Raw genomic sequence first — 134648 nt, 5'->3', positions numbered from 1 at the left:
TGAGGCTAAACAGATAAACAGGATGGGGTACCGTATAAAGGAACAGTCCAGCAGGCATCAACTGTGTAGCTGAGTGATCATAAGGTCCAGTGAACAGCAATAAGTAAGTCCGGGAGCAGTTCAGTGGCTGCTACGCTACAGGCGAGCTGGAGGCACGGCTGTTGATTGCGTGTGCTAGCGGGCCGGGGCTAGCAGATTGATCTTTGTGGTCGTTGCAACGGGAAGCCTGTTGAAACCACATCAGACGATTACGTCAGCATCAGACGATTACTATGACTTGCGTGGCTGTGGTCTTTGACCATTTTTAGGTCCTTCCTCTGACACCGCCTGGTATAGAGGTCCTGGTTTGCAGGGAGTTCGGCCCCAGTGATGTACTGGGCCGTACGCACTACCCTCTGTAGCGCCTGGCGGTCGGATGCCGAGCAGTTGCCATACCAAGCAGTGATGCAGCCAGTCAAGATGCTCTCAATGGTGCAGCTGAATAACTTTTTGAGGATCTAAGGGCCCGTGCCAAATATTTTCAGCCTCCTGAGTGGGAAGAGGCGTTGTCGTGCCCTCATTCTGGGATGATGGTGTTGATGTGAGCCATGACCAGCCTTTCAAAGCGTTTCATGGCTACAAATATGAGTGTTTCGGGGCGGTAGCCATTTTATAATCAGGTTCTCTCTCAGATTTTGCACACTTACTATCTGGGATCATAGCTGTGATGAAGCAGGATGCTCAACATGAGGTTTTTAGAAGCATGCAGTAAAGTAGTATGGCACAGGGAAGGCCATCTGTAGCCAGTGCCAGTCAGTGATGAGGTAGGCAATGAGGGTCAGGATGAGAAAGCCCACACTGAAGATCTGTAAAAGCACACCCACCATCCTCCTCTACTCAACTCCCACCAGCTCAGTGACTGAGGAGACAGGAAAGATACATACTGTATAATAAAGCAAGTAACTTTAATCAAGCAAGAGTTATTACTGAAACACTGTAATTTAACCATCCTCCTCAGTTGAATGTTGTATAGGAAATAAAATATAAGTTCATATTTGCTAAAACATATAGACTAATTTGCTGCTAATCCTTTATCAAAATCATATACTCCGTAGTTAATCTATTAACTTTTATAACATAAAAAAAGGTATGCCATTTAGCAGACACTTTTATCCAAAGTGGTCTAAGGCACTGCATCGCAGTGCTAGCTGTGCCACTAGAGATCCTGGTTCGAATCCAGGCTCTGTCGTAGCCGGCCGCGACCGGGAGACCCATGGGGCGGCGCACAATTGGCCCAGCGTCGTCCAGGGTAGGGGAGGGGAGGGGAGGGAATGGCCGGCAGGGATGTAGCTCAGTTGGTAGAGCATGGCGTTTGCAACGCCAGGGTTGTGGGTTCGATTCCCACGGGGGGCCAGTATGAAAAATAAAAAAAATAATGTATGCACTCACTAACTGTAAGTCGCTCTGGATAAGAGCGTCTGCTAAATGACGTAAATGTAAATGTAAATGTAATGTCATGCCTGCATACATTAACTTTTGTGGGACAAATTGGGTTTTTCATACTAAGTACATATCCAGACATCCAGCGTCTTTTGACAGCAACGCCAAATATTGTGCAAAATACTGTGGTGTCGAGACAACGATGCTGATATGCTGTGATGACAAGAAATCCGCTGACACTGTCCTTGATTATAATGGTTTATTACATCAAAGATTACAGTATCAATTTACAGATTCCTGCAGACATCTGGAGAACAACTGACCCAATCTCTAATATGTTATTCTCTCCGTCCTTTGTTCAAATACATGGTATTTATATCCTATGTAACATAATATGGGTGGTTTTAGATAGACCAATAGTTCAGATACTACATATTTCTCCCCTTCGAGACTAATTAAGTCTCGAAAACAAAAAGAATAGGATTATGACAAATCTTGTGTAACTTTAACAATAAAACAAAATTTATGTAGTGTGAACAAATTTTTATGAAGTGTAAACAAATCGTTATGGAGTGTAAGAGCGAAAAACCTGTCTGGCAGCTTTCTTTCCAAATATCCATCAATCAATCAAGACAGTAAAATTCTCTCACGGCCCCTCTGCCCCAGGCGACCACCTAAGTACTCCAGATCAATTTATAAATCTTTATCAATGCATTTTAAACTATGATGCAATTGAATACACATGAAAGCCTCAGAAAACAAAGTACAATCAAACTTGTCCACATTCAGGCTGGTCGACCCATCGGACCCTCCTGTGGATTCTCTCTGTCCCTGCCTAGACCCAATATCCTTAAGCATCCACGAAAAAAACAAAAACATCTGAGGTCCCCACATGTACCCAACAACAGAAAACATCATTCTTCAAAAATTAATACAGAAAGAATATGACACAAATTATTTATTACACATACAAATATGTCTATATATCATTGCAGACACTGGAATGTAGTCTACTACACTGCATCTCCTCAGCAGTGTCGACTTTTAATGCAACGTCGATGATGGAATCTGAACATTTCCACACCTTCCTTGTTCCACTTCCTCCAGTCCATTCATATTGTCCATGTTTGAGTATTTGAATCCCACTCTACACATTCCCCCATATGCTTCTGGAAGAAAAGAAAACACCAACCAGTATCTTTTGCAAAACAACACATGCTAATTAAAACATCAATATCAACAATAATATAAAAATGATATGTAAAATGAATCACATTCCATTTCCCCCCTTTGATTCATAAGAAAATACTAAATATCACAATAATATGTAAAGACGTGAAAAATGATTGGATATTCAAAATTTCCTAGAGTTATTTCAACCCTAGTTTTCCTAACATTTTTGGTCTGACTTTTTCCCCCAATTTTTTCAAAAACCATTTCCCTGATTTATCCACAAAACTCTCTCCCACTAATTTGAGGATATTTGATCGGGAAGTCCCCACCTGCTTATGACTTCTTTACACAAGAACTTTGCAACCGACTGAGCATCTTTTAGCTTAGTTGGACATCTTATGCACCTCTTGGTGTAGGAATGTAACCAAGAAAAACAGTCACACCCCTGCGAACATTATTTTTCAGACAGATTGTGCACCTGCCTATGACATAGTCAACCTGTTCAAGCAAATATGGTGCCCAAAAACCATACTCCTTTGTGATCTTTCTCCTAACCTCCCCCCTTGCAACATTAGCTAACCCATGTGCTTCCTAAATCATCAGACCTAATAGGTCTAGAGGCGCTACTATCAACCCCTCATGGTTTCTCCAAAGACAACAAAGGATTGTTACTCTGAAGATTTTTTGTTGTCCTTAAAACACCTGCTTTCGAAAGTCCTTCAATTTGTGGTTCAATCCCTTGGATTGCTTCATCTTTCAATGGATACTGATTCTTCCAAGGAGGTCTGGCTCCTGGTCGAAGTTCAACTTTCACCTCAATTGTTGGATCTTTTTCCGGTCCTGATGCTACCAACTGACACCCCCCTTTCCGATCTTCTGGGCACCTCTAGAATCCTTGCTCCGGGCCCCTATAAGGGTTCACCGGTCCTCCAGATGATCTTGACTGGCCCCTGTATCTTCCTCTGAAATTCCCTCTGGTGTTTCCTCCTGGCCCATTACACTCACGGGCAAAGTGACCAACCTGTCCACAATTATAACACACTTCTGAAGATTGCTGGAAGTATGGCTTAAATATTCCTCCTCTTCCTCTTCCTAAGCCTTCTCGTCCTCTTCCTCTCTAATTCTGTGTCTGTCCAGAAACTGGCTGTGGATATGAAACAACTGGTACCGCTATTGGTGGCTGGTACAATTGCGGTTGGAACTGGTTCGATTGAAGCTGTGGCAGTGATTGTTGATTTGGTGCACGCTGATTCTGCATGACCAAAGCTTGTTTCTTCTCCTTCTTATTCTCCACCAGTTGTATTTGATTGAGTTTTCTGAGAGTTTCTTGGTCCTGTTCTTTCTGGTTGTGTTCCTTTTTCCGGTACAGATCCACTTGATGGGCTATATGATCTGTATAGACACCTTTTGTCATGCTTCCAAGTCCAACCACCTCTGCCAGTTTGCTCCTTACTGGTGAGGGCAGTCCCATCTGCAGTTTAGCTCTCAAAATTGACTGCTCAATTTGACTCACATCTGGATCATTTCCGGTAATATTTCTCCACACTTGATGAACTCTTGACACATAGGCTCTCGGATTTTCTTGTTGTCCTAGTGGCTCAATCAGAATGTTGTCAGGATGCACATTTGTTGGAAACGTATCTTTCAGTGCTCTCCACAGCCGATTTCTACTTGCAGCCAACAATTCAGGATCATTCACCGCAGTCCCCACATATCGATGAAGTCCAGCTCTCTGAAAAATGTCTTCCATACCTGGAATCCCAAGGAGATTAGCCAAAAGTCTCTTAATGTCTCCCATGGCAGACTGTGTTCCCACCGTAATTTCTTCCAATTTTGAAATCCAAGGATATGCTCCATCTTGAAGAGTAGGCAGCTTCTCAAGTATATCTGACATATCGGTATTCTGCAAAGGCTTATACTCCAGGTTCTGTCCTCGAATTATCACTGGCATCATCTTCTTACTTGTGCTCCCTTGTCTTGGCCTCAATGTATACCTCTTCTCCAATTCTTGGGATCCTTTTTTCAGCAGTTTTTTCTTCTGTATCTTCAGCTTCTTGAGTTGTTCTTCCGGTTCTCTTACTTCTTCTAAATTATTGGCCTTATCCAGGCATGATATGCATCGGTCTATATCTCTTTCTATTTCTTCTGTGCTAGTCATTGTAGGATAAAATCCTCTTGAATATGAAGCACCTTTAATCTCCAAATCTTTATCGCTGTCTTCATCTTCACTTTCATCAGAACTCGAATCTCTTGTATTCTTCTCCTTCCAACTTCCATCACCCCTTCTTTCCGCTCTGGCCAACCTCCGTCTGATCACAGGGTCATATCTACCCATGATCTCTTCTGAATCACTCTGATCATCATCATCATCATCTTCAAGTTCCATTCTCCTGAACCTCACTCCACCCTTAGTATCCAGACATCTCGTTTTCTTCTTACTTTTGGAGTTTGGATTCATCTTTATGGTTGTTTCTGCTTGTCTTCTCTCTATTATTCGTTCATCTTCATCTCTGATGCAATAATCACCCTCCTGAATGATCACTGGAAGCTGAGGATAGACGTCCTTAAACTCTACTTCTTCCTCGTAAGGTGGGGGTCTTTTTGCTGAATCCGTATGTGAGAAAGGTGTATTGACTTCTGCCATTAGTTTTTCTGTCACCTTCACCTCTTTTGCCATTTTCTCTATACCTCTGTCTCTTTTATCTTTTGTATCTTTTATCAGTTTTTGTCCTTCATTTTCAAACAGCTTAAGAACACCCAGCTCTCTTTGTCTCTTTTCTGTATGTCGTTCCCCTTTTTTCCCCTTCTTTTGATCTGCCTTATATGTGGCCACAAGCACTTTCATTATCTTGATGACGTCTGGGTTAAGAGTCCCTTCCACTGGCCATGGTTGTTCAATGTCAGGCCAACGTTTATTCCATTTTCCAGATAACCTTGCAATACCATTAACTAGACGATTACTATTTTGTACTATACTACATCAACAGGAGTAATTACTTTCGTAGTTTTGATGTCCTTTTTCCCCATTGTAACAACTCTTTTATATTCCTTTATTGTGACTTATTTTTTTATTATTATTATTTTAAACCAATTAATTTGTAAACCAAAAATACTTTAGACTATGTAGCTTATGTTTCCCTCCTTTTATTTTTTTATTTTTTAAAAAGTAATTAATTAATTAATCAATTAATTAATTTATCAATATATCTATTTATTTTTATTATTTTATTTTATTTTACCAAATTATTGATTAGTGGCAATCTTACCACATCCGATCAGGAAAGTAAAGGAAAGTAGTCAACTTCAGAGCAATCCAAAAAAGAAAGACCTGTAATCCAGCAACACTACAGCACTCACAAACCAATTGCTTAATAAGCACCCAATTACCTTAATTTTACAGAATAATGTCAGTGCTGGATTTCCAACACAACTCTAATCAAACCAACCCATGCACAAAAAACTCCAATGTGCAATTCTTAATTACATCAATTGATCAGTCTGTTGCCAAGTCCCTGTTCAATTGTCACAACATGAAATATGCTAGGCACACACAATATCCTGTATGGGAAAGTAAGTTTGTGAACAGAACAGTACTGGCCTTGATTGGACTGGATCCGCGGCAGCACACACTGTTGCGTGACGCACTGGTCAGCACCTCCTCTCTCTCTCTGTCTCCTCCTTCTCGTCTCTCACATGACAGGAGAACAAAGGAAACAGACAACAATTTAGTATTTTATGCATACCTATGTTCACATTCGCGCTAAGAAATAAGCAAACAGCTTAACTCAGGAATATTATAAATAGCGCAATAACATTTTTTTTTTTTTTTTTTTTAAATCCGTCAACATATCTCTCATTTATAAATTCATTAGATCTCAATCAAATAGTTTCATAGTTAAGCAACAGCCACATCAAACAGAATACTTTATCCGTGTGTATTCAAAATCTCCCCCTTTCTTCTCTGTCTGTAGCACTAATTCTGCGTGTCACAGCAGCTCAGTGCAGGCAGGGGAGTGGCATATTTGCTCTACGTAACTCTAAACTCATAAAATCCCACGCATGCGTAGCTCATTCACCAGTGCGATTTCAATGCGAGAGGAGCTCTCCCAAGCAGCTCTCTCCAAGCTAAACAACAGAAAGCAGACAGACAGACCAGCTGTCCCTCCATTATTTCCAACACAGACAAACAGTAACACTTAACAAAACTCACAAACCAACACAGAACATAGAACACAAATCCTACTTCGAAGTTTCTTAACTTTACCACAATTTATTTTCTCTCTCCTCTATCTTCACATCTTTTACTCTAATCTGTAGACTTATTTTCTTATCCATTACATCTAACGTCCTCCCAGGGGCTCATAGTTTTTTAACAATTATTAAACATTCTCTTTTATAGAGACTCATACAAGGTTTTAACCTTAACTAACATATTTCCTTACAAAAAACTAAAACCCCTGTTGTCATAGCCTTAGTCGACACACAGCAGAGACCTCCCCTTTTATACACACGCATAGGCTCTCTCTCTCACACACACACAATTCAACAAGAATGCATCCGTTCATACAATACACTAAGCATGCTACCGTCGCTCCTTATTTCTCATTGTTCCTTCCTAAATTTCTGCTACCTCGAGTTGCAGATATTCAATGAGAGGTTACTTCGAACCCATACCTCGTCAACTATATGTCGAGAGGTAACTTACAATTAAATGTATCTTCCACAAACTCCAGTTCCCAGAACTGACCTTAAAAATCAACCTAGTGAGTTTTCAGGATTTTCGGCCCATCCTAATGATCGCCTCGTTTGAGGGCTTCCTTAAATCAGCGACGTCCTAAAAGTATACTTTTTCCTTATTTCCTGGCCTTATTCCTTCATGCTATCCCTGGACACTCCTTTTAATTTTATTCAAGCCAAATATCCGTGTGCCCAGTGTTAACAATTCCTATAGACACTCCCCCCTGTTTGCGTTGTTCCCAACGCAAACAAATTTAGAAATTTAGAATGGATCCTCATCCCACAGCAAATAACAGCAAAGCGCACACACAAGTTTTTAAACGGTACATCTCCTCAACGCACACACACAGCACACGAACTGACCAGCGCCCAAAATTGTGAGAAATCTCACCTTATCTGCCGGCGTCTTGAGCGGGAGTCACTTCGTAGCTCATGAGTGGAACGCTGAGAAAAGACGCAACACGTCCCAAATCCTCGTCGCCATTCTGTGGTGTCGAGACAACGTTGCTGATATGCTGTGATGACAAGAATACGCTGACACTGTCCTTGATTATAATGGTTTATTACATCAAAGATTACAGTCTCAATTTACAGATTCCTGCAGACATCTGGAGAACAACTGACCCAATCTCTAATATGTTATTCTCTCCGTCCTTTGTTCAAAAACATGGTATTTATATCCTATGTAACATAATATGGGTGGTTTTAAATAGACCAATCCCTAGCCTTTACACATCCGAATCTCCTCTGTCTTAGGGGGCCCCTATAGTAATACTTTCCAGATGTTTCCGCAAGCAGAGCCAAGTTCTGGAATGTTCAGATACTACAATACAAGCATGGATATATAGTTTGGAGCCACTGCTACAAGTATTCAAGCAACCCCATTCCAGAGGTTGGACATCAAGAAGCACATTTTTCTGCCGAACCTCCAAAGTAGAAGAAAGAAACAGGATATAAAAACAGAATCTAATATTGAAAACTGCCTTGCCTTGTAGTCATACTCCCATCCTTCCTTGCAGGAGGTCATGGGAGCTTTGCTGCGGTGGGTGTCAGTGAGGTCACAGGTCAGACCCGTAGCGTTCCAGTCCAGGTTGTACTGCTCACACTGGCTGTGGACCAGCACTCCTGAGGTGTTGACCAGCTGGAACGTGATCTTTCTAGTGTCCATCAGGTTCCAGCCACAGCTCTGCCGGATCTGATTCAACCCTGAGTCCCGGCACCAATACTCTGGGGTGAACCCCTAGAACACAATGCCCACAGAGACCCCAGAAAAAGGTAAAGACACAGTACATAGCAGAGCAAAGGTGTGCTTTTGGCAACGACCAGAATTCAGTGCCTCCTCCAGAATTTCATCGAAAGTGGTCAGGTTGCAGAGTTGGGTGTCAGAAGCAGAGATACTACAGTCGTGGTCAAAAGTTTTGAGAATGACACAAATATTAATTTTCACAAAGTCTGCTGCCTCAGTTTTTATGATGCCAATTTGCATATACTCCAGAATGTTATGAAGAGTGATCAGATGAATTGCAATTAATTGCAAAGTCCCTCTTTGCCATGAAAATGACCTTAATCCTAAAAAAAACATGTCCACTGCATTTCAGCCCTGCCACAAAAGGACCAGCTGACATCATGTCAGTGATTCTCTCGTTAACACAGGTGAGAGTGTTGACGAGGACAAGGCTGGAGATCACTCTGTCATGCTGATTGAGTTAGAATAACAGACTGGAAGCTTTAAAAGGAGGGTGGTGCTTGAAATCATTGTTCTTCCTCTGTTAACCATGGTTACCTGCAAGGAAACACGTGCCGTCATCATTGCTTTGCACAAAAAGGGCTTCACAGGCAAGGATATTGCTGCTAGTAAGATTGCACCTAAATCAACCATTTATCGGATCATCAAGAACTTCAAGGAGAGAGGTTCAATTGTTGTGAAGAAGGCTTCAGGGCGCCCAAGAAAGTCCAGCAAGCGCCAAGACCGTCTCCTAAAGTTGATTCAGCTGTGGGATCGGGGCACCATCAGTGCAGAGCTTGCTCAGGAATGGCAGCAGGCAGGTGTGAGTGCATCTGCACGCACAGTGAGGCGAAGACTTTTGGAGGATGGCCTGGTGTCAAGAAGGGCAGCGAGGAAGCCACTTCTCTCCAGGAAAAACATCAGGGACAGACTGATATTCTGCAAAAGGTACAGGGATTGGACTGCTGAGGACTGGGGTAGTCATTTTCTCTGATGAATCCCCTTTCCGATTGTTTGGGGCATCCGGAAAAAAGCTTGTCCGGAGAAGACAAGGTGAGAGCTACTATCAGTCCTGTGTCATGCCAACAGTAAAGCATCCTGAGACCATTCATGTGTGGGGTTGCTTCTCAGCCAAGGGAGTGGGCTCACTCACAATTTTGCCTAAGAACACAGCCATGAATAAAGAATGGTACCAACACATCCTCCGAGAGCAACTTCTCCCAACCATCCAAGAACAGTTTGGTGACGAACAATGCCTTTTCCAGCATGATGGAGCACCTTGCCATAAGGCAAAAGTGATAACTAAGTGGCTCGGGGAACAAAACATCGACATTTTGGGTCCATGGCCAGGAAACTCCCCAGACCTTAATCCCATTGAGAACTTGTGGTCAATCCTCAAGAGGTGGGTGGACAAACAAAAACCCACAAATTCTGACAAACTCCAAGTATTGATTATGCAAGAATGGCCTGCCATCAGTCAGGATGTGGCCCAGAAGTTAATTGACAGCATGCCAGGGCGGATTGCAGAGGTCTTGAAAAAGAAGGGTCAACACTGCAAATATTGACTCTTTACATAAACTTAATGTAATTGTCAATAAAAGCCTTTGACACTTATGGAATGCTTGTAATTATACTTCAGTATACCATAGTAACATCTGACAAAAATATCTAAAAACACTGAAGCAGCAAACTTTGTGAAGACCAATACTTGTGTCATTCTCAAAACGTTTGACCACGACTGTACATGTGAGACTGCAGTGGGATCTGTGCAGGGGTTTTAAAACACAGAGCAGATCAAAAGTCCAATAGAGAGGTTGTTGACCAACGATGGGCTGAATTGCCAACTGAGTCAGCGGGTTACCCTTAAAAGAGCTGGCTGCCATTGTCTGGCTGAAGAGCTAGAGATGGCTGAAGTTATGCAATTCTGTCACACCCTGATCTGTTTCACCTGTCTTGTGCTTGTCTCCACCCCCCAGCAGGTGTCTCCTATTTTCCCCCATTATCCCCTGTGTATTTATACCTGCGTTTTCTGTTGCCAGTTCGTCTTGTTTTGTTAGGTCTTACCAGCGTGTTTCCCATTTTCTCCAGTTCTTGTTTTCTAGTCTTACCGGTTCCAACCTTTCTGCCTGCCCTGACCCTGCCTGCCGTTCTGTCCCTTTTTGACTCTGCCTTGGACTACAAACCTCTGACTGCCCTCAACCTGCCCTTTTGCCTGCCCCTTGGTTATAATAAATATTCTGACAACCAAACCATCCTCCTCCTGTGTCTGCATCTGGGTCATATCCTGAGTCGTGATAGTACAAACTGGCCATGACTGACCCAGCAGACTCAGACCAGCTCCACAACGCTGTCTCCCTGCAAGAAGCCACCATTGGAAGACACGAGGAGCTACTTCAAAACCTTATGGAGGGACTCCATACCTTGGAGGAACGCTGTTACCATATGTTCAACTCATTACTGGAGCAAGCCACAACGGAAACCTCCCGGGCGCTCAGTAACCTCGCTACTAGCGATGCTTCTCCCCAGCCTACCCTGGCTTCCCGAGAACCCTGCTTACCTCCTCCGGAGCGCTATGCTGGAGATCCTGGAACATGCCGGGAGTTTCTCTCCCAGTGTTCACTCATCTTTGAGCTACAGCCCTCTTAGTTTCTTTTGGATTGATCAAAGATAGCGTATCTTATAACACTGATGTCTGGAAGGGCGCTCGCTTAGGCTACAGCGGTGTGGGATCAACAATCCGCCGTTTGCCTTAGTCTGGAGGATTTTGTGGCGGAGGTAAGGAAGGTGTTCAATTCCGCGGTGTCCGGGAGAGAGGCGGTTCGGAAGCTACTTCGTCTGCATCAAGACTCCCGCAGTGTGGCAGACTATGCGGTAGACTTTCGCATGCTGGCCGCCGAGAGTGCCTGGAACCCGGAGTCCCTGTTCGACACCTTCCTTCTTGGATAATCGGAGGAAATCAAAGACGAACTCGCAGCCTGGGAGTTACCCAGGGACCTCGACTCCCTCATAGCCTTGACTATAAGGATCGATGGGCGCCTGCGGGAACACAGGAGGGAGAGGAGTTCTGTTCTCAGCCACACTCGCTCATCCACGGTTTCTACCTCACCTCCGAAGAACCCGGAAGTTTCATTGCTCCAGAGGCACAACCCCCTGATCGACTGAGCTACTGGTTCTATCCTGGGTTGGAGACCGTTCTGCCACGCACATTGCCTTAAGACGGCGCAGCCTGCCTTAGGACGTCCTTCTGCGGGTTTGGGAAAAGCCTCTGATCTCTCTGCCATTCCCGCGGAGTACCAGGACATCCAGGAGGTTTTCAACAAGGCTCACGCCACATCCCTTCCTCCACATTGACCCTAAGATTGCGCTATTGACCTCCTCCCGGGCACCACACCACCTCGGGGGCGGCTTTATTCCCTGTGTGGCCCGGGGACCAAGACCATGGAAGTATACATTGAGGACTCTCTAGCTGCCGGGATCATGTGTCCATCTGCCTCCCCTGCCAATGCAGGGTTTTTCTTTTTGGAAAAGAAGGACAAAACCCCCGGCTCCCATGTATCGACTACCGGGGCCTCAATGACATCACTGTAAAGAATAGTTACCCGCAACCACTCCTCTCCTCGGCTTGCGAGCCTCTCCAGGGGACAACCATCTTTTCGAAGTTGGACCTTCAGAACGCCTACCACCTGGTCGGATACGGGAAGGAGATGAGTGGAAGACAGCCTTCAACATGGCTAGCGGACACTACGAGTACCTGGTTATGCCGTTTAGTCTGACCAACGCTCCCGCAGTGTTCCAGGCCCTGGTCAACAATGTGCTCCGTGACATGTTGAACCAGTTTGTGTTTGTCTATCTTGATGACATCCTTGTCTTTTCCCGGTCAGCTCAAGAGCATGTTCTTCAGCGCCTCCTGGAGAACCAGCTGTTTGGTAAAGCTGAGAAATGTGAGTTCCATCATTCCACTATCTCCTTTCTGGGATACGTCATCACTGCGGGGAACATTCAGATGGATCCTGACAAGGTGAGAGCGGTGGTGGATTGGCCCCAACCCACATCCAGAGTGCAGCTGCAGCGTTTCCTGGGATTTGCTCATTTCTACCATCGCTTTATTCTGGGCTACAGCACCCTGGCCTCCCCCCTCTCTGCACTCACCTCTTCCAAGGTTCCGTTCATGTGGTCCCCAGCTGCTTAACGGGCGTTTCTGGATCTGAAGCACCATTTCACCACAGCCCCCATCCTAATTCATCCGGACCCACCCCTTCAGTTCGTGGTGGAGGTTGACACCTCGGACATTGGAGTGGGGGCCGTTCTGTCCCAGCGTTCTGTCCAGGACCAAAAGCTGCATCCCTGTGCTTTCCTCTCCCATCATCTCAATTCCGCTGAGAGGAACTATGACGTGGGAAATCGGGAACTTCTGGCGGTCAAGATGGCACTGGAGGAGTGGAGACACTGGCTGGAAGGGGCGGAACATCCATTCTTAGTATGGACCGACCATAAGAATTTGGAATATCTCCGCACCGCCAAGCGCCTCAACTCAAGGCAGGCTCGTTGGGCTCTGTTATTCACTCGATTCAATTTTACCATCACCTACCGCCCTGGGTCCATGAATGTGAAGCCTGACGCCCTGTCCTGCCTGTATAGTTCCGCTGCTACACCATCTGACTCTGAGACCATCCTCCCTACCTCCTGTCTAGCAGCTACACTAGTCTGGGGTATTGAGAGCCGGGGGGCCCGGGTAACTGGATTTCATCCCAGATTCGGCCCGGTCCCGGAATGGGCCCATTCCTCTAAACTCACCTGTCATCCCGGCTCCCGTCGGACCCTGGTCTTCATCTGCCAACGTTTTTGGTGTCCCACCACGGTTCTGGACATCTCCGCATTCGTCGCCGCCTGCACTGTGTGCGCACAGAACAAGACTCCGCGGCAAACTCCGGCTGGCCTCCTTCAACCACTCTCTGCTCCTAATCGCCCCTGGTCCCATATATCCCTGGACTTTGTCACTGGTCTCCCTCAGTCAGATGGCAACACCACCATCCTTACTGTGGTGGTAGGTTTTCCAAAGCTGCACATTTCATTCCACTTCCCAAGTTACCCTCAGCCAAGGAGACGGCCCAGCTTATGGTGCAGCATGTCTTCCGGATCCATGGACTGCCCGTCGACATGGTCGCCGATCGGGGTCCTCAGTTCTTGTCCAGGTTCTGGAAGGCATTCTGTGCCCTCATTGGGTCATTGGCCAGCCTGTCCTCCAGGTTTCATCCCCAGTCCAGCGGCCAATCAGAGTGAGCCAATCAGGACCTGGAGACTAATCTTCGCTGCCTCGTCTCTGCCAACCCCACCCCCTGGAGCCAGCAACTTGTGTGGGTGGAGTATGCCCGCAACTCCCTTCCCTGCCCGGCCACTGGACTCTCGCCCTTCGAGTGTTCCTTGGGTTACCAGCCCCCGCTCTTCCCTGAGCAAGAGGTCAGCATACCCTCGGCCCTGATGTTCATCCGCCACTGTTGGCATAACTGGAAGAGAGCCCGGTCCGCTCTTCTGAAGACCACCTCCAGGTATCGCCGACAGGCGGATTCGCCACCGGACCCCGGCTCCCCGCTATTGGCCCGGGCAGAGGGTATGGCTGTCTACCCATGATCTGCCCCTCCGGGTGGGGTCTCGAAAACGTTCTCCCAATTTTATTGGTCCATTTCCCTTCTCTAAAGTCCTTAGCCCCTCTGCTGTTCGTCTTCTGTTGCCCCGTACCCTCCGTATACAGCCAACTTTCCATGTGTCTAGGATTAAACCTTTGTCTCACAGCCCTGTGTCTCCTATTTTTCCCCATTATCCCCTGTGTATTTATACCTGCGTTTGCTGTTTGTCTGTTGCCAGTTCGTCTTGTTCTGTCAGGGTTTACCAGCGTGTTTCTTGTTTTCTCCAGTTCTTGTTTTCTAGTCTTCCCGGTTCCGACCTTTCTGCCTGCCCCTGAGCCTGCCTGCTGTTCTGTCCCTTTTTGACTCTGCATTGGACTACGAACCTCTGCCTGCCCTCGACCTGCCCTTTTGCCTGCCCCTTGGTTATAATAAATATTCAGAGAACCGAACCATCCACCTCCTGTGTCTGCATCTGGGTCATATCCTGAGTCGTGATACAATTCCACTGCGTAGCATATCTGAATGGTAATCTACTGTAACATGTCACCTAGGCAAATCAAATAAGACACTTTCTTACTGTTTCACAAAGAAATAGAGCCATTGAGAACCCTTATAAAGTGTATATATTTTCGCTATAAAAAAAAAATTCTGACATTTATAGTATGCTCTGTCACAGACTGTACTTTTATTATGCTAATACTTTACTCTCAAACTTGTAAGTTGGGTGGTTATTGTGCAAATTGGACACTGTGGAATTCAGGGTATACTCCTGCAAGATAATCACACATTTAAAAAATTGTAATTGTCACTTACATTTGTTAAAAGTTGGTGTGTGTAACCATATAAATATTATTAGAGTTACCATCCGTAAAGATACAAATCTTTAATATTTCTGCTCACACAGAATAATGTCAATTCACAGAAACAACACAATCCATCTACTTCTCTAGAATGGCATGTAAGTAACTGTCAAAAATACACTTACTGTTAAGAAATATGACAATATTACCAACATTTATAATACAAATAAATCAGTAAATTACTTTAAACACATTATCTAAAAAAATACATGGTACAATGCACATGATCTGAGAGGGAAATCTTACTGTAGCTGATTGGCACATGGGATAAGTAAAACCAGGAAACATGGTAGAGGTGAAAGAAATCGAAATAAGTTCCAATATTTCGCCAACACAAACACAAACACTCCTTAATTCGTATTAGAAACAACAAATGAAACAAACAGGTAACTTAAACATAAAATAATAAATACTGCTCATCACTACCTTCTCATTCTTTCATCACACAAACTCTAATTTCCCAGGAGGGAATCAGACAGTCTCAGGTTCTTTGTTGGGCATCACGTCGGCGGCGGTGGGTAACAGGTTTATCATCTGTTTCCGCCTCAGCTCTATACTCCTCAGAGCTTTTTCTTTGCATCTGAGACGGCAAGAGGAACACATACATACACAATGAATAGATTGTTCACCTCTGACATATTATTTAAATAATAACCTTATTGTTTGAAGGCATGATGTTTCAGTACATTCACTTGTAGAAATAATAGAAACTGATGGGTAGAAATCTCACTTTTCTGGAAACTCAATGTCATCGATGGTGTCAGGAAGTGGCACACCTCTGGTCTCAGGCAACAGCAAGACCAAAGCTCCAGCCACAAACGCAAGGGCCCCTGTGTTGTAAAACACAAAGAAATCACCATCAGCATATTAGTCCCTGCTTGTATCTAGAAAACATTCACTAAACAGCTGTGCTTGAGGCTACATTAGCCAAAAGTATTAGTTTCAAGCTCAAGATATTGAGATACTGGTACAGTACATGATTCAACTTCTTACAGCGTTGCTGTGTTAAGATATTAATAACATGTGTATAATCATGTTATAACATTGTAATTAGGTACCGAAGATGATGAGTGGCATCTCCAACCAGATGGCAGCCAGTCTGTAGAGAAGGAACGGGGCCACGATGCCTCCGATGTCACACAGAGTGGAGCACACAGAAACACCCAGGTTCCTGAGGATGGAAACATTTGTCACTGTCTGGAATTTCAGCTTTAAACTAAACTTTCTGTTATATGTAATGTCAGTATTCAGGAAGTGATTTTAATAGAAACATTCTAAAATGGAAACATTTTTGAAATAAATAGCTTCTATTCCTCAGTTTACTGACAAGTCATTGAAAATAGATGGCGTTTTTTCAAATGAATTGTTATTTAAGTTTACTTCCTGAATCGACCACCTTCAATTTCAATTGACCCCAGCCCTGCTGGTTACCCTTACCTGACAAACGTAGGGTACAATTCAGTGTTCACAAACACCACCATCTCAAAAGCCATTGTGATGCCCAACCGGCCTATGCAGGCCACAGCTGTTTTGAACCAGAACATGCCTGTATGTGAGAGAAAGAAAAATGAGAGAAAAACTTAATACAAATTCAACCAGGCAGGTAATTGCCATTTAACATCAATGTTATCACAGACTCACTCTCAGGAATCATAGCAGTAATGAAGCAGGCTGCTCCAGCTACAATGTTGGCCGTGGCAAAGGGAAGACGCCGTCCGATACGATCGATGGTAAAGAGGATAAGGAAGGCAGCAGGGAATTCCACCAGACCAGAGATCAGGAAGTCAATGTAGACATTTCCTCCCAGGATTCCTAGACGCATGATAAGACCCTGGTAGACAATAGCACTAGTGAACCTGGAAGAAAGACAATTTATTTACTGAGGGGTCTACAGTGGCTGTAAAGGAAATAGTATAGTTGTGAGCTGTGACTAATAGGGCTATTATAGTTCCAGTAATGTTCTTGTTGTTTGTGGAATACATTTTACCAGTTGAAACTAAGGATGAAGGTGTGTTTTCTCATTTTTGGAGTTCTGATTAGGTCCATGAACGAGGCAGTTGAGGTTTCGGCATTGTCGTCTCTCATCATCTGTAAGTACAGTAGCATTATAAAAGTTATAATACAACCTACTTTACCATGCAATGCCATATTTGAGTGTCTGTAAGATACAAAATGTGAGTAATATTAAACTACATTTCAGTTACTCAATTTTTTTAGTTTCTTAAATTTGATCTACCCTTCAAAGTCCTAATTTCTCACCTCAATGTTCTTGGAGAGGGTTTTCTTGTTTTCTTTCGCTATTGCCTCAGTGATCTCCACAGCTTTCTTTGCATTGTGCTGAGAGAGAAGCCATCTTGGAGACTCCGGGATGAACCTGGAAGCCAGAATAGAAAACTCAATATAAAAAGCTTGAAAAACAAACTTAAATCTACCTGAATATCTACAGTATGAGGCAGTTCCAGGTCTTACCAGTAGTAGGACAGGAAGAGGATATAAGGTGCAGTGATGACCACTTGCAACCAGCGCCAGTCTGTGATGAAGTAGGAGATGAGGGGCAGGATGAGAATTCCAACACTGAAGAACATCTGGTAGACGACGCCGACAGTCCTCCTGTACTCTACTCCTACCAGCTCAGTGACTGAGGAGAGAGGCAGGACATGAGGACAGGACACCGAGAATACATAGCCTCTGACATGATGCTATAGTCAAAAGTGTTGTGACTGAGATATCTCCACAAGAGTAATATGCTGTAAATATTACAACCACAATTAGTAAAACTACAACTTGAAATGTAAAATTAAAATTTTAGACATTGTGTAAGTAATGTTGTCGTACTCAGAACATATCCAGCCACCCAGCCTCCCTTAACCCCAAAGCCATAGAATGCTCGGAAGACCAGCATGGATACCCAATTTGGAGACCATGCTACAAGAATTCCAAAAATCCCATTCAAGAGGTTGGACACCAAGAAGCTTGTCTTTCTGCCAAATCTAAAATGTAAGACAAAAAGGTACATTCGGGGGATGTAAATTCAAATGTCATGTTTCCGTCTCAGAACATACAGTATTTCAGAAGTTTATTTATTTCATTCAGGGTGCACTCACTTTTAGCAAGTCCATTTTCCTTAACTTTTCTGTTTTTAAGTATTTCTAAAAGTCAGCAAGTTATCTGCACTGGTGGGATCTTCTGTCTGACCACCGACACAGCCTTCCTTACCTGTCAGCCAGGTATCCAATGGCTATGCTGCCTATGAAGAAGCCCACGTTGAGTGTCGCCTGGAACATGTCCACCACCCAGGCATCAGCACACACCAGGTCAAACTGAAATCAACAAATACCTTATCATCTACTGCCATCTTAATCTGTTCTGACATTCAATTTAAATTCAATGTCTTGAACATATATTTCATAAAGTTCTCACCTCAGTTACAAAGGACTGCCTCCCCTTGTAGTCATACTCCCATCCTTCCTTGCAGGAGGTCATGGGAGCTTTGCTGCGGTGGGCGTCAGAGAGGTCAGACTCTGGGTTGTCACAGGTCAGACCTGTAGCGTTCCAGTCCAGGTTGTACTGCTCACACTGGCTGTGGACCAGCACTCCTGAGGTGTTGACCAGAGGGACCGTGATCTTTCTAGTGTCCATCAGGTTCCAGCCACAGCTCTGCCGGATCTGACTCACCCCTGAGTCCCGGCACCAATGCTCTGGGGTGAACCCTTGGAACACAATGCCTACGTAGACACCAGCCCATGGCATGGACACCATGCATAGCAGGGCAAAGATTCGCTTCTGCGATCGGCCAAACTTGCCCGCCTCCTCTAGGATGTCATCAAAAGTGTATGAGTACATGGTTGCAATTCTCTCGGTCTCTAAGACATTTGTGACTGCAGACGGACCTGTGCATGGTTTTTAACAGTGTGAAGACCTCAAAGGTCCAACAGAGACGTTGACCTTCGACCTACCAGTGACCAGCAATGCATTCAGACACGTTCGCTAGAGCAGGCTGCAGACATCATGGGGAACTTAAAACATAATTATTGAATGATTAATTTTTGGTTTGGTAAAGGTCCAAATCCAATTACACATTCACTGATGGTCCATCACAAACCACAAAATGAAGGGAAAAACAGCTAGAGGACAGCCATCAGTTCCACATTTGAGTTTTTCATTGTTACATTATACATTCATTTTTATACTTCTCTTCGTTTACTTGCTTGATTACCTGGTCTTCGGGAGTTTTAGAATGATTGGTCTTACAGCAATGTGGGCCTACCTCAAGTTTGCCATGCGAGGCCTCAGTGATTTATTACAATAGGGAAACATGTAGTCACTTAGAAACAAACAGTACTTGTGTACAGTAGAGACTTCTGAGGTTCTGTTTAATAAATGCATCAATGTGTTGAGGTCAACCTGTTGACCTTTCAGAAAATCTCCACAATCCTGGAAGTGATAAAATATGTTACTCTTTAAACTGTGTCGGACAGCTGATCAATTCTTTATTAAAATAATGCAATATGTTTTTTAACTAACATTTTAAATATTAAAACAGACAAAAAGCAATAAAACACGTTTGAAAACATAACATACAAGAACAAAATCACCTCCAAAAAGTACCACCTCATCAGAATGGAGCCCCTTATCCATGTTTTGTACCCAAATGAATGAACCAAGCAGACATGCTTTGTTGCTTACAGCAGAGCTAGACATTATGCAACGAGCAGAGTTTTCTTCACATTACTACCACACAGGATTCCTTTCTATCGCTCCAGAGAAGGTACAGTAGCAAGGGCTCTTTCCCCATATCAAAGTGCCTTTGTGTAGTTTTGTCACAATGTGACAAATTCAATTCATGATCTTGGAGGTGTGGAAACTTACGAAAAGAACTACAAAATTTTATGTTTTTATTTTATTTTGCAAAACATTGTGAAGCTTTTTCTTCAACTGCGGGGAGGACCACCTTGGCAAAACTTTTCTCCTATTAATAACATGTGTATAAACCTTAATAACTGAAAAGGTGAACCGTTATTTTTTGGATAGGTTTGCTATATGGCCGACCGCTTGCTACGGTGTGAACATTAGCTTCAACACCGGTGATAAAACACTGGCATAACAAAGAAAGTCTCCAACTTCAAGTCTGACTTGGAGTCCAGTCCAAGAGAGATAACTTTGTCAAAGAATCATATAGCTAGACTTGTTAGTGAGGTGAGTTCCACTTCAAAAGCATTTTCTCATTACTGTTCTGTACCACTGACATGTATGAGACAACTAGAGATAGATGAGTGGCATTAGTGACTGCCTGTGTACATGTGGTTTGTGTACTGGTGTTTTGTTTGTGTCCTGGTCTGTGTGTTTGTCAACTGATAAATGCTACATCTATTTCAAATAATCCACATACAGTGAGCTCCAAAAGTATTGGGCCAGTGTTACATTTTGTTGTTTTGGCTCTGTACTCCAGCACTTTGGATTTGAAATTATCCAATGACTATGAGGTTAAAGTGCAGACTGTCAGCTTTAATTTGAGAGTATTTTCACAAATACCATACCCCCAAGACATGCTAACCTCTCACCATTACAATAACAGGGAAGGTTAGCATTTTTGGGGAGGTATGATATTTGTCATTATTCACAATTCCTTCAAGACTTTCAGTAATCATGGTAGCATCCACATTAATGTAGAAGTGTTTAGAAACATTCTATTTACAATAAAAGTGACTCCAAAATACACAATACATTATTTACCATTAATTTCTATTGGGTACAAAATCTGAAACACATCCAAAACAAACAGCAAACGCATCCAACACAAGCTTGATGTAATCATTGTGTGCTAGGAATATGAGACCAAATACTAAACTTTTGACTACTTTAATACACAAGTGAATTTGTCCCAATATTTTGGTCCCCTAAAATGGGGGGACTATGTACAAAAAGTGCTGTAACTTCTAAACGTGCTGGAGTAGAGTGCTAAAACAACAATAAATGTGTCACTGTCCCAATACTTAGCAGCTCACTGTATTTTTCCAGATAAATAATACTCACACTGTGATTGCTGCTGTAGACCCAGTAAAGCATGTGTCAAACTCATTCCATGGAGGGCCAAGTGTCTGCAGGTTTTCACTCCTCCCTTGTACTTAATAATAAAAGGTCACTAATTAGTAAAGAACTCCCCTCACCTGGTTGTCTAGGTCTTAATTGAAAGGAAAAACCAAAAACCTGCAGACACTAGGCCCTCCATGGAATGAGTTTGACACCCCTGCAGTAAAGAGACTGCATGGGATAGATACTGCTGAGCAAGACTGAAAGAGGATCTCAAGCTCACAAATACATGTAATCTTTCATGGCACTACAACTTTCCTTACTTCCATTTATGAGGGATAGCACATGCAGTTTGACAAAAAGGGGAATTTTAGCTCTACAGAAAACGTCCCTTTTCAAATAAACAAGGCAACATCTAGAACCCTCAAACTCAACTCTGGAACGCGAAGCCAGTTCCACTGTGTTTTGTTATTGTTCCCCTCTAAACCAGGGACTAATTTAGACCTGGGACACCAGGTGGGTGCAATTAATTATCAGGCAGAAGAGAAAATACAGGCTCTGGACTTCATAGGGTAAGAGTTGAATACCCGTGATCTAGAAGCAGAAATAATTTTTAGCATTTAACAGATACAGCAACTAGCTGTGCCTGTGATGTATATATGGTGCACAAGTACAAAACCACATAATTATTTGATATACTGTTATCAAATAAATATGATTTGGGGAACTGGAAACAATACAACCTAAGAATCCCATTAACCAATGCTATGAGCCAGGAAATGAGCACCAGTTTCAAGTCCCTGTTTTCCCAATAACTTAAAAGGTATTTCATGTCCAATCCTTGCAAGGTTAGCAGTAGAGTTTCACTGAGAAAATCAGTCCACATAATTAAATACACGTGAATAAGCAATTCTCTGGAAGATGCAAGTGACAAAATTCAAATCCATCTATAATATAATATAATATGCCATTTAGCAGACGCTTTTATCCAAAGCGACTTAGTCATGTGTGCATACATTTTTACGTATGGGTGGTCCCGGGGATCAAACCCACTACCCTGGCGTTACAAGCGCCATGCTCTACCAATTGAGCTACAGAGGACCATACAGTGTCTTATGCATACAGTGTCTTCAGAAAGTATTCACACCCCTTGACTTTTTCAGCCTAAATTTAAAATGGATTAGATTGAGATTGTGTGTCACTGGCCTACACATAATACCCCATTATGTCAAAGAGGAATTATGTTTTTAGAAATGGTTACAAATTAATTAAAAATGAAAAGCTGAAATGTGTTCAGTCAATACGTTTTCAACTCCTTTGTTATGGCAAACCCAAATAAGTTCAGGAGTAAAAATGTGCTTAACATGTCACATAATACATTGCATGGACTCACTGTGTGCAATAAGAGTGTTTAACATGATTTTTGAATGACTGCCTCATTGCTTTACCCCACACATACAATTATCTGTAAGGTCCCTCAGTCCAGCAGTGAATTTCAAACACAGATTCAACCACAAAGACCAAGGATGTTTTCCAATGCCTCGCAAAGAAGGGCACCTGTTGGTAGATGGGTAAAAATAAAATGCAATATCCCTTTGAGCATGTGAAGTTAATTACACTTCGGAGGGTGTCAATACACCCAGTCACTACAAAGATAAAGGCGTCCTTCCCAACTCAGTTGATGGAGAGGAAGGAAACCGCTCAGGGATTTCACCATGGTGACTTTATAACCTTTACAGAGTTTAATGGTTGTGATAGGAGAAAACTGAAGATGGATTAACAACATTGTAAGTTACTCCACAATACTAACCTAAATGACAGAGGGAAAAGAAGGAAGCCTGTACAGAACAAAAATATTCCAAAACATGCATCCTGTTTGCAATAAGGCACTAAAGTAAAATGGCAAGAAATTAACTTTATGTCCTGAATACAAAGCGTAATGCTTGGGGCAAATCCACACATCACGGATTACCACTCTTCATATCTTCAAGCATGGTGGTGGCTGCATCATGTTATGGGTATACTTGTCATCGGCAAGGATTAGGGAGTTTTTTAGGATAAAAATAAATGGAATAGACCTAAGCACAGGCAAAATCCTAGAGGAAAACCTGGTTCAATCTGCTCTCCAACAGACACAGAGACAAATTCACCTTTCAGCAGGACAATAACCTAAAATAGTTTTGGGCCAAATTTACACTGGACTTGCTTACCAAGACGACATTGAATGTTCCTAAGTGGTCTAGTTACCGTTTTGACTTAAAACGGCTTGAAAATCTATGGCAAGACTTGAGAATGGCTGTCTATCAATGATCAACAACCAACTTGACAGTGCTTGCAGAATTTTTAAAAGAATAATGTGCAAATATTGTACAATCCAGGTGTGCAAAGCTCTTAGAGACTTACCTAGAAAGATTCACAGCTGTAATCGCTGCCAAAGGTGATTCTAACGTATTGACTCAGGGGTGTGAATACTTATGTAAATGGTTTTTTCATTTTCCATTTCCATTCCCTTTGTGATTATTCTGAAGAAGGCCACTGAGGGCCGCAACGTCAATTTTTTAAACTTTCCTGTCCAATGATGTATTTCATTATTTAACATTTCTATAAACATGTTTTCACTTTATCATTATGGGGTATTGTGTGTAGATGGGTGAGATTTTTTTTTTTTTTAATAAATGTTGAATTCAGGCTGTAACAACAAAATGTGTAATAAGTCAAGGCGCATGAATACTTTCTGAAGGCACTGTCTAACATTACCTATGTACATTAATTAAATCAAATAGTCCAAAAACAATTCATTGATGAAAACACCATTTGTCATCAGGAAGGCATCAACTTTCTTTCGAAGAGGGGACAAAAACATATCTGCTCTTTAATACTGTAAAACAGCCAACAGACATTCTGCATCGTTCCCTTTAGATAAAACAACAAAAAGCCTCTAAGGGGTTTCTGCTTTCTTGCGTTGTGTGGAGACATTCAGAGAGAGAGAGAGACATTCAGAGAGAGAGACATTCAGAGAGAGAGACATTCAGAGAGAGAGAGAGATGAGGAGTCCCTCACACTGTCAGCAGGTCCTCATCGCTGTCATCCTGGGGGTTTTGTTGTTTCCTGTGGGGGGGTCTGTTGTCACGGCGAGGCTTGGCCCTACCCCTCCTGTCCTCCAGGAGCCCTACCAGGTCCTCGTCACTCTCCTCCTCCAGCAGGGCGCTGCGGAGGGGCCCCGAGGAGCGGGTCCTGGATCCTGAAGGCCGCAGGGTGGTCCGGCCACCGAGGACGCGAACCCCGGGGACGGACAGGACCTCCTCCTCGCTGTCCTCCTGCTCTTCCAGGGAAAAGGAGCGTAGGGCGTCGGCGTTGACGGCCTTGGTGGTGATGTGGCCGTTCTCCTGGCGCACCTTCCCCAGGCGAGAGGACATGGCTGGGGCCTCAATCTCCTCCATCAGCCACTCCATCTCATCCTCCCCTCCCTCATCATCCATGTTCACCTGCAGGGACAGACAAGACAGAGGTGAGATTTAACACTGGGCACTTACCACAACAACACCTACATTGACATGGAATCAATGGCTGTGAAATAATAAACATCGAATTGAAAGAGAATCTATAGCATACTAGGATTTGATGTTGTCTTTAATATAGGAGCGTTACCGGATGTGTAACGTTTGCAGAGCATGCGCCGGCTTATCAAGAGGCTCGCACGGCTCTAACTTACATTTTGAAGATTTCGACGTGCAGCTCAGGCCTGCCTGAGAACAATAGGATAAAGTGGCTCATGCTCTGCTCACGCCGGCAAAAAGTTAGCTTCCTGTGCACCTAGTGCAGCTCCCATAGACCATACATCAGGTTTCTATATCTATGGTAGCATAGCTATGTTGGTTTGATCGGTGTACTATAGTATTTATTAACATGCATACCTTGGAGTATTTATAAGAGACAGGATTTCCTCTCCTACAACATCCAGTAACTTTCTGCATCACCAGCTCCCTGGAAATAGAAAAAGGAGACTTAGGAAAAGATTATAGGGGAGCTATTTCTATATAGATTATTTAATAACAGTACAAAGCTGTGGGGAGTAAAAGAATAGTAGGTATCTCTTACCTCCGCTCTTGTTTGTGCAGTAGCAGAACCAGCAAACAGATGGTCAGCACAAACAATAGCATGCTCAGGACCGCCCGTCTCCTCCCAGACAAGCCCATACTGTCCTCTCCTCCGTCATCATTAGTCTGCTTGGACTCTGAGGTTCTGTATGGCACACCAGACAAAATGTCACACCTCTTTACTTTACACCTCGTAGCATTTTTATAGGACAACTTCAGGTAGTACTTCCTCTGTTTCAAAGCACTTTCTCCTGTTTCGAGACTGAACACCACCCTGACGTCCGTGTGTAAAGAGTTGTTGACTCACACTAGGCCACAGACAGTGGCGGTGTGCCAGGTAAAGAGGTACTGGCATCCATCCGTCTCCAACAGGAACTCTGGGATGCCCTCCCCGGCTGAGGGGTTACATTGGAACAAGATGGTCGACGACACTGTCGTGGAGTTGTCCCGCCCACACACAGACTCAGATGGGACCAGCACATCCAGGTTACCATCTGAGTAGAGAGAGTCCATCCATCAATCACAAGCAGCTTAATGGAGTGAGCTCGTTGTCATTGATGTCAATGTAAGTATCATTACTTGATTGCCAAGTACTGTATCTTGTGTTGAAATCCATTTAAATCTTTAATAAGTGCAAGGTGAGACACTGAGGATGTTCAAAACTACTCCCCAAACCCACTCACACTTTATTACCCAAAGCCCCATACCACTTTGGAGTAAACCTGTGTCTGGCCCACGTGTCTTACCTTTGATGTAGTACTTGGCCTTGCTGGAGGATCCGATCTTCCTCCTGTAGTTGTCATTGATCTTCACCTGGCAAATGTTGGCCCCCAGACACTTGGAGAAGGAGCTGTTGGTGATGCCTGACAGCTGAATGTCATAGATGTACTTGTCCCCATTGGCGCGGATGTCCCCAGAGGCCTGGTGGAGCCTACAGAGGGGACAAAAACCCTGGTCTGAGTACATTCATAAAAGGCTTATTTTATCTTCCCTCTAGTACATTTATAAATGTTTGTTTTATGTTGCCTGCTGCAACTGTAGAGAGGTTAAAATGCGTCAGAGGCCCACTGTTGTTGTGATAGGCATTCATGCAGTTCGGAGCAATATTTGACTCTATCTGATATAAGAGGCTTTGACCTGTGATCTCGCTCTGTCTGGGTTTAGGAAATCCTGATGTGAATCCATGACCAGTCACAGGCACTCCCAACTTGAGTTTACAATTTATAACCTCAATGACCTGAAGATAACATGCTTTTGGCTCAGCAAATGAACTTGACTCATAACAGGTTTCAACAAGATGGTCAGAGTTAATGGTTTAACTCTGGGTGTTGTGGTCCTCTGTAGCTCAATTGGTAGAGCATGGCGCTTGTAACGCCAGGGTAGTGGGTTCGATCCCCGGGACCACCCATACGTAAAAATGTATGCACACATGACTGTAAGTTACTTTGGATAAAAGCGTCTGCTAAATTGCATATTATATTATGATGTTTACTGGTTACTGTATGTCAATATCCTCATTAGTGGATCTGTAGGGTGAAGATGATACATGGCCTGGGTTGTTGTGACAATAAAAGTTGGTTGATTGAACTGTGTTGGTGGTGAGAGGTGTCACCTGTGGTAGAGGGCCCCCAGGCTGAAGTTGGCCCCTGTATTGGGGACTTTGATGGTTCCATTGACCATCACCACCTCACGTTGTTGAACAGCGCATGCCGCACGCGTCTCCCAGCCCAGCACGAATTCACATGAGGCTTCATCCACGCTACGCAGAAAGAAACAGAGTCACTGAGTGTGTGTGTGTGTGTGTGTGCGTTTGTGTGTGTACAGTATGTGTGTGTGGTAGTGAGAGTTAACAAGCATCCTTCAAGGAATTACAAATTAAACCGTGAGCGATGAAAAAGTTTAACTAAAAAAATAAATGACGTTCAAGACTTGAAACTGACGTTTAAGTGGTCAATTTTCAACTATGAAGGAGGTTAGAAGTGCCTCTTCAACTTGAACATTCAGTAACTTTTCCTAGTGTTGCTGAGTTGGATACAGGTTTGTTTTGCCCACAAGGCCAAATATTTTTGCTGACTGAGGGCCAGTTGGCTTTTCCCTGTAGGAGAGGTAACCTGGTCCCAGATCTGTTTGTGCTGTATAGCCAACAACAACACAAGTTGGTTATATGTCACAAAGAGATCTGGGACCGGGCTACAGGAAAGGAAGCTCTCCCAGGCTAACTACTCACAGCCCACTCACCTCAGCAGCTTGGGATGGCCTATATTAGGACCACATGTCAGCTGGACAACTGTCTTGGCCTGGAGGCTGTTGCCACACACAGTGTCTCCCATAGCATAGCTCACTAGGATCTTCTTATCTGGGAAAAGGAGGGATGGTTAAAGGGGATACGTCTACCAGGACTAATATTACTGGGTTCCTTAAAGGGGATAAGTCTACCAGGACTAATATTACTGGGTTCCTTAAAGGGGATACATCTACCAGGACTAATATTACTGGGTTCCTTAAAGGGGATAAATCTACCAGGACTAATATTACTGGGTTCCTTAAAGGGGATAAGTCTACCAGGACTAATATTACTGGGTTCCTTAAAGGAGATAAGTCTACCAGGACTAATATTACTGGGTTCCTTAACAAACACACAAACCTAAGAAGAACGTAAGAAGTTTCAGTTCATTACACAAACATGACATCTTGAAATAAGTAAGTGTCAGTAAGTCAGTCTGTAAAACCCACCAGAGACGGCCATCTTCTGGGTGTAGATAAGACCCAGGGTCTGGGTCTTCCCCTCGCTGGTCCTCCGGCACACTGTGGCTCCCTCAGGGCAGTCTAGCAGGCCCCCATGGATCCCCTGGCACAGGTTGATGTAGTACCTGGAGACAGCAGAGACAACCTAGAGTTTAAATGTTTTCTAGCATCTAACCACTACTGTGCATGTTCAGTCTTCATCAAGTGGTACAGACAGAGAGATAGAGAGAGGAGGAGTAGGGAAAAGTTAAACATACGCTGTTTTGTTGTGGCTGAACTTCCAGGGCTCGGTGAGAGAGGAGAGGGTGCGCAGGTTGTAGGTCTGGTGCTGGTTCACCAGCTTACACTCCATCTTCTTAGGCGGGCACACAGCCTTGGTTTTCCATTGGAAGGTGGCAGCGCAGCCCCCTGTCTCACTCAGCAGCTGTGGGGTACCATGGCCGGCCGACTGGTCACAGGTGAACAGGATGGATGACTGCCTCTTCCCCGTCACTGAGAGACATGACACACACAGCAGAGCTAAGCCCAGAACCTCAAGGAAACACACACTCAAAATAAGACGGCCCCTTCATTGCTTTGACCAGTCATTACCGTGAGCGCAGAATCCCCATTTCTTGTCCTTGTCAAAGTCACTGGTGGTGGCACACCAGAGTCTCCCATCCATCCTGCCCTCGGTTGTACACAGTGTATACGACTTCTTCAGGAAGTTGAAGGGAAACACGCACACCTCCTCATTCTCAGTCACTGAAATGGAGAAATGGAAACCATAAGGCCCAAATGAGCTTCACTTTGGGATACAGCACCACAACAACTTCATCAAAGCATCATAGGCTGCCTCTTATGTGACACCCTATTCCCTATAACCTACTGCTACATTGGACACTGGCCAAACAATGTGTGGTATAGAGGTTGTCATTTGACTTGCCCATAGACACCAGGGTGTGGGACTGAGGATAGCCTGTCTAACCTGGAGGGCAGATGTCTCCTCCTCCATACTGCATGATGACAGCCTGCTCCTCGTGTTTGTAGTCCATAGTCATGGCCTGACTGATGCCATAGGAGAACACTGATCCGCCTGGCGACTGCAAACACACTGCACTGTTCTTACAGCTGGGGTCTGCCACCACCCCACACACATTGATCTTATAGGTCTCTGAGCCAACAGGCACCTGGCAGAGAAAGACAATGGGTCATGAAAAACAATAATGCCTACTTTTAGAAAGAAAGCCCTGTCCACTGAATAGATGTGTTAATGCATAGATAACACGTATAGCTAAGTATAACATAATATGTAGATATGTTGAGGGTAAAGAGGTCACATATAAAAGGTCAACCCACCTGAATCTCCCCAGAGAGGGGTGAGAGGTCAAAGGTGAACTGCAGCTGTGAGTCTGTCAGGTTGCAGCCTCTGGTCTGCGTGGCGTCAGGACAGACCACGGGAGTGGCCCACTCAAACACATACATACAGTTGTGCTTTCTGATCATCTGGGGCGAGCCCTGGGGGGACAGGAGAGAGGCTTTAATACCGCAAAGGCTAAACATGCACAAGCTTTCCAAGACACCAAACCTCATTTTCAAAGAAATTACTTCCATTTCTGAACTCTGCCATCTTTCAACACAAGAGACATCAGTGAGAAAACAAGCCAATAAGAGGTCTCTAATATACAGACACGTCATCTCTTCCACTGGTGTGGTACTGACCAGCTCCAGGCCCCTCTGGCAGGTGAACAGGATGGTGGAGGTGTAGTTCTGGGTGGGGTCAGAGGGGCAGGCGGTGGTGCTGTTGAAGGTGATTGACACCTCATTGGTCACGCTGTTAAACTCCGGACCGGAGGTGATTCGACCAATGTCCTGTTAGCAAGAGAGAGACACAGGGAGAGAAATCATTGAACATGTTGGTTTGTAAACACAGAGGGAATACTATTGAATAGTCTTCATTTCTGCTGTGTGTGTGTGTGTGTGTGTGTGTGTGTGTGTGTGTGTGTGTGTGTGTGTGTGTGTGTGTGTGTGTGTGTGGCGCGCATGCGTTTCTGTGTTTGTGACTCACTACGGGGGGCCCTTGTTCAGGGTCCATGCAGACAGCGGCCCCTGGGGGACATGTGACCCCAGGGATGGGGTTTAGGGGCTGGCAGATGTTGACATAGAAGTCAGGAGACTGGTCCTTGTCCACCAGGTCCTCGTTGATGGCTGTGTAGTAGCCCGTCACGTGGATCAGTGGGGTCAGGTCGATTAGGCTAGAGCCGTTCAGGACTGAACACTTCATCTACGGAACACATCATGAAAGTGAGACAGACGAGGGGGCTAGCAAAGACAAAAGGCATACATCAGGCAGCAAAGTGAATTTACATATTAAAGTCCCTATTGCAAAATGTACAAATATAATACACCTATTACAGCAAAACAATTCTAATACAAAATTGATAGCTGTTAAGATTTTTACACCTCTATATGTCAGTTGAGGTTAAACTGAACATACAGATAATCCATAAAGGTCTACCATTCAGCAGACGAAACATGATGTATTAATAAACCCTTTTTCCTTCCACCTCATAGTGGTAACTAACAGTACAGTCAATAGCACACAAACGACTTAGTTTAGCTAGTCAACACAGACAGTCAGTTAGCCTCAGTAATCAGTAGATGGGCCTCTGTTGACATCTGATCTCTACCACACTGCTACTTTATCAAGCAGCACACTGACTTGTTTGAAATGACTTTACATCAAGGGCTCATTGGTTGCCTGATCTGTATGGCATGACTGGTAAGCACTATTGAAGAAATTCCACCTATCAAAAGGCAAATTGCCATAATGCTTACATCTATCCAACCCTTCAGATCTACTAAGTCAAAGGGGTAGGAGGCTACGGGTTGTTTTGGAATTGGGAAACGCCACTGGTCATTACCTGGTGTTGGCACACCAAGGCTGTGTGCCAGGAGAAGAAGTGTGTGCAGGTGTTCTTGTCCGAGTCCACCAGTACCGGCCCCGTGCTGGCCTCACCATGGGCCTTGCACACAAAGCTGATGATGCTCTTGTGTGTGAGGGCGGGGTTGGCGGCACACACAGCCCCACCCTCATAGGTCAGTTCCACCACCTGGTCCAGGTATGACAGCTTCCTGCTGGCCCGCCCGCCACTCAGAGCACTCTTGGTCCCCTTGATACACACACCTGCACCTTCACACATCAAAACGACCATAAGTGACTGACTGGTGACAGTCTTCAAGACAATAAGGACTACATGTTACACAGAGCCAGAGACCATTACATAACCCAGCTGCATACAGTGATGGAAAAAAGTATTTGATCCCCTGCTGATTTTGTACCTTTGCCCACTGACAAAGACATGATCAGTCTATAATTTTAATGGCAGGTTTATTTGAACAGTGTCAGACAGAATAACAACAACAAAATCCAGAAAAATGCATGTCAAAAATGTAATAAATTGATTTGCATTTTATTGAGGGAAATAAGTATTTGACACCTCTGCAAAACATGACTTAGTACTTGGTGGCAGAACCCTTGTTGGCAATCACAGAGGTCAGACGTTTCTTGTAGTTGGCCACCAGGTTTGCACACATCTCAGGAGGGATTTTGTTCCACTCCTCTTTGCAGATTTTCTCCAAGTCATTAAGGTTTCGAGGCTGATGTTTGGCAACTTGAACCTTCAGCTCCCTCCACAGATTTTCTATGGGATTAAGGTCTGGAGACTGGCTAGGCCACTCCAGGACCTTAATGTGCTTCTTCTTGAGCCACTCCTTTGTTGCCTTGGCCGTATGTTTTGGGTCATTGTCATGCTGGAATACCCATCCACGACCCATTTTTCAATGCCCTGGCTGAGGGAAGGAGGTTCTCACCAAAGATTTGACGGTACATGGCCCCGCCCATCGTCCCTTTGATGCATTGAAGTTGTCCTGTCCCCTTAGCAGAAAAACACCCTCAAAGCATAATGTTTCCACCTCGGTGGGGATGGTGTTCTTGGGGTCATAGGCAGCATTCCTCCTCCTCCAAACACGGCGAGTTGAGTTGATGCCAAAGAGCTCGATTTTGGTCTCATCTGACCACAACACTTTCACCCAGTTCTCCTCTGAATCATTCAGATGTTCATTGGCAAACTTCAGACGGGCCTGTATATGTGCTTTCTTGAGCAAGGGGACCTTGCGGGAGCTGCAGGATTTCAGTCCTTCACGGCGTAGTGTGTTACAAATTGTTTTCTTGGTGACTATGGTCCCAGCTGCCTTGAGATCATTGACAAGATCCTCCCGTGTAGTTCTGGGCTGATTCCTCACCGTTTTCATGATCATTGCAACTCCACGAGGTGAGATCTTGCATGGAGCCCCAGGCCGAGGGAGATTGACAGTTATTTTGTGTTTCTTCCATTTGCAAATAATCGCACCAACTGTTGTCACCTTCTCACCAAGCTGCTTGGCGATGGTCTTGTAGCCCATTCCAGCCTTGTGTAGGTCTACAATCTTGTCCCTGACATCCTTGGAGAGCTCTTTGGTCTTGGCCATGGTGGAGAGTTTGGAATCTGATTAATTGATTGCTTCTGTGGACAGGTGTCTTTTATACAGGTAACAAACTGAGATTAGGAGCACTCCTTTAAGAGTGTGCTCCTAATCTCAGCTCGTTACCTGCATAAAAGACACCTGGGAGCCAGACATCTTTCTGATTGAGAGGGGGTCAAATACTTATTTCCCTCATTAAAATGCAAATCAATTTATAACATTTTTGGCATGCGTTTTTCTGGATTTTTTTGTTGTTATTCTGTCTCTCACTGTTCAAATAAACCTACCATTAAAATTATAGACTGATCATTTCTTTGTCAGTGGGCAAACGTACAAAATCAGCAGGGGATCAAATACTTGTTTCCCTCACTGTAAACCACCTTTGTGAATCCTATCTGATCCATGACTCAGTGAGCTGATCACTGCTGGCAGGACTGTTGACTGATTCCTGTTGGGATCTGGTTTTGACCAGTACCGGGCAGAGCTTTCCCAGCCAAACCAGAGCTTGTGAGATATAACATGGTTGTACCTGTGTCTGGTCCACAGCCTGCGTTGGCTACTTCCGTACACACATTGAGCCGGAACATCTTCCTAGGGTCCAGGTTGTCGTACACAGTGTATCCTCCCTCTTGGCTTAGTCCGTTCAGGTCAAAGAGGAGGCCTGGGTTCAGGAGGGCAGCATAGTGCAGACACGTGTCAAAACAAAACAATAGCACATGGAGGAGTTGCACTGAGATCCTATGAGAATGATGGTATTTTTCCATGTTAATCATACTCAATGCAAATACTTTCTCAGAATTGTAATATGGCCTAGTGCAGGCAAACTCCTTTCAGTTTTCAGTGTTGGAGTGGGACTCACCCGTGACTGGATTGGTGACTCTGCAGTCTCCGTGCTGACTGCTGTTGAGGGGGCAGGCAGCTGCAGTGAACCACACAAAGGTGTAGACACAGTCCTCTATGGCCGTTATCAGTGTAGGCCTTGAGTCCTGGAGCAGGGACAGGAGAAACATGTTCAGTCTACTCAGCCTGTGTTACGTGTGTATGTGTGATGTCTATGATCCCTTACCACTTTGTCCCGGTCACATTTGAAGCGTACGATGGTACTCTTCTTCCTCTGTCCACCGGGACAAATCTCTCCGTTGGTGTACTTGAGTACCAGGATGTTCTGGTCCCACCGTGGCGCCGACTCGGCCTCTCCTAGACTCACATACTGCTCCCCACTCTTCAGACAGGAAGCTGCGTTGGACGGACACTTCCAGGAGCCTACAACATGAGGAGAGGAAATAAATATGTATCCCATGGTTCAAGCGTGGATTATAATTGCACCACATTCAAACTGTGACTGAAGACTTTACGAGAATGTTGATGTTTGTTCACACAAATTGGGAAATTAAAACTACACAGGAACCACCAGTGTCCTTCATATAAAGGATGCTGGTGTTGGGGATAGGCACTTACCCCCCTGTTGCACCAGAGACTTGCAGACGTTGATGTAGTAACGCTCCTGCTTCCCAGTGGTGGGCTCCACCACCCAGTTTCTGGAGTCCAGGGCCAGAGAGGAGAGGTCGTACGAGTTGCCATTAGAATCTCTGTGGGGGGGAAAATACCGAACAGTCAGTCAGAAATAACTGACAAAGGGGAAACTTGTCATTGTCTGGGAGGAAGAGGAGGTTGTGTTGGGAAGACAGCTCCCAGAATAGAATAGAATAGAATAGATTAGGACTATCCGTACTGGTAGGAGCAGCTGGTAGTCTTGACTGGGATACAGGCGAGAGCAGTACGCCAAGTAAAAAGGTAGGTGCACTCTGCAGTCTCCTTGATGAACTCTGGCACCCCCTACAGGCAGAAACAACACAACAACCCAGTAACTTCCACATTCACAAACACTTTGTGACGAGCATAGATGTTATATTACACGTTTGCTCTTTAGCTTCACTCAGACTCACAGGGTTCATTTTAGGATGACAGGAGAAGTAAATCTCTGTGGATCTCTGGTAGATCTTGTGGCATGTCTCCCCACCAGTGTAGTTGAGGATGAACTGATCTCCAACATAGCTCAGCGTCTGTGAGGCCATCCCTTTGATGAATAATCAACAAGCTGTTTGTCTGAGGTTTCATCAAAGCTTTATAAAGAAGTTGAACCAACTCAAGTTATTTTTGGACAGATTTACATACCAGCGATTCTGTGGGTACTGCCTTTCACCTGACAGGCTGACACCTGGTCACTTCCTGGGTCTTTGTGTGTGCAGATCCCGCTCTGAAGCGCCCCGCAGACAGAGAAGTGGTACTGGTACTGGCCACTCTTCACCATGTAGTCCTTCCCTGACAGGGAGCTCATGTCAAACATGTAGCCACTTCTGGGATCCTTGACTTTACAGTTTTCACCTGCAGGAGTCAGGGAGAGGAGAGTTACCTTGAGCACGATGATGACACCGGTGGAGAGAAGTATCAGTCTTAGCCAGAGCCACGACACTAAACATGGCAGCCTCCTCCTCCCAAACCTACCCTGAGCACTGGTGAGAGGGCACGCCTCAGAGGTTCTCCAGACGAACACATATTCACAGCCGTCTTGACGGTCAAATACAGGAGATCCCTGTTAGTAAAGGAACCAAACAAGAAAAATATAGGTATTAGGAGGGAAAATATATGGTAAATGGGATCAGTAACATCAATAAGTAACATTTCATACAGATTCTTGCCACAACATAACATGGAAGAGCATTCCCATACAGAGCAAGCTGCAAGTGTATGTTACTCACAGGGTTGTCGTCACAATGGAAGATGATACGTGTGGAGTGGTGGCCTTTGTCACAGCGGTCCCCGTTGAGGTAGACAATGCTGATGGAGCCGTCAGAGGCCACCTGTGGGCTGGACTGGACGTAGCCCAGGTTTACACCTTTACCCTCCATGGTGCCACACGCACCCAGGAGACCAGCTGCAGATGGAGGTGGACAATTAGCAAAGAATGCCATTAACATTGACAGTACCTCACACAGAGAGAGAAACTAATCGACTCCTTTGTGGTACAAACGTATAAAAAGACAGACACTCATACTGTATAGTCTGACTGAAACACATGCATGTAGTCAAACGCAAAAGCTGAACATCGATTAATACTGATTGACTGACGGAACAGCACCCTTTTAAAAAATATTTTCTTTTACTTTCTACCTTTCCCCCCCCAATTTCATGATATCCAATTGGTAGTTAGTCTTGTCCCATCCTCGCAACTCCCGTACGGACTCGGGAGAGGTGAAGGTCGAAAGCCATGCGTCCTCCGAAACACGACCCTGCCAAGCCGCACTGCTTCTTGACACACTGCTCGCTTAACCCGGAAGCCAGCCACACCAATGTGTCGGAGGAAACACTGTATAACTGGCGACCATGTCAGCGTGCATGCGCCCGGCCCGCCACAGGAGTCGCTAGAGCGCGATGGGACAAGGACATCCCGGCCGGCCAAACCCTCCCCTAACCTGGACAACGCTGGGCCAATTGTGGTCCACCTCATGGGTCTCCCGGTCGCGGCCGGCTACGACACAGCCCGGGATCGAACCCGGGTCTGTAGTGACGCCTCAAGCACTGCGATGCAGCGCCTTAGACCGCTGCGCCACTCGGGAGGCCTGGAACAGCACCCTTTTAATCCTCATAAAGGCCAAGCAATGACTCATTGCCTGGCCTTCACATAGGCTAATTGCATGCGACTCACCGGGGCATCCCTGGACTGGAGGCAGAGGTTTACACACGTTGATGAAGAAACTGCGTTTCTTGGCCTGCTCAGAAGTGTCGATGGCCACCCAGGGACTGTCTTCACTGTCCCTGCTCAGGTGACTCAGGTCATACTCGTTACCATGGGAATCTGAAAGAGTAGGACAAACAATCACTCTGTGAATCCAGGATGAGAAGCTGAACAATATCTTTCAATTAATGAGAAGACCCATTTCTATGACCAGTTTGATAAAGTGATATACGCCACGTTAGAGCCATACTGAAGACATCTATATCGTGACCCCAATCATGTGAAAAAAGTATTTAATTAACAGCCAATGTTAACTTTTTTATTTGGGGCTATGGCAGTCAATAGCAAAACATTCTAACAGTAATTCTGATTGTGTTCTCAACTCGCATACAGTACATTTAATGTGGGGCTATGACAGTCTATTGCAAATTAGTCTGAAATGTCTAATGCCGTGTTCAAAACAACTGGGAACTCTGAAATCTCAGACTTTTGAGCGTTCAAGAGAACTCTGAAAAAACAAGCTCCGACTGGGAAATATCGTTTTGAACAGTCATCCAACTCGGAATTCCAAGTCGGGAACTCGGGCCTCTTTCTAAAGCTCCGACTTTCCGACCTGTAGATCAATGATGTCATGATTTGACCTAGTTTTTTTTCTAGAGTTCCCAGTTGTCTTGAAAGCACCATTATCTCACCACCACTAATGAGATGGGTGTGCTTGATGCATGTCGCGTCAGAGCTTCTCAAAGTCAGGAGCTATGGTCAACAGTGCGCACCTCATCTCTGCTGTCACATCCAACCTGGATTGATATTTGGTTTTAATGCAGACGAGAGAACAGCTGAATCCAGCTTCACACAGATATGCGCTGGCGAAGGGTACCATGAGTTGTAATGCTCTGTGGGAGACGGCAGGGTATTATTCCCTTTGAGTCAGGAACCAAAAGTCCTCCGTAGTGACCCGTGAAGCCGTCGTCTGCAGCATTCGGTCACATGACAGCTCGAGAGGACCCACTTGACTGTTGCACTTGAATAGTTCCGATTCAAGCGCAATGGTCAAGTGCGGCCTTTTCCCACAATCTAAGGGCACTCTCTGGTGGAATTGTGTATTTTAGATTTCAATCATTTTTTTTTTTTATTAAGGTTATCCACATTACAATGATTTTGAGATACAAAGACGATACTTTAAAAAACATATATGTTTTTCTTTTTTGGGGGATTTTGGAAATTCGCAACCTCTAGTTTGGGAACCGCTGCATTAACAGTTTTGTTCCTACCAGTGACCCGACAATCCACAGGGGCAGGGATGCATGCCAGAGCTGTGGAGAACTCAAAGAGGACATCATGGGTGACGAGTGTGGACGAGCTGAGCTCCTCTCGGACCAGTTTCAGAGTGCCGAGGTGGGCGTCCTGGTCACAAACAAAACTAACGGTGAAGGTGTCCCTGGTGCCTGGGGGGGAGAGGGAGGAAACAAGTTAGTGCTCAGACTAAAACATTCATAACCTGACTTTAGTACACTTTAGTGTCCAAAACATGCATTTAGTTCAGACTTCCATATTCCAGCAATGCTAATTTAGCCACAGTGTTAGCCCGTTGGTGAGTGATGATAGTTGGATCCATCGACTGTACCTGTAGTCCTCGTCATGTCTCCTTTGTATGTGAGTGTGAGCAGGCCGTCAGTAGAGTACTGTAGAGATCTCTCCACTCCCACAGGACTAACAACCTGGCCATTGTCCAGCTCACAGCCAGCTACAGGCTTCCCCTGGTCCTTCCCACACTCTGCCACCTCGCCACAGATATTCACCTGGGGGGAGGACAGTGTCATATAGTCAGGCACAGTGCCCAACAACTCTACTACACGAAAAATGTGCTTCTGTACATTTCACTCCAATAGCAGACAAGAAATTCACCCCAGGAAGGGCTAGCCTTGGGCTAGCCTTGGGAAATACACATTATTCACAATTTCTGCTATGAAGGCCTGAGGACACAAAACTAAGACAGCTTGACTGTGACTTACCACAAAGGTTTTCCCATTGCCTTCAGCCTTGTAGCCAGTCTTGGAGGCCAAAGGAAGCAGATTGAACTCAAAGCCAGTGTTGGGATCCCTCACAGAGCAGGTCTGCCATAGAATAGAAGACAGAACCATCAACAAAAATAATTGATGAGACCAATCTAACAGAAGGTCTTTACAGACATCATGCACCCATTTCAGGGGAAATGGAAAGAAAGCCTGTGATGTGACTTCCGCTTTTGGATGTTAACAAAGCGACATTGCATCTTAACTCCTCCTCCACATTTACTGGATTGGTTGAACAGTACAGAAGAGAACCTACCCCGACAGTACACATTTTTCTGTCAGGACTAGAAAGAAGCACCGCTCAGGCGTTTCTTTTACACCTGCTATGTTAGGTTAGACATCATGACAAACATTATAATGCTTCCAGTTGATGTGTAATGTAACAGCTCACCATGTTCTTGTCATCAGCCGTACTGATGGCACAAGCTGCCCCGGTCTCCCACATGAAGTTGGTAGTACAGTTCCCATAATTGAGGAAACGAGGGCCGGACGACTGCAGATACACAGACAAAGACAGGCACATCTCAGTGTTACAATCCTAAGCAGACATTATGACATAAAGATTAAACAAAACCAGATTTATTTTTGACACAGTGCCCTATAAATATGCCATTCCACTTACCACAGATCCTCTGGAGCAGACCAGGTGGATGCGTGTGGTGTGGGTGAGTTTCAGGCCGTCTGAGATGCACTCAGAGCCGTCTGTGTACTCCAGCAGCAGGCGGTCCTTCTCCTCGATCGCTGGACCTCTCTTAGCCAGGCCCATGTTAGTGACAGAAACTGTTTCAGACAGAATGCCCTGTTGACAACAACACAGAGAAAGTCCAGAGTCACGTCGAGCTACAGTACTAAGACAGACCCAGAGTGAATGGCTACCAGAACCAGAAGAGGGATACTATCAACCTTACCTTCAATTTATATCAACAACAAAAAATTTAATATTTTTTTTGGGAATAGTGTCAACTTTTTAATGCTGTTTATTAATGCGCTGTTTTCCAGATAACACCATTTGTCAGACACTAATCTGGTTATATGAGGAAACTGAAGTGCAAGTTCCATGACCCAAACAGTGTTTAACACACATCCTAGTGATTAAACTCATCCTACAGGACATCCTGTATTTCTGACACTAACCTGCTGAGGCTGGTATTTCATCTGGCAGACGGAGGCCTGGCGGTCACAGCCCTGCACGGCGTTCAGAGGACGACACACGTTGATGTAGTACTTCCTCAGGTTGATAGGGTCAGACAGGTCCATGGCCTGCCAGTTCCTCCCTCCACTAGACCGGGAGAGACTGGGAGAGAGGAGGGTTACACACATTATTCCTCAAATATTGTTTCATGTCTGCCTTCATTGGACATTACTAGGACTGGGAGATTTTCATGACCTGACCAGTATAAATTCTAAGCCGTAGTCATTGACCACGTTTACATGCCCACAGTATTCTGGATAGTAGCTCATATCCAGCTTAAGGTCTTATTCGAGATAAGCTATTTACATGCACCTTTGAATCCCGCTCACCGGTATCCCTGTATTCATGAATAAACATAATATTCCTAATTTAAGTTCATATGGGTTAAATGGAATATTAACTGAAATATGGACACTGACTGTAAGCCTATAACCTCTCACATGTAGCCTAATACAATATTAACTCTTGCAGAATTATGCATTTCTTGCAGTAAAATGATTCACCGAATGTTCATTTTGTCTCAGGGAACAGGAGTGGATAAATATGATTTCTTTCTTTCAGCATCTATTGAGAAAATGCGAATGCGTATGTAACGTGTTATCTTTGACACTGTTATGCAAGCAGACAGTATTTCAAACACATAAAATATGCACCCAAAACAAACTGAAGTCTTATCAGAAAAGTGCTTCATCGTTTTCTCAGCTTTTCATTTCCTTAAAACTGGTCAAACTGATGACATTTGGACATTTTGCACAGGAACAATCTTCCCACTGTTTTGGAATTATTGTGTTTTCTCCCCGGTCCCTAAACGAAACAGACAACTTATCCGGTGTTAACTAGATTACTGATGCATTCATTCTATCAATGTAAGACATTATTCTGGTGAGCACTACTTTATTTAGTCTTCTGGGGCAACAAGTTATGACAGAAGAGAAGCTGCATGTATCTAACTAACTATAGTTGACAAACAAATGGCCTACCAAATGTCGGAAATTATAATATGGCCTACCAAATGTCGGAAATTATAATATGGCCTACCAAATGTCGGAAATTATAATATGGCCTACCAAATGTCGGAAATTATAATATGGCCTACCAAATGTCGGAAATTATAATATGGCCTACCAAATGTCGGAAATTATAATATGGCCTACCAAATGTCGGAAATTATAATATGGCCTACCAAATGTCGGAAAGTATAAGCAGAAACATGTCTAAATTAGGGGTGAAAGTAGCCAGTAGGCTTCACAGTCCAGTACGGAGTATCAGCAAAATAAATGATTATGGTGGATATACAGTAACTGCGCAGGTAGCCTACTTTTTGAAGTGATTTGTTTGACAATCAGATGAAAATATCATCACACAACACCCATAATATGCGAAACTGAGCAAGCGCACTGTGAAAAACAACAGTAAACAGGATAAGGTGTTTACATGCCACAGTATCCCGTCTAAGATCAGCATATCCCAGGCATCTTATCCGGGTTTCTCATAACCAGGATACAAGCTTTTTCCGGTTATTGTAAACGGGATATGATGTTTATTTGCGTAAACTCAAAAACAGAATACTTGAGTATCCCAAATAATAATGGGATATTAGTGTGCATGTAAACGTGGTCACTGTCTACACCTGGAGTTTTTCCAGATCAAGCTTTGTGTTCTGGGAAAATCCCTGGCCCTAGTCATAACATATCCTTGTGCAGGGGTCTCACCTGGAGAGGTCATACTGGTCCAGTGTGTTGGGGTCTGTCACCACACACTCATGTGGCCTCTCTGGGCAGGCGTAGGATGTATACCACCTGAAGTTATAGGTGTACTTGTCTTCAACCTGTGAGGATCAATATGGTTATGAAAGTGGTATATTCATGGTCAATTATTATACAGGTGAATCACTGCATAGGTGAACCATATGAGGAACTACTTATTAGAGATTGGATGAGCTCTGTCAGCAGGACATGACATGACCCAGTCAGTACCTGAAACTCAGGCTTGCCGGCGCCGGCCTCTCGGTCACAGAGGAATGAGATCATAGTGGAGCGCAGAGTGTGCTGCATGTTGTTGTACTGAGAGCCGTTACCATAGGACAGCTTGATCATCCCATCATAGTAGGACAGCTGAGAGTTAAACTTCCCCAGGCTCCATGAGTTAGAGCCACTGTAGCAGACAGACGCACCAAACATAAGAACAGAAGCTGTAGTATTACTACATCCTAAAACAGACAGTACATTCAGACCTCCTCTAACATTAGCCTGAACTCTAAAGCACATTTACAAAGCCCAGATATACGTTTTTTCCTACTACTGTTAGTGGGCATGTCCACCTCCTCTATATTCATAAGGATTTAGTATGATAAAACATGCCTCTGGTCCACCTGACAGGCCCCTGCTTTCAGAGGGCATTTGGCTGCAGTGACAGAGCCACAGACGTTAATGAAGTAGTCATAATCTCCATTGGACATGTTGTAAAAGCCTCCTCCAGGTTTAGACAGGGGGGACAGGTCAAATGAGAACCCTGTAGAGTGAAGACAAAAGAGAAACAGTTATAGTAATGCATTAAAACAGCCATAGTGCATATCTCCATTGCTGGCAGGCATCTGGGTCCAGTGACCTACCAGCTTGGGGGTCTTCCACCTTGCAGTTGTCCCCCACTGTCCTGGACATGACGCAGGCTGCAGCCGTGTACCACTCAAACTCATACACACAGCCATCACTGGACACACTCCGCATGATGGGGGCGCTCTCTAGGTCACCTGGATAGGAGGACAGGGGGTTTTGGGGGGGGGGAAGAGGGGACACACAAAGAAAGTCAGGAGGAGTTGAACAGGTAGACTGAATGCTAGCTAGCTCCACTTTCAGACAATTCATTGTTCACCTTCAACTCTGCGACTAACTTACAAGTCTATCTCCCACTCACCTGGCTTGCACTTCAGAATCATGATAGTCTTCATTTTCATGTTCTTCCTGCATTCATCTCCTTCTGTGTATACCAGGCGTATGTCGTTGCTGTCATTTCTTTTTGTAGGAGAGGTGAGGAATTTGCCCAAGCTGATGACTTTGTCTTTTCCTAAAAGATAGGATTGGATAAATGTTTTAAGGACAACAAACATCTTTGTTTCTCAGATTTGATAGAATGCTGTGTATAGATTGGCATCAGGGGCTGTATTCATAAAGTGTCTGAGTAGGAGAACTGATCTAGGATCAGGTCCCCCTGTTCTTTCATAATCTAAAGAGGCAAAACTGATCCTAGAGCAGCCCTCCAACGCCGAGACGCTTTATGAATACAGACCCAGACCTTCTCCAGACTTACCCACGGCGCAGATGGCAGCGTCCTCAGGGCATGTGCTGGTGGCCCCCTGCTGGAGGACTTTGTGACACACGTTGACGTAGAAGCGCATCCTGTCTGACTTGGGTGCGTTGGCATCCACAGCCTCCCAGTTCTGGGCCGACTCAGACTCTGAAAGACACAGATAACACCACGAACAGAATGTTATGTGGTTTAACCTCCATATTTAAATATGTTAGAGCTCATACTCATCTTTCGGATCACTTTCACTTCAAGTGTAAAATTGGAAGTCAGGTCCTGGGCATTTACATTCATACATGCTGATCTTCAACTCAAGGTTTCAGTACTATGTCTGCTATAGCCCATATAACATCTCTCTATGAATCGAGATTATCCAGGACTCTTACCAGGGTAGCGTGTTAAGGGGGACAGATCATAGTGTTTATACTGGCTGACCCTGCAGAGTAGATCCTCCTCCACCTCCTTGACACAGGCGTAAGCCGACTGCCAGTCAAAGTAATAGGTGCAGTCTGTTTCACCAGCGAACACCGGCGAGCCTCTGCCATCGTTTCCTGGGAATCACACAAATGAGGAATGAGGAAATGAGGAATAATGAGAACGTGATGGATAAGACATGGATTTCTGTCTTAGGGGAGGGACCTCTACAGAATAAAGTATTGTTCATTTAAAAGGGCCTTGTTTTCTTCTTAGACATGCTATGGGTTATGCTCACCTGCTGTTTTGTTGCACTCAAAGTTGATGATGGTCATGCGCTGAAAGCCAGAGCTGCACCTGCTCCCATCTGGATAGATCAGAGTCAGATCTCCATCTGAGTACCTGGAATAGAGTGAAATAAAACATTTTGTAATGTTACAAATTACAAAGAGAAGGAGAGATAAGCTGAGATGGAGCGCGATGAAGAGAAATAGCAAGAAAATATGTATTTATATTAAACAACCTTAGTGTTTGATTGTGGTATCTCCCAGCTATCTTTTTGCTCTGATCTCCCGTTGCTTTGACTTGGCAGGCAGACACATACTGATGGTCGTCAACACACTCTCCTGCCTTGACCTCCCCACACACATTCAGGTAGTAGAAATAGTTGTCCTTCCCATCGCTGCTCTTGGCCTCAGCCATATAGGGGACGTCTGTAGCTACACAGACAGAACGTGACACATTGATATTAGTTATATATATTTCAACACGTATCATTCACTGTTAGAGGAACTAGATTCAACTGTGAATTGAATTAACCTGAGTCAGTGAGAATTATAAACGTCACATGATTACTCATAGTGTTACACAAAAAATGTGCATTGCCAAATGTTTCTCAAAGCCTGTGTGTGGGGCTGGCGGACTCACAGCCGAGGGTGAGGTGGGTGAGGTCTATGTTGATGTTGTGCTGCTTGCTGGTCAGGGTGCAGTTGTGGCTCTCCAGGTAGTCTCTGTGGCAGGCATACTCCGTCACCCACTCTACCTCAAACCTGCAGTTGGACTTGGCTGTCATCTTGGGGTCACTACCCTGTAATGGCAAGGTCAAAGGTCACACATGACAAAAATGACATCTTATAGCCATAACTGCCTCAAGGAAATGTTGTAGTTTAATCCAAAGTGTTAAAGTGTAGGTTGACATGGAGCATACTTCTATTTGATGAATTACCACTATTCTATATAAAAATACTTTCTGCAGTATGATGAATAGTATGGTTTGATCAATGGTGGAGCCATGGGACAGACACCCAGGTCTCTATTACCTCCTGCCTGCGTGAGGGGCAGATGAAGGTGATAGTGACAGCAGGGGTGTGGCCGCTGCAGAAGTCCGGCGGGCTGTCCGAGGCTCCCTCGTATCGCAGCCTCAATCTGGCACGGTGAGAAAGAGAGAGAAAAATCAGCCGTTCAGTAAGGCAATGCAGCTCTGGAGCTGGTCGATAGCCAAGAGGTCAGCATGAAGGTCGCACAGCAATTATCAAGCTTGAGGTAGACTAGAGACAGAGGATGCTAGCTAGCGATTAGCATGGCCTGTGTTTGTGTGTGGAGAGGTTAGCGTTAGCATGGCTATACCTGTCACTGAAGGCCAGCTCTAGCTGGGTAGTGGGTAGGCCCATGCTGAAGGAGCCCTTGCTGGTGGTCAGGCAGGCAGCAGAGCTCGCGGGGCAGGGGCTCTCTGGTCGGTCTGGGGAGGAAGCAGAGCCATTTTTGTCACAATACGAAGCAATAAGAAAAACCACTGGCACTAACATCTTCAATCAATCATAAGACAATTAATACTATTAAAGAAACTTACTTAGGCTTCTGCATATGTTAATATAAAAGTCAACTTCATCATCGGAGTCATCCACCAGGTAACCATCTGTGAGTTTGATGAGTGGGTTCAGATCATGCTTTTTCCCATCCGTGTCAAAGACATAGCATGGGACCTAAACAGAGTTAAAAAGGTAGAATTACAACATGACAGGATTGGTCTTCTACTTTCAGTGTGTTTCGGTACATACTGTAACTGAAGTCCAATATGAGTTGACATTTCAATGAAAACACATTTCCTTTATTCTATTTATTATTTTCTCTACACAAGAGACAGCGAGTGACTTTCTGAGAACTCATGGGACTATGTGACAGGCACATTCTCCAGTGTGGAAAATCTCAGACTCACCTCCCCCAACACAGGGGGACCACTGCGGCCTCACACACACACACACACACGCATGCCTGCATTCAAAGAGGTGAGACACACACACACATCCTGCTGTGTCAGCTGCACTTCACTATCCAGACATACCTCTTTATTGGGCTTGTATTTATCCTTTTTGCAGGCTGCATATGTTCTCCATTCAAAGTAATGAACACACTGGGCCACAGTTACAAACTCTGGTGTTCCCTGGGGGTAAGAGCAAAAACATTTTAGTTGACATATGACATGACAGTTTCATCTCCTCTCTGCTGCAATATGTGTGATGACATACAAGGAAGTCACTACTTGAGGAACTGGACTACCACCATTATTGTGTTTGTTCAGTTGCAAAGCTACCGTTCCAGCTATGATCACTGTCAATACACACAACTGCTTATCAACAGGCAGGCCTGGTATTCTTTTTTATAAAGATATTACATCACTATATGCTACTTAATATAAATGTTTAATTAATTGTTCTGTTCCTAGAGAGAACTTAAAATGTTCAATAAAGAGACCACCACAGTGGTTGCAGTTTCATTTCACCACCAGACAGACAAAGAACAGACATGCTTTGCGGTGAAATTCTTCTCAAACTAAACCCACAAGTGTAGTTTGACAGGAAATTCATAAGAAACCTTCAATACATATATTTTCCATGACTACTCTTCATTTGTAATGACAGGTGTCACTGGGTGACTTACCATAGTCTTCCCACACTGGAAACTGATGCTGCTCTGGACGTTAGTCCCACTACTGCCTGGGCACTTCTCAGTGCTGTTGAAATCTATCACGCTGCGCCCAGTCACCTTCTTCAAGGATAGATCACCTGAAAATAGAAGTGGATGAGTGAGAAACACATACCTCTTAAACATGCAAATGCTGAAAGAAGTAATATAATTGTTTAAGGATTTCAGTAGGCTATACTGAACATTGCACTACCTACAATACAAACTCAACAGTTCACCAAAACCCAGAACTTTCCCAGTGGTTTCTAGTGGATGATTAATATAGGTTTCAACTGAATCTGAAGCCTCTACCAACTCCCACTATCCCTACAGTGGTGGGGTCAAAGCATTACGGCACAGGGTCAGGAAGGGTTAGTAGTCGAGGACATTTTTCTGCCGAGCTGTCTGGCCGTGTACAGTCCAGAGAGATAAACAGCATGGGAATGTGACCCACTGGACAACACTGCCTGTCTCTGTCTGCTCTGCCAACAGCCTGGCCCCTGGGCAGGCTCCATACATACAGTTACAGCTAAACTTCAACCGGAGAGAGAACAGAGCAGAGAGAAACTTTATGACCAGATATAACCAGTTATTCCCCTCTAACCACATTGGCTGGAGTTTCTGTTTCCCAGGGGCAGAATCCAGCAAGGACTAACTGCTTTTCACAGCAGAAAACTTTTTCTTAGGGTTAGGTGATGAGGTTTAGGGGGCAGCACCAACTGCAAAGCTGTATGTACCCATCACTAGCCTATCTAAAATGTTCTACCGCTTTTCCCAGATAGCACTGCATAAACACACTGCTATTAGCTTTTATTGATTGTACTGTATTTTGATTGCAGTGACTGTATCCACTGCTGTGTTAGTGAACACTGTCACACTCACAAGTTCCATTGTAATCCCCTTCATGCTCACTGCACCATACTTTTTCGCTCATATATCTTCAGTGTCATAAATGAAATCTATTCAGCAGTGCCTAGAGCTGACAAATTGCTACTCAGCTGACCCAGTAACATAAATTACTAAACAATAGAGGTGACATGGAATAATCTTTTTTTGTACGATATTATTTATATATTTTTTCTCAAACAATAACAACCATACATAAACAAAAGACAAACAGACGCACACAAATTTCAACAAAGATATCACACCTGCTCAAACCCACGTTGCCACCGCAAGCATACACATCACGTATCTCACAACGACACTCCCCCTCATCCTTCCCCTAGAACTTTCCAGTATTTGTAGCACTCTGTCATATGCCCTCAAATTGCATTGTTCTATTTTTCTCCGAAGTCCACACCTTTAAATAATATTTAAATAATAATACTACATTTGATGAATCAAATCAAATCAAATTTTATTGGTCAAATGCGCCGAATACAACAGGTGCAGACATTACAGTGAAATGCTTACTTACAGCCCTTAACCAACAGTGCATTTATTTTTAACAAAAAAAGTAAAAATAAAACAACAACAAAAAGTGTTGAGAAAGAAAGAGCAGAAGTAAAATAAAATAACAGTAGGGAGGCTATATATACAGGGGGGTACCGGTGCAGAGTCAATGTGCGGGGGCACCGGCTAGTTGAGGTAGTTGAAGTAATATGTACATGTGGGTAGAGTTAAAGTGACTATGCATAAATAATTAACAGAGTAGCAGCAGCGTAAAAAGGATGGGGTGGGGGGGGGCAGTGCAAATAGTCAGGGTAGCCATGATTAGCTGTTCAGGAGTCTTATGGCTTGGGGGTAGAAGCTGTTGAGAAGTCTTTTGGACCTAGACTTGGCACTCCGGTACCGCTTGCCGTGCGGTAGCAGAGAGAACAGTCTATGACTAGGGTGGCTGGAGTCTTTGACAATTTTGAGGGCCTTCCTCTGACACCGCCTGGTATAGAGGTCCTGGATGGCAGGAAGCTTGGCCCCAGTGATGTACTGGGCCGTACGCACTACCCTCTGTAGTGCCTTGCGGTCGGAGGCCAAGCAGTTGCCATACCAGGCGGTGATGCAACCAGTCAGGATGCTCTCGATGGTGCAGCTGTAGAATTTTTTGAGGATCTGAGGACCCATGCCAAATCTTTTCAGTCTCCTGAGGGGGAATAGGCTTTGTCGTGCCCTCTTCACGACTGTCTTGGTGTGTTTGGACCATGATAGTACATTGGCGATGTGGACACAAAGGAACTTGAAGCTCTCAACCTGTTCCACTACAGCCCCGTAATGATGGAAGATCATTTGATTTCCAGTTTTTTAAGTAGAAGTTTTTTCAAAATCATTGACGAAAAAAGTATGGTCCACCCCATTGGGTTTCTCACTGCACCCTCATATGCCATGTCTTGAAATATGCAGCTAGGGGGATTAAAAGTAAACTTGCATTGTAAAACTTCTGACAGCCAACTTTCTAACTACGCCCATCATTTTTGGACTTTATTGCACTCCCAGAAGGCATTAATTATTGAGTCCTTGTTAGTTTTACACTTAAGACATGACTCTGCCGTTGTGCTGTAGAATTTGTATAATAAATTCTATACATTTGTTTATACTGGATTAAGCATACATTTTCGTTAACTGTCATTTCATTAGTTATGTTCCAACACTCCCTGCATCTTGCGCCTACATCAGTTCTTTTTAAGTCTTGATTTCAATAGTTTGTATTTTTTTTCTAAGAGATTGTCAGTTGGATAGGCTCTCTGCAAGGTTTTGTATGTCTTAGCTATCATATGAGTATCTTTATCTGAGTCCCTCAACATTGCTCTGATGTCCAAAAGCTTTCAGGTCAAAACCATGATATAAAACTTTTAAAAGGTGCACTATGCAGAAATCGCTCCACCATCTCCTGGTTGCTAAAATTCGAATAGGTCGCCTAATTTCAGTTTATGTGACAAAACAAGCAAGTATAGTGTAGAGAATCATTGTACCATCTAAACCGCTGTGAAATATAGCTGGTGTTCAAAACCGAACACAAACGACACAAAAACTAAACTTAAGAACGGGAACCATAGAAATAGTGCACATAGAACAGATATACCGCTATTTAGACTTGCTTTCAATTAGAATGACAGATCTATAACTCACATTTCTATGTGAATTTGGTGGAGTCGCCCGAAAAGCTGCATATTGCAGCTTTAAGTTACATATATCTGAAAAAGATTCTGGGGATGAGCATGCGCATCATCAATATGTACGCATCGTTAATCTTTAGTGCATTTAACAATATATCTCAAGTAAAAGTATTGGGTGGCGAATTGATACAATTCCAAATCTGGAAGGTTAAAACCACCCTCAGATTTAGGCACTTGCAAAACTTTACTATTTATTCTATGAGTTTTATTTGCCCATTTGATGTCTGTTATGGACGAGTATACTTTTTAAAAGAATGTCTTCATGGGGTAATAGATATAAAAACTTTGGGAGCCATGCCATTCTAAAAGAGATTTGTTCTACCTGTAAGATTTATCGTGAGGTTATTCAATTTAATTAGATTTGCTTTCATGTTGTTGAGTAATGGAATAAAGTTATCTTTATATATTTGTTGTCACTTATTAAGCATCCTATGTATTTAATATTTTTTGTGGTCCACTTAAAGTATTGCTGTAGATCATGAGTTATTATTTTTCTTATTGCCATTATTTAAACAAAAAAATCACGTACATTTTTTATCATGATATTTTAGACTATTACGAAAATACTTTTAACAAGGGGGGGCATTGAGTTTTCAATATTAGTCAGGTATATCAGGAGATCGTCGGCAAATAAGTTTAGTTTATATTCATGTTTACCAATACTGATACCTGTTATGCTTGGGTCCTGTCTAATTATTTCTCCAAGCAGTTCAATTGCCTCGTACCCCTTTCTAAAGCAACTTCATCAGATAATGCATTATTTGTATATATTTTTGCTTTAGGATATTTATATAATATTTTTATGACGGATTATTTCAGCTGGAAAGTTTAATGCTTCCAAAGTTTTGAATAGAAAAGTCCACTCAAGACGGGCGAAGCCTTTTCGGCATTAAGAGCCATTATTGATAAATGTACATCTTGTTTTTTAGCATATTGTATTATACTAAATCATGTATTTGTTTGTGTCTATTTTTAATAAACCCTGTTTGAGTAATATTTATAAAGTCTGGTAATACTTTTGCCATTCTGTTGCTAATGAGTTTTGTTATTGTCTCAATTTATTAAATGTATGGGTCTAATATGCAGGGGACTCTCCAGATTTTCCTGGTTTTAATACAACTGAAATAACTGTTTGATACATGGAACTCTGAAGCACTGAATTGAGTGGCATGTGTTGTCATTTGAGTAAGTAGGGGCACTACTTTGTCCCAGAATATCAAATAAAATTATATGTGAAAGCCGTCCATCCCTGGTGCTTTTCTGGAAGGTTTTAACGCATATTATGCAAGGTCAATTGCCTGCATGGAAGCAGCCTGGTGGAATTCAGAGCAAAGCTGTGTGAGAGGATTTCAAAGCATGCAAATTGTCTGTTCCATGCTTATCAGTGTTTCTATGTTCCATAGCATGAAGTCACAGTCATGTGAACAGGCAGCTGCTCTGGTTCACCTTTAACCTCTGATTATTCCTACACAAAAGACAGGTTAGTCGCTACAGTAGTTATCAGCATTAGATCCGTCAGAAGAGCCCCTTCCTGTCCTACTCTCACACTGAGAGATTGTCGAATTGAGACCATGGTGTCATACCAGCTGTAGGCATTTCTCTGATGTAGACTTTAATCATGCCTGTTTCTTCCTGAGAGTGACCTAACACTGACTTGTCACTGAGCGAAGGTCATGACCAAGTGCCCCGGGAATAGTCTAGCCCAGTAACCCTGTTCCCTGCAACGGTCTTCTTACAATGTATATTCATTCGTACAGATTCACTGGAGCTTAAAAAATTTATGAGTAAGTCCATGTAAACCACAAAAGATTTATAGCTGAAACAGCTAGCCTATATTTGACGAGCAAAACCACTTCTCTGAAATGCTTAGCTACATCAGGACCAAAGTGAAGCAAAACCAAGTATCAAGCTGTGTGATTCAATTAGTTTGATATCGTTGCTTCCTCTGTTTACAGCAACAGCTGAGGATAAGGCTCCTGTGTTTTCAGTTTGGGGATTTTATGACATTCCTTACAAATACTACAGGAAAAGCCTGTGTCATCATTGAGGATCAGTCTGATAAGATAAACTCCCAGTTAAAGGTAGCCTACCTTTTAAGTCTTGTTTTGACTGACCAGACCTTACTCTTGACATATAACCATTACCCAAACTTAGTCCTTTATCACAAATTGTGTCTTTACGCAACAGCATTAAACCGACACTTCAGTGAAACAAATAAACTGAATCAATGGGCATTGACTTGACTGACATCTGACTGGAAGCCTTTAAGGCCCCTCATTACAAGGTGTTCATGTTGCTACTGCTGACCCCCACTGTGTCCTGACAGCAGAATCCACAACAGTGATCTATTTTCCAGCAGCAAAACATTCTGCCTTATCAGCAGGGCAGCTCATCAGATGCCAACCTCACTTAATGAACCCTCAGCACATCCTCCTGACAGAGGCAGAGCCCTGTACTAGACTTTGGGCCAGGGCTTTAAAGTGCGACGAATTTTGGCGGTAGCAACATCACTATCAGGCAGCCGTATTTGACATGAAACTGGTGGCAGCCCAAACCGGTCAACAGGCAGAGCTCATTGAGATAGAGATTCAATTTAACACATCTTACTGCATTGCCAAAGAGGAGATGGCTTTTATGAAATTCATACCCATGTTACTCACCCAGAAAAATGATGGATTACAAATCAACCTGACATATGGAAAGTGTCCTGCGCAAACATTATTGGTACCATCGCGGACACTATCCGGGAAGTTGAATTATTAGCTAGATTCTAGATCAAATAAATGTATTAGTTATTCTGAGGAGAGACTAAACATTTATTTAATTATCCAAGTATCAGTTCTGTCAGCATGTTTCCTTGTTACAACATTAATATTATTACAGTTTTGTATTGTTATTTTTATTATTATTATTAAGATTATCTGAATGCAGTAATGGATAACAGTTTACAGTTGCACTTTTAATTAGGATAAAGGTTATGTTTTAATCACCTATATAAAAATGGTTGCTGTTGCACTTTTGAATACAATTATTAAAATGTGTTTTTATTCTAATGTCTTGCCCAATCTCTAGTGATGCGTTCTACATAATCAAGGTAACAACTGATGACAATTAAGAATGATAGGACAGTCATTTGCAGAAAAAAGTCGTATTTTTTTCTGGTGCTCCTAAATTTTGTCTGGTGCGCCTTACTTTTAAAGTTAGGAGCTCCAGTGCTACCAATGAAAAAATATAATTTAGAGCCTTGCTTAGGGCCAATAGTTTTCCCTCAGCATAAGTTACCAGACCAGGAAAAACTCTGGAGCCTTCTAAGGGGCTACAAGGGCCTGTGCCCAGTTGGTCCTGACCAGATCACACTATCAGGGAAAATTCCTGTCCCTAACTATACTCACCCACTGACTGATCATTTTGACTGGTGAGGTTGCGGGCACAGACAGCACTACCGGCCCCACATCCTGTGTTAGGTGAGGAGTCACAGAGCTTCAGTGTGTATTTCACTTTGCTGTCCTGGTCTATAGCCTCCCATTTGAAACTGGAGCAAAAGTGAAGAGAAGAAAAAAAAAAATCACATGTAGAAATGCATTTGTTAACATTCACACAATCTCAAAGTTTACATAAAGCATACACATTTTACTGTTTAGTTGTCTGTGTCCACAAACTAGGGGGAAAAACTATTCCTGGGGTCCAAACAGAAATCAAAACACAACAAATAAAACACATAATATACATAGTACTACATTTACATCACAATTTAGTCATTTACGCTCCCATCCAGAGGGACCCACAGCTACTGCATTAATCTGAAGATAGCCAGGCGAGACAACCACTTAACACTACATAATACAATGCAAAATACAATACAAAATACATAAAAAGTGTGTCTCATAATAACACCCTGATCAGCCAACTGACTAGAGACACCACCTTTCTATCCAAACTGCCTCGTCAAAACTGGACCAGGGGCTACGGTTCCGTAATAAAATCAGACTTTTAATACCAATTGGATCTTGGATACAGTCAAACAATGCACTGCAAAATCGTGGAAATCTGCCTTACAAGTCAGAATGTTGAATAAAATTACATTTGAACTTACTCTACCAGCTGTCCTTCAGCTGCTCGACATTTGAGACAGAAATGTCAACTTCAGTAGGCCTACTGGCGCTCTAAAAAGTTGGGTAAACAATACTTTCCTGTGGATATTTTATCACCTGGCACATGCGCAAAACATTTTACATTTTAGTCATTTAGCAGACGCTCTTATCCAGAGCGACTTACAGGAGCAATATTAGGGTTAAGTGCCTTGCTCAAGGGCACAACGACAGATTTTTCACCTAGTCGGCTCGGGGATTAGAAGCAGCGACCTTTCGGTTACTGGCACAACGCTCTTAACCACTAAGCTACCTGCCGCCCCAAAAACCATGTAAACACCTGTTTGTATGCATGCATGGCGTGCATGTACTTCCGTCTTGTGCACCTGCCTTCGGTCATGAACAAACATCTTGATTGCCACACAAATAGACCCGCGTTTTGAAGTTATTTTAATAATACTTTCCTGTGGATATTTTGTGTCTAATTTCGACCAGCTGAAGGACCAACACCACCGACAATCGTTCAACAAAATAAAATCTTATTCAACATTCGACACACACACACACACACAACAGTACCAGTCAAAAGTTTGGACACACCTACTCATTCAAGGGTTTTTCTTTATTTTTACTATTTTCTACATTGTAGAATAGTGAAGACATCAAAACTATGAAATAACACATATGGAATCATGTAGTAACCAAAGAAGTGTTAAACAAATCAAAATATATTTTAGATTTTAGATTCTTCAAAGTAGCCACCCTTTGCCTTGATGACAGCTTTGCACACTCTTGGCATTCTCTCAACCAGCTTCATGAGGTGGTCACCTGGAATGCATTTCAATTAACAGGTGTGCCTTGTTAAAAGTTAATTTGTGGAATTTCGTTCCTTCTTAATGCATTTGAGCCAATCAGTTGTGTTGTGTGTGTGTATACAGAAGATAGCCTTATTTGGTAAATGACCAAGTCCATATTATGGCAAGAACAGCTCAAATTAGCAAAGAGAAACAACAGTCCATTACCTTAAAACATGAAGGTCAGTCAATAAGGACAATTTCAAGAACTTTGAAAGTTTCTTCAAGATTTGATGTCTTCACTATTATTCTACAATGTAGAAAATAGTAAAAATAATAATATTACCTACACACATATATACATATTTTTGTTACATTTTTGTCATTTAGCAGACTTACAGTTAGTGAGTGCATACATTTTATTTTTTTCATACTGGCCCCCGTGGGAATCGAACCCACAACACTGGCGTTGCAAGCGCCAAGCTCTACCAACTGAACTACACGGGGCCCTATATATATATATATATATAAACTTTGTATCAGTGTACTGTATTTATCTAAATGCACTGTATAAGCTGCGTTTGTTGCTAAATACACTTTCCGTTTGCTAAGAAGCTTTATACGCTCTTGTTTACTGTCATGAGTGCGCGAGCGAGCGGTGCCTTACCTGCAGAGGTCTTGGTACCAGAGGCTGACATCAGAGCCTGCTGTAACGGAGGGAAATGTAACCAGGACCGTTGTGATCGACACAAGTAACGTTACAACGATTTTCCAAGGCACAGCCTTGTTACAATTGCACAGTGAGTCCATGCTTTCTATCCAGTATTATAAACTACAGCGCCATGTCCGACATCATAGAGCAGAAGTCCGTAGTGTTCCAGGAACTGGGTGAATCACATGATAAACTCAACACGCGACAGAAGACGTCACGTGGTATGACCTTCCATGAGTCATCGTGAACAACATATTTGAATTTAGAGCACAACAAATGTCTGGAGGAACAAAAGACAGCAATTTGAAATGGGGTTAAAATCACAAGTAATCTATGCTCTCTGTGTATTCTCAGAGCACAAAAAAACGAATACCAGACAGTCCATCATCAGCCTTTGATGTTGCGCCGTTACACTTTTTCCATTGTTTTATTTTTTCCTACCGTAGAACTAGCCCAACTGGCCACCAGACGGCGCTATTATTCCTTTTGGACTACCGAAGAACAAACATTTCTATATAGCGAGACGGCTGAACTGCAATGCAGCCACAGAGTTTCTAAACCTGTCTTTGATGTAGCTTTAAATTATACACTGTTTGTTGCGATGAATGATTTTGAGAAACGACTTCCTTTCCTAAAATGCACATAGGGCATTGTGTATTTCTGGCGCCAGATGGCGCTGCACATGCGTGAAATGATCATGTTTACATGCCTACGTCATCAATGACTGCTCCATTTCAACGCCCACGGAGAATGCTGTACAGCTGGTAGAAAAATGACTGCGGCGACGATGGAAGGGGCCGATGTCCATAGGATGGAGCAGAAAAAGTTGGAGTATTTCTCATCCATCAACTCCATGGCCAGGAAAATAATGCAAGAAAGGGAGAACATCAAGGAGAGACATGGATCCGATTGGGAGAAAATGACACCGAATGAACAAGACAGCGCCATCGACAATGGAATGATGGACCCCCATATTCGGGCTCGATATGCTATGCATAGGGTTGACCGAGAAGAAGTCATTTGTTATCCTAAATTACTCATTCAGACAGGACAGAAAATAGTCCATTTTGGTGACGAGGTATGGACTCTTACCCCATTTGCAATGGTAGCCACATATATTTATTTTAGAGAATTAGCTACGTTTTCTCGCATGATTCCAAATAGCTAAAATGGCTAACATGCTAGCCACGACGAATATTTGGGCTGGTGGTAAACGTCACACCAACAACACAATGCAAGAGCGCGAGCTGGATCATATGGCCATTTTCATAATGGTCTTCGCCTTCTCCATGACATATTCAAATGAGCATTTATATGATAACATGCTCTGTCTGATTTGGACAAATCTGGGGAAATAGCCATTTATGTTTCGCACTAAATTCGCTGGATTATCAAAACATTCAGACAGCCAGGTAGTACAGTACTATAATCCAGTAATCTGACTGGCAGACTGTTTCTGCATGTGAAGAGTAGTGGTTTATCACGAATCATCACACTTTGATGAAAACATCTGTTTTTGTGTTCAATTTCAGGACATAACTTGGCAAGATGAGCACTCTTCCCCATTCTCCTGGGAGACCAAGGTGTGTATGACGGTGTCCTTCATGTTTTCTTCTATCATTCACAAGATTACCTTAAATTGATGTAGCACTACACATTTTATTTTCTGTCAACACATCATCTCCCCTCTTTTTACAGAGCCAGTTAGACTTCAGCCTGACAACCGGTGAATCTGTGCAGGGCATCTCCTCTTCAACAGCTGATTACAAGCCAAGCAAAGTCACCCAGAGCAGCCAGCTGAGCAAGGTGACTCAGAGCAGCAAGGTGTCCAACAGCGAGAGCCTCGGCCTGGGCAGGAAAGAGGAGGAGTCCTCCTTCTGGAAGATCAGTGCTGAGAGATCCAGGCTGGAGGGTGAACAGGCAGACTTCCACTCCCTAACACCCAGCCAAATCAAGTCCCTGGAGAAGGGGGAGAAGCCACTGCCCTCCTATCTCCGTCAGGAGCCCACCCCCAAGGAGACAGAGGAGACCCCACCTCCGCCACGGGTGACCAAGCAGAGAGCCACCAGGCCGCCTGCGCCTCCTCCCCCTGTGCCCATCAGTGTCCCCCCCCCAGCAGCCATAAGTGTGACCCCTATGAGCGTGACCCCTACCCCTGCTCCTATCAGTGTGTCGTCCACTGTGGCTGGCTGGGAGCGTGCTCAGAGCACCCTCCCCTCAGTCAGCAACACAGTGGAGGACGTCTTCACTCCAGGGCTGGCCACCAAATCCCCAGGGCTGCCGACCAAGTCCCCTGCCCGCTCAGGCAACACTGCCAGAGACAGAGAGGAGAAGGCTGCTGCTCAGACTGAGTCTCAACTGGCCACCAGTCCAACCTTCGCTCAGGTGAGTTTCTGGAACAACCCATTGTGAGCGTCTGCTGAATGACTAAAATGTAAATGTTAAAACTGATCAAAGATATTTTGATCCAGAGAAATTGGCAACAGCATTTACCTGTGTATTAAGTCTAATTACTCTACTAACAAAATTGTAATAACATGTTGTTACATAGTACATTTACTTCATGTTGTGTGCACAGTTCTAATTGAGATTTCCTATTTTTCTCCTACCAGTTTAATACCAGCAGTAACCTCCTGAAGACCGGATTTGACTTTCTTGACAACTGGTAACAGCGGCTTCAAGCAACACAACTTGAGTGACTGGATCAACTCAACACTAGAAGGACCATTGTGATGACCATTTTAATACATGTATTAAGGAAAGCCAACTATTGAACTGACCATGTCTATTTATCTTAAATGGCTTGTTATGGCATATCTCACTACATGTGTGCTTCTGTCTCCCCACTGCCAGAACCCCCACCTTCCAGCTGTTACTCTACCTTTATTACTCTGACCTCGTACTAGTGCTAAGCATTACAGTAGTGTACACTAATGAGAAGCACTCAAATCGGTATGTTTAGGTAAGCCAGCATGTTAAGTGATTTATACCACTTGCAATGTAGATCTACAACCATTTTACAATACTAGAGAGTACTATTTTACAGAATTTTGTATGTGAACTATATTCATTGTATCATAATATGCTATATTGCACTCATGCATTTTGAAAACACAGATTCAAAGCAAATAAATGAAACGGAACCAGGTCATTGTTCAGGGATGAAGTTATTTTTAGACAGTGACAATATCAGCCCACCATGTGGCAGCAGAAAACTTGTGGGTTCAATTGAGAAAATCTCTAAATCCACAAATAGAGAATGAACTGTCTGAGCTGACAATTATTGCAAAGGGCAAACGTTTCAACAGACCTTCCCTTGCCCTAATAAAATTTGAGATGTAAAACCGTCAAAGCAGACCTATATGTACTGTATACAGTGGGGAAAAAAAGTATTTAGTCAGCCACCAATTGTGTAAGTTCTCCCACTTAAAAAGATGAGAGAGGCCTGTAATTTTCATCATAGGTACACGTCAACTATGACAGACAAATTGAGGAAAAAAAATCCAGAAAATCACATTGTAGGATTTTTAATGAATTTATTAGCAAATTATGGTGGAAAATAAGTATTTGGTCACCTACAAACAAGCAAGATTTCTGGCTCTCACAGACCTGTAACTTCTTCTTTAAGAGGCTCCTCTGTCCTCCACTCGTTACCTGTATTAATGGCACCTGTTTGAACTTGTTCTCAGTATAAAAGACACCTGTCCACAACCTCAAACAGTCACACTCCAAACTCCACTATGGCCAAGACCAAAAAGCTGTCAAAGGACACCAGAAACAAAATTGTAGACCTGCACCAGGCTGGGAAGACTGAATCTGCAATAGGTAAGCAGCTTGGTTTGAAGAAATCAACTGTGGGAGCAATTATTAGGAAATGGAAGACATACAAGACCACTGATAATCTCCCTCGATCTGGGGCTCCACGCAAGATCTCACCCTGTGGGGTCAAAATGATCACAAGAACGGTGAGCAAAAATCCCAGAACCACACAGGGGGACCTAGTGAATGACCTGCAGAGAGCTGGGACCAAAGTAACAAAGCCTACCATCAGTAACACACTACGCCGCCAGGGACCCAAATCCTGCAGTGCCAGACGTGTCCCCCTGCTTAAGCCAGTACATGTCCAGGCCCGTCTGAAGTTTGCAAGAGTGCATTTGGATGATCCAGAAGAGGATTGGGAGAATGTCATATGGTCAGATGAAACCAAAATAGAACTTCTTGGTAAAAACTCAACTCGTCGTGTTTGGAGGACAAAGAATGCTGAGTTGCATCCAAATAACACCATACCTACTGTGAAGCATGGGGGTGGAAACATCATGCTTTGGGGCTGTTTTTCTGCAACGGGACCAGGATGACTGATCCGTGTAAAGGATAGAATGAATGGGGCCATGTATAGTGAGATTTTGAGTGAAAACCGGGCAACGAAGGAGTGGCTTCGTAAGAAGCATTTCAAGGTCCTGGAGTGGCCTAGCCAGTCTCCAGATCTCAACCCCATAGAAAATCTTTGGAGGGAGTTGAAAGTCTGTGTTGCCCAGCGACAGCCCCAAAACATCACTGCTCTAGAGGAGATCTGCATGGAGGAATGGGCCAAAATACCAGCAACAGTGTGTGAAAACCTTGTGAAGACTTATAGAAAACATTTGACCTGTGTCATTGCCAACAAAGGGTATATAACAAAGTATTGAGAAACTTTTGTTATTGACCAAATACTTATTTTCCACCATAATTTGCAAATAACTTAATTAAAAATCCTACAATGTGATATTCTGGATTTTCTTTTCTCATTTTGTCTGTCATAGTTGACGTGTACCTATGATGAAAATTACAGGCCTCTCTCATCTTTTTAAGTGGGAGAACTTGCACAATTGGTGGCTGACTAAATACTTTTTTTCCCCACTGTATCTCTGTATTGGTCAAGGTCCTCCAATCAGAAGTGTATACTGTCAAAGACATGCATATGGAGGAAACTGCATATCCTATTTTTGCATTGTGCAGAGTTATTCTCTCACAGCAATCTGAACATTTCAGTTACGCCACACACCCAGCCATTTCAGTGTCTGGCTGTAGCCACATCCTAGCAGACCAAGCTAGCTCATGTCCAAGTCCTGGGGCCTGTGGAATGGAAACTGTGATTTTTGTGGCATTTTAACTGGCATTCCCCCTGTCTGTCATGGCTTCAGCACATAGGGATACATTGACACTCTCATTTTCCCTGCAATTCAATCACCACAACCACTGCCTCTATTACTGTGATTTATTTCCATTGGCAAAGCCTCACAGTTTAGCCCTAATAAGACCATTAAAAGTGGACTGTAGGAACATGTGTGCCACCAAAGGTCCGCCTCTGTAAAAGTACACTTTTAACACAAAGCATGGAAGTGGGAGGTGATAGGAAAAACAGAGAGATTTCCTGTTGTTGGAGCAGTGCGCTCAGGACAAGTCAGAACGACAGTGTGGAGGGAGTGAGATTGAAAGAGAGAGGAGGGATACTGAGGAAAAACAACATTATTACAGAGGAAAATGGGAATAGCAGCCGTTCTCACTGTCTTGTGTATGTGTTCACTCAGCTTGAGTGATCCGGACGGCGGCACCAAAGTTGGAGATCCTGTCGATGCAACACCAACTGAGGTGAGGACTTGTACTCGCTGATTTTGAGCTAAGACGTCAAATCAGTTGAGGTACAGTAGCACCCTGTTAGTGCAGTAAGAATGGAATTAATTTTCCAGATTCACATAAACGCAAATAGAGTACTGTAACATCTTCATTATGTTGTCATATTTACATGGACACCCCTAGACTAGTTTTATGTATTTTTAACTCGTGTCTTTTTCTGGAATAAGTACAACAGCCTCACTATTATAAAGACAATCATTAGAGGAGCAGGAGTATCAGTTCCACGTGTTTCACCGTAACTGTTTCCTTCAGAACCCAGAGACTCACGGGAAACAGGCAAGAGGAGATGTACCGGAGGAGCCAGAGCCCACCAGTCCTGTCTCAGACTTTGACAACACATACAACTATATTTGTACGCCTGCACAAACTCATCAATAGTATATGCTACACACTGTACAAATTATTGCTGAGTTGTCAGACATAAACATCTTGCGAGGTCTTCTCTTGCACAGTGTCCAGACTGTCAGCGATGGATCAGGCCATCCACAGGCTGAATGTGGGCCACTACACACTGGACGTGAAGGTGACCCAGCTGGTGGACAGAGTGTCCCGGCTGGACGGCACCCTCGGGGAGATACAGGACACCATGCAACAGATATCCCTCCTCACCAAGGAGAACCGCAAGGAGATTGGCCGCTTGGAGGGTATGTCTTCATATACCTCCCTTTTCCTATATTTTGTTAAAATGTTTTACTATAGAATGCTGAAAAAGAATTACAAAATCATGAAAAACTAAAGGTGAAATGTTTCTTCCTCTCCTAGGATGTCAGAAGGGCCGGCTGGTGGGATATAAGTGCTATCTGGTTTACCGCACATATGAGACGTACCCAGGGGCAGCCCAGAAGTGCCTGGAGCGTGGTGGAAGGATGGCCATGCCTCGGGACAGGAAGGACCAGGAAGCCCTGGCAGACTACGTCAAGGCTTTCTTCCAGCCAGGGAACTGGCCTGTGTGGCTGGGCATTAATGACCTGCGGTCTGAGGGACTCTACCTGTTTGAGGACAACACACGCGTCACCTACTTCCAGTGGCGCAAGCACTTCCTCTCCAGCCAGCCGGACGGAGGCAAGCGGGAGAACTGTGTGGCCATTTCGTCAGATGATGGGGACTGGTGGGACAACTATTGTGACAGGAACATGTATTACCTCTGTGAGTTTGATGCCTGATCCTTTTACTTCAAAAGTATCAGACATTTCAGAAAAACAAATCCAACCAAGCTTGACGACAACTTTCTGAGTGGATAGTCTATCATGAGTAGTTATACATCTTATATATTTCAAGTAAAATCTGTTTTTTGTTTGTTTAAAAAGCAATAGGGGATGTCGCTGATGGTGCTAGTGTTGAATAATAATTCACAACACATTTAACATACTGTTAAAATATGAAGAATTATCAAATCCATGGCCTAACAATATACTGTAACTTTGTTAGACATATGGTGGTCATATTAGTCCACACTGAAAAAATAAACATATGTAACTCATTACTTACAGTAAGCTCAGTCTCTTTGGCTGAATACTGAATAGTTTGGATCGAAGACTGTTTTTATTATCAATATATTTATTAAATGTATCATGATTAAAAGTATAACATTTATTACTGTACTTTTTCAGTTAGTGTAAACCCAAAAACAGCATAGTTCTAGTACAAATATTGTGCAATAAAATATTTGAAAAGGTTCCTTTGTCACATTATCATGATCTGAATTATTTTTACTCAAAGTTAGTGATTATCCTTAAAAATCATCGAGTTCTGAATGAATTTAAATCAAAATGTCAGTAAACAGAATCTACAATCTTAGAATTCAGTCAGGAATAATAGCACTAGCACAGCACTGATCACTCAGCAGGAAGGGCAGTTGTCATTGGCTTGTGAGTTCCATCAGACACTGCTCTTCATGAGGTCATGAGTGTGATCTGTGTCTTCATCCACATAAGCCAAGGAGGTGCGCTTCCTCTGAGGGGTCAGTGCCATGTCCACTCAGATGGAGTGAGTCACTACTACATTATAAGCTAGTAGGATGGCCAACAGATGAGATGGTAGCCACCATCTGTGCTACTTCAGGCCTGTCCATTGGATTCTTGCAGGGATGAGAGAGGATCACTTTCCCGCCTTCATCCAGGACAAAATCACCGCCCATCTGAAATCATATCAAAAACTGAATTAGAATGAGGACATGGATTATACAAACCTATCCCGAAATAAAAGGGCATTGTATGGATACTTTTCTTCATGGAAAGAGAAAATATTTGATGTGTTTAATGTATAGCTACTGTACGTCGTATCTTAAGTAGGATGAAATATTTTCAGATATATTTCTGAATACCTGATAGAGATCTTCCAGGAAACGTGGTGGGATGTCAGGAAACTCTTGGCCTAACGCAACATACTCTGCATATTGAAGCAAGCAGCCAAAATTCATCACCTTTGAATAGGAAGATCCCAGGCCAAATGCCTTGTAAATCTGAAACACAGAGAATATGTATCCAGTTGGCGAAACATTGGCATAACACAGAGTACATAAAAGCTTTACATTCAGCTACCAAAGGTCAATAGGTCATGATCAACCCTGAGTGGCCCTCTATAGTGGCAGCCCAGCTCTTACCTTCCTCTGTGGGTCAAGCAGCATGTCGTACTTGCAGCCCGTCTGTTCTAGCCAGAGCTGAGCACCTTCTCGACAGCCAAAGGAGACCACCAGTACCCGAGTTGACTGAGAATCTAGGAGTCCCTGAAAATGAAGGATGGGCATTTGAAAGAATGTCTGTATTTCGAGTGCTCTTATGCAAATCATTTACTCGCTTGTTAGCGTAAAATGGGTCTGAAGGCAAAACAAGTTTGTGCTATGCTATCAGTTGTTCCAATTAGGTCTACTGGTTGTTCTGATACACAACTGAAAACAAAATTTAAAATGTTTTCACTGCATTTTACATACTCCACAAACAATAAACACATCTTAGAGATTAACATTTTGTCAGTGCTTATCAATTCAACCTGCTAAATAGTTGCATTTGTACATTGAGTACTTTTATTTCATTATTAGCAATCGAATACAAACCTTTAATCGAGTACTCAAACATATTTGAGTGCTCGCGCCCATACCAACTGAAGATACATAGTACAATAAAGGACTGACACTAAGCTGCTAGAGGACGTTACAAGTTAAGGTCACTGAAAGATGGTAGGTTATGTTCCATGAAGTTAGGAGCACAGAGATGGTAGGAGATACGCTCCTCTCCTCTCAGGTAGACTGACCTGTTGGGTCTCCATCTCAGCCACGTGCTCGCGTCACGGTAGTCATCCAAAGTGTCGGATCAGAACCAGCAGCAGATTCTCCCGTTTCCCAAAGTACTGTCCCAGAGTCACATTCCTGCACAACACAACAGAGGGTCAGTTTGGGTCATTTCTGTACTCACACGATTTTCTCTATAACTTTCTCCTAGTTCTTCAGAGACAAGTTTATTTATTTTTATACACTGAACAAAAATATAAATGCAACATGTAAAGTGTTGGTGCCATGTTTCATGAGCTGAAATAAAATAGCCCCAACATTTTCCATACACACAGAAAACGTATCTCTCTCAGATGTTGTGCAGAAATTTGTTTACATCCCTGTTAGTGAGCATTTCTCCTTTGCCAAGATAATCCATCCACCTTACAGGTGTGGCATATCATGAAGCTGATTAAACAGCATGATCATTACACAGGTGCACGTTGTGCTGGGGACAATAAAATGGCACTCTAAAATGTGCAGTTTTGAGTTTTGTCACACAACACAATGCCACAGATGTCTCAAATATTGAGGGAGCGTGCAGTTGGCATGCTGACTGCAGGAATGTCCACCAGAGCTGTTGCCAAATAATTGAATGTTCATTTCTCTACCATAAGCCGCCTCCAACGTCATTTTAGAGAATTTGGCAGTACGTCTAACCAGCCTCACAACCGCTGACCATGTGTATGGTGTTGTGTGGGCGAGCAGTTTGCTGATGTCACGTTGTGAACAGAGTGCCCCATGGTGGCGGTGGGGTTATAGTATGGGCAGGCATAAGCTACGGACAACGAACACAATTGCATTTTATCGATAGCAATTAAAATGGACAGAGATACTGTGACGAGATTCTGAGGCCCATTGTCGTGCCATTCATCCGCCGCCATCACCTCATGTTTCAGTATGATAATGTACAGCCCCATGTCGCAAAGATCTGTACACAATTCCTGGAAGCTGAAAATGTCCCAGTTCTTCCATGGTCTGCATACTCACCAAACATGTCACCCATTGATCAGGTTTGGGATGCTCTGGATCGACATGTACAACAGCGTGTTCCAGTTCCAGCCAATATCCAGCAACTTTGCACAGCCATTGAAGAGGAGAGAGACAACATTCCACAGGCCACAATCAACAGCCTGACCAACTCTATGAGAAGGAGACTTGTCGCGCTGCATGAGGCAAATGGTGGTCACACCAGATACTGACTGGTTTTCTGATCCACGCCCCTAACTTTTTTTTAATGGTATGGTATCTGTGACCAACCGATCCATATCTGTACTCCCATTCATATAAAATCCATAGATTAGGGCCTTATGAATTTATTTCAATTGACTGTTTTCCTTATATGAACTGTAACTCAGTAAAACCTTAGAAATTATTGCATGTTGCGTTTATATTTTTGTTCAGTATCTATGTTGACTCACTCTCCACTCCTGGCATCTGTGAGGGGTGTATCAGCACTCAGATTCTGTGAAGTTGGGCCTCCTGTGAGCCGTTTGTCACTTGTCTTCAGCGCAGTGTCTATGCGGTCCAGAAAGGCATCCCATTCCTCCTGCAGGAAAACAAGCACACACACAACATCCTCATTTCTCAAGTCTTTCCAAGGGTACGCCTCAACCACAGATAACAATGGACCATTGTTTAGAACGGAAGACTAACCTCCAACTGCAGGAGTTCCTCTACTTGCTCTTGCACCTTGGCATGGCTGGTGAAAGATTGGGGGAGAGAGGTGTCCGTCAAAGAGTTTCTTCTAAAATAACATTTTTTGCAGATTTGAGTTACGCAGTTCTCTGATATTTGATCTTCAAACTCACTGATAAGACTTCTTCCACAGGTTTTCAGCATCAATCTTCTTCTTCACACCAATACTAACAAATGTTAACAAAATTAGTCAGCAGAATTGGACCAAATGACCCCAACTCTCAGTATGTCAGCAAAACAAATGAGGAAAGGAAAATGAAGTAGGCTGAACGTCTCTAAAATGCACCCACCTGTTGTAGAAGTTGGCACCACAAGTCATTAGTCCAAATAAAGTTGTAATTTTATTTGGGACAAAATCTTCAATGGAACCTGAGGAATGACAAAGTAACAATGTATCCAGCCAATTGTGCAACTGTCAGTGTTGCCAACTGCATGACAGGGCTTAGTTCTCTATTGTTCAATTATTAATCCCTACCACACTTTTCTACTTTAAGAACATGTGATGAAGGCTACATGTAATGTATCAGATATATATATATTAAACTGATGGTAGCAAAATTCCCTCTAGTGCTTACAGAGATACCACACTGTCAATATTATTTCAATATTCATAGCTATTCATAGGCTGTTGCTATTGGCTCACTCTACAACTTTGCATAGGTTACATGTGACAGTAACTAGATAATGCCACAAGATAGCTACAGAAATACTGGTAGTATATACTGTACCTGCTGCTTCTTGCTTGCCATTTTCAAGTAGGATTCTTCCCATAGTATTCAAGCCTGTTAAACCATAAATAAGAGTATCTTCTGCCTCACTGATCTCTTCAGCCATCTCTGGTCCCTGTCAGCCCCCTTCAGCAGAGCAGAATCACTAGTGTTAGCTGCTACTGTGTAGCAAGAAAGCCATATCCAGGCTTATCAAACATCACATGATTTGGCTAACGTCATGGTGGTTCACAATATTTGGGAGCACTTGTGCGACATCTGCTGACCTGAATCATAAAGTACAAGTAATGTGTGTTGGAATGGTTTAGCAAGCAAGCTCATTAATTAAACATCTTTGTGGGTGATCTGGCTGTAGATAAACATATAATTATCACTCCTGGTTGAATTGAAATAACAAGAAACAAACCACTAATGTGTCAACCAATTGTATTGACCATTGAACATCCCAATTCCCCCAAAACTCCACAGATTTATTTCCTTCAAGTTTAAACTTCAAGATGGGACATATGGCTCGCTTACAAATCCACCTTTGCGCTTTAATAAACATAGCTAATTCACTCAGGCTAAAAAAATAAATACCAATCCCAGCCATTCAGCACAATCATTGATATGGAAACATTATTATAAAAACAGTAGTACTGACAAAAAAAGACAATTAAGCAGAGAACTCTGTTGTTGTTGGTTGTTTCACGTGATCCTCTGGAGCTCATTGAATAAGGACCCAAGCAGGCGATGCATATTCTATTGTGTCATTCATAGTAAAAGGGTAAGTGGGGAACAAACTGAAAACCAAAGTTATTCAGAGCAATTGAACAACATCCCCAAAATGTATCCCTGAACGTTCGTTCTAATGTTGTGTCAATAAGACCATGGTCAAATTATTTACAAACATTTTACAGAAAAAAGAAAGGAAAGCAACAATGAAAATCACAAATGTCTCAAAATAAGACAAGAGGAATGATATCATGGCACAATGTGTGCTTTCCCCAAAACAAGTTGGACCCAACCTGAAACCAACCCTTCCTCATGCCTTTAGGTCAAGTTAAAAACAATTACAGAAAATGGCAATAGCACAGTGACACTGTCCAATATCGACAAGACTAAATAAAAAGATTGCTTGACTTTTCTAAATGTTCAAGTATCCCAAGTGGAACTGCATAGCCCTGAAGGAAAGTTTACATTTTAGAATCTCCTCCCACACTTTCTCTGCTTATAGACAGAATAGCTGTGAGGGTTTTTAAAAATAGGATTTAAAAAAAAGTGTCAATCACGATCGAGAGATTAACTCTCATTCAAATTAATGTAATTAATTACATTTCGTAGCTTTTACACACTAGACCCTAATAGGGTTTTGCTGGTATTGCAAATATCGGGCCAGACCGGAACAACATGTAGTTGTTCTAAATCATGTTTAGACAGACATTGTGCTTTGGGGGTTGAGTTGGCCATAGACTATGAGCAGACAGACGGGCCCTTGTTCTCATCAGGAGATGAGGTGTTAGGACTTCTTTGGACAGTGCGATGTGGAGTCCGTGTTGAGGACCTCAATCATGGTTCTAGTCATTGGGAAGGTTTCTGCTACCGATGGAAGACTCTGGTACCACACTGGTAGGCTAAGAAGTAAAAAAATATATATATATATATATATATATATATATAAATTATATAGTACCAGTCAAAGGTTTGGACACACCTACTCATTCAAGGGTTTTTCTTTATTTTTACTATTTTCTACATTGTAGAATAATAGTGAAGACATCAAAACTATGAAATAACACATATGGAATCATGTAGTAACCAAAAAAGTGTTAAACTAATTAAAATATATTTTATATTTCAGATTCTTCAAATAGCCACCATTTGCCTTGATGACAGCTTTGCACACTCTTGGCATTCTCTCAACCAGCTTCATGAGGTAGTCACCTGGAATGCATTTCAGTTAACAGGTGTGCCTTGTTAAAAGTTAATTTGTGGAATTTATTTATTTCTTAATGCGTTTGAGCCAATCAGTTGTGTTGTGACAAGGTAGGGGGGGGGTATACAGAAGATAGCCCTATTTGGTAAAAGACCAAGTCCATATTTTGGCAAGAACAGCCCAAATAAGCAAAGAGAAACGACAGTCCTTCATTACTTTAAGACATGAAGGTCAGTCAATACGGAACATTTCAAGAACTCTGACACTTTTTTGTTTACTACATGATTCCATGTGTTATTTCATAGTTTTGGTGTCTTCACGATTATTCTACAATGTAGAAACCCTTGAATGAGTAGGTGCATCCAAACTTTTGACTGATACTGTATACAGTTGAAGTCGGAAGTTTCCATACACCTTAGCCAAATACATTTAAACTCAGTTTTTCACAATTCCTGACATTTAATCCTAGTAAAATTTCCCTGTCTTAGGTCAGTTAATAGTAGAGATAATGATTTATTTCAGCTTTTATTCCTTTTATCACATTCCCAGTGGGTCAGAAGTTTACATACACTCAATTAGTATTTGGTAGCATTGCCTTTCAATTGTTTAACTTGGGTAAAACGTGTCGGGTAGCCTTCCACAAGCTTCCCACAATAAGTTGGGTGAATTTTGGCCCATTCCTCCTGACAGAGCTGGTGTAACAGAGTCAGGTTTGTAGGCCTCCTTGCTCGCACATGCTTTTTCAGTTCTGCCCACAAATTGTCTATAGGATTGAGGTCAGGGCTTTGTGATGGCCACTCCAATACCTTGACTTTGTTGTCCTTAAGCCATTTTGCCACAACTTAAAGAGGCACTGAGTTTGAAGGTAGGCCTTGAAATACATCTACAGGTACACCTCCAATTGACTCAAATGATGTCAATTAGCCTATCAGAATCTTCTAAAGCCATGACATAATTTTCTGGAATTTTCCAAGCTGTTTAAAGGCACAGTCAACTTAGTGTATGTAAACTTCTGACCCACCGGAATTGTGATACAGTGAATTATAAGTGAAATAATCTGTCTGTAAATAATTGTTGGAAAAATTACTTGTGTCATGCACAAAGTAGATGTCCTAACTGACTTGCCAAAAGTATAGTTTGTTAACAAGAAATTTGTGGAGTGGTTGAAAAACAAGTTTTAATGACTCCAACCTAAGTGTATGTAAACTTCCGACTTCAGCTGTTTATGGTTATCAATACAGATAGGAATAAATAATTGGCCAATTTATGACGTGTTTAAAGGTGAAAAAAGTGGATATGCCGAGCTACTCACCTCTTTAAATTCATCCAGTTTTTTGCAGTTTTACTAAACCTGTCAGGACTGGGTGTTGTCATGGCTTCAAAATCAACCAACTGGAGAGAATAAAAAAAAATCATAAACAAGGAAAATGCTTAAAAACAGGCTAATTGATAACTACATATAACATACATGATTATGAATAACCCATTTTCCACCACTGGTAATGTATTATAATAAAGTGGTGTATAGTAGAGCAAAACTATTCATCAGTATTACCTTCCCTTTGGGGATTCTGCCTATCACCTCCTTTCCACTGGCCATCAGTGCTCCCATGACAACAGAGTATGCCACAACACTGTCCAAAATGGGAAATAGGGACAAAATATAGGGAAATGAGACTTATTTCATAACTAAAAAACCTTTCACAAAGTAAAATCACAATTCAGACAAGACCAACTGAAAACCGTGTCGTTACATCATGTCTTAATGGTTATAGCAGAAAATTTGACTTGGACAACACCTTACCTGGACCCTCTGGAGAGGGGCATAAGATTACAAAAGTAGTAAACCAGGGAGAGAATTAAATTACACACTGCATCTGCATCCTGAAAGAGAGAAACAAAAACACAATACAGGGTCCACTTACAGAGGTAATATGATTATACAACAATAGGAGACTGATATTGATACTGTATGTGAGCCATCATGATTAAGTCATGTGAAGTTTGTTAATGGAATTTTAACTTGGGAGGGGTCTACTAAGTTTAAGGGACTGAATACTTAACAGGTTAGCTAGCCTCATACAAAACTGACTGCTCCCCATTTTCAGTGGTAGAGAGTGAATCTATCAACACGACAATAGGAACATTTTTGCGTTATATCAGATAGTAGAGCAACATTATGGATTGGATTGTTGAGATGACAGTCAGAGAAAAGAAAACAGAGGGAACGAGGAAGAGAGAGAGCATACCCCAAGTTCAGTGGACAGCATGAGAGCCTTGCCCTTGGCAGTCAGGTCTTTGTAGATGGACTCGATCTCAGACTGGTACTGCTGAGTGCGCTCCTCTGTGGTCTGGGTCTCCACTGAGAACAGCATGTTGCCCACTCTAAGGCAACACAAATACACAGTCTGAACAAACACTGTGGTCTGTACCATGGTCTGTACAAACACTGTGGTCTGTACCATGGTCTGTACAAACACTGTGGTACTGTACATCAACATTCATCAAGGGACAGACAACAAACTGCACTTTGGTGAAAGCTGTAGGGTTAGAGCTGAGAATAACAAGCTGAATCATAGTATTTCAAGTCTTGTATTTCAAGATGTCTTAGAAAGTTCGAACTGAATGACAAAGAATTCAAATCAGTTCAAATAGGGGGCTTGGCTGTTTATATTTCATTTCTCAGATGCAACCATTCTTTTTTAGATAATATTCCACACTTGAGGAATCCTATACAATATGTTTCTCACTGCAGCTCTTGCCTCTGGCAGTTTCTCAGTATTTTTGTTCTGCACCCCCAAAGGGACTGATTGTCTGGTTCTTTCCCATCAAGGGGCTCTTGGGAAAGTTAGATTTTATTTCCCTGTTCAACATTGTTTAATGCTAAGAAAGGATTAGGTCTTTCTACTACATAATGTAACTTCAACGCAACATCAACAAACAGACCTAGAACATTTGCTAGAAGTTCCCTAACAAAAATGTCTGAGCGCTGAATTCGAATGAACAACAATATTATTCATTGAAGTACAGGTAACTGCCAAAATAAAGGAAACACCAACATAAAGTTTCTTAATAGGGCGTTGGGCCACCACAAGCCAGAACGGCTTCAATGCACCTTAGCATAGATTCTACAAGTGTCTGGAACTCTATTGGAGGGATGCGACACCATTCTTCCACGAGAAATTCCATAATTTGGTGTTTTGTTGATGGTGGTGGAAAACGTTGTCTCAGGCACCGCTCCAGAATCTCCCATAAGTGTTCGATTGGGTTGGGATCTGGTGACTGAGATGGCCATGGCATATGGTTTACATCGTTTTCATGTTCATCAAACCATTCAGTGACCACTCGTTCCTTGTGGATGGGGGCATTGTCATCCTATGGGGGCATAGCCATGGTAGCCAAAATAATTGCCTGACAAGCATTTTTATACATGACCCTAATCATGATGGATGTAAATTGCCTAATTAACTCACGAAACACAGCTGTGTGGAACCACCTGCTTTCAATATACTTTGTATCCCTCATTTACTCAAGTGTTTTCTGTATTTTGGCAGTTACCTGTATTTAACTGCTTTCAACTAAGCCAAGTTGACATATTAAACCCTGATGTTTTTGCACATTAAATTATGTTCTGTGATGGGAAAAATTATTGAATTTCCATTTGATTGGAATATCTTAGGTAAACCACTGACGGAGGTAGACTATAATGTCAAGAGCTTAGTTCTTTATTAATTTATTAGAACCAAATAAACTGACCTGTCTCCTGTTATGGTGATGGTGAAACCGTCATATTCTTTCCCAGGGTCTTTTAGACTGGGCACCTTAGAGTTCACTGTGAAGCCATCCCTCGTTTTACTGTTAAACTGCTTCAGGATAGAAATGCAAAACAGCAGCAAATCAGACATTCTATCAGCTGTGAAACTCATGCCAAGTTGACCTAGATCTCAATTCTGATGTACATGATATCACACACACCACTCAGTAGTTCCTAGATGCTATTCCCATGAATACATCAGGCCTCGAAGCTTTGACCCCTGGGTCCAGAGGAGTCAATATTTTCTTATCAGGGTGTTGTTCCTGGGCTCGACATTTAGGTAAATTTGCCAGTGGCTCACCGGGACAGTGCCAACTGAAAGCTACTGACGCAAATGAAAATAATACTGTCCAGAGTCTAGATCTGACAGGAAAGCGAATGATGCACGCATAATTTCAATAGTAAGGGATTTTATCTTCCATTTACGGACTGTTTAAGTAGCCTATATAGGGTTTATACTGGCAGGTCAAATTCAAGGACTTAATTGTAATTTTCAAGGACCTACATTTTACATTTAATTGTTGTAAATAGCCTATATAGAAGAAGAACCCCCCCCCCAACAAAAAATAAAACTGATTATGGGCCTCCCAAGTGGCGCAGAGGTCTGTGACACAGATCCCAGGCTGTGTCACAACCGGCCGTGACTGGGAGTCCCATAGAGCAGCGCACAACTGGCACAGCGTCATCTGGGTTAGGGGAGGGTTTGGCTGGGGGGGGGCTTTACTTGGCTCATCGCGCTCTAGCGACTCCTTGTGGCGGACCGGGCGCCTGCAGGCTGACTTCGGTCGTCAGTTGAACAGTGTTTCCTCTGACACATTGGTTCGGCTGGCTTCCGGGTTAAGGAGCGCGGTTTGGCGGGTCATGTTTCGGAGGACGCATGACTCGACCTTCACCTCTCCAGAGCCCGTTGGGGAGTTGCAGCGATTAGACAAGATCTTAATTGGATATGACGAAATTGGGGATAATTAAAAAATAAAATAATTATAATTATGCAAAAAAAGTATGCATAACCACTAAGAATAATGCATTTTTAATAGGCATACCCAATGGCATTATGCATTGACATTCACATTATGTTTACATTCTAAAATACACTACCAGTCAAAAGTTTGGACACACCTATTCATTCAAGGGTTTTTCTTTATTTTTTACATTGTAGAATAATAGTGAAGACATCAAAACTATGAAATAACACATATGGAATCATGTAGTAACCAAAGAAAAGTGTTAAACAAATCAAAATATATTTTATATTTCAGATTCTTCAAATAGCCACCCTTTGCCTTGATGACAGCTTTGCACACTCTTGGCATTCTCTCAACCAGCTTCTTGAGGTAGTCACCTGGAATGCATTTCAATTAACAGGTGTGCCTTGTTAAAAGTTAATTTGTGGAATTTCTTTCCTTCTTAATGCGTTTGAGCCAATCATTTGTGTTGTGACAAGGTAGGGGGGTATACAGAAGATAGCCCTATTTGGTAAAAGACCAAGTCCTTATTATGGCAAGAACAGCTCAAATTAGCAAAGAGAAATGACAGTCCATCATTAGCGCTATGATGAAACTGGCTCTCATGAGGACCGCCACAGGAATGGAAGACCCAGAGTTACCTCTGATGCAGAGGATAAGTTCATTAGAGTTACCAGCCTCAGAAATTGCAACCCAAATAAATGTTTCACAGAGTTCAAGTCACAGACACATCTCAACATCAACTGTTCTGAGGGGACTGTGTGAATCAGGCCTTCATGGTCAAATTGCTGCAAAGAACCCACTGCTAAAGGACACCAATAAGAAGAAGAGACCTGCTTGGGCCAAGAAACACAAGCAATGGACATTAGACCGGTGGAAATTTGTCCTTTGGTCTGGAGTCCAAATTGGAGATTTTCAGTTCCAACCGCTGTGTTTTTGTGAGACGCGGTGTGGGTGAATGGATGATCTCAGCATTGTGTAGTTCCTACCGTAAAGCATGGAGGAGGAGGTGTTATGGTGTGGGGGTGCTTTGCTGGTGACACTGTCTGGTGATTTATTTAGAATTCAAGGCACATTTAACCAGCATGGCTACCACAGCATTCTGCAGCGATACGCCATCCCATCTGGTTTGGGCTTAGTGGGACTATCATTTGTTTTTCAACAGGACAATGACCCAACACACCTCCAGGCTGTGTAAGGGCTATTTTACCAAGAAGGAGAGTGATGGAGTGCTGCATCAGATGACCTGGCCTCCACAATCCCCCGACCTCAACCCAATTGAGATGGTTTGGGATGAGTCGGACGGCAGAGTGAAGGAAAAGCAGCCAACAAGTGCTCAGCTTATGTGGGAACTCCTTCAAGATTGTTGGAAAAGCATTCCAGGTGAAGCTGGTTGAGAGAATGCCAAGAGTGTGTAAAGCTGTCATCAAGGCAAAGGGTGGCTATTTGAAGAATCTCAAATATAAAATATATTTTGATTTGTTTAACAATTTCTTGGTTACTACATGATTCCATACATGTTATTTCATAGTTTTGATGTCTTCACCATTATTCTACAATGTAGGAAATAGTAAAAATAAAGAAAAACCCTTGAATGAGTAGGTGTCCAAACTTTTGACTGGTACTGTATGTCAGAATAATGTGGGCACTGACTGACTAAATAGACAGCATGCCCCAGTAGATCCTCCTGACAAACACAAATGCAGTCTGTCCATGTGGTAGCTACTCAGTCTCGCCATTTGAGAAGAGTTGTTGAAAAGTTATTGAGGGGTTATTGTACCATGTTTTAAAACGAGAAAGTGAACAAAAACCGGGTACCCTTTGTAATGGAACTCGTTAATTGAAACTGCAGAAAACAAACGAAAGCAGCAACATCTCTCATAAAAACTGATCAGAAATGATATCACAGAATAATTATATTGCCATTGGAGAAGTAGAACTTCTAAATCGGCTAACATAACGTCAAGGACATTTCAAGGACCAAATAGAAGAAATGTCAGATTTTCATGGTAGGCTATTCCAGGATGCATGAATTGTGCATCACAAATATTCAACCAAGACTTTGAACTTTTTAAATACCTTGCCTTCGCGTTTACTGGTAGGCTAGATATCATAACTTGGAACATCTTTCCTACCCCTACCAATGTCGGTCTTTGGTGAGCGGCTCCACCAAACAACCAGCTGTTTGAGAGCTGCGCACTCTCTGCCTGACAGATTATCTCAAACTAGGCTGTGTGTGTGCAACGCACGTGTGATAAATAATCAACATAACAGCTTCGGGAATTCCGTTTTTTAAAATCAATTATATAGCCTAGATTAAAAATAGCATTATTACAACAACAAAAAAATCCCAAGCGGGCCACTGACGGGGATGATGGACTGGCCCGGAGGGTTTCCTAAACCTCCCCTGTGTCATTATTACCTTCATTATGGGGAGAAGGTCTTCCACCTTGTTCACATTTTCCAGTGCTTGTCTGACTTCCAGTAGCCCTCTTGGGTTGTATGCCCTGAGGACAACGCATCAGTAAGTCAACATATATCACCATGTAGAAGATATTTCTCCAATAAAAAGCTATCTGTATTTTTCTTTAAAAGACCCACTTGTGGTAAACCAATATTCTGTCTTTGATGAAATTGAGTATGTTGTCAAAGTAGGCCAAGTATCTTATGTTGATGATTTGTCCTCTGAGGAAACAAACAAAACAGGAAAACCACATTATCAAAAGGGATATCTAAAAATACAACTTGACTCAACAGTTGTGTGTCAGATTCACACAGTGACTATCTTTGAGATGATTTTATGTCATTTTCCTTTAGGTTACCTAATGAGGTTAATATGGTTATTGAACCCTCGGCTGAGACTTCTGGCAGGCATCTGGTCCAGCCAAAGAACAGGCTGGTCTGGATCAGCAATCCTTCAGAGGGACAGAACAACCTCACAGACTGACAATATAGAAACAGTAGACAGGGTGATTGATACTGCAGATGTGCATTGCGGTAATAACATTGTTTAAAAATGTTACTATAAAACAATCTCACACCCAAGCCTCACCTCCTCCATTTGACAGCAATATCGAACATGTCTCTCCACTGCATCTGCCTGGTTTTGCCGTTGACTCGCACCTTTGAGTTGCTCCAGGTGCGCTGCATAGCCTGCATGACCTCTAGAGTTGCTAGGCCCATGGCTATTGAGGTGAAACACAGCACATATTCAATTTCAGAACTTTGAAATATACTGTTATGGAGCTACTGGATTAAAGACATAGGATGGGGTAAGACAATATGTATTCCAGAAAGACCAACTTGTACAATAGTTTGTTTGTTATTTTGACGTGAGTACCAGCATGCACATTCTTTTTAACAAAGGACATGTTGTTCAGGGCTGATACTAGTCACATTAAACTGACAGAGTTAATTGATTTCAACAACTCAATCTGATTTCAGCCAAGAATGTACAACAGATTTGAGGCTGAACTCGAATGTGCTCAGTATCTCACCCACCTCTGTGTATTCTGCGATTGGGAAGAAATCCTGGTGTGTCGTATTGCATAAGGGCACCAAGGTGATCAGCAGCGCAAATGAGCTTCTGAACTTCAGTGTTGTAGCTTTCAAAGTTCTGAGGTAGAACATCTCTACAATGGCAAGGCATGATACAAGATCAGTTGGGCAGGTTACAAATGGATTGAATAGCACAAACACACAGTAGGTTAACGTCATCTACTGTAAAAGAGCCTGCTCCATTACCCATCAGTTAGCCTATACTGCAGTGCTGGCAGAAAATATTGAACTGTCAGCAGCAGGTTCTATCCCTTTAAACTCACTTAATATGAGGCTGCAGTCCTGGCTGCTCCTCATAGTCCTCTATAAGGAAAGGAAGGTGTTTTGCCCAGTGGTTTTTGAAGTTTCCTGGAAGATCCTGATCAACATTATATTCTGCCACAGGTTTGTCGAGATGTGAGTGCAAGTAGCGAGAGTATTCTGTGGGGGGAAATGACATGAGGAAAATTCTAACCATATCTCCATAGGCAAGAAATGATCAAAGACAAAACATTCCGCTTCAGGTTGAAATGTTAGTTAAGAGGTCACTATAGCTGACTAAACTCCACGGTGAAGGAAGTTTCTGATGAACTCCACCAACGGAGTGGAGCAGAGACCAGGCTTTGTGGAATTCAGCTTAGACTACATCGATTTGCTCAAGGTCAACACTTAAATTTAAATTATGAAATGCTTACCTTGTACCCATGTTTGTCCCCTGTAGTTGCGTACCTTTCTTTGTTTGCTGAAATCCTTACTTGATCAATAAACAATCAAATACAACCACCGACTGTTTCCTCATTGCTGTTGCTCTAAGATGGCAACTCAGCGCAAATGCGCCAACTGAATCTCAACAAGGAAACAGGTGGTGGTTGTATTTGATTAACGTTTATTGAAAAAGTATGATTTCAGCAAACAAAGAAAGGCACGCAACTACAGAGGACAAACATAGGTACATAGTAAGAATTTCATAATATATATATATTTTTTTATATAAGTATTGACCTTGGGTGAATCGATATAGTCAGAGCTGAATTCCACAAAGCCTGGTCTCTGCTCCACTCCGTTGGTGGAGTTAATCAGAAACGTCCTTCACCATGGAGTGGAGTTTAGTAAGCTAAAGTCACTAATGTTGCACTCACCTCGAAGGTATTTCACTTTGAGATATTCCGAGCTTGCCTTCTGGCCCAGCAGAGGGTCATTCAACATTACTTTAGTCTGAGCCTTGATGCCTTCATAGAACTGCCCCATGGACACGTGGCTCAGGCCCTTCATGTACTGACACACCTCGTTGTAGGGCTCCAACTGTAGACACCTCTGCAAAACACAACATGGAGGTGTTACACACCAAGCCCAATGACGCACATAGGTGTAAGAATTCAAAATGGAGGGAGGGAACCTCAAATTCACACATACATAATTCTGACTCAAAGTGGATGTCACTGCAGTCACTTAACCTTTCGCTGTTGACAGTGTGAATGGCCTGAGGCTAACAGCTCTAGCCCGGTGAGTCATGACCCCACCAAACCACATTCTCTACAGGCAGCCTGGGAAACACGTGACACGGTCATGCAAGGTGATGTGTTGGAGGGAGGTAATAGTAACCGTCATAGTAACGCCACATCTATTACACATCAATGCGTGAGGCCTACTGAGTCACCACAGCAGGGCTGCCGATGGGACAGTAGGCAAATAGGCAGGTCGCTTACGCTGCCAAATGCGACCATGGGGACAGAGAGAGGCAGTGGCCTACGTGACGCGCGTCTGATCAGCGGCACGGCTGCTCGTTAGCCTGCGATGCCATCAACCGCCTGACGTCACAGTGAAAACAAAGCATCAGGAGAATCGCTTGTAACGGCTGGAATGATGAGTTACAAATGGAGTGGGACAAGTATTGATCCAAGGGTTTTTTCTCTAGACAGCATGCTTAGAAAAACTGATGCAAATGAGAATCATTTTTAGGCAGGCCAGCCCCATCCTAGCCAGTACTATTGCACATAGTCCACAGTAAAGCAGTCTGTTGTCATGAGAGGGTAGATGTAGAATAACTAGTTCAGCTGTACTGTCATTGGTAGACTGATATCGTGTCAGGAGAAAGAAGCCATTACCTTGAAGTTGCCGACAGCCTCCTGGAGGCTGCCGTGGTGGTAGAGCATCATGCCTCTCAGCTGCAGAGACTGGATGTGGTTCTGGTTGAGCATCAGGGCTTTCTGGAAGCTCTCCATAGCTGCCTCAAAGTCTCCCAGCTCCCTACAGACAGGTTACAGGGATCACTCACTGCATTGGCCCATGAGTACTAAGGCCCTGAGTTTTTCCTGACCATGATGTGAACTGACCAGGTTGGAACCAAAGCAGGTCATAGAGCATCCCCACTGTACCTGTAGGCCTGTCCGAGACTTTTGTATGCATCTATGAAGTCAGATTTTAATTTCAGGGCCTCCTTGAATGTTTCAATAGCTTCCTGAATGGGGGACAATATTGAGTCATAAACATGCAATGATTTAACCAAAAACTGGTTATACTGGCAGTACTCAAAGTTGAGCAACTATGGTTTTGTACAAAAATGTCTATACCTTGAGCATTCCTCTGTGGAAGAATGTTAGACCTTTGTATAGCATGGCAATGGGTTGGTTTTTCTTCAGATCCAAAGACTGTTGAAAATCCTCCATAGCTGCCACATAATCCTATTTGGGGAAAAACAAAATCATAAAACCAACTGTGAGAACTTTATATATCAACACCACCAATCAGAGACCCCATATACATTGTCTGTCAGTCTGACCTCGGAGATGAAGAGCAGAGTTCCTCTGTGTCTGTAGAGGCGGGCAGAGGGCTGGAGCTGGATGGCTTTGGAGAGATCACTCTGAGCCTCACTGATCCTCCCAAGTGGAGAAAGGATCTGCAAGTCCATCAATCAAGTAAAACTTGAAACACATAAATGCTACTATAATTTCCATTTATTTCACTTGTGTGGGGGAGTCCAATGGTCTAGTAGCTAGACTACTTCAAGGCATATTGTTAATACAACAGCAGTTGCCTCCTCTGTAAGATGCATTTTAAAGCCTGCTTGAGAGAATACCACCGCCCTCACTCATTTGTAACCATTTTGCATGTGGTGACACAGAAACGTCCTCCATTTAAACAGACATGCAATTCAAGCATGATAGTAAACCCCAATGAAAACCAATACCCTAACACAAGGTATAACACAAGCAGCGGGTTAACCCATGAAGCCGTAACAGGCATAGAATTATCCTCACCTCTGCCCGCTGTTCGTACACCTCAGGGCGGTTGGGCTCCAGAGTGATGACTCGGCTCAACTCGAACAGCGCCAAGTCTGCATTCTTGATGTCCTTCCATAGAAGGAGAAGAGAAGAGACAGTGTCACCCCTATTGGACACACCAGGACAAAAGAAAAGGCAGCTCGCAGCCTTCATCAATCACGTCCACTGACAAGCACATATCCTAACTGCTGAGCAGTGCAGATTAGATTTGTATTTATGATGTGTCACAGTGAAAACATTTGCTGTCTGAATAAAACTGCTGGTATCAACATTCTGTGAACTAGTATCATGCTGCTGTGATCACTTACCTGCAGACTCTTTTTCCCGTATGCTATCCCTCTCCCGTAGATGGCACTGACCACCTCTGGATCCCCCTAGTACACCAGAGGACAACACACACTGATATCCTCCATTGCAAACCGCACAACATATTCAAAGCAGGGAGAAAAGAGAGGAAGTACTGTAATGTAAACAAGGCAACAGTAAACATGTCGTCCCCCACGAATGATGCAGCCCCCCGGGCCAATTAGCGACAACAATTCAAAGTAGACTTTACTGATAGTACCAAAACATGTGCCCGTTATAGCGCCATGAATATTCAAGTGGATATGAATGTTCTTGCATATGTTGAGTCTTGACAGTGTTTGCAACATGTGCACCACATTTTGTTACAGTACGATTATCTGTGACTGATTTATATGCATTTATGTGCCAGACCACACCCACGTGAATGTTTATTGGTCAATAGCAGCCATGTTATTTTAGGTACTAGTCTGGAAAATATTGCATTGAGAGACCTTTGTCCTTAGATGCCACATATCCAGTTTCGTGCGGATTGGTCATTTAGTGCCAGAGGAGTAACGTTTTAAGTGTTCATTTTCTTTTCCAAATTGCGGAAAATCCATCATGGCGGGCCTTAGGCGCATTTGTTCCTTGTGAGGAGAGGGACCTATGTACATAATTTCATGACTTTAGCTCAAACGGGGTGAGGGGTGTGACCTTTCAAAGTTTGCATTTTCAATTGCTTGTTATAGTGCCACCATCTGGTCAATCTGTGTAATTTAGTAAATGCAGGATCTCTTTGGCAAGACGCATCATTCACCCAAGTTCCGTCAAAATCGGGCCAGTGCTGTCTGAGATTTTGCGTGTGACGAAAGGAGACAGATCGACAGTCCCCTCCCCGATTTAATCATGGGGGACGATGAAGTCTGTCTCTCTACTATTCATATATTTGGCTAAACAAAAAATATGCATTATTCAAACTGTCAAGAAGACCAGACATGTATAAAGATTAGTGTTGTAATTCATGCATCTATGAATGTTAACCAACCTGTAGTAACAAGGAGAAGTGTTTGATGGCTTCATCGTACAGGCCATTGCCAATAAGAACATATCCTATAGCTGCAATGAAATGAATAATGAGAGTCAAGCAATGTATAGCATACACTCCACAAACCAAACTCTTTCAGGAATAATTTCTTACCAAGCTCCTCATTTGTGTTGTGGTTGTCCACTGCAAAAGGGAATCGCTTCTGCTCTATGAACAACTTGGCTTGTCTCTGTTTGAACAAAGATAATGGTAGTTATTCCACGACAATGATGCGTCAGTCAAACAGAAATGCCCAGGCAAAAGCATTGAGATCTCAGTGAATTTGGTGCATCTCACCAAGATTTTCTCTGCGTTGAGAGAGAAGACAGACTCGCATGGTGGGTTGCTTCCTTCCTCACAGTCTGGGTCCTCCAACTGTAGAATGAAGGACTCTGTAGGGAAACATACAGTATCAGACAACAAATCGCCCAGACTGCTGCCAACATGGTCATTAAGGGGATATATATACACTTAGTGGCTAGTTTATTAGGTACACACATTTAACTTTGGATTGGAGATGCTTAATGTGAGTCTGGAAGGAGAGTTTACGGTCTAACCAGACACCTAGGTATTTGTAGTTGTCCACATACTCTAGGTCAGACCTGTCGAGAGTAGTGATTCTAGTCGGGTGGGCTGGTGCCAGCAGCGTTCGATTGAAGAGCATGCATTTAGTTTTACTAGTGTTTAAGAGCAGTTGGAGGTTACTGAAGGAGTGTTGTATGGCATTGAAGCTAGTTTGGAGGTTTGTTAACACAGTGTCCAATGAAGGGCCAGATGTATACAAAATGGTGTCGTCTGCGTAGAGGTGGATCTGAGAGTCACCAGCAGCAAGAGCGACATCATTGATATACACAGAGAAAAGAGTCGGCCCAAGAATTGAACCCTGTGGCACCCCCATAGAGACTGCCATAGGTCCAGACAACAGGCCCTCCGATTTGACACATTGAACTCTATCTGAGAAGTAGTTGTGGTCCTCTGTAGCTCAGCTGGTAGAGCACGGCGCTTGTAACGCCAGGGTAGTGGGTTCGATCCCCGGGACCCCCCATACACAAAAATGTATGCACGCATGACTGTAAGTCGCTTTGGATAAAAGCGTCTGCTAAGTGGCATATTATTATTATTATTATTATTTAGTTGGTGAACCAGGTGAGGCAGTCATTTGAGAAACCAAGGCTATTTAGTCTGCCAATAAGAATGCAGTGGTTGACAGAGTCGAAAGCCTTGGCCAGGTCGATGAAGACGGCTGCACAGTACTGTCTATTATCGATCGCGGTTATAATATTGTTTGGGCGTGGCTGAGGTGCACCCATGACCAGCTCGGAAACCGGATTGCATAGCGGAGAAGGTACGGTGGGATCTGTTTGATATCTTGGCTTTCAAAAACTTTCGAAGGGCAGGATGGATATAGGTCTGTAACAGTTTGGATCTAGAGTGTCACCCCCTTTGAAGAGGGGGTGACAATCTCTGGGGATCTCAGACGTTACGAAAGAGAGGTTGAACAGGCTAGTAATAGGGGTTGCGACAATTTCAGCAGCTAGTTTTAGAAAAAAAGGGTCCAGATTGTCTAGCCCAGATGATTTGTAGGGGTCCAGATTTTGCAGCTCTTTCAGAACATCAGCTGTCTGAATTTGTGTGAAGGAGAAGCAGGGGGGGGGCATGGGCAAGTTGGAGTGGAGGGTGCAGAGCTGGTGGCCGGGGTAGTGGTAGGCAGGTGGAAAGCATGGCCAGCCGTAGCAAAATGCTTGTTGAAATTCTCGATTATTGTAGATTTATCGGTGGTGATAGTGTTTCCTAGCCTCAGTGCAGTGGGCAGCTGGGAGGAGGTGCTCTTATTCTCCATGGACTTTACAGTGTCCCAAAACTTTTTGGAGTTAGTGCTACAGGATGCACATTTCTGTTTGAAAAAGCTAGCCTTTGCTTCCTAACTGCTTGTGTATATTGGTTCCTAACATCCCTGAAAAGTTGCATATCGCGGGGGCTATTCGATGCTAATGCAGTATGCCACAGGATGTTTTTGTGCTGGTCAAGGGCAGTCAAGTATGAGGAGAACCAGGGGCTATATCTGTTCTTAGTTCTGTTTTGCCCAGTCTAATGTTCAATCGAACAGTAACTGTATGCCTCGATGCCTGTCTGCCTGCTTTATATAGTAAGCCATGGCCACGTGACTCAGTGTCTGTAGGAGCTAACCATTTTCGTGAATGGGGTGGTGTATCTAACAAACTGAGTATATAAGGATCACAAACATTGACAGGCTTCTAGGCTTCTACCTGCAATGAAGGGACTGCTCACGTCAAATACTAATCCTGTATTGTTGATTGATTCATAAAAGCCTTAACAAGTTGTGACACTTCAGTGGGAAACCCATAAGATGACCTCATTCATTCATTCTCCTGGATATTTTAATTCATTTACAAAGCAATTCGATTTTCTTTAGCTACAATTTACATACCAAATAATGAACTTGTGCCAGCAAGACAATGAATGAGCCAGTGCGAGCTTTGAGGTGTGCTCTTGGTTACGTTCACGCCCAGGAAAGGCATACACTGCAGAGAGCGTGTACTAACTGGCATCGTGTTTAAAAACGTAGCTACATAAGGACATCATAGTACTGCATTATTCAGGGGACCTTGACGAAATACTTTCTATTAGTCTTGATATATTAGTTGCGGATCCTCTGATTCTACCCTGACCTTTACTATCAAATCCTAACCTCTACGAGAGAAGGGGTTATCTCTCTGGCTTGCTATGTAACTTCCTGTCAACTGGTGCAAAAGAAGAAGTTAGTTTAGCTATCTACATTACACAGCGAGTTACGAGGACGTGGCAAAACAGTGTTAAAAGAGCGCTTACCGCAATCCGTTGTGTATTCCTCCCACTCTGACGGAGAGCTGCAACCATGTTTGTGCAGTTCGCTATTGAAGAAAGTGAGTGTAGAGAAGTATTCCGTGGAAAATATAGCACGGGATAAGTACAGAAGTGAGAGAGCTACCACAACAACACTGCCAGCAGGTGCCATGTTGTGTTTGATGTGTAGGTGAGGAGCGCGGGAGCTTTGGTAATGTAGTTCCCGGTACCTACGCCCCCTCGTGAACTAAACTACCAGTCAAATTGTAAACGACTACAACTCCCAACCAATCACGCATAGATCCAGGAAGTCAGGTTGTTCAAGACGGTTGCTCCATCGTTACCAACATAAAACAGAATGGCAAAGGGATTTAGATGTGTTGAATGCAATAAGGACGCGCACGAGCTTCACAGAGATTACAGTAATGGGATCTTGAAGATAACCATATGTGTGAGTTAACTAGCTGTCTCGTGTTGATTTATTGGTTAAGATATTAGCTAGCTAACTGGTGATGCTAGGCTTAGCTAGGAATTAAGCCAAAGGGACCTGTGACTGCCAGCTGGGTTTCTCAGTTCTGTTTCTATTGAAGTTATGATGCCTGATGATGGATAGCTAGCTGAAATGTATATAGAGTAAATGGTTAGTGGTTGGGTCTCTACCCTTATAACAGAGAAAAGAGTAAGCTAACTATCTAGTTTAGCCATAGAAGCTGGATAAATGCTTGTGGTGTGATGGTGTGCCTGTCCGTCTCTATTTCTTTCAGGGATCCTGCCAAAAGCCTGTGGACAAGTACATTGAATACGATCCAGTCATTATTCTAATTGATGCCATTTTATGCAAAACTCAAGCATTCAGACATATTCTGTTCAACACTACATTGAATGTAAGTACAGTAAGACACTGAAAAACTGTTAGTCAGAGTACAGTGCATGCTTTAGAAAATGTATGCAACTTAACACAGCATTTACACTGCAGACAGAGACACAATTAATTATGCCATGTCTTGTTGATGGTTTCTTCCACAGATTCACTGGAAACTGTGTGTGTTTTGCCTGTTGTGTGAGGCCTACCTGAGGTGGTCACAACTCCAGGGATCTGAACATAGCAATGACCCAGCAGACATCATTAGATACACCAAGGAATGGGATTTCTATGGCATGTTTGGGATGGCAGCTCTTGGTGGGTCTACAAAGTACAAAGCACATTATTATTATTATTATTATTATTATTATTATTAACAACTCATGCATTTCATTAGCAAACATGCATATGACAATGTTAATAGCAATGTTATAACAAAGTTTCCAAGTGTAGAGGAAGTGACAAATCCTGCTTTCTTTACACACCGATTCCATACAAATGACAGCCTCCTGATGGTTGGTACTGATTTCATGTTAATTTGTCCACAGAATTGGGTGCGTTCTCTGTTGGAGTGCTGTCCTTCCTGTGGCTGGTGCAGTGGTTGCTTGGCTTTGACTTTGAACTGAGCTTACAGCTGAAAGCCCTCCTGCTGTCCAGCTATGGAAAGGTTCTGCTCATCCCTGCAGTCATATGGGAGCATGACTACTCCCCGCTCTGCTTCAGCCTCATCAAGCTGTTTGTGCTCACGTCCAACTCTCAGGCCATAAGAGGTACATTAGCCAACACCTCCCTCAGTGTTCCAATGCTCCCATTAGTCACTCACATTTATAATATAAGATATAATATAATATGCCATTTAGCAGACGCTTTTATCCAAAGCGACTTACAGTCATGTGCGCATACATTTTTACGTATGGGTGGTCCCGGGGATCGAACACACAACCCTGGCGTTACAAGCGCCATTGTCTACCAATTGAGCTACAGAGGACCACATTTAGCTCCATCTCTGTTCCTGACAATTCAGCGAGGGAATTGGAGGGAAAATGGATTGAAAAGTTATAATTTCTCATTATTGATACTACAATATAACCTATTTCATACACTACATGACCAAATGTATGTGGACACCTGCTCATCGAACATCTCATTCCAAAATCATGGGCATTAATATGGAGTTGGTCCCCCCTTTGCTGCTATAACAGCCTCCACTCTTCTGGGAAGGCTTTCCACTAGATGTAGGAACATTGCTGCGGGGACTTGCTTCCATTCAGCCACAAGTGCATTAGTTAGGTTGGGCACTGATGTTGGGCGATTAGGCCTGGCTCGCAGTCGGTGTTCCAGTTCATCCCAAAGGTGTTCGATGGTGTTGAGGTCAGGGCTCTGTGCAGGCCAGTCAAGTTCTTCCACACCGATCTCGACAAACCATTTCTGTATGGACCTCGCTTTGTGCACAGGGGTATTGTCATGCTGAATCAGGAAAGGGCCTTCCCCTAACTCTTGCCACAAAGTTGGAAGCACAGAATTGTATAGAATGTCATTGTATGCTGTAGCGTTAAGATTGCCCTTCACTGGAACTAAAGGGCCTAGCCCGAACCATAAAAAACAGCCCCGGACCATTATTCCTCCTCCACCAAACTTTACAATTGGCACTATGCATTGGGGCAGGTAGCGTTCTCCTGGCATCCGCCAAACCTAGATTTGTCAGTTGGACTGCCAGATGGTGAAGTGTGATTCATCACTCCAGAGAACGCGTTTCCACTGCTCCAGAGTCCAATGGCGTCGAGCTTTACACCACTCCAGCTGACACTTGGCATTGCGCATGGTGATCTTAGGCTTGTGTGCGGCTGGCCATGGAAACCCATTTCATGAACAGTTCTTGTGCTAACATTGCTTCCAGAGGCAGTTTGGAACTCGGTAGTGAGTGTTGCAACCGAGCACAGACGATTCAGCACCCTGTTCTGTGAGCTTGTGTGGCCTACCACTTCATGGCTGAGCCAGTGTTGCTCCTAGACGTTTCCACTTCACAATAATAGCACTTACAGTTGTCCAGGGCAGCTCTAGCAGGGCAGAAATTTGACGAACTGACTTGTTGGAAAGGTGGCATCCTATGACAGTGCCATGTTGAAAGTCACTGAGCTCTTCAGTAAGGCCATTCTACTGCCAATGTTTGTCTATAGAGATTGCATGGCTGTGTGCTCGATTTTATACACCTGTCAGAAACGGGTGTGGCTGAAATAGCCGAATCCACTCATTTGAAGAGGTGTCCATTTACTTTTGCATATATAGTGTACATCGAGCACCATAGATCTCACCTTTTGACATCAGTCATTTTCAATGAAAGGGTAAATGGACAGCTCACAGGGTATTGATTGGGAGGCTAGGAGCACTGGTGTGCACCAGCAGATGGCAGCACTTACTCCTAGCTTGAATCTATGTTAAAACATGAATTCCATTTTTCCCTAGAGTTACTAAAATAGGCAGTTATAAATAGTTCCAAAACTGTCCAAAGCTAATCCATTAATTCACTAAAACAATCATCCGCGCAAGCAAGCATTAGTTTCTATGTGCCCCTGTGGTTTGTCACGTTTGACAGGATAATGGCCTAATGGATTATTGTATCTGTTTATTGCACTGATGGGTTATTCCGTTTCCTGACAATAATGATTAAATGGCAGTATTTTTGCAATGGATTGGATAAGGTGAATTAATCATTAAACCCTATTCGGACGGGATTAATTTTACTGGGGGAGGTCGGGTAATGTAATTATGTGCACAAGCACAAAACACCACATCTGTAATTTTAGTCCCGTCCGAATCTGCCATGGCAGTAATTTTTACATGGCAGGAGAGTAACAATTCCAGTCAGAATAACCTACAGTTTTTTGGAAAACTCCAAAGTCCTCTGATAATACTAGTCCCTTGAGAATCGACATCCCAGTGTTTTGAGAGAAATGTCTGAGTTTGACAGGTTTTGCTCACAGTTTTAGCAAGAAAACTAACTGATTCGAAAGATTGAACAAAGTGCTGCGCATAGTTTATATATGAAGGGCCTACATGTATCAACTTTCACAGTGAATGCTTTTATGTACAGTGACTTCGGAAAGTATTCAGACCCCTTGACTTTTTCCACATTTTGTTAGGTTACAGCCTTATTCTAAAATTGATTAAATCGTTTTTTTCTCATCAATCTACACACAATACCCCATAATGACAAGCCAAAAACAGGTTTTTAGACATTTTTGCTAATTTATATATATTTTTAAACACGGAAATATTACATTTACATAAGTATTCAGACCCTTTACTCAGTACTTTGTTGAAGCACCTTTGGCAGCGATTACAGCCTCAATTGTTGGGTATGAAGCTACAAGCTTGGCACACCTGTATTTGGGGAGTTTCTCCCATTCTTCTCTGCAGATCCTCTCAAGCTCTATCCGTTTGGATGGGGAGCGTTGCTGCACAGCTATTTTCAGGTCTCGCCAGAGATGTTCGATCGGGTTCAAGTCCGGGCTCTGGCTGGGCCACTCAAGGACATTCAGAGACTTGTCCCGAAGCCACTCCTGCGTTGTCTTGTCTGTGTGCTTAGGATCGTTGTCCTGTTGGAAGGTGAACCTTCGCCCCAGTCTGAGGTCCTGAGCGCTCTGGAGCAGGTTTTCTCTGTACTTTGCTCCGTTCATCTTTGCCTCGATCCTGACTAGTCTCCCAGTCCCTGCCGCTGAAAAACATCCCCACAGCATGATGCTGCCACCACCATGCTTCACCGTAGGGATGGTGCCAGGTTTCCTCCAGAAGTGAAGCTTGTTATTCAGGCCAAAGAGTTCAACCTTGGTTTCATCAGACCAGAGAATCTTGTTTCTCATGGTCTGAGTCTTTAGGTGCCTTTTGGCAAACTCCAAGCGGGCTGTCATGTGCCTTTTACTGAGGAGTGGCTTCCGTCTGGCCACTCTACCATAAAGGCCTGATTGGTGGAGTGCTGCAGAGATGGTTGTCCTTCTGGAAGGTTCTCCCATCTCCACAGAGGAACTCTAGAGCTCTGTCAGAGTAACCATTGGGTTCTTGGTCACCTCCCTGTCCAAGGCACTTCTCCCCCGATTGCTCAGTTTGGCCCGGGCGGCCAGCTCAAGGAAGAGTCTTGGTGGTTCCAAACTTCCTCCATTTAAGAATGATGGAGGCCACTGTGTTCTTGGGGACCTTCAATGCTGCAGAAATGTTTTGGTACCCTTCCCCAGATCTGTGCCTCGACACAATCCTGTCTCAGAACTCTAGGGACAATTCCTTCGACCTCTTGATTTGGTTTTTGATCTGACATGCACTCTCAACTGTGGGACCTTATATAGACAGGTGTGTGCCTTTCCAAATCATGTCCAATCAATAGAATTTACCACAGGTGGACTCCAATCAAGTTGTAGAAACATCTCAAGGATGATCAATGGAAACAGGTTGCACCTGAGCTCAATTTCGATTCTCATAGCAAAGGGTTTGAATACTTATGTAAATAAGGTATTTCTGTTTTTTATTTTTAATAAATGTGCAAAAATGTCTAAACCTGTTTTCGCTTTGTCATTATGGGGTATTGTGTGTAGATTGCTGAGGATTTTTATTAATTTAATCAATTTTAGATTAAGGCTGTAACGTAACAAAATGTGGAAAAAGTCAAGGGGTCTGAATACTTTCTGAAGGCACTGTATATGTTTTGAGCGTATAAATTGAATACTGCCTAATGCATCAGTAAAAATATTGCGCATATTAAATGTAACCCTTGCTGTGAATAGATGGCAATGCAGCATATAACTGACCTAAACTTTTGGAAATGATAAATTCACTTTCTCATCCATAGCCTTAAAACGCATCTCAAGTGCAAGTGCACTGTTTAGCTCACATCTGAAGGCTGGGGGGCATTTAGGAGGTCTACTGCGGATCGCTAAAATATCCGAATGATTATGATCACACTTCCTCAATTCAAATATTATGGCGACGCTATACCAAAGATGGTTGGTATGGTTTAGAAACTCGGGAACCAAGCTCGAGTTATAAGTGTAGCCCTGTTATGTCCTGGACTTATTGAAATATCTTCACGCCTAGAAAAGAACCTCCAGGTTTCCGTCATAACTGTCAATATATTGAAAAAAGTAAAGAACTACAGGCTGCAGTATAAATGATTTTCTTATCTACAGGAAGTAGGAGTTTAACATGATTCCAAAGATGTTCAAAACAAGTACTTTTCCTGCATATTGTCATGTTTGTGTTCTTGCAAGATGTGATCATTTCCTCTCCTCTCTTTTCCAGTCATTCTAAACTGCAGCAGAAGGCTATCCCTGCTGGCTGTGTGTGTGGGTCTGCTGTTAGAAACGTGCGTAGCCTGGGCGTTTCAGACACTTCCATGGAGCATACAGGACATCCTGCCGTTCCAGTGACCTGTTTCAGGCCAGTCCTGAAGAACACACTGTTACAATGGCACCTATTATACCCTGGACCAGAGCACTGTGTGGAGTGTGCCTAGTCATATACAGTGAGGTCCAAAAGTATTTTGGACAGTGACACTTTTTGTTGTTGTTTTGGCTCTGTATTACAACACTTTGGATTTGAAATTATATAATGACTGAGGTTAAAGGCCCAGTGCAGTCAAAAATATTTTAACTGTTTTGTATCATATTTTACAACAGCTGTAAAAGTGTGAAAAGTTTTATCAGTGTTTCCTGATTGTTGCAGGTTGAAAATACAATCTACACACAACCTTCTAATCAGCAGGTTTGCATTGGCGGGAGTTTCGGCTTGCCTGGTGACATCACCATGCGGTAAATTGGTTAATAAACCAATAACAAAGAGTTCCAAACATTTCTGCCAATAACAGCTAGTTTTCAGTTTTATCTTCCCTTCTCAGACCACTCCCAGACAGTCCTAGCAAAATTCCTGCTTGAGAAATATATTTAGGCTAAAAAGCTATTGTTGTCAATTTATGGAAAACTATTACAGTAAGGTACCTAAGTTTTACCCAGAAATTATTTGATATTGTTATTAAAAAATAGTTGCATTGGGAATTTAAAGTGCAGACTGTCAACTTTAATTTGAGGCCATATTCATCCATATCAGGTGAACCGTTTAGAAATTACAGCACTTTTTGTACACATACACTACCAGTCAAAAGTTTGGACACACCTACTCATTCAAGGGTTTTTACTTTATTGTAAAAATGTTTTACATTGTAGAATAATAGTGAAGAAATCAAAACTATGAAATAAAACATTTGGAATCATGTAGTAACCAAAAAAGTGTTAAACAAATCAAAATATATTTTATATTTGAGATTCTTCAAATAGTCACCCTTTGCCTTGATGACAGCTTTGCACACTCTTGGCATTCTCTCAACCAGCTTCACCTGGAATGCTTTTCCAATAGTCTTGAAGGAGTTCCCACATATGCTGAGCACTTGTTGGCTGCTTTTCCTTCACTCTGCCGTCCGACTCATCCCAAACCATCTCAATTGGGTTGAGGTCGGGGGATTGTGGCAGCCAGGTCATCTGATGCAGCACTCCATCACTAAAATAGCCCTTACACAGCCTGGAGGTGTGTTGGGTCATTGTCCTGTTGAAAAACAAATGATAGTCCCACTAAGCCCAAACCACATGGGATAGCATATCGCTGTAGAATGCTGTGGTAGCCATGCTGGTTAAGTGTGCCTTGAATTCTAAATAAATCACAGACAGTGTCACCAGCAAAGCACCCCCACACCATAACACCTCCTCCTCCATGCTTTACGGTGGGAACTACACATGCAGAGATTATCCGTTCACCCACACCGCGTCTCACAAAGACACGGTGGTTGGAACCAAAAATCTCCAATTTGGACTCCAGACCAAAGGACACATTTCCACCGGTCTAATGTCCATTGCTCGTGTTTCTTGGCCCAAGCAGGTCTCTTCTTATTATTGGTGTCCTTTAGTAGTGGTTTCTTTGCAGCAATTTGACCATGAAGGCCTGATTCACACAGTCTCCTCAGAACAGTTGATGTTGAGATGTGTCTGTTACTTGAACTCTGTGAAGCATTTATTTGGGCTGCAATTTCTGAGGCTGGTAACTCTAATGAAGTTATCCTCTACAGCAGAGGTAACTCTGGGTCTTCCATTCCTGTGGCGGTCCTCATGAGAGCCAGTTTCATCATAGCGCTTGATGGTTTTTGCGGCTGCACTTGAAGAAACTTTCAAAGTTCTTGAAATGTTCCGTATTGACTGACCTTCATGTCTTATAGTAATGATGGACTGTTGTTTCTCTTTGCTTATTTGAGCTGTTCTTGCCATAATATGGACTTGGTCTTTTACCAAATAGGGCTATCTTCTGTATACCCCCCTACCTTGTCACAACACAACTGATTGGCTCAAATGCATTAAGAAGGAAAGAAATTACACTTTTTTGGTTACTACATGATTCCATATGTGTTATTTCATAGTTTTGATGTCTTCACTATTATTCTACAATGTAAAAAAATAAAGAAAAACCCTTGAATGAGTAGACCTGACAACAACCTCTCTGTAGGGATTGGAGTTAATGAGGCTACGGGACATTCCTGAGGCAATTTGTGAAATACGTACCATCTTAGAAAGGGAGGGAGCACATAGTGAACATATTCTTTATTCCATGCAATGCCAAAAGCCACAAGCTGTGTTTAAGCAAAAAATATTTTGATATGGGACGTGTGTGTGTATGTTACAGAAATCAGTAATCCCATTTATTGTCTTAAATTGTTTTTGAATTGAAGCTGTAAAAAATAGCAATATTCTCTTGGTGATCAAGCCTATATGATTAAGACTAGGAACGGTGGAATGACAAGCATTTGACACATGCTCACAGAGGCTGGCTTTATGTGCTAAGGCCCCTTGAGACCTTCTAATCGGTTATGTAGTGCATACCCAGACATGAGTCTGCATATTTCCTGACCAAAGCCAGCTGATTTCTTGGTATTTCTTAACTGTATAAAGCACACTAACCTGTCCTCTGGAAATGTTGTTGTTGTATGCAGACAGAGCCTAAAGTCAGTGGGAATAAAATTATATATTTTTGATAACTCACTGATTTTTCCAGCAGGTCTCATTTGTTGTTTCTCACTTCTTTTTTTACAGTAAAAAATAAATAAAAAAAAGACATGTTTCTCATTCCTGCCATAACTCGGTTCAAATGGAATGCCAAGATGCATGGTGTGCTCACAAGTTGTAACAGGACTTTACATTGTTGAGTGAACTTTGCCTTGGAATGTTTTGTTTGGTATCCTTACCTGGATACCTCAAGTGGATCTGAGCATCTGTCAGTCTGAATGGTCCAGGATGACAAATAGTCATTGTTTTTAGACCACTTGACTTGCAAGCACATGTGGAATGAGAGGAGAGAAGATTAAAAGGCATATCCTGAATGAATACTGAGTATCTGTATCTTATCCAATCAAGAAGGCATGTCAAGTAGAAGCGAACACTAGTCACTTTAATAATATTTACATATCTTGCATTACTCAGCTCATTTGTATATACTATATTCTATAATATTCTACTGTATCTCAGTCCATGCTGCTCTGTCATTGCTTGTCCATATATGTATATATTCTTAATTCCATTCCTAACTTAGATTTGTGTGTATTGGGTATATGTTGTGAAATTGTTAGAAATTACATTAGATATTACTGCACTGTCAGAGCTAGAAGCACAAGCATTCTGCTACACCCGCAATAACATCTGCTAAATGTGTGTATGTGACAAATAACATTTGAATTTATTACAATAAAATGTCATTTGATTTGTAAACAACCTGGAGCCTGCAATGCTAGAAAAGAGATTCAACCCCACATGTTCTCAGGGCACATACTGTAGGCTAATGTATCTTGTAAATCGGAGATGTGTATTCTAAAGAGCAGGGGGGGTCACTTACGGCAGAAGTGTGCCCATCTCAAATAACCCTCTGTTAAAACCAACAAACAGAGATCTCCTAAAGCTTGGCGTGCTGAACCAGCCCGGTGCCTTCAAACAGGGGGAATTTGTTATAATATTATATTATAATATAATATAATATAATAATAATATAATATAATATGCCATTTAGCAGACGCTTTTATCCAAAGCGACTTACAGTCATGTGCGCATACATTTTTACGTATGGGTGGTCCCGGGGTTATGAAAGGCCTCAGGTGGTCGAGGGTAATTGTAGATCCATGATTTGAAAGATTACACTGCTTGTGAAATTGACCGATGTAATAAGCGTTCCAAATAAAGCATACATACCCAGCTCAGTGTTGGTAATTGAGAAAGTCTGAAAGTGTTCGCTGCCATGTGTTTGCTGCCATTCCATTGACTCCGTTCTTAATTCTATTGCGACCCAATGCTAGAAATGTGAAATAAGCAATAAGAAGTGTGCTCCATTATTATGATCCGTCCTCGCCTCAGCAGCCTCCTGTGGCATCCACAAATTAATACATACCATACGAAACGTAACATATTATACTAAATGGAGTGTCTCGGATTTACATATAGAATAATACGAAATGCTCTGAGACCAGGTTAGCTAAATTACTCAAATGTAAATATAGCCCCACAGTGGATGTGTCATAATACCCATAAAACTTAGCAGTCAAACAGGGAAATTGTTTCAATTGTTTTTACCCCCACTAATTTTCCCCATAGGGTTTTTTAGAAACACTTAAAATAAGGGCTGTGTTTCCTGTAGGCTTACCCTTGTGTGACGTTTTGATAACCATGTAAATCTCTCTCTGACAAGGTGACGTTTATAAATATATTAGACTCTATTTACTCTCATATTCGAAAATGCAAATTAGCATCAAAGTAGACATCATGTAAGAGTACAAATCCCTGCAAGCTCCTGCACGTCATCTCTAGCTGAAACCTTTGCTAAACAGGTATTGTGTCAATTTAAAACTTGCATAAGACAGTTCACAGAATTGCCAATTTAAATAAATGTAGCCAATTCATTCATTACTACATTTAGCTAACATTAGATTACCTTTGCCTCGAGTTGGCAGTCTCATCCAGATCAACATGGTATTTGTAGTTCTTTATGATAGCTACATTAGCAGCTAATTAGCATTACATTTTTTGCGGGTAAATACAGGTGAATATAGTGAAGTCCCCTTGTCCTAGAGGGTAAGCCTACACGAAACACAGCCCTTATTGTAAGTGTTTCTAAAATCCCCTATGGGAAAAATTAATGGTGTATACTACTTAATCTGAAAATTCCTAAACTGTACTAGTTACATGGTTTATACTCCAGAATGTTTTCTGGCGTTAGTAAAACCAAGGGAATTAAATGGTGTTATTTCCCATTAATTGATAAAACTTTGAGGTGAGCAGTGTGTTTGTGATCTGAGTGTTGGCACAGCCCAGTTGCACATAGCCCAGTGCTTGTGTGGCAGAGTGACACATACTGTACCTTGGATTTGCTTTCAATCAAGATTATGTTAATCCACCACAATCTCCTAAACAGGTGCTCAGCACAGAGGCGTGTTCAGTACAGGCTGCATTCCAAAAGGGCACTTCTCCTTTGAATACATGTAGCCCATACTGTACTCTGAGGAATACGTAAATTTGTGTGTGTGGAGAGGGGATTAGTTCAGCTCTGCCCTGATTTTAGCTGCCCAGCTGGGTTGGTTGGTACAGTGAGGGAAAAAAGTATTTGATCCCCTGCTGATTTTGTACGTTTGCCCACTGACAAAGAAATGATCAGTCTATAATTTTAATGGTAGGCTTATTTGAACAGTGAGAGACAGAATAACAACAACAAAATCCAGAAAAAAGCATGTCAAAAATGTTATAAATTGATTTGCATTTTAATGAGGGAAATAAGTATTTGATCACCTCTCAATCAGAAAGATTTCTGGCTCCCAGGTGTCTTTTATACAGGTAACGAGCTGAGATTAGGAGCACACTCTTAAAGGGAGTGCTCCTAATCTCAGTTTGTTACCTGTATAAAAGACACCTGTCCACAGAAGCAATCAATCAATCAGATTCCAAACTCTCCACCATGGCCAAGACCAAAGAGCTCTCCAAGGATGTCAGGGACAAGATTGTAGACCTACACAAGGCTGGAATGGGCTACAAGACCATCGTCAAGCAGCTTGGTGAGAAGGTGACAACAGTTGGTGCGATTATTCGCAAATGGAAGAAACACAAAATAACTGTCAATCTCCCTCGGCCTGGGGCTCCATGCAAGAACTCACCTCGTGGAGTTGCAATGATCATGAGAACGGTGAGGAATCAGCCCAGAACTACAAGGGAGGATCTTGTCAATGATCTCAAGGCAGCTGGGACCATAGTCACCAAGAAAACAATTGGTAACACACTACGCCGTGAAGGACTGAAATCCTGCAGGGCCCGCAAGGTCCCCCTGCTCAAGAAAGCACATATACAGGCCCGTCTGACGTTTGCCAATGAACATCTGAATGATTCAGAGGAGAACTAGGTGAAAGTGTTGTGGTCAGATGAGACCAAAATCGAGCTCTTTGGCATCAACTCAACTCCCCGTGTTTGGAGGAGGAGGAATGCTGCCTATGACCCCAAGAACACCATCCCCACCGTCAAACATGGAGGTGGAAACATTATGCTTTGGGAATGTTTTCCTGCTAAGGGGACAGGACAACTTCACCGCATCAAAGGGACGATGGACGGGGCCGTCTGACCTCTGTGATTGCCAAAAAGGGTTTTGCCACCAAGTACTAAGTCATGTTTTGCAGAGGGGTCAAATACTTATTTCCCTCATTAAAATGCAAATCAATTTATAACATTTTTTACATGCGGTTTTCTGGATTTTTTGTTTGTTATTCTGTCTCTCACTGTTCAAATAAACCTACCATTAAAATTATAGACTGATCATGTCTTTGTCAGTGGGCAAATGTACAAAATCAGCAGGGGATCAAATACTTTTTTCCCTCACTGTATATGACAACGATGGTTGACGGTTGCTGTCTGTGAGAAGATACAGTAACAGGACAACTGTCTGAGGGTCCACCAGTGTTGATCACATGATTTGTCTACGGAGCCTTGACCTAATAAGAAAACACTTGCAGAGCCATATTGTGCAATTGCTCGCTACTGTATCTGAGCAGGAAATTCCAGAAGCTTTGCTTCTCAGTTTTCAGTATGAGATAGAAACACTTATCTTCAGCAGTACTCATACAGTAGATGTCTAGTTACATATCACACATCATATGAATTGGTGCTTATTTTGAACAAGACAATCTTTTTTAAAACTATGTCAAACAGAAATAGTGTTGAACTAGTGAACAATTCTCCGAACATAGATAGTCAAAGAAGAATGTCTCTATGGTAGCTATAAAGCTTTTATAAACTATCCAAAAAGTAACTCTAAAGAAGTGCAATGATGCACTGTTCTGTTGGTGCCAAAGGTGGCATTTGATCAATACACTATCAAGTGGTGAGTGCTGACCTGTAAAGCCAAAGCTAATTTTAGAGCTACGAAGTAGAGACAGTTGTGTTCAGTTGCCTGTGAATGACAGTTTCATGCTGGAATAAGACAAATCTGAGTAAAGTCATTTTATTAAATCCATAAGTATAACTATCACATAAGAGAGCATAAAAACAATCTTCCAAAAACAGTAGTATGGTCATTCACTGAAAAATAACAAATATGATGAATGGATTGAAACAAAACAAACCCTTTAAATATTGTCTTTGAGTTCTATCGGAAGGAACAATCAAATATACATCAAAACAATCTTCCACAGGTGAAATTCATATGACTTTCACTGGGACTGGGCCTTTGATAACAGATTCACTCATCTTGGCCTTTTTCGCTAAAAATATGGACTGAAATCATTGGGTAAAGAAGCAAATCTAAACGTAAAACATGTCAATGTTCTTTACACTTTGAACATAAATGTTTGCTAAGATTGATGTTTAATTTCCTTGGCTTGAGGTCTATATTGGCTCCTTTAGGTCTCCGTAGATTCTGATTCAGCACCAACAACTCGAAATGACTGTGGTAAGAAAACAGCTTTCCGATTGAATGAAATCAAGACATTGTGCATCTGGATATCGCCACATGAAAAAGGAACTCATCGGGATGCAGTTGTGTACATTTCACATCTGTATTACTCTGGATTATTGACGCTGGTGAAGAAACCTCAGAGGTTTCCTTTAAAAGGTGGGAATTGAACAAGTAACTGTGCTGGAGTTACAGTATAATGCGCACTGTATGCGCCATAAGAAATGACCAGATTGAGAAAAGTGCTGTGAGTTGAAGGGACAGATAACAGCAATAGCCAAGGTTGGACACCCAAAGGCACTAAGTGTGGAGATTCCTGTTTAGTGTGATGCAGAAAAATAAGACTGCTATCCTGTAATACTGAATTTCAACATGGGGCTGGTGGCAGCAACATATACATTTACGTTGAAGCTGGAGGTAGAAAATTCAGTACATGATAACACATTGAGGCATAAAGTTACCGAGGACATTTTCTTTAACTCCCCATTTTGAAAGCATGCTGTACCTGGCCTCCAGTCATCCTCTGGTGTGTATATTGTCAAATGGCATTAATCATAGTCAAGAAAACATACATCTAAACAGATCAACCTCCTGTATTACAAAACATTCTTGATATAGTGTAACATAAGAAAAAGAAAAAAAACTGTCTAGGCGCATCTAGAAGAACATTGCACAGTATCATTCCTAAAACTCATTACAATTCAGCAAATGTGCGTCAATTATACTCTTTGGTTTGCGTACCACAAACACATGAATTGTGGACCAATTTACACAAAAAAAGTCAGGATTCACACGCAGAATTTCACTTCAAGAATGCACTTTCTAGCCTGTATTATTTTGATGAGCAGTCTATGCAGCTAAATGTTGAGTGCAGACTTGAGATAGGTGTCAGTTGGCTATGGAAGACTGTAATGGACAGAATTGCCAAACATGTACTAAATGCATGTCGTAGTGGGGTCAACATATTATAAATTCATAATGAGTACCCTGTATTGATTTGTTAAATGCAAACAATGGTTACGATGGTGATATCTGTACTTAATTCGACAATCCAGTTTCATTGAAGAACTGTTAACTGAAAAGGTATGGAGAGCCACAGCACAATATGAAATGAAGCATACCATAGGGCTTCGGAGAAGCACATGCCTACTTCGCCCGGTCTAAAACCATTCCAGAAGTAAGCTTTTCCAGCATTTTAATACTTTTTTTCACATTTCTATACTTTTCTCCAGTCTACACCACACAAACCAGTAACAGTCAAAGTTGCCACTACATGCCATCTAAAAGTTGATTTCCTCCATCACTGATTGCAGGGACAGGACTCGCATCCCTTTTGTTTATCAAGACTTCCCAGTCTCTGGGATTTCAACCCTGTAAACATTGTGATGACAGAGCTTGGAAGTACTCACAACCAATCATTTTAAAAAATACTCAAAATGTTCATAGTAATAGGAGAACAAAAATGACCATATTATAATTTATAATAAATAATGAACCTTGGTTTATATATTTGTATGAAAATGTCTGCTGAAAAATTACTATAAGCCAGCAAAACAAAATGCATGGCACAGCTCTTTATAAAAAAAAATAAAGCATATTGCCTCAAACGTGTGGAGTCAAGCTTTGGAGCCAAACAGCTCAGCTCTTGGGTCTCTCAGATGGTGATGTGGAAAGAGTCTCCTAGCCAGGAGTCCTTGCTAGTCCCGTTTTTGGGAGATGTAGCCTCACTTCCCTCCGGTTGGTCAGTTGGTGTTGTGCTGGTCTCCTGGTAGTATTCATCATCTTCATCGAAGTAGCCATTCTCTATCCCGTGCGCGGCACTGAGGTCATGGCAACTGCCCTTGTACTCCTGGATTGACTCATGGAGGGACCAGAGCTGACACAGCAAAGACATATCCTGCTGACGCAACCCCACCTGGAAAAAACAAAATTAAACCAGAATTATTTCAAGTTTTCACAAAAGGGTGTTTTGTACTATACCTAGGTCTAAATTTGAGAGAAGACAAAAATGAGCAGATGGTGCTTCATGCCTAGCCCAATATTGGACTAAAGGAACCTGACATTACTCCGTAGTCGTTGGGTAGAGAAGAAGCAGTCGTCTACGAATCTAAATGTTCTGTTTAAAAGGCGAATTGGTGCTGGAAGTGAAAACAGCCAAATTCTCCATCTAAACGTGAATCGGTTCCCAATTGTGGTATGGTTCTAGAAACATAAATCCCCCTACTGTCATAATATATCAAAAATAATTTCACAAATGCAAAATACACACTTACTGTACACGTAACCGGTTTTAAACAGTTGCAGCCGAAAGTATTTTTCAGTGACTTGTTTGTGGCGTCTGTCTTCCGCAGATAACGAATTAGACGCAGATAGCTAATTAGTACAGGTGGTTCAATCGGTCTTCCATATGTTTTCCGTAAACAAGTGCTGTAACATGGAAATATTGTCGTGTGGGAACCCTAACCCTATAAAGTTCTGTATCCATTTTTTATTTTTTTAAGTCTTGCGTATAATATCTCCTTCATATTATAAATGAGAAGGTCCTTATGTTTCCAAAACCGTACCGCAAGTGATGCCAGTTAATGTTCAGACCGAGGGTCGCGACTCCCCCCTACAGAAGCTAGTTTAAAGTTGTGTAATGGAACAGTCATGATCAAGGGCTACTTCATGCCTTTAGCTATAAATATTTGCTTCTCTCCATTCAAATCAATAAATATTAATCCCATTAGAGAATAGGCCTACAGTGAGGCTGAAAGAAAGTTTGATTTGTAAACCTTCAAATAGCTACTCATACGGAAACATCTGTTCACACAAATCAATTTAGTATAGACTGTAGGCTAGCAAAGAAAACCAAACTGGCACCAAATCCTACAAGTAATAACAATGTATCAATGTTTCATTGTTGTCATGTCACCGTTGAGTATTGGCTACAGTGTTGCAAATCTTATCACAGAAATTGGCAACTGCCAGTGTCAAATTTCTGTTTACATGTTTTAGCTGACTATAAGAGCTAGTGTACTAATTAGACCATGAATTAATTAAGTCATTTTGGAGTAATTTCGTGATTGTCAGAACAGCTGCTGCTCTCATATGATTTCACCATTCTGCCTTGTAAAACGAGAAGAAAAACAACCCCATCACGATCCTGTTTGCAATTATAAATCACATCCCCTCCACTTACCATTTCTTTTCGGAGGAGTGCTAAAGCCGCATCAAGGTTGGCCGGTTTATTCGCAAGCAGATTGTCGGAATTGTTTCGCCCACGGCTAAGGTCGTCTTGGATCATGGTTTTCTTTGCATACATCCTTTCCATCTCTCTCCAAGACCCGCCGCTTGAATTGAGCAAGCCGCTTAAGCTCTTCGGCAGTGGGGGTAGCCCCTCAATGCAGGCCAGTGTTCCGCCCGCTGTGCCATTCGCCGATTTGCCGTTCATCGTTATACCTTTTTAAGTTAAATTCAATATTTTTAGTGGGAAGAAGTTTTAGTGTTTATAAATAACCACATTCGGGAAAGAAATTCGCCTCTCCGACGAGCACCATGCAAATCATTCGTTAACGCCAACAGCCGTAATCTCCTTTATAGCTCTGGCTGACTCGCACTTCCTGTCCCTTTAACACAGTTCCAGGCTGATTGGGCGTCACCCACGGTGACGGACAGGAAATGGGGGTTGAATATTTATAACCTTTACCAGTATTTTTTTTTTTTTGGGGGGGGGGGGTTAGAGACGCTCCTACCTAATTCATGCGATTTATTGCTGAAGTGAGTCACAGCTCTACAGTGTGGGGATTTGATTTATTTATAAGACAATTGGCTGCATTCACACAGGCACAATTTTCACTAATTGGTATTTTGACCAATCAGACAGGCTCTGAAAAAGAGCTGCTGTGAAAAGATCTGATGTGATTGGTCAAAAGGCCAACTTGTGGAAAAATGTCAGACTTGGACTGCCTGTGTAAACGCAACCAATGATGATGAGGAACCACCAAATAGACATCATTTAATATTTTATCAAATGAAAGTTATCAAGCTAATTTTCTTGAAAGTCTCTTGTGGGATTTAAGTGCATTGATATAATGTTGCACACTTCGCAAAGAAACAAACATGACATATGCTACATGAATACCGCTGAGAATAGTTCAAAAGGCATTACTCAGGGTAAGGTCATCATGACATGTGTCTGCAGAACAAAGGTGTCACTATGGACAGATGGTGGGTTTTCCAACCATGGTCCTGTTTCATTAACAGCCCCTTAACAAAGAGACAAAGCCCACCCAACAGAGGCACATGTGGCCTATACAAGGGCAGATGTCATTGAAGAAGCAAGGTCTCAACAAATGGTGTAATTTTAAACATGAAAAACTAAATAATCGATTTATTCCCTTAATTAAAAAACATTATTTTATACTCTATGAATTGGCAGTGCATCAATATGAGTTTAAATGTACTTTGATGATGCACTGCACAGTCAAGACAAGGACAGTTAGTGAGTGACTACCCATTAGGCCTTCCTAAGTGTTGGTGCCTTTTGACTGCAGCGCACTCAAGCTGTGGACATGTTCTTTAAATACAGGCTAGAGATAACAGGTGCAACTCATCTTCTTAACTTATCTTCTCAAGACAAGCAAATCTTCTCATTTGCTTATCTTCTCCCTAAAATGCATTGTATGCTATTTTTCACTGTGCTAATCTTCTGGGATGTCCTCAGAATCTTGCAGGTCAGGAGGAGCAGATGTTGTGAGATACAGCTGCCTGCCTCATTGTTGTGCCTTGAACTCTACTGCCCTCCCTCTCTGCCCCTCTGCCATGACATAGCTAACCCCACTGTCTCTGCATTTTCCTTCCCTAAATAACATATGCCTTGATTTTATTCCAGGATAAACCAGAAACCACTCAGGGAAAAACATTCCTTGGTACATGTTAAGACCACAGACACAAATAACCCCATTGGTATTATATTGCACAAGCAGGTTTTCTTTTCGGAAACTGTCATTGCTCTCTTGGCCCGGTCTAGATACAGTGAGGGAAAAAAGTATTTGATACCCTGCTGATTTTGTACGTTTGCCCACTGACAAAGACATGATCAGTCTATCATTTTAATGGTAGGTTTATTTGAACAGTGAGAGACAGAATAACAACAGCATGTCAAAAATGTTATAAATTGATTTGCATTTTAATGAGGGAAATAAGTATTTGACCCCTCTGCAAAACATGACTTAGTACTTGGTGGCAAAACCCTTTTTGGCAATCACAGACGTTTCTTGTAGTTGGCCACCAGGTTTGCACACATCTCAGGAGGGATTTTGTTCCACTCCTCTTTGCAGATCTTCTCCAAGTCATTAAGGTTTCGAGGCTGACGTTTGGCAACTCGAACCTTCAGCTCCCTCCACAGATTTTCTATGGGATTAAGGTCTGGAGACTGGCTAGGCCACTCCAAGACCTTAATGTGCTTCTTCTTGAGCCACTCCTTTGTTGCCTTGGCCGTGTGTTTTGGGTCATTGTCATGCAGGAATACCCATCCACGACCCATTTTCAATGCCCTGGCTGAGGGAAGGAGGTTCTCACCCAAGATTTGACAGTACATGGCGCCATCCATCATCCCTTTGATGCGGTGAAGTTGTCCTGTCCCCTTAGCAGAAAAACACCCCCAAAGCATAATGTTTCCACCTCCATGTTTGACGGTGGGGATGGTGTTCTTGGGGTCATAGGCAGCATTCCTCCTCCTCCAAACACGGCGAGTTGAGTTGATGCCAAAGAGCTCGATTTTGGTCTCATCTGACCACAACACTTTCACCTAGTTCTCCTCTGAATCATTCAGATGTTCATTGGCAAACGTCAGACGGGCCTGTATATGTGCTTTCTTGAGCAGGGGGACCTTGCGGGCACTGCAGGATTTCAGTCCTTCACGGCGTAGTGTGTTACCAATTGTTTTCTTGGTGACTATGGTCCCAGCTGCCTTGAGATCATTGACAAGATCCTCCCGTGTAGTTCTGGGCTGATTCCTCACGGTTCTCATGATCATTGCAACTCCACGAGGTGAGATCTTGCATGGAGCCCCAGGCCGAGGGAGATTGACAGTTAATTTGTGTTTCTTCCATTTGCAAATAATCGCACCAACTGTTGTCACCTTCTCACCAAGCTGCTTGGCGATGGTCTTGTAGCCCATTCCAGCCTTGTGTAGGTCTACAATCTTGTCCCTGACATCCTTGGAGAGCTCTTTGGTCTTGGCCATGGTGGAGAGTTTGGAATCTGATTGATTGATTGTTTCTGTGGACAGGTGTCTTTTATACAGGTAACAAGCTGAGATTAGGAGCACTCCCTTTAAGAGTGTGCTCCTAATCGCAGCTCGTTACCTGTATAAAAGACACCAGGGAGCCAGAAATCTTTCTGATTGAGAGGGGGTCAAATACTTATTTCCCTCATTAAAATGCAAATCAATTTATAACATTTTTGACATGCGTTTTTCTGGATTTCTTTGTTGTTATTCTGTCTCTCACTGTTCAAATAAACCTACCATTAAAATTATAGACTGATCATTTCTTTGTCAGTGGGCAAACGTACAAAATCAGCAGGGGATCAAATACTTTTTTCCCTCACTGTATATCCCCATAAAACCTTCCTGTACTTTTTGAATGCGAATCAAAAGACCATTCTCAACAATGCTCTATGCCCTTGGAGAGGCAGGAAATCTATTCAAAAGCATCTAAGCATGTAAGGGTATTGAAGTATATGTGTCTGAGAATGTGATTTTTCAGTCAAATGAATTAGTGTAGTTATATGATTAAATGGTATTTGAGACCATCTTATTGATTTCTATTAGTCTGCCATTGTAGTCTGACTTTGAGGAAGGAGGACTATGAAAAGTAATATTCAGTCAAAATACACATAAAGGGTATGTAAGAACATTTTATTTCCAAATAAATGAAGCCCTTCATAAACATTCCTATTAAAACATGAACGTTGGTCTTATTTCGGCAGAAACAAAACAAATTCAACATTCCACTTAACATTTATCAGTAGCACACATGCATAAAATAATCTGCAAATACATTAATACTATTTCAATGATGATATTACTAATGTAAAGAAAAAAACAAGACAACTAAAACACGAAATAGCTTCAATAACAGCCTTGTTACTGGTTGGCTACACACTACTACTACTGATAATTTACAGAGGCTTTAGTGAAATTCACATTAGTGCTTTCCATTGAACAAGGCATTAAACTATTGTTGATGACATGAGTCAACACATGCCCTTGTAAAATACTTGACCCTGTTGAATGTGACGAATTCTAAGGCCTAGAGAAGTGAATTGCAAGCACGTGTGAAATTCAATACTGCCTGATCAGCATACCAGGCAGACACTTTCCAAATTCAAGACTGCAGCAAATTGCCTATGTAATGGCAACATTGCCTTGACCCATCAAGTCAAAGTGGCACCAATTAAATCAATTCTTCCTGAGCGAGGACCTTTCCAGTGCTAAAACATTTGGAGAGTTTTCTTAAAAACATGGTAATTGATCAAAGTTTCAGGAAATATTTACATGGATCTACTAAGGCACAAGTCTCTCTGCAAAATATCATAAACTTAACAACTTCAAAAGAAAAGCAAAGTCACCTGGTGCAGTCCAGATGTTCTTCTTTAAGACTAAAACCAACAGGGTTTTTCCAGAGGGTTTTACATGATGTAGGAGATGCAAACTGGAAAACTGCATTTCTAATTACAGCAGTACTACATGAGATACAAATGACATTTCAACTTATTAGCAAAACCGACTTTGAATTGAAGGAAACAAACTCTATAAACATCACCTATGCTTAGACTTGTTAGAGGTTGTGCAATATAAAACAGCTGCTGGGCTTTCTCCTCACATTTCAGTTTTCTCACGAGAGACAGGAATCTAAATGTGCATTGATTTTTGACTCTTGCACCTTGGCTTGGCATACAGGGCAGCTGACGTTCACAGTAAGGCTTGCAGAGCTGTCAGTGTTGTTCTGAACTGCAGGATGGGCTGCTGGGGTAGTCGGCCTGGCAATGTCCTCCCTTGTACCCCTGGACGTTGATGACTCACCAATTGTTTGCTGAAAGAAGTCAAAGATGTGAGCAGAGGTGCGGTCTTCCCAAGGCCTCTTCCTAGAACCTGGAATGTTGACGCCACTAGGCTTTTTAGGGCCTTTAAAATATTTGGAGGGGTGAGGCTCGGTGGACACAACAGGATTTGATGCGGCCGGAACACCAGAGTAATGGCTGTGCAGTTGTCTGATGTCTGAGGAACTGGCAGCTTTGGCTGGTTGTCCAAACTTCAAACTACCCACAGATGAAGATGCACTTTTGGTCTCAGCTGGTGGATTTGAGACAGTGGAGGTACTAGAACTAGCTGCACGTCCAGACTTCCAGCCACTGGTATTAAAGAGGTCTTGGACAGACCTTTGCTCTGTTTTGGTCTTTAAAGCGTCTGAGGAGTCACTATGTGGCTTGGTCACAGTGGTGTTGGATTTGTAAATCCTAACAGGTGAGCCACTGATGTTGACAAATGCCTTGGTGTTGCTGACAGATTTTTTAACAGTGGGTTTCGGTCCTCTGAATGGACCGTGTGCTCCCCCTGCTATGGAGGTTGTGGTGCTTGTAGTCCCCTTCTTCTGTGGGCGGCTCAGACCTGGCCGTCCAGGCGAGTTGATTCCTTTTGCCGTCGCCTGAGCTGGAGGTGACAGCACAAGCCTGGGAGACGCAGGAGTAGTGAGGGTTGTTGTGGGACTGTTGACAAGAGGTTTCTTGAGTTGAAATGACGATGGCTGTGAACTCCCTCCAAGCAGAAAGCCTTTGCCACTGAATGGGATGATATTCCTTATGTCCTGTAAACCAGAGCCTGAGAAAAACATTGAAAATAAAATATAGATTCACCAAGACACATTCACTAAGCCATATTTTTAATTATAAATGATTTTACTGCTCTCAGCATTCATCAGATGAGAAAGAGACATGTATTACCTGCAGTAGCTGTACTGGAAGGCTTGCTGTTGCTTGTGGGCTTGTCTGTAGGCTTCTTGTCTTTGCTGGTGTCTGTCTTGCCTTGGCTGTTGTCAGTCTTCTTGCCTTTCTTTCCATAACCCTCCGGCTCCTTGACCTTGGTATAGTTGCCCCCACAGGAGCGCAGGTGGTCCCCCCACCATGTGTCTTGGGCTGAGGGGGCACGGTTCATTGCCCTCTTCACGTATCCAAAGTAGGGCTTGCGAGTCTGACAGGGCCCATCACAGCGCCACCAGTGCTGACGGTAGAGATCCACTTCATCATGGAAAGTGTGATAGACCTGGTGGAACACAGTTGATTCAGAAGTCAGATGCATATCAACACAAAGTACAATTTGACAGTTGACATTGACCGGACACAGAAGAACCTACTGTGATTTTAGTCCCAGTAGCTTGGTTGATTCTGTCCATGTGCTTGCAGAACTCAGGTCCATGCCCATCACGATCTCTGTTGTTTTGAGTCACGAAGAGCAGTGCATGGATCATCTCATGCAGAAGTGTCTGGAATAATTAACAGAGTATTTTTCATGTTATGCTATACTGAAGAAATGCCACCACAGCCACTTTGCATGTGTTAAATCTTATACAATTACCCTCAATCTGAGAAGGTTCAGGTTGGTTAGTCAAAGTACCTGTACAAGATCCCGACGGGGTCTGAGTTTCAGTAAAGGCTCACTGAGTCGAATAGAACACAGTCCACCTCGTCCTTCATAAGAACACACACCTGCGCACCTACAATTGAAGATTTTATGAGGAGACAGGCATTGAATAATATAAATAAGGGAATACTCTAACCACAAGAGAACAATCACAGGTCGAGTTATACATGGACAGTGAATGGGCAACATTTTTGTAATGTATGAGCTCCAATCATAAACATGTGAATCATATCTGATGATTGATACAACAATGACTTACAGTGTCATTCGGGGGCTCCATTTGACTTCCACACCACTGAGCTTTCTCCAGAAGAACGTGTCATTGAACTCCAGGAACATTGCCCTCACATCTGGGCTTGGGTCAAGCGTCTCCCACGACTCATCCACGATTGACATCGGTTTCTCGGGGGCAATAGATGGAGGTGAATAGGGGATGACATCGCTGCTAGACTCAACTTTCCGTTTTTTGTTGGTTTGGCCACTGCTGTTGTCATTATTTGTTGTATATGTGGATGCCTCGGAATTAAACTGCTCTTGCAGCTGAATGGCAAGCAGGAAATCTTCATCCATGTTCAACTACTGATGAATGAACAGATCATTCAAGTTAGATGGATATTGAATAGCTAAATTAGCTAGCTTGTGATGTAACGTTCCTAGCTAAATAGCTAGCCAGTTGGCTAATGAACGCACCAAAACCCAATTCATATATGATTTGGCGCTGGATAGCTCTAACTTTAGCAACCATCAGTTGACTGTCATCGCGGTCTAATAAATATGATTGTCATATATATCTACGTAAGCGTACCTCAATATCCAGCTTAAGTTAAATGTAGATTCATTTCGGTAATTGTTTAGGTAGTTAATGGGCAATACTACAGAAAAAAGTATCTCCTTTTCAAAATACTTCCTGTTTACGTGCCTTCCTAGTTTACGTCTGATTTCCTTCATTCTATGGTGCTGTTGGGAATTCTGGGATACGTTATTCCGCCACAGTAGCACTCGCGAATAAATGTCGTCAAACTTAACAGTTACTCGGGATTTTGTATAATTACACTGAAATGAAATAAAATCTATAAAATACAAATGTTGACTGTAATTTTGATCTCTCAATATGACTATCACAATTAATTTTTATTTATTTTATTTGACATTCTTTTTTTTTACCCATTGACGTTCTACTGGCCACCTAATTTACATCTCGTGACGTTTTGGGCAAAGATGTTGTTCTATCTGTGTTTTGGGTGTTAACCTAGTTCCTGTTAGCGCAGCAGCTAAAAAACCCCCAACATATTTATGTATATTAATCAGAAGAAGACACCCAGTAACTTGGGAGATGGCAGATCAGGCGAACAGACTGCGCAAGCAGTTAGAATCAGCTAATTTCGACCCGCAGAATTATGTCCAGCGTCTCTCACAACAATCTGATGGCGACAGAGATTTGCAGGAACATCGTCAAAAAATACAGACCCTGGCAGATGAAACGGCTCAAAACCTGAAGAAAAATGTCTACAAGAATTACAGACAGTTCATCGAAACTGCCAAAGAGATTTCATACTTGGAGAGTGAGATGTACCAACTGAGTCATATTTTGACAGAGCAGAAAAGTATCATGGAGAGCATTACCCAGTCTTTGCTCTCAACAGATAAGGATGAAACTGCAAAGGAGATGCTGGCAGCATTCCCTAAAGACACAGAGGAAGTGAAACAGAGAACACTGACTACACTGCTTGAGAAAGTGGAGGGGTGCAAAAACATTATGGACACCCCAGGCAGATATTTAGTGTACAATGGCGACCTGGTTGAATATGATGTGGACAACATGGCACAACTTCGAAAAGTGCATGCCTTACTGATGAATGACTGCCTTCTCATTGCCACCTGGTTAGCGAATCGCTGTGGTACAGTGAAGTACAAATACAATGCACTGTATGATCTGGAGAGCTTTGCCATTGTCAACGTGAAGGACCACCCCTCAATGAAGGACATGTTCAAAATCCTGATGTTCCCCGAAAGCTGCATATTTCAGGCAGAGAACAGCAAGATTAAAAAGGAGTGGCTGGAGATCCTTAATGAGACCAAGAAAAACAAAGTGACAAAAGAAGAACACAAGAAGGAAGAGGTAGAGGTTCCCAACTCACCTGTCCAGACGCCTCGGTTTTGACCAACCCTTTTGACTCAGAGGAGACTGTGGATCTGAGCTTGGAGTTGATCCAGGAGCTTTCCGAGGACCTGGACATGTGCATTGCCCAGCGGGACTTTGAAGGTGCCGTAGACCTCCCCGACAAGCTGAATGAGTACCTGAAGGACAAGCCTGTCAATCTGAGGGTGAAATACCTCCGGGTGAAGGTGGATGAGCGTGTCCGACAGCTGACAGAGGTGCTGGTGTTTGAGCTCTCTCCTGACCGTTCCCTCCGCAGGGGACCCAAAGCGAGCTGTCGGGCCATGTCTCAGTTAATCCGGCTGGGGCAGCCCACCAAAGCCTGTGAGCTCTTCCTTAAGAACCGAGCCGCTGCTGTGCAGACCACCATCCGCCAGCTGCGCGTTGAGGGGGCTACTCTGCTCTACATACACAAGCTTTGCAACATCTTCTTCACAAGCCTGCTGGAGACTGCCAAATAATTTGAGTTTGACTTTGCCGGTAACACAGGCTGCTACTCTGCATTTGTGGTCTGGTCCCGGTCATCCATGAAGACATTTGTGGATGCCTTCAGTGGGCAGGTGTTTGACAGCAAGGAGAGCCTCTCCACTGCCGCTGAGTGTGTCAAGGTGGCCAAGGAGCACTGCAAGCAGCTCAGTGAGATCGGCCTGGACCTCACCTTCACGCTGCAGTCCCTCCTGGTCAAAGACATCAAGGCAGCCCTGCAGAGCTACAAGGAGATCATTATTGAGGCCACCAAGCACCGCAACTCTGAGGAGATGTGGAGGAAGATGAACCTGATGACTCTGGAGGCTCTGACCAAGCTGAAGGAGGAAATGCGCAGCTGTGGTATGAGCAGCTTCAATCAGTATACAGGAGACGACTGCTGGGTCAACCTCAGCTACACCATCGTGGCCTTCACCAAACAGATGATGGCTTTTCTGGAGGAGGGGCTGAAGCTCTACTTCCCAGAGCTGCACATGGTGCTGCTGGAGAGCCTGAGGGAGATCATCCTTGTGGCTGTGCAGCACATTGATTACAACCTACGGTGTGAACAGGAGGCAGAGAAGAAAGCCTTCATTCTTCAAAATGCAGCCTTCCTGCACGATACTGTACTCCCTGTGGTGGAGAAGAGGTTTGAGGAAGGAGTGGGGAAACCTGCTAAGCAGTTACAAGACTTGAGAAAAAGTGCACGGCCCATTCGTGTCAATCCTGATAGTACTATGTCTCAGGTCTAGTGGGTGGATGATAACCTGGTGTGAACAGCACTTTGATGACACTGTTGAACTTCAAATCATTGGCCAGAATTTATTAAATCGATGTATTCTGTCGTAGAGGCTATTCAGTGATAATTCTTTCTGTTTATTGTGATGTTGAAGAAAATGACATCGAGATAGTTTGTGATTTTGAATTTCCCATATTTTTCCTATGCTTGATGATATAGCATTACGAATAGAAGGCTAACTGCAATAGGATGACTGATTCATGTATTAACCTAATGCATTGACAATGGTATTGATTTGTACAAATGCGCCTCTGAAAAACACTATGGTATCACACAAATTCTCTCACAAAATAACAATTTTGTCCAGTTTACTGAAAAAACTATTTGTTTATATATGTATTTAACCAAATGGTGAAAAATGATTTTGACTTTATAATATAGCTTTGGACCTAGGCTTGAGTGTTTAAAAACAAAAAACAGATCAGGGGATTTTTTAAATCTACAATATTTGACACTATAATATTTTTATATTATATTTTTCATATCCCCAATGAAGATTTTCAGAACAAAGCCTCAAATAACCCTTTTGTTATTTCTGAATAAAATAGGGGTTTTATTTTCAATGTTTTCCATCATAACAGATAACAAAAAATTATAACCTTGTAACATGACATTGAATTTCACATAGAAAATCTCATGATAATGGATTAGATATTCAAAATATTTCAATGGGTTGAAATTTGTGACCTGCCTTGAACTCACTCTGATGATGGCGGGTTGAAAAACAACTGAGTTTCAGATAAAAGCCCTTATCCCTTTGATTTATTTTCTTCCTTATATTGTTACATTCCTAGAGAACATATAACATATAATTAATCAAATATTCACAAAGGACCCTTGAACTACAAGCAGGGATTAGGCTATGGGAGTGAAGCTTGCTTTTGGGGATAACCTGACCTCACCCCACCCCTTCAAATCTTCTAACTGCAGTTCTGAGAAAGGTTTCACGTTTGATTAGTCGTATGTGTGGGATACGCACGGTATACATCGTCCAACTAAATGCTTACTAGCACGTTCCTTCTCGACAATGCAACAACAATAAGAAATAATAAAAGATAAGAATACATACATAGGTATAATACAGGAAGGCACAATTTATAGTCCAATATTTACACGTGTATTGGAGAAAGGACACCAAGAGTGCTGATTTGTCTAGGATGCTCTTCAGCCACTTGCTGAGTGGTTAATTTTGACCAAACCAAATAGACCATTGAAACTTATTGTAACATAAACTCACATAGTAGGCAAGGTGATAAATCATATTCTGTGTGATAAAGCTCTTCAACAGCCAATTATCTTCCATTTGAAATAACTGCTATGGATTTGATTGACATTTTTGGGGAGAAAGGAATTCTGGCATCCCGGAGTTGTGACAGCTACCATATTTCCTGCATAATTGGAATCAAAGATTAATCTTGAAATCATTCAATTAAAGATAGCCTAGTCTTTTTTTGATTGTCTAATTTGGGAGTGTGTCATACAAAGCATGAATTATGAATTGTTCATGTTGTGGTGTTTTTCCCATTGTATGAAGCAATTAGAATCCTAGTATGACAGCCCTTTGACTGGATCTCAGGTAATCTGAGACCAATTGATTTATAAACTCCCACAATGGATGTAACTGCTGCAATGCACGTTAGGGCCAGGGGACACATTATATTGTCCTGACCGGTTAATTATGCCTGACAGTTGCACATTTCAATGATAGTGTGCTCACAGTGACACAGTAATGCCAACCAATTTGGCAAGAACAACGGGCGCATATGCAAAACGTGAATCATGGATAGATATACAGTACATTACCAAAAGTATGTGGACACCTGCTCGTCGAACATCTCATTCCAAAATCATGGGCATTAATATGGAGTTGGTCCCCCCTTTGCTGCTATATCAGCCTTCACTCTTCTGGGAAGGCTTTCCACTAGATGTTGGAACATTGCTGCCGGGACTTGCTTCCATTCAGCCACAAGAGCATTAGTGAGGTCGGGCACTGATGTTGGACGATTAGGCCTGGGTCGCAGTCGGCATTCCAATTCATCCCAAAGGTGTCCGATGGGGTTGAGTTCAGGGCTCTGTGCAGGCCAGTCAAGTTCTTCCACACCAATCTTGACAAACCATTTCTGTATGGACCTCGCTTTGTGCACGGGGGCATTGTCATGCTGAAACAGGAAAGGGCCTTCCCCAAACCACAAAGTTGGAAGCACAGTATCGTCTAGAATGTAATTGTATGCTGTAGCGTTAAGATTTCCATTCACTGGAACTAAGGGGCCTAGCCCTAACCATAAAAAACAGCCCCAGACCATTATTCCTCCTCCACCAAACCTTACAGTTGGCACTATGCATTGGGGCAGGTAGTGTTCTCCTGGCAACAGCCAAACCCAGATTCGTCCATTGGACTGCCAGATGGTGAAGCCTGATTCATCACTTCAGAGAACGTGTTTCCACTGCTCCAGAGTCCAATGGCAGCGAGCTTTACACCACTCCAGCCGAGGCTTGTCATTGCGCATGGTGATTTTAGGCTTATGTGCGGCTGCTCTGCCTGTTCTTGTGCTGACTTTGCTTCCAGAGGCAGTTTGGAACTCGGTAGTGAGTGTTGCAACGGAGGACAGACGATTTCTATGCGCTACGCGCTTGTGTGTTCAACCACTTCGTGGTTGAGCCGTTGTTGCTCCTAGACGTTTCCACTTCACAATAACAGCACTTACAGTTGTCCAGGGCAGCTCTAGCAGGGCAGAAATTTGACGAACTGACTTGTTGGGACGGTGGCATCCTATGATGGTGCCACGTTGAAAGTCACTGAGCTCTTCAGTAAGGCCATTCTACTGCCAACGTTTATCTATGGACTATGGACATGACTATGTGCTCGATTTTATACACCTGTTAGCAACGGGTGTGGCTGAAATAGCCGAATCCACTCATTTGAAGGGGTGTCCTCATACTTGTGTATATATAGTGTAGTTCTGCCTATATATATCAGTGAGAAAAGGGAAACGTTCTGGGAAAATTGGCAATTTTATTACAGTTTTTCTCAATTGCTAAAACACTAAACCCTATTGTCTGTACCAAATGCTCAGTTGCCTGAACCCACTGATTGAATCAATCACTCTTTTGGCAAAACCATAAGCACTTTTCACCTGTTTAGACACAACTTGCCAACACATTTTCATTGTGATGCACCCGTGCTGCATAATGGTGAGCACATGTGACAAAAGTCAAACACAATTAGAGCACAGGTATCACCACTTGAACACAACAACTCAAAATTGATCACACTTGTGGCTAATGATGTGAGGGAACATATACAGTAAGCCAGTTCAGAGAGCACTAGTTTGTGAGGCCCTACAATGGATAGAAATCTGAGAGGAAGAGTTCGGGTGGTGAGAGGAGGTCGAGGTGGTCGAGGTGGTCAGCGAAGACAAAGAACAGTAATATCTGATGAAATCAGAGCTACTGTGATTGACCATGTTCTTGTCCATGGTATGAGCATGAGGGAGGCTGGACAAAGGGTACAACCAAACATCAGTAGATTCACTGTGTCCACCATAATCCGAAGATTTAGAGAAGAGAACAGGTAATTACCTTTTTTTGACATTATAGTACAGTATGTAAATGTTGACAGCAATTACTGTATGACATACTATATACTGTACCACAGTATACTGGAAGTGAATATATGTTTCAGTACATCACTGTACCAATGTACTGTAGTATTGTAATGGAGGGTTGGTCTAACTGTTTGTAGGCCTACTATTCCATGTATATTTTTTGTAACTCCATGTTCTCTTTTTGTAGAATTGAAAGACTGCCACATGGGGGTGGGAGGACAGGTATGTTCTCCCCACACCAAGAGACCCTAATTGTTGATATGGTCCGTAAGAAAAATGCCATTAAACTGAGCGAAATTCAGCAGAAGATCATTGAGGACCATTTACATTTTGAGGGTATCAACAGTGTCAGCCTCTCTACTGTTGATCGTGTCCTCAAGCGCAACAGACTGCGCATGAAACAGCTATACAGAGTGCCCTTTGATCGCAACTCAGACAGAGTCAAAGAGCAAAGATTCCAGTATGTACAGGTTGGCATATATCCAGACACATTCAATGTTGATTACTCTAAGTAGTGATTTACTGTAGTGGCCTAAATCACTTTTTCCGTATCACTTACAAAACTATATCTATTTCTACAGAGGGTTTTTCAACTGGATGCAATGGAAAGACCCCATCAATACATCTACATGGATGAAGCTGGGTTTAATCTCACCAAAAGGAGAAGGAGAGGCCGTAATGTGATTGGCCATCGGGCCATTGTTGGTGTTCCTGGGCAGCGTGGTGGCAATGTCACATTATGTGCTGCCATCAGCAATCATGGGGTTGTCCACCATCATGCCAACCTGGGGCCCTACAACACTCACCAGCTCCTCATTTTCCTCAATCACATGCGAGATGCTTTGTTAGGGCAGCAGGATGAGCATCCCATCTATGTTGTTGTTTGGGACAATGTGAGTTTCACAGAGCCCTCCAGGTTAGAGAGTGGTACAATATGAACCAAGGTTTTATCAATCTTTGCCTTCCACCGTACTCCCCTTTCCTAAACCCCATTGAGGAATTCTTCTCCTCATGGCGGTGGAAGGTATATGAACGCCAACCTTACACCAGGGTAAATCTCCTGCAAGCCATGGGACTTGCCTGTGGTGACATAGGTGTGGAGGCATGCCAAGCCTGGATACGGCATGCCAGGGGTTTTTCCCCCGTTGCCTGGCCAGACAAAATGTGGCCTGTGATGTGGATGAAGTCCTGTGGCCTGACCCAGTACGGAGACATGATGCTGTGGCTGAGTAATGCACTTATTTGTATATTTTTGTACTTTATTTTTACATGGGCTTACTGTACACAAGTGGCAAACGCATAAGATTTCTGTTTGTTTTTACAAGTGCTACATGTAAATGCACAATATTTCTGTTTTGTCTTTTTGTACAAGTGCTAAATGCACAGGTTGTTTTTGTTTTGCAACATGCATTTAGCCTACAGTGAACAATAAACATTTATTTCTCCAGCTTCATGTCCTGAGCATTGTGTTTTCTATTTTTCTACGTAGTGTTTAGTGACTGTTCAGTAGTGTTTTTTATTTTGATTGACTCGGGGCACGATTTGACAACATAGTTCAGTTTTGAGCACAGATTGAACTGTTTTGAGGTGAAAGTTTGGTTTTGCAAGAAGAGTCTGAGGTTTTGTGAATTTAGCTTGAAAATTGGGTTTTGTGTTCACAGTTAAGAGAAAAGGAGAGCAGCTTTCAAGAAATGTGTCTTAGCAATCGAGAAAAACTGTAATTCAGAATATGCATCCTGAATTTCATTAAAATATTAGGTTGAAACTCTAAATAAAATAAAATCACCACCAACATATGCATTGCACATTCAATAGCCTATGAAATGTGCAGCGCAGCTGCGCCTGCTACCCTTTGGGTTAGATACTGGTTAATAACAGATTTACTACCGAGGTGTGACTAGCCTACACAATACTTTTCACGGCTGCTCACTTGGATTACGGGTATTGTAGTTTTTTGTTAAAAGTGAAATTGTTATTGTGAAGATGCGTTTGCAGAACCCATCCACTCGGACTACAACGCCAAAACACCCCGTCGCGCGCGCCTGCGTAAACCAGTCAAGGGAGCTGTCGGTATCAAATAGTGCTGCTCTGTTTTCATTGATCGCTGCTCTTGTGTACTGTGTGAGGAGCGTTTTTATAGAAGACATGATGGATGAAGAATTAAAATGCCCCGTTTGCGGCTCTCTTTTCAAGGATCCTATTCTTTTACCTTGCTCGCACAATGTGTGTTTGGCGTGCGCCCGAAATATCATTGTACAGACCCCAGAAGGCGAAACACCTCCGCATAGCCGTGCCTCCGGGAACTCAGACTACGATTATTTGGATATGGACAAAATGAGCATGTATAGTGAAACGGACAGCGGCTATGGATCATACACGCCGTGCATCAAGTCTCCAAATGGGGTAAGGGTGTTTCCTCCGACTCTGGTGCACCGCCACTGCTCCATAACTTGTCCTCTCTGTCACCGTAGTGTCTCTCTGGATGAGCGGGGATTGAGGGGCTTCCCACGTAACCGGCTACTGGAGGCGATCGTGTCTCGTTATCAACAGAGCCGCTCTGCCAACGTGAAATGTCAGCTGTGTGACCGCAACCCTGTCGATGCCACTGTGATGTGCGAACAGTGCGACGTGTTTTACTGCACACCTTGCCAGCAGCGATGCCACCCTTCCCGTGGACCGCTGGCCAAACATCGATTAGTGCCACCGACCCAATCGCCCGCGGCTGGAGGCCAGCAGATGCCCGCCGGCACCATACGCAAACAGGGAACATGTGCAGACCATGACATGGAGAACTTTAGCATGTACTGTGTCAACTGCAAGACTCCAGTGTGTATGAAGTGTCTTGAGGGTGGCAATCACGGGAGTCATGATGTAAAACCTTTAGCTGCCATGTGGAAACAGCACAAGGTAAGGATGATGGCAGTGGGGATGGCCTTGGGCACCATCATAATAAGCTGCTCCACAGCATCACATCACTGATGTCATCAGTGCCATTTAAATCACACCAACTGAATGCATCAGTGGTAGCCTTTACTTACAGTAATCAGGCAGCAACACTGTATAGCCTTATCACAGAGAAATAAAATAAATGAGCCCACTAGCCTGACTCACCAGTATCAGGTCACTGTTCTCCAGTTTCAGGCCCAGATTGTTCCTGCCAACAGCTCTGGGTTTGCTATTTGAATTTGTGAATAGGTCACCAGCGCTGTGTAACATGCCCCATGGTTTCCTCAGCTCCCACTACATGGTGAAGAGGAGTAGGTGGCCATGACTCAGAGCTTTTCAGTGCTCCTCCTCCTCTCAGGCATGGAATGCCTATAGGCAGACTGAGACTATGATAGACAGTAGAGATGCACATTGAGCTATCACACCCAAATTCACAAATGAAATTAAAAGCCAAACTGGGTCACTAATCTTACATTTAGTGTGATTTGGAGAGTCCTGTGGTATTCTTCCCATCAAACAGCATGCCTCCTTCCCACTCACTGATAAGGGTTGTTATGAGTTCAGTTCACCTTTATCACTGTCCCACAAATGGACCTTGAAAATCACATACTGTAAGTGTGAAGCGATGTTTATAAGTGATGAGCCCTATAAATACAAGATGCAGAAGTGCTTAGTTAATATATTTCCTGGCGTTGAGTGAGATCGATTACACTCCAGCATGCCGTCCATTTTGTGATGTATTATATGGCCAACAGTCTGTATTGACAAGAATGGGATGGTCAAGTGAGCTCTGCTCAGGTTGGAGGGAGTGTGTGAGAGAGAGAGAGAGAGAGAGAGAGAGAGAGAGAGAGAGAGAGAGAGAGAGAGAGAGAGAGAGAGAGAGAGAGAGAGAGAGAGAGAGAGAGAGAGAGAGAGAGAGAGAGAGAGAGAGAGAGAGGAGAGAGAGAGAGAGAGAGAGAGAGAAGAGAGAGAGAGAGAGAGAGAGAGAGAGAGAGAGAGAGAGAGAGAGAGAGAGAGAGAGAGAGAGAGAGAGAGGGCGACAGTAGCTGTTGATGAAGAGGACATGAATGTATTGGCCTACTATTATGGCAAATTATCTCTGAGTACTCTTGAAGGTACACTGTCCCTCTTCACTTTAGATGTTGGGTTGGGTCTACTTTGCATGCCTCCCCTTGAATGATTCCACTGCACCAGGCAGCTATCCATGCCACTGTCACTTGGATGGGATTTTGTTGTGACACAGGGGACTAATTCAAAACATTCCCATCCACAGCTCCAGATCCACCCTCAAGCTCTGACATGCTGTCCTGTCAACTGTCCTCTTCTAGGAGCTGACAGAAAACTCAGTTGAACAGATACAACAACCAGTCTGTTAGTTAGGGTAGGAGGGCTTGGTGATTGCAGTGTTAAAAGGAGAGAGAGAGAACGGCTACTCCTCTGAGGATTGTTTTATAACCACAGATGGATTGTGGCTTGTGGCTCAGAGGCAATTGTCATCCTCAATGCTGCAGAGATCCAGAGTGCTGTGTGTGTGGACAGTCGGTCTGTGGAGAGCTTAATCAGCAGCACTGAAAGCCCAAACAAACGTTCACGCACGCATCCATGCACGCACACACGCACGCACACACCTCTACCGGACTGCGGCTGTTTCATTCTTCAAATCAGACCCACGTCCACTGGGAATGAGAGAGCATGTGTACACTAGTGCGAATAACGATAAGCCCCCATTTGTTTTTGCTTGACCTTCAGTAGTCAATCTTATATTCCTCCTTGGGTGATGCTTTTACAAACATGATTTGAAAGTAATGTCAAGTTATGTTTATGTTATTTACAGTATGTCAAATGAAACAAACGGAAAACAAGGGACTGCCTTAGGGTATCAATGACATTTGTCACCCCTTTAACAGTGACACTGTGAGTGAGTGACAAAAATGCTTGCTAGGAATACATCGTGAATATGTATTTACTAGCAGATAAGCCGCAGATAAGAGATTGGATGGAAAGTCACAGTAGTGAAGTTTCCTATGGATGTCCTGTGGGCAGCCAAGCAGAAACACCCAGATTCAGCATACAGTATATTTAAAGCACCCCGCACACACACTACACACTGGTCCCAAACTCTGCACATGCATACACTAGGCCAGGGCATTGCTCACCAGGCTTCAGCAGGCATGGACAATTGGTCCCTGCCAAGTCTAGTGAAGGGCAGCTCGCCGACCTGATGAAAAATCAAGCTGTCAAATAGAGTGTTACAACCGACTGGTACTGAGCGATTAACAGAAATGTGGGTTAATTTTTATGTGGGTAAAACTTTAAAAAACGTATTGACCGACATCAGTGAATAGACAGAAGATGATTAAGAGGAATAGAGAGAAGTTGCTTCGCGAGCTACTGTATCTCTACCTGAAAATACATGATTGATAGTTGGTATTCAGCAGTCATAAAAGTATGCCTTATTTACTTTGAAGAACTACTAAAATAGTGACTTTGTCAGACAGCATATGCAGCAGCTCTATAGAGATGAGATGATGACTTGGAATGAAATAATAAAGTCATCAAATAAAACAAATGTTTAATACACAACAACTGAAATATTTTATTAAAGTAATGTAAATAAATGATGGTTAATAAGTGAAAAGCAGTAATGGGCAGTCACTACCATCATGGGACTTGTATTAATTGTTTTATTCTGTGTTGTTACAGCATTCATTCCACATAATGCATAGTGCATTTCATGTTTAAAACAATTATTGAATCCGAAATTGAAAAAACGTCATAATTTTTTTAGAATCGAACTGAAACCGAACTGACCTCAAAAAGCATTAATCGCTCAACACTACAACTGACTCAGCTCCTTTAGTTTTGTCCTGAATTCCCAAATACTGCACATTATAAATGGCCACAACGAACCTTTCAGGATATGAAAGAAACCATGATTCCTCTCTGTTCAATTCCACATTTTGTTAAATGGGTTTGTGATCCTGTCATTAAGAGAGAGGATGACATATTGGGAAGGCCTACATTTTGACTACATCAACCTATTTATGGACCAATGTACAGTATGTACATCAGAGTCATGGATAGAATCCGATCAACGCATGTGTAGAGTACTATTGGATAATGGAGGATGGGGATACATTCCAGTGCCGTTATGTGGATAAGAATAGATGTGGTTTTGGCCATTGAAAGAGATGAATATAGGAGAGGATGCCCCCAGCTTGTACAGTACAGTACAGGAAGTGGTTAGCTCAGTTAGAGCACAGAGTCTGGCTGGGTCAGCTGGCTGACTGGCTAGCCTAGATACAGATGGTACTGTAGCATTGTAGCAGATGACAGGTTGTTCTGCTACCTCAGGCATACAGAGCCTCTCTCCCAGACCCTGCAATGGCGTTGGCTCCAGAATGTAGGTTAATGTACCGTGCAGTATCTCCCATCCCATTGAATATGTGTGCTGTGCCATATTCTAGCTGCCTAGTACCTAGTAGACTAGACTTGGTCCATGTTGTGTTGAATAAGCGTTTGGTGATGGGAGAGCCAGGCATAAAGGACGAGTATACTATATGTGTGCAACTACTGTAACCGAAGGCATAGGAACAGGATAATATTTTTGAGCTATTTTTAGAGGCAAGAATGAGTGCTTGGGCAAGACCTTTGTGTAGTGCTGTGTGCACATACTTCAAGGGTTACCATGGATACATGGAGGCAAGTTACCAGACTTTTGCTCAAAATGAGGCCTAATGGATAAAATTACTCTACCTTTTGAAATATATGTAACACGCTTTACAATATGTGATATCGCAAATAGATGTTATAATTTGCAATTATCAATGATTGTAACTGTCACTTAGTATGAAAAAAATTAAATAATGAATTATTCCTTGCAAATGTAATTTGTACTGGTTTTAATATCATGAAATGTGTCCATATTCTGCATATTCATACATACAATATATTCATGTAGCAAATCCTATAAATATTTGATCAATTGTTAAGGCAATCTGAATTTTATTACATGTTCAATTGAATCATCCTCTGGAGATTTTCCTATACTGGTAAATATTGGGTGTGCTCTGATTTCATGGTTTATTTGGGTTGTTCCTAATTTTGCCTGGCAGCGTGTGCATTCTCTCTGATGCCATGCTTCAAACGAAACAATGGCCTTGGTGTAGCGGGGCTGTGCTGTGCTGGGCTGTGTTGGGGCTGTGATGGCTGTTGTGGACATGTTGTAAAATATCAGTGGTGGAGCAGTGTGCCACACAGCCAGAGGATTTGTGTGAGGCTGAGCAGGGGAGGGAGATTGGTTCTGCTCTCATCCAGATGTGGAGAGCTAATGACACAGCTGCTGAGTGAGGGAGGAGATGGAGGAAAAAGAGGGGAAAGAGGTGGAGGCGGTGGGACTTCCTGAATCTGACCCAGGCCTCCTGGCGTGTCCCTAAGGACCCATTTGGAATCAAGGTCAACACCGCAGATCGACACTGCAGCTTTGTATTGTCTTACTCCGATCCCCAAACACTGGGCTAGAAATTCATAACACAGCTCCTCCCCTACTGAAAGCCTCTGCTCTTGAATGTCATGCACATTACTTAAGTGCTCTCTCTCTGATGACATTACTGGGGCTCTTTATTGCATCAGATAATAAGATAACAGCACTTGTCCCTTGTAGAGGAAGAATGCTGCTGACAGGAAAAAGGATGTCTCTTCCTTTTTTTCTGGAGGAAATACATTTACAATAAAGGGTACATTTTAAAAAATGAGTAATTTAAATCCTCTTTAACGAGTAATAGAGCCTCACCTTTCATCTTATGACCCATCCCACTGAGCACACACTGGTTGAATCAACGCTGTTTTCACGTCATTTTAATGAAATTACGTTGCACCAACGTGGAATAGATGTTGAATTGATGACTGTGCCCAGTGGGATATTACTCTAATTACTTCACAACAGGTTTCTCCTCCTGCTATAACTGACCTGTCATCCTTAGTAATGAGATCACTGCCAGTTCTGAGCCACACGAGGGCAGCATCCCGATCTTAATTACACTGAAGTTTAATATTAGCTCATAAAGAATAACTACATCTTACAAGGGGGTTCATGACAAGACTGATAAAACCTTGAAGATATGGGCCCCTTGATAATTTTTTCATATTGAGCAGTAGCATCCTTCCTGTCCATATTGAATCAAACTCTCACATTATACACTGTCAGGATAAACGAGCACAACCCAGTGATAGGACCTTAATTGGTGATATGCTGGAGGTTGTCGAGTGACAGGCTCTCTCCCCATAGGAGGGCCGCCAGCCCCCTCCCCCTGACCCCTGGAGGTCACCCTGACACAGTGTCACAGAGAGAAAAAGGGCTGAGCCGACAAACACTGGGCTGGTACTGCCCCCATGTCTTGTATGGAGTTGTGGCTGGGGCCCTGGTGGAACGAAACCGCACGGGAGTGGAATCCCTCATCCCCTTGTTAGCGGCGCGGACAGACAGCTTGCTGGGCCAGATGGCACATTAATGGACCGTGGCGGGCTGGCTTGATTTGTGTCCCTCCTGAACCGACGCATGCGGCCCACAGAGGCCCAGCCCCAGAGAAGCCCTGACTGAGCCCAGAGGAATAGGAGCAGGTGGGAGGAGCGGGAGGGAGGTGAGAGGAGGGAGGTGTGGATCCGGGCCAGATTGATCACAGCAGGGTTGGTGTACACCATGATTACCCATCACTCATGGTCCATGAGCCTTAGCTCAGAGCAGATCTGCTGAAAGATAGAAAAAAAATGTCAAATGATTATAGGACTACAAGGTGAGGGTTTGACCTCTAAACGTGGTTTTGAGGCCCTCGTTTGAATTTGTAATCTCCTTGATTACTATAACCTCAGAGGTCGTTGCTGTGTGGTTGGGCTTGAGTACGGTGTTAATTATTTTAAATTACTGCCCATACTGTATATTTCTGGAACAATTGGCTTTAATCATAACATGTTAGAGAAGTGACACGGAGAGTGTTTTGATTTGTTTTGGATGAATAATTGCCAGTTTTTCATTTACAGTGTCAACTCTCCCAAGCTTTGAATGGTGTGTCGGATAAAGCCAAGGATGCCAAGGAATTCCTGATGCAGTTGAAGAACATGCTTCAGCAGATACAGGTAACATTCTCTTTTCGATTACGTGTCTTGTAAATCCAATGGGAATATCAACATGTATTGAAATATCAATTTAACCTGTATTCCCCATAACCTACTTACCTGTGCCTGTCAGCTTTAACAAATACTAAAAAGAAAGAGGTATGATGCTCCAGATTCATACAATGTCACTTCCTGGACTCTTTTTATTCTGCAACGAACTCATGGGGATTATAGAAGGTATTTTTGGGTTTAGACTGGCACTACATCTAAAGCACTTCTTATCACCTGGCTGGGAACAAAAGTATCTGTTTGCGACCACGCTCACAGCTAAAGCAGGAAAGGGCTGCTGTCCACAGGGACTACCCCAGCCAATCATAGCTTTTATACTCTTACTGCACTGCCATGTCTTATCAGTCACAGCAATGCTGTGTATTAAGACTCTTATTCTGGGGTTGAGGGGATTGTATTTGAGTAAAATCCCAGCTCTGCTCAGCTCAGTAGAGTTAGAGTCTCTAACCATTTTCCTCATCCTTGAACCGATTGCAGAGTGTTGCTAGATTATCATTCACTATCTCAGGCCTCATCTGCGCTTAGATAAATTATTGATATGCAGTGGCAATGATGGAAGATTTAGCAGCAATCACTGTGGTGTTATCATATGCAGTCCGCTAGTGTCCTTGCCCCTCCGTCCCCTCTGTGCCTGGCCCTAGCACCCTGTACCTTCCCGTACCTCCCTGTTCTGTCATTGAGCGATGTGTTGTGTTGTGTCCCTGGCAGGAGAACGGGGTGGAGTTCGAGGCCTGCTTGGTGGCTCAGTGTGATGCCCTGATCGAGGCTCTGACGCGGCAGAAAGCCAAGCTCCTCACCAAGGTCACCAAGGAGAGGGAGTACAAGCTCAAGGTGGGTCAGAGGGGTGGACGCTGCAGCGGCTGATGGATGGGAACGTCATGTTGACTGCCCCAGACACTTCTTCCCAAGCTCAGATTGTACTGTGCACAATTAGCCTGGGGACAAGGTTATGTTGACTGTAACATACAGTTGGTAGAATTCAGATAGGCTGACAAACACAGCAGGGCCATGGTTTATTGATAACAATAATCACAGTACTCTCTCTGCATCAAATATGTTAACTATACTTTGCACACTTAACACATATGATCAATAGATAAACATTATTAATAATACAACCCTAAGTAGTGATAGACTGAATCTTTTACCTCAGCTGGCAGCTCTTTCTAGACACAAAGGGCATCCAAGGTTGCACACTTGTCTTGGCCCAGGTCGAGGTGCATCTGGAAGCAGATCTCTCTCCTCTCCGCCTCCCTGTCCAGCTGAGGGGTGGGCCTGGGCCTGCAGGCTGGCTGGTGTTAAGTTCTTAGTGGGTCACATGGATCCATGCCCAGGCTCAATGTGCCGGCTGGGGGTTTGGGGCTCCAGAGGACAGCTGTTGTGTTTAGCAGGGCTGAAGCTGAAGAGCAGCTAGGACTGCTGCAGCATCACACAGCAGAAAAAAAGCTATCTTCATTTCCCTATGATAAAGGCTGTCAAACTGATGTGTCCCTTTCAGAAGATTACAGTGGGAAAACAAGAGTTTTATGGAGTTTAGTACACGACCATATGGTAAAGTCAGTAAAGAGCAATTGTCTGGCTTTTACCAAACTGCTGTCGTGACAGCATTCGGGATCAATTTAATTTGATCTCCCACAGTATGGTGGAGATAGATGGTTGGTGATTAACTTGGATTTATTTAGTTTTTTAGGATCACCATTAGCCAATGTCAATGGCGACAACTAGTCTTATTGGGGTCCGACACAAAACGAAAAATACATTACAGACAAAATACTTTACAATTTACATACATTTAAAAACATGAACATGTAGTGTGCGTGTGTGTATCTATCAGTTACACATACACTACCGTTCAAAAGTTTGGGGTCACTTAGAAATGTCCTTGTTTTCGAAAGAAAAGCTATTTTTTTGTCCATTAAAATAACACCAAATTGATCAGAAATACAGTGTAGACATTGTTCATGTTGTAAATGGCTATTGTAGCTGGAAACTGCTGATTTTTTATGGAATATCTACATAGGCGTACAGAGGCCCATTATCAGCAACCATCAGTCCTGTGTTCCAATGGCATGTTGTGTTTACTAATCCAAATTTATCATTTTAAAAGGCTAATTGAACATTAGAAAACCCTTTTGCAATTATGTTAGCACAGCTGAAAACGGTTGTGCTGTTTAAAAAAGCAATAAAACTGGCCTTCTTGAGACGAGTTGAGTATCTGGAGCATCAGCAATTGTGGGTTCGATTACAGGCTCAAAATGGCCAGAATCAAAGAACTTTCTTCTGAAACTCGTCAGTCTGTTCTTGTTCTGAGAAATGAAGGCTATTCCATGCGAGAAACTACCAAGAAACTGATGATCTCGTACAACGCTGTGTACTACAGCTGTTTTTATCATCAAATCCACTAATATGTGCTTTTTTAAATAATGTAATCCCAACAGGAAGGCATTTGTTTCCTCTTGTTCAATAGTCTGAAGTGTTATGTTTGTGGCAGTGTGTGCCGGTGAAGGTCAGTTTCTACTCTAATTCATTTATTCCGAGCCATTAATCTGTCAGCAGTATTTTTTATCAGTGGTCTCTTTCGCCACACTACACATTCCCAGCGAGAGAGTAATTTCATGTGACTCGTGACAGTCTAGTCCAGGCATAATCCATAGACCGCTGGATTGGCATTGTTTTAATGTTGCATGATGTGAGGATTATATATTCAATTCAATCTGAGTTATATATAATTGGATTTACCTAATGCATATTAATTATGATTTGATAGACATGACTGTTCCAGACTGTTCTCTGGTCTGTTTATATTTGTTGTTATTTTATTCTGTCTGTCCTTCAGGAATGCTAATTTTATGCTTACTACATTTTTCATATTTTTCATGGATTTATTTCAATAATGAAACCGGTTGACAGGTGAATAATTTATGAACATTTAATTAATGATAGGCTAATGGCCTGAATGTGTCAGTGGCTTAATCTAATTATTTATTAGATTCGTTTTTAATTCTAAGGCTTAATTTGATAATAGAGTGATTAAATAATTTTAATCAACCTTTTCAGACCTTTTCATTTATAATCTTACGAACACAAAAATTAATAATTTTTCACAAAAACGCATACTTTTCCACAAAAATGCAAAGATAAGTTAAACACATGAGCAATATAAGTTGTCTACCCAAACAAAGGCTCATAAAATGTTGACAGTCCACTGAATTTTAATTAGCTGTGAATGAATGGCTTTGACACCGGCCCAAATCCCTTTTCCCCAGTGCTTTGTGTTTAGCCAAAAGGAAGAACGTGTGTGTGTGTGTGTGTGTGTGTGTGTGTGTGTGTATGGGTATGTGTGTGTACACGTGCGTGTGCATGTGTGTGTGTGTCTGTGTGAGTGTGTGTGTATGTGTGTGTGAAATGCCTGCCCAGTATTAATATTACATTAAAAGGTGCCCGTCTGTATCCTCCTGGCTTCTCCTGTGTTCAGGTGGTGCGTGACCAGATCACTCACTGCACTATTAAGCTGCGTCAGACCACGGGCATGATGGAGTACTGTCTGGAGGTGATCAAAGAGAACGACCCCAGTGGCTTCCTGCAGGTACAGTAGTGATGTATGGATGAATGGGGCTGGAGCTCTGCTAGTAGAAGGCTGTGGATGAGGCTAGCCTGCCTGCCTGCCTCTCTGGCAGTGGAGACTTCCCTCACATTCCCCTCAGCTGTCCCTGTCTCCTACTGCTAAATGCTAAGGCCAATAACTACCTTTCCTAAAACGGGTTCAAAACAAATCATTTAAAGATCATCAGAAAACTCTATCCATAAAAATTCTTAACATCAAGACCTTTGAAAGAACCGCTTATATATTTTACTATACTGATAAATATTGATTCAGAGTGCATATGATAAGCTTGTAGCAAGATGTTGATTAAAATGTGTTGTTGGCTAAATGTGGATGAATAATAATAATAAGCCATTTAGCAGACGCTTTTATCCAAAGCGACTTACAGTCGTGCGTGCATACATTTTTGTGTATGGGTGGTCCCGGGGATCGAACCCACTACCTTGGCGTTACAAGCGCCGTGCTCTACCAGCTGAGCTACAGAAGATATTGATACTTAATAGGTAATAAATAGGTCATCCCAAACCAATACTTGTTGACTTGCACTGATAAAGGTTAACCTGATAATGGTTAACATTGGTATATGACACCCTCATCGAGTTAAACGTTGACTTGTCATATTTAGTTCCCCTCACCATTAGCTGGAAGCCATTGATTCTCCTGGTCTTTTTAAAGGAACGGTCTGAATAAGACGAAATAGAGATGAAAGACTCTCTTCTGTAAATTGGTGCTTCCCTCCCCCCTTGAAATGTTTATGATGTATTGATTGTACAGTTTCTTATACCCCCTGAACAAAATCTGTGCTCTGTATCATAAAAGCTTGTATAAATCCTTACAAAAGCTGTTAACCTACATGGCTGGCTATTCCTAAATGCAGTACATTTCCAGCTGGCATTTTTCCAGAAGCACAAAGCCTCAGAGAAACCATAAAAAGTCAATTAAAACCATATTGCACTTTGTAATAGTATATTACGCTGTAGCTGAACCTTTTAGAGGAGCTGGTTTGAAGCTGTTCTCTCCTGTTGTGTGTTTCTGTGTAGATCTCAGATGCGCTGATCAAACGTGTGACGTCGTCTCAGGACCAGTGGGTCAAAGGGGCTCTGGAGCCCAAGGTGGGCCCTGAGTTTGACCTGACCCTGAACACCGACCCCCTGCTGCAGAACATACTACAGCTGGACTTTGTCCAGAGCAAAGGTAACCAATATATGTTAACTTTTTATCCAATTTCTAAGTCATATTCATATACTTGCATCTGTTTGTGTAGTGTGAGTCTATTCGTACACATTTTCATAGAGTATATTGTTACATTGTTAGATAGTCTTGCAGTGGACTCATCTTTCAAGTGTGCCTGTAATGTATTTTTGTATGGCTGTTCATCAGTTAAGTAGACACTCTTGTCTCTTGTGATATGCATCACCTGTACTCATTCTGTGCTTTATAGCTTGGTGAATAGGTAGAAAGGCTTTAGCAAAACTGACCAGAAAGGTCTCCATGTTTCACACTCCAAATACTTAGTTGATGTGATATTCTGAGTATCCGATGTCCACAGCAATTTTTTACATTTACATTTTAGTCATTTAGCAGATGCTCTTATCCAGAGCAACTTACAGTTAGTGCATACATAATTTTTTTTTCATACCCCCAGTGGGAATCGAACCCACAACGCTGGCGTTGCAAACGCCATGCTCTATCAACTGAGCTACATCCCTGCCGGCCATTCCCTCCCCTACCCTGGACGACGCTGGGCCAATTGCGCGCCGCCCCATGGGTCTCCCGGTCGCGGCCGGCTACGACAGAGCCTGGATTCATTAGTCTATTTAAATATTGTGCTTGAGTAAACCTGAGGAAGATTTATAGTGTACAGTATATCCCCTGGCAATGTCCTAGAATACCAGGATATATTTTTCATATAAACAAAGATGTATTTCAATTCGCTCCAACGCTTTTCCATATCTGTCTACTGAAGCAGACAAGATTTTCCAATACACAGTTACCAATTTAGTCTGTTCCAAATACAACGTCATACAAAACCAAATGTGATTTGAAACCATGGGAAAATGACCCAGCATTCTCCTGAGAAAGCACAGTAGTTGATCAGCTCCATTATGTTGCAAACTAAGTCAAGCACCAGACATCAACCCATGTCCAATATCATGTTTCAGATATTCAGGAGACTCCATTATTGAAACAAATGCATGCAGGTGGATTGAAAGAGACGGAGAGCGCAGGAGGTATTTCCGAGTTGCTATATGATCATCCAAATCCAAGTTTTTCCCTTTCCGTCCTTTAGCCCTGCCAGCTCACAACAGCCCACCACGTTAAGGTGGATAGAGTGGTTCCGACCGTGCTGTCCTCCCATGCATGATTTACAACACTCTTCCCTTTTAATATTCTCACCTGGCTGACAACAACAACTATCAAACACTACCTATCCATGCAGAGATAGATTAGATAGTTAACTCCTCTTTGGTGTTCCTGCCATCCATTTCTATTCCAGTGGAGTCTGCCACGGTGCCCCCGGCCCCCCTGCTGCAGCTGGAGAAGTGCTGCACCCGCAACAACAGTTCCACCCTGGCCTGGAGGGTCACTGTGCCACCTAGTAATCCCATCGAAGGCTACATCCTGGAGCTGGACGACGGCAACGGAGGGCAATACAGGGTCAGATAATCCTTCACTTCACACATTAGAGAAAGTGTATGTCATCATGTTGGACACTCCATGTAGTCTGTCACTAGGATGGAGCACTTCACTCTCTGGTGTTTTAACAGTAGATTAAGTCAAAGAATGTAAACGTTTGATGCTCATTATGCAATGAAAGGTTTGTATGAGATGTATTTTATTTAGCCAGGCTCATTTCAATATGCGTAACACAGTTCCAATGTAATTCTATGTGGAGTAGGTGTCACACCCGTTTCCTATAGATAACAGTTGTCGCCTCTACTGCATATTTTATTATTCATAGTGCACATGCTGCAGTCAGAGCTCTAACTAACGCCAGATGGTCCTGTGCTGTACTGTATGTCTCTGTGTCCCAGGAGGTGTATGTAGGGAAGGAGACCGTGTGCACCGTGGACGGCCTCCACTTCAACAGCTCCTACAATGCCAGAGTCAAGGCCTACAACTCCACCGGGGTGGGGCCCTATAGCAAGACTGTGGTGCTGAAGACATCTGATGGTGGGTGTTCTGTATTCTCTCACTTTGTGTTGACCTAACTGTAGACATGAAAGGGAAGGAAGGGAAGACCCCCCTGCCCCCCCCAACTGGGGACCAGGGGACACCAGGCTTAATTCGTGCCCAGGGTGCAGTATGATACTCTGTATTCACTGCTGCTGAGCCGAGCTAGTCCTCTGGGACATCCAGGCCTGCTGTTTACCGACAGAGCCTCGCCCTCCCATCAACGCTCGTGTCCTTAACGACGGAGTTCTAATCCACAGCAATGGCATCCCAGATTCCGCTTTAATATAAGGCGACTGGTGCAATCTGTCACTGTCCTGGCTGGGTGCGGTGGTACTAGCCAGCTCCGGGTCCCCAGAAACCTCCTGGTTTAGAGCAGTTAACACCAGGCCGCGCCATGCCAGAGCCAGAGCTGAAGGAGCTCCACTAAAGAGGTGTCCAGTCCTGATATAGTGCTGACAGACAGTGGAAGTGGTCTCGCAGTTTAGCAAAGCATCACAGCTAGCGCGTGCCAGACTGTGATTACTCTAGCCTGCCAGCTGTCAGCGCATTGCCGTGCTCTCCCTGTCCATCCCTCCACTCCCCATCCCAGTAATGGGAGGACAGAGAGAGGGAGGAGAGGGAGAGAGAATAGGCTGTTGATGCCATTGATTGAGTTTAAGGCTGGGATGGGGAGTGGCGGGATGGACAGGGAGAGCACGGCAATGCGCTGACAGCTGACAGAGAGTTTAGACTGAGCAGAGTACAGGCGGCTCCAGCTCTGGCTCTGCCAGCTGCAATAACAATGGATATCTGCATGTGGAGGCCTTAGCAAGTGCCTGTCGTGTGCCAGATAACTGTTTATTCTAACATAGCAGTGCCTGTCTGAGGAATGGGGCTAATTGAAGCAATACACTGCAATGATTTGACACAGCAGTGCCTTATGGGCAAAGTACTGCTGAATGAAAATGAATCCAGTGCTTGACTTTTAAATGAGAAGTAGAATGTTTCATTGGGGTGCTTTGTGAATATTTCATGTGTCATCTCACAGGATGCAGCCCAGCATGTGGTACTAGCTGACCATGCTGTTCTATAATAGCATCATGTTTCATGCTCTCATGGGGCTCCATCCTCCACTGAGGTTCACTCAGACAGCCATGGCCTAGAGACCTGGAAATGCTCTTATTTCTCTCTGACTCATCCTACTACTCTACTTTGTCTCTCCTGCAGTGGCCTGGTTCACCTTCGACCCCACCTCGGCTCACAGGGACATCGTGTTGACCAATGAGAACCAGACGGTGAGCTGCAACAGCTATGATGACCGTGTGGTCCTGGGGACAGCCGCCTTCTCAAAGGGGGTCCATTACTGGGAGCTCAGGGTGGATCGCTATGACAACCACCCAGACCCGGCGTTCGGGGTGGCGAGGATCAACACGATGAAGGACATGATGCTGGGGAAGGATGATAAGGCCTGGGCCATGTACGTGGACAACAACCGCAGCTGGTTCATGCACAACAACTCCCACACCAACAGGTAGGTGACACATCTCTGGGGTGGAAGGCTGACTCCTGCTCCTCCACAGCTTCAGAGTTTAGAAATAACCATCATGTGCTTTGTGTGTCATACTGTCAGGAATAACACAAGTACGCACTTACAATACTTGGCAGGCAGTTAGTTGGAAATGGAAGAGTTTATTCTCAGGGCAGTGCTCTTATCTTTAGTGAATATCCATTTTGATGTAATTTTACACCGAGTAACATAGAGTACTATTATACATAGATTCAAAGACGAAGAGGCCACAGGCTTAGCAATCTACAGTAGCCCCAGGGACATGAATATACAGAGCAGAATCCTCCTTCCTCGTTAAAGCAATAATACAGTAGTAGTTACTATTTTCAGTAGCTGATTAAAAAGTTTCCCTGTTTTTGTCTTACATAGCACATCATCTTTTTGTTTCTTCACCCTCATTATTTATCTTCCTGTCAGCTGTTACGTTGGAGCCTATCAACCACAATGACTCACTCATTTCACTCATTAAAGTGCCAGCAATACATGTACTGTATGTCAGGTAATCATCAAAGGCTGATCGTGCTGCAATCCTGCTCATTTGTTTCTTTAGCCTAACCTTTCTCTGCAACCCCCTGTAGAGCCCAGTAGCTTTGTGACATAGCTGTTTGACTGGGGGCATACTTTCACACTACCACCATTTTGTTGTTTGAGCTGCTCACTCTCAAAAACAAAAACACTGCTGGCTTTTGGGGTTTCCAATGAGTTGACTGGTTTGAGTGTAACTATTTACTTACAGCTTTGCACTGCAAAAGTATTTAAGCTGTTTGGATATAGATGCATTTATTTACTTAGTGCCAAATGTTTTTTCCTTTATTCAATTGGAATGGAGAAAAGCTATACACCCTGAAGGAGAAGCTTGGGACTGTTTTCATACATTTGTTGAACTACAAGTATTCCAAATATATTAGGGATTTACTGGACATCAATTCACACATAGCCTACATACAAACACGAAAGATTTAGCAATTAGGTCAAATCTAATGTCTTGAATAGAGAAAACGATTAAGCGCTCAAAGCCATTTGCTCCAAACTGTATTTGGACTCATTGGGATCCCTCTACCCATCAGAGATCCCAGACCACTCTCAAAGGGCCTGTGTGATCTGTTTTAATATGGTACATTAGGCCTAGATTCTGTGTGTGTGTGTTCTGCAGGGCCGAGGGGGGCATCTCCAAGGGTGCCACTGTGGGCATCCTGCTGGACCTGAACAAGCACACTCTAACGTTCTTCATCAACAAAGAGCAGCATGGCCCTGTGGCCTTCGAGAACCTGGAGGGAGTCTTCATGCCTGCCGTCAGCATCAACAGGAATGTCCAGGTGAGCACTGACAGTCAGACAGAGCTGCTTAGATTTCAGAAATTCATTCAGATTCTTTTGTCTCGAAATTCAAGGATTATAGGCTTAATTTAGAAATGAAATTAATCTCCAGATTAAGGATATGCTAAACTGCGTAGGCTGTGCACATATATTTTTTTCAATTCTTCCTTACCAGCAAATATACATTATGTTGAGTTAATGAGCTCTGTGGTTCAAATCCTGGACCTTGAGTCAGCATCTTAATCTGTCATGATCTCATTTGGTAATGTTTGTCCTTCGCAGGTCACCCTACTAACAGGAATGGAGGTGCCAAAGAATATTAAGCAGCAGTAACCTCCCAAGGTGTCTAGGCACAGTCCCACCAATGTCAACATGGAGTCCTCCTGCTCCATCCCCCTCCCTTAGTACTACTGTATATTTTATGCTGTTCAATGCCTATGATCAAATATCACCCTTATATACAAGGGACTTTTGTACATAAATTATTATATTGTTTTTCCAAGTCTTAATTTCATCTCAATCCGTACAATCAGATTCTGTGTTTACAGTCAAAATGCCACAGGGTGCTTTAATTAAGTGCATCTCTGTAAGGATTGGTGTGAGGTGTGACCCAGATGCGGTGCAGGATAGACAGTAGGCAGGGATGGTGAAACAAGGATCTTTACTGGTGGTCCAAAAGCCAGGATACAAAACAACGGACTATTCACAAAAACATGAGGAGCACATAGGTCTCCAAAAAACAGGCTGACAGCAAACAATACAAAATACTAACTCTGACTGGAAAAACACAATGACACAGGGAGAACACTTCTCGAGTACCTGTAACTCATTCACGTGATCCGACACTGATACGTACTGCTTGACATTAAGGAACTAGCAGAGAAAACTGAGCAAGGGAACACAGGGAAGTGAGGGCATAAATACACAGGTGAATCAGATAGACACAGGTGACACCAATAGGCAGATAATTAGTCCCGACTGTGAGTGAGGAGGTGCCTAAGGTTGTCGGAGGATGACACCAAGTAGGACGCTCCGGAACTGCGACCCACTCCTGTAACACATCTCTGGAACAAAATCCCATATGAGGGTAGAGTCTTGAGATGCCCTACTGTACAATGTCTCTATTCCTCTTCTTCACTCAGGTTAGTTCATAGAGAGTTTGCATACTCCTATTTCTTTAGAGGAAACTGAACGTCAGCCTATCTAACTCATAAGTAGAGATGAATAGAGCTTTTCTCAGACATATTAATAGTGATATACTGTCTTTTCAACTTTACAAAGCCTTACCAGAGTTGGAGTAAATTCTATTTCAATTCTGGTCAATTGAAAATGACGTATTGGGGATTTTTTACCCTATAAATTCAATTTCATGAAATTGAAATGGATTTCACCCCAGCCTCGCTTTCAATAAGAGAGTAAAGGTGG

General features: G+C 42.9%; 11 protein-coding genes across 13 annotated transcripts; 5 read left to right on the top strand and 6 right to left on the bottom strand.

The window, feature by feature from the left end:
* Positions 1-14846: 14846 nt before the first annotated feature.
* slc22a2 (solute carrier family 22 member 2) lies at positions 14847-20497 on the bottom strand. The gene is made up of 11 exons (XM_041860612.1): positions 18459-20497; positions 18255-18358; positions 17874-18028; positions 17508-17676; positions 17298-17412; positions 17026-17126; positions 16680-16894; positions 16476-16584; positions 16097-16209; positions 15769-15868; positions 14847-15618 (listed from the first exon to the last, which is right to left on the bottom strand). The coding sequence occupies exons 1-11, from the start codon at positions 18879-18881 to the stop codon at positions 15510-15512; spliced, it is 1713 nt and encodes a 570-aa protein (XP_041716546.1). The 5' UTR covers positions 18882-20497; the 3' UTR covers positions 14847-15509.
* A 3244-nt stretch (positions 20498-23741) lies between these two features.
* LOC121548934 (cation-independent mannose-6-phosphate receptor) lies at positions 23742-55321 on the bottom strand. The gene is made up of 48 exons (XM_041860609.2): positions 54754-55321; positions 52597-52736; positions 46068-46192; positions 45472-45570; positions 44980-45112; positions 44757-44868; positions 44450-44555; positions 44058-44217; positions 43654-43849; positions 43429-43532; positions 43103-43267; positions 42720-42866; positions 42327-42476; positions 42025-42162; positions 41774-41924; positions 41390-41567; positions 41126-41241; positions 39356-39515; positions 38844-39020; positions 38613-38714; positions 38162-38263; positions 37774-37948; positions 37421-37594; positions 36120-36269; positions 35173-35348; positions 34919-35006; positions 34589-34798; positions 34360-34490; positions 34146-34249; positions 33872-34002; positions 33480-33676; positions 33273-33399; positions 32943-33074; positions 30814-31082; positions 29958-30173; positions 29612-29761; positions 29249-29407; positions 28878-29079; positions 28502-28654; positions 28168-28402; positions 27899-28035; positions 27404-27521; positions 26778-26924; positions 25912-26096; positions 25473-25659; positions 25167-25310; positions 24983-25052; positions 23742-24553 (listed from the first exon to the last, which is right to left on the bottom strand). Exons 1-48 carry the CDS (start codon positions 54894-54896, stop codon positions 24125-24127), a joined length of 7500 nt encoding a protein of 2499 aa, XP_041716543.2. The 5' UTR covers positions 54897-55321; the 3' UTR covers positions 23742-24124.
* A 165-nt stretch (positions 55322-55486) lies between these two features.
* LOC121548935 (uncharacterized protein C1orf198 homolog) lies at positions 55487-57945 on the top strand. Its single transcript, XM_041860611.2, has 4 exons — positions 55487-55876; positions 56331-56381; positions 56497-57183; positions 57411-57945. Exons 1-4 carry the CDS (start codon positions 55571-55573, stop codon positions 57465-57467), a joined length of 1101 nt encoding a protein of 366 aa, XP_041716545.1. The 5' UTR covers positions 55487-55570; the 3' UTR covers positions 57468-57945.
* A 2272-nt stretch (positions 57946-60217) lies between these two features.
* Positions 60218-61920, top strand: LOC121548932 (C-type lectin domain family 11 member A-like). Its single transcript, XM_041860607.2, has 4 exons — positions 60218-60426; positions 60724-60823; positions 60924-61115; positions 61234-61920. The coding sequence occupies exons 1-4, from the start codon at positions 60319-60321 to the stop codon at positions 61632-61634; spliced, it is 801 nt and encodes a 266-aa protein (XP_041716541.1). The 5' UTR covers positions 60218-60318; the 3' UTR covers positions 61635-61920.
* An 88-nt stretch (positions 61921-62008) lies between these two features.
* Positions 62009-66499, bottom strand: LOC121548931. The gene is made up of 9 exons (XM_041860606.2): positions 66163-66499; positions 65725-65803; positions 65548-65601; positions 65393-65438; positions 65158-65285; positions 63721-63835; positions 63074-63196; positions 62795-62932; positions 62009-62608 (listed from the first exon to the last, which is right to left on the bottom strand). Exons 1-9 carry the CDS (start codon positions 66266-66268, stop codon positions 62474-62476), a joined length of 924 nt encoding a protein of 307 aa, XP_041716540.1. The 5' UTR covers positions 66269-66499; the 3' UTR covers positions 62009-62473.
* Positions 66500-66571: 72 nt separating this feature from the next.
* Positions 66572-84174, bottom strand: LOC121548930 (tetratricopeptide repeat protein 13). Of its 2 annotated transcripts, none has more exons than XM_041860604.2 (23): positions 83894-84174; positions 81341-81435; positions 81158-81233; positions 81005-81075; positions 79983-80048; positions 79651-79743; positions 79173-79289; positions 78964-79074; positions 78769-78851; positions 78499-78640; positions 77533-77707; positions 76678-76834; positions 76358-76488; positions 75909-76041; positions 75679-75771; positions 75458-75541; positions 75279-75363; positions 71834-71943; positions 70327-70462; positions 69882-69961; positions 69633-69711; positions 69390-69469; positions 66572-67775 (listed from the first exon to the last, which is right to left on the bottom strand). In XM_041860604.2, exons 1-23 carry the CDS (start codon positions 84057-84059, stop codon positions 67661-67663), a joined length of 2478 nt encoding a protein of 825 aa, XP_041716538.1. In that variant the 5' UTR covers positions 84060-84174; the 3' UTR covers positions 66572-67660. The 2 variants fall into 2 exon arrangements, with proteins under 2 accessions (XP_041716538.1, XP_041716539.1); XM_041860605.2 differs by having other exon boundaries at positions 71834-71940.
* On the top strand, positions 84152-90528 carry LOC121548933 (protein ARV1-like). Its single transcript, XM_041860608.1, has 5 exons — positions 84152-84338; positions 84652-84771; positions 84914-85067; positions 85298-85519; positions 90036-90528. The coding sequence occupies exons 1-5, from the start codon at positions 84246-84248 to the stop codon at positions 90161-90163; spliced, it is 717 nt and encodes a 238-aa protein (XP_041716542.1). The 5' UTR covers positions 84152-84245; the 3' UTR covers positions 90164-90528.
* A 6748-nt stretch (positions 90529-97276) lies between these two features.
* On the bottom strand, positions 97277-101345 carry LOC121548735 (protein FAM89A-like). The gene is made up of 2 exons (XM_041860281.2): positions 100924-101345; positions 97277-99657 (listed from the first exon to the last, which is right to left on the bottom strand). Exons 1-2 carry the CDS (start codon positions 101173-101175, stop codon positions 99397-99399), a joined length of 513 nt encoding a protein of 170 aa, XP_041716215.2. The 5' UTR covers positions 101176-101345; the 3' UTR covers positions 97277-99396.
* Positions 101346-104635: 3290 nt separating this feature from the next.
* LOC121548929 (DNA-dependent metalloprotease SPRTN) lies at positions 104636-108376 on the bottom strand. Of its 2 annotated transcripts, XM_041860603.2 has the most exons (6): positions 108233-108376; positions 107687-108006; positions 107401-107500; positions 107141-107269; positions 106731-107049; positions 104636-106608 (listed from the first exon to the last, which is right to left on the bottom strand). In XM_041860603.2, exons 2-6 carry the CDS (start codon positions 107995-107997, stop codon positions 105626-105628), a joined length of 1842 nt encoding a protein of 613 aa, XP_041716537.2. In that variant the 5' UTR covers positions 107998-108006; positions 108233-108376; the 3' UTR covers positions 104636-105625. The 2 variants fall into 2 exon arrangements, with proteins under 2 accessions (XP_041716537.2, XP_045066016.1); XM_045210081.1 differs by having other exon boundaries at positions 107687-108376.
* A 270-nt stretch (positions 108377-108646) lies between these two features.
* LOC121566684 (exocyst complex component 8-like) lies at positions 108647-112215 on the top strand. The gene is given in 2 exon segments (XM_045210080.1): positions 108647-109565; positions 109568-112215. Coding segments are annotated over 2 exon segments (2040 nt in total). The 5' UTR covers positions 108647-108760; the 3' UTR covers positions 110803-112215.
* A 4289-nt stretch (positions 112216-116504) lies between these two features.
* LOC121548928 (E3 ubiquitin-protein ligase TRIM9-like) lies at positions 116505-133888 on the top strand. Its single transcript, XM_041860601.2, has 10 exons — positions 116505-117361; positions 123437-123532; positions 124289-124411; positions 127056-127166; positions 128225-128378; positions 129682-129842; positions 130220-130358; positions 131568-131871; positions 133061-133223; positions 133506-133888. The coding sequence occupies exons 1-10, from the start codon at positions 116600-116602 to the stop codon at positions 133554-133556; spliced, it is 2064 nt and encodes a 687-aa protein (XP_041716535.1). The 5' UTR covers positions 116505-116599; the 3' UTR covers positions 133557-133888.
* The last annotated feature ends 760 nt before the right edge of the window (positions 133889-134648 follow it).

This window comes from Coregonus clupeaformis, chromosome 33, assembly GCF_020615455.1.
Source record: "Coregonus clupeaformis isolate EN_2021a chromosome 33, ASM2061545v1, whole genome shotgun sequence".
Classification (NCBI taxonomy): Eukaryota; Metazoa; Chordata; class Actinopteri; order Salmoniformes; family Salmonidae; genus Coregonus; species Coregonus clupeaformis.
The sequence above is the reverse complement of the archived record's forward strand: the minus strand, read 5'-3'. Positions and strand labels throughout refer to the sequence as shown.

Coding starts and splice junctions, on each gene's coding strand:
- slc22a2 (XM_041860612.1), bottom strand. CDS start 18,881: ATGTACTCATACACTTTTGATGACATCCTAGAGGAGGCGGGCAAGTTT. Junction 17,413..17,507: donor CTCTTCCTGTCCTACTACTG/GTAAGACCTGGA, acceptor TCTGGCTTCCAG/GTTCATCCCGGAGTCTCCAA. Junction 16,210..16,475: donor TTGTACCCTACGTTTGTCAG/GTAAGGGTAACC, acceptor TTCCATCCTCAG/GAACCTGGGTGTTTCTGTGT.
- LOC121548934 (XM_041860609.2), bottom strand. CDS start 54,896: ATGGACTCACTGTGCAATTGTAACAAGGCTGTGCCTTGGAAAATCGTT. Junction 44,556..44,756: donor GAGCTGGCCTTCAGTGACAG/GTATAGCCATGC, acceptor TCACCGTGCCAG/ATTGAGGCTGCGATACGAGG. Junction 30,174..30,813: donor CCTTGGTGTGCCAACACCAG/GTAATGACCAGT, acceptor TGTGTTCCGTAG/ATGAAGTGTTCAGTCCTGAA.
- LOC121548935 (XM_041860611.2), top strand. CDS start 55,571: ATGACTGCGGCGACGATGGAAGGGGCCGATGTCCATAGGATGGAGCAG. Junction 56,382..56,496: donor CATTCTCCTGGGAGACCAAG/GTGTGTATGACG, acceptor CTCTTTTTACAG/AGCCAGTTAGACTTCAGCCT. Junction 57,184..57,410: donor CCAGTCCAACCTTCGCTCAG/GTGAGTTTCTGG, acceptor TTCTCCTACCAG/TTTAATACCAGCAGTAACCT.
- LOC121548932 (XM_041860607.2), top strand. CDS start 60,319: ATGGGAATAGCAGCCGTTCTCACTGTCTTGTGTATGTGTTCACTCAGC. Junction 60,824..60,923: donor CAACACATACAACTATATTT/GTACGCCTGCAC, acceptor TCTCTTGCACAG/TGTCCAGACTGTCAGCGATG. Junction 61,116..61,233: donor GGAGATTGGCCGCTTGGAGG/GTATGTCTTCAT, acceptor TTCCTCTCCTAG/GATGTCAGAAGGGCCGGCTG.
- LOC121548930 (XM_041860604.2), bottom strand. CDS start 84,059: ATGGCACCTGCTGGCAGTGTTGTTGTGGTAGCTCTCTCACTTCTGTAC. Junction 81,436..83,893: donor GGAATACACAACGGATTGCG/GTAAGCGCTCTT, acceptor GTTTCCCTACAG/AGTCCTTCATTCTACAGTTG. Junction 80,049..81,004: donor ACTTCTCCTTGTTACTACAG/GTTGGTTAACAT, acceptor CTGGTGTACTAG/GGGGATCCAGAGGTGGTCAG.
- LOC121548933 (XM_041860608.1), top strand. CDS start 84,246: ATGGCAAAGGGATTTAGATGTGTTGAATGCAATAAGGACGCGCACGAG. Junction 84,339..84,651: donor TCTTGAAGATAACCATATGT/GTGAGTTAACTA, acceptor TATTTCTTTCAG/GGATCCTGCCAAAAGCCTGT. Junction 85,520..90,035: donor CAACTCTCAGGCCATAAGAG/GTACATTAGCCA, acceptor TCTCTTTTCCAG/TCATTCTAAACTGCAGCAGA.
- LOC121548735 (XM_041860281.2), bottom strand. CDS start 101,175: ATGAACGGCAAATCGGCGAATGGCACAGCGGGCGGAACACTGGCCTGC. Junction 99,658..100,923: donor CACTCCTCCGAAAAGAAATG/GTAAGTGGAGGG, acceptor TGTTTTTTCCAG/GTGGGGTTGCGTCAGCAGGA.
- LOC121548929 (XM_045210081.1), bottom strand. CDS start 107,997: ATGGATGAAGATTTCCTGCTTGCCATTCAGCTGCAAGAGCAGTTTAAT. Junction 107,270..107,400: donor CCCGTCGGGATCTTGTACAG/GTACTTTGACTA, acceptor TAATTATTCCAG/ACACTTCTGCATGAGATGAT. Junction 107,050..107,140: donor CTACTGGGACTAAAATCACA/GTAGGTTCTTCT, acceptor GTGTTCCACCAG/GTCTATCACACTTTCCATGA.
- LOC121548928 (XM_041860601.2), top strand. CDS start 116,600: ATGATGGATGAAGAATTAAAATGCCCCGTTTGCGGCTCTCTTTTCAAG. Junction 123,533..124,288: donor ACATGCTTCAGCAGATACAG/GTAACATTCTCT, acceptor TGTCCCTGGCAG/GAGAACGGGGTGGAGTTCGA. Junction 128,379..129,681: donor GGACTTTGTCCAGAGCAAAG/GTAACCAATATA, acceptor TTTCTATTCCAG/TGGAGTCTGCCACGGTGCCC.